Here is a 144,179-nt window from a genome sequence, read left to right as displayed (position 1 = left end):
AAATGGAAGTGAGGTTCCTTCTGTGTTATTGAAACCTTTCATTGCATATGTTTTTTTGCCTTGTGTTCCACTTGCAATCTATTTCTGACCAATTTTTGTATAGCTCTTTGCTAAAAATAACGATTGGTGTACCTATAACTTTTTTGAAAAAAAGTATTTTGAGCTAATATTGCAGCTGGAATGTGTGACCTGATTTTCTTTTCTCGTACATTTGCCGTCTTTCTTGGCTGTTCAAATAACCATAGGTTCATTTTGTGTGGAGGTAGATTTAACAGCAGCCGCTGCTTCAGAGGAAGGATGGATCTGGTAGTCATTTAGTCCATTCCTTGCACAGGTGAAATGTAAGACTCAACATGGACTGACTTCAAGTCAACCTCATGGCTTTTCCCAAGTACAATTATTGTTTTTAAAAAGAAAACCCCATTCCGCCTCGTCAGGTGACTGAATGGGAGTCGGTGAGAAACATTCTACACTGTTGCAATTTGGGATCAATCTTGCTCGTCCCACCTGGTTTAATAGTACGACTCGCAAATCCTTCAGTACTGGCTTTCTGCTACTTCATCCAGAGAGACACTGGGTACCTTACATAGAGTAATACAGCGTGGAAACAGGCCCTTCGGCCTAACTTGCACATAATGACCAACATGCCCCATTTACACTAGTTACCTGCCCATGTTTGGCCCATATCTATCTAACCTGCTGCCTTGCTCTCTGAGACTGACCCTCTGCTCATTTTGTAGTACCTGTACCTATTGATCATTAATCTGAAGTCTCTGGCACGCACTCTCTGGCGTTGTCTCTCTTTATTCTGAGATGAACATACAGCTAGGACATGTTGGCTGGTGTGGGCATGTTGGGCCGCAGGGCCTGTTTCCATGCTATGTGACTCTATGACCAGCCATCACTGTGAATCTAAGAGTAGGTGGGTGGACTACCTTGATCTGTAGTATAAACTAGCCCCAAATTCCCGGGACCTATTGCAGGATCTAGGAATGTAAGCAGGTGAGTGCGCATCGACTGAAGTACTGTGAGTGCATGCTGGAAGTAAAATTAACCCATGGTCATTTTTATGGAAATTGGAACAGAAACGGATGCAAATTAATCAATAGCTAACCGGTATCAGTCGAGAGAGAGAGGGAGCAGGCCAGAGGATGCAGCCCAGACCATTGCACAATCTAACCTCCCTTCCATCAACTCCATCTACATCTCACACTGCCTCGGCAAAGCTACCAGCTTAATCAAGGAATAGTCTCACCCCTCTCTTCTCCCCTCTCCCGTCAGGCAAAGGTACAATGTGTGACAACGCACCCCTCCACATTCAGGGACAGTTTCTTCCCTGCTGTTATCAGGCAACTGAACCAACCTACCACCAGCTAGAGAGCGGCCCTGAACTACCGTGTGCCTCATCGGAGACCCACGGTCTATTTTTAATCGGACTGTACTGGACTTTATCTTGCACTATATCTTCCCTTTACCCTGTATTTGTACACTACGGACGACTCGATTGTAATCATGTATAGTCTTACCACTGACTGAATAACACGCAACATAAAAGCTTTTCACTGTACCTCGGTACAGGCGACAAAAACTAACCTAAACCCACCACCCTTGTTGTAAAAAAAAAACTTGCCCTGCAGATTTCATTTACATTCTGCCCCTCTCACCTGAAAGCTATGCTCTTGAGTCCTTGACTTTTCCACCCCCAAAAAAAAAGTTTTGATCTGCCAAAGCAATTTTGTGTCAAGTTCATGGGGAGACCAGGAGATTCCTGGAGAATTTTCAAATGCTGGTTTTGAAAACTGGGCTGCTTTCTTATAATCTACCTGGTAGTGTCAGTCTTGATCTAACCTTAGGGGTGCAATATTGTTAGATTTCAACCCCACAGCTGTGATATCTAGTGTGAATTATCAATGCTAAAATGATTTTGCTTCAGATATCATCCCTGCGGTGCCGTCGTGAATTTAGGGGGGAAAGTTTCACGCTGCAAATCACTTTGTCTCATTTCTTTCCTCTACCCTCCCCCTAACCTCGAGTTGCAATCAATGCCAAAACCTCTGCAAAATCTCTCCATTGTGAAAGAGTTAATCGAGAAGCCATTAACTGCTTTCGCTGGAGGCCTGTTCCACATTTCTACCGCTCTGTGGGAAAAATATTTTTTTTCTAATCTCTTCTCTTGCCCAAGGCCAACTAATTTTATATTCGTCCTCTAGTTCTGTGCGCTTAGTCCAAATTAAATAACCTGCTTACATCTACATTATCTGTGCCTCTCAGCATCCAAAAGGACCTCGATCATCTTGCCTCCACCCCCACAACCCCTCTAGCCTTTTCCAAATCCAAAGGGAAAACATTTAGTTCCACTGGTCCTTTTTCTTTCCATTTAAAATGGAGCCTAAATCTTGGAATAATTTTTACCGTGCATGGCGTTGGGAGAACGGTGCTATTGAAAACAAGGTTGCTCTGAAGTGATTGCTATTCAGCATTACATAGGTCCTTGAGGTTAGAATAACTTGCTTTCAAATGAACCCTCATCCCAGCTGCCTTTCTTAATGGTCATAAGAAGGGTCTCGACCCGAAACGTCACCCATTTCTCCCCAGAGATGCTGCCTGACCCGCCGAGTTACTCCAGCATTTTGTGTCTACCTTTCTTAATGGGTTTGTGTTGAAGAGAGAGTTTCACAGATGTGAGAGGGGAAAGATTTAATAGGAACCTGAGGTTAACCTTTTCACACAGAGGTGGTTGGTGTATGGAACGAGCTGCCGGAGGAGGTAGTTGAGGCAGGTGCCATACAGCATTTAAGTCATTTGGACAGGTACATGGATAGGAAATGTTTAGAGGAATATGGGAGAAACGCAGGCAGGTGGGACTAGTGTAGATGGAGCATCTTGTTCAGCATGGGCAAGTTGGGCTGAAGGGCCTGTTTCTGTGCTCTGTTCAATAATTCAATCAGTATCCCATTTTTCTTTTCTATTTTTAGCAATTTAAATATCTTGTATTTTGTATACAAATTGGGTTTTCCCCATCTTGCAGTTCCAGATTTATTTCTGTTCACTAGTGAGGGTTTGGTGTTTGACCCTTATAGACTGGTATTACTTTATTGTTGTCAACTGCACTGATATTGTGAACTACTTAGATTTGCTTGTTATGCATGAGTGCAGTTATACAATACATGAGTACAACAGATAATTGCAAAAGAGAAGAAACAGTGTAGAATAGTTACAGATACACAAAGTGCCCATTTTAAAGCGGTGTGAGGGTCATGATGAGGTCACATAGATTGGGACATCAGCAATATATGTATCCCTTCGTTATCACCTCTTCCCTAGCCTACAATGGGCCATTATGGGTTCCACCCTTCCTTGGTCATCTGTTACCGGCCCTGATTTGTTCTGGCCTTTTCCTGCCTCCAGTCCCCTCCCCTCTACTTTCAGTCTGAAGAAGGGTTCCGACCCGAAACGTCACCCATCTTTTTTCTCCAGAGATGCTCCCTGACCCGCTGAGTTACTCCAGCACTTTGTGTCAGTTTTCTGGTGATCTAAGTTTTTGTTTAGCTTATCGTCATGTGTACTGAGGTACAGTGAAAAGCTTTTTGTTGCGTGTTATGCAGTCAGTGGAAAGACTGTACAGATGCTCCTTGACTTACGATATTTCGACTTTACGATGGTGCAAAAGCGAAACACATTCAGTAAAAAGTGTACTTCGAATTTTGAATTTTGATCTTATCGATGAACCAGGCGTGCAACTGATGCACGGAAAGTGACAGGACATCAACCAAGTCACCAAGTCCGGGGCAATTTCTTGACCGACTTGGCCGTGGCTGGGTGAACGATGAGTTGTCATTGGTGCTGGACTGCACGCAAAGCCCAGCCGGTGGGCCAGCTGAGGAGTTTTAGCCCGGGCGCTGGACTTTGTGCGTGATGTCGCATCCAAAGTCCGGCGCCTGGGCCAAAACTCCTCAGCTGGACTGCCGGCTGGGCTTTGTGTTCTGCTACACGCGAAGTCCAGCACCCCATCCAACTCATGAACTGATGATTGGCCAGGAGAAGGAGGGGTGGTGGTGTCGGCGGTAAGCGAAGGTCTGAAGGTCGGACAGCTGGCTGGGCTGCCGACTGACGGGGTCACGGGCGAGGTGCTGCTGCTGCACTCCATGGGCTGCACTACTTCGGGACGGGTGAGGCGAGGCCGGACGCGGCGTTCCGACCCGACAGTCCCCTCGACATGAGTCCGCCTTCCGACCGAGCAGTGTGTATGGGTGAAGCATTGCTGCCCCCCCGCAGTGCAAGGCCGGGAAAGAGGGAAAGAACGGGGGAAGAGGGGAAAGCGGTTAGAAACTGTACAGTCAAAACTTGATAACTTCCTGAAGAACACCATGCCTGCTAAACAATCAACAAGTGTTGATGCCCCAGTGCCTTCTCCCACTATTCTCCAGCCTTATCAGAAGAGAGAGAGAGAGAGAATGTATTCGGTAGGTTAGGTGTATTAAATGCATTTTCGACACGATATTTTCGATTTACGATGGCTACAGATACAGGATAAAGGTTAACGTTTAGTGCAAGATGAAGTCCAGTAAAGTCCAATTCAAGATAGTGTGAGGGTCTTCCATGAGATAGATGGTAGGTCATGAGTGCCCTCTAGTTGGTGATAGGATGGTTCTGTTGCCTGATCTTCTTATCGAGTCCACACACAAGATTCAAAGTTGTTCAGCCAGAGCTGCATACAGTGGTGTCTGTCATGTCGCTTCTTGTGCATGGTGGTGGAAAGATTGGTGGAAACAGGGCAGCGACTTGAACGTTCTTTCCTTGACCCCTGTTGCTGGAAAGAAAGTGTCACCTAATCTGGAGGGGTGTGTTTTCACACTTCTGCACCTCTTGCCTGATGTGCGGAGCAGTGTTTTTTTACAGAGAATGGTGGGTGCCTGGAACGCGTTGCCACGGGTGGTGGTGGAGGCAGATATGACAGTGGTGTTTCAGAGGCTTTTAGATAGGCACATGGATATGGAGGGATATGGACAATATGCAGGCAGAGGAGATTAATGTTTGGCACAGACACTATGGGCCAAAGGGCCTGTTCCTTTGCTGTTCCATGTTTAACCAGTTTTACAAATGGTGTTAAGCCAAATGGTGTTGAACTATCCTACACACACTAGGAACAATTTACAATTATACCAAGCCCGCACGTCTTTGGAGTGTGGGAGGAATCCGAAGATCACAGAAAAAACCCGCGCAGGTCAAGGGGAGAACGTAGAAACTCTGTGCAGGCAGCACCAGTAGTCCGAATGGAACCGGGTCTCTGGCGCTGTAAGGCAGCAGCTCTACTGCTGCGCCACCCTAATGTGCTGAAGGAAAAGAGGTCTAAAATATCAAACATTGAAACAAATGATGTGGCCACATTGAGATATACTCTGGTTACTTTCCCTCTTCCTGCTCAAGGGCAGTTCACTTACCTCTTACAAGTGAGTGAATAGTCCAGATATAAGCACAGTGGTAAAGCTGCTGCCTCACAGTGCCAGACCCGGATTTGATCCTGACCTCAGGTGCTGTCTGTGCAGTTTGTTTGTTCGTTCTCCCCTGTGATCACGTGTGTTTTCTTCGGGATGTTTTCTTCCACATCCCAAAGACATGCAGGTTTGTCAGTTATTTGTCTTCTATCAATTGCCTCTGGAGTAGGAAGTTGATAAGAAGGTGGGACAACATAGATCTAGTGTGAACGGGTGATCGACGGTTGGCATGGACTCGGTGGGCCGAAGGGCCTTGTTTGCATGCTGCATCTGTGAACTGAACCCAAAAGGTTTTCATTCCTATTTGGTTATTTGCAACCTATAATACAATGATCGTGGGCACATTCCATGAGGTCGGTCTACCTTTGATATTCAATAAGAGCAAATTACTGCAACTTTCCCTGCAGTGTACTAAGGTTTTTTAATAAATTTGTTGGCAATCAGGCTTGGTGATAAATCATGTATTTAATAACCAACAGGTGAACATTAACAAAAACAAAATAGTTTGCTATTTGGTTCTTTACTTCCTTGTGGGAAATGTACTTGTTCTTAACACAATATTAAAATCTAAATCTAAAGTAATAAAGTATTTACTGCACTAAGTTGCTGTATACTATACTAGTAACAAGAAGTTACAGGCTTATATATAAACATGTATAAACAGTAGTGCAATGGTAGAATTGCTGCCTTACAGAGCCAGAGTTTGATCCTGACCTCAAGTGCTGTCGGTGTGGAGTTTGCATGATGTGTAATTAATGTAATTATGTAGCCAGTATTGGTGAACTAATAAGAACAAGGGCTGAACAATCTTTATTCAATCCTGTCGACGTATTCTTCTCATTCTGTTCCCTTCCTTTTCCTTCGAATAGTGAAAGGCCTGGGTGGAGTGGATGTGGAGAGGATGTTTCCAATAGTGGGAGAGTCTAGGACTAGAAGCCAAAGTTTCAGAATAAAAGGGATGTACCTTAAGAAATGAAATGAAAATGAATTAGTTTAGTCAGAGGTTGTTGAATCTGTGCGGTTCATTGCCACAGATGGCTGTGGAGACAGTCAATGGATACTTTTCAAGGCAGAGGTTGATAGATTCTAGATTAATACGGGTATCGGGTTATGGGGCGAAGGCAGGGGAATGGGGTTGAGAGGGAAAGATAGATTGAATGGTGGAGTATACTCAGTGGGCCAAATCGCCTAATTCTGTTGATTGTAATTATGATTTACAAATAATCATTAGTATTCCCGTTGTCTGCACTTTGTAACGTGAGTTTGACCTGTAGGCTGTGGGTAAATACTAGTAACTTTGTCTTGCATCTTTTGTAGCTTGCTGTCATGCCAACAAAAGACCTTGAACAGGACTGTCTTTGTTAGTCAAGGGCTAGGTCCTGAAAGTTGGCAGTGGAATGTGTTCTAGTAACATAATATTCAGTTGCCGCTGTTGAGTTTCATTTGTCGTTGCTACAATCCTCCCACGTTCGATCAGCAAAAATAGCTAGACAGGGTTAGTCTCTAGACTGAAGATAGCGGTCAGGTGATATGGGGAGAAGGCAGGAACCATGGATGGGGATGATCAGCCATGATCACATTGAATGGCGGTGTTGGCTCGAAGGGCCGAATGGCCTACTCCTGCACCTATTGCCTATTGTCTAAGACTATTCCAGTCAACAACTATCCCTTTTCAATGAAGAAAAGTTTCCCAAGGCATGCTTTGACACAAGGAAATCTGTAACCAAAAGCAAGGAAAAGAGTATAAAACCATGAGGGAAATTGATGGGATGAATGCACAATCTTTTACCCAGGATATAGGAATCAAGAACCAAAGGGCATAGGTTTGTGAGGGGAAAGATTTAATAGGTATCTGAGGGGCAAATTTTTCAGAGGTTGCTGGATATATGGAACGAGCTGCCGGAGGAGGTAGTTGAGGCAGGTACAATAACAACATTTAAAAGATTTTTGGACATTTGAATGAATAGGAAAGGTTTAGAGGGGCATGGGCCAAATACAGGCAAATAGGACTAGCTTAAATAGGGTATCTCGATATTTATATATTTATTTATTGTCACACATGCAATTAAACATTACTTGGAGAAATTCATTTTGTATATAATGCCAGCACTGCCATGTTTGACGCCATTTCATCAAGTTCCCAGTCCCAGCCTGGCCAAGCACAGCCATGGTGTCCTCCGCCGCTGTAGGCCACGTCCGGTCCACATGCCCAGCCTTGGAGCTGCGCCCTGTCCAGCCAAGCTCCTGCCGTGTCAGGGCTTCCAGTGGTCCACTCCACCGTCGAGGCACTGCACTCCCTCCCACAGCCTGTCCGATCATCGGCCCTCCGTCTGACTCCCTCCACTCTGGGAGGGCGAGCCGGGCCTCCTGGCTCCTCATGGGCGAGTCCCAGGTCCACGGCGGGCAGGTCGGACCTACCGGGCAGGTTGCGGTCTCCGGGCGGAAGCTCCTAGGGATACTCTGTCGAGGTATAGCAGGATCCCTCTGTCCTTTCCTGTAGCCGCCACTCTCTCTGCCCCCATCTTGGGCAGTATTGACGAGTTGGGCTGAACTATCTGTTTCTGTGCTGTGTGACTGACAGGGGAAAAGGTTTTAAGTCATTAAAGATAATTTTCCACAACTTGTGTGTTTCAGCTAGTAAATTCCCAATGCCAATGATGGACTGATCATGGTCTGCACCGACCAGCGATCCCCATGCAGTTGCACTTTCCTACACTAGGGACAATTTTTTTTTTGTTTACAATTATATTGAATCCAATTAACCGGCAAACATGTATGTCTTTGGAACATGGGAGGAAACCGGAGCACCCGGAGTAAACCCACGCGGTCACAGAGAGAACATACAAACTGCGTACAGACAGCGCCCGCAGCCGGAATCAAACCCGGGTCTCTGGTGCTGTGAGGCAGCAACTCTACTGCTGCACCACCGTTCCAATCTAATTGGCAGAACAAGCTCAAGGGGCTGAATGTCTGTCCGTCTCCTATTCCCATGTTCCTGATAAGTAATTATCTCAAATTCTGATAAGGAGAATGTCGAATTGAGGTTGTCTCTGTGGCATTGATTTGTCCTTTTATATTTCTTGTGTGGAGTTCAGTGCACTCCTTGAGCTGTCAGCGCTCTCCACTTTGTCACCATGGTTTTGAAGTTCTTGATAGATCTGTAACACTGAAATACCAATTTACATGACAGTGAAGCTAACCAGTTTAAAAGTCGATTGAAACTTGTATTTACAGTGTGTGTTTTTAATTGGATTTGCAGTAAAGAGGTAAAACGTGCAGACAAAATGTTAACTCCTACTCTATACTTGAGTAGTGATTATAGACATAGAACAGTACAACATGGTACGGTGGCACAACTGGTATGGGCACCGCCTCAGTGCCGGAGACCCAGGTTCAATCCTGACCTTAGGTGCTGATCTTCTGTGTAGAGTTTGTTTGTTCTCCCACTCACTTGAGTTTAGTTTATTGTTAAGCCTACCGAGATACAGATTTAGTTGCTTACTAACCAGTCGGCGGAAAGACAGTACATGATTACAAAGTAGCTATCCACAGTGTACAGATGCATGATGAATGAATAATGTGAATAACGTTAAGTGCAAGGTAAAGTCCGGTCAAAGATAGTCCGAGCATCTCCAATGAGGTAGATAGTAGGTCAGGACTGCTCTCTAGTTGGTGATAGGATGGTTCAGTTGCCTGATAACAGCTGGAAAAAAACTGACCCTGAATCTGGAGGTGCCCCTAGTGTGTACGGAGTGGATGAGAAAGTGGGATAACATAGAACTTGCATGCATGGGTGATAGATGGTCGGCATGGACTCGGTGGGCCGAAGGGCTTGTTTCCGTGCTGAATCTCTAAACTGATTATCACTCTGTCATCTGTGGCAGCTGGCAGTACACATCTGCCAATAAACTGGGGCATTGGCCAACACCTTAAGCACCACCGTCAGTCCATTTATAGTCATGTAGTGTGGAAACAGACTCTTCGGCTCAAATTGCCATGCCGACCAACATTCCCCATCTACACTTGTCCTGTCTGCGTTTGGCCTAGATCCCTCTAAAGCTATTCTATGTACCTGTCTAAATGTTTCTAAAACATTGCGATAGTACTGGCCTCAACTACCTACTCCGTCAGCTTGTTCCATACACCCATCACCAACCTCTCGGATTCCTATTAAATCTTTCCCCCCTCAGCTTAAACCTATGTCCTCGGGTTCTCTATTCCCTTAATCTGGGCAGGAGACTGTGTGCGTATACCCAATCTATTCCTCTCGTGATTTTGTACACCTCTATAAGATCACCCCTCATCCTCCTGTACTCCAAGAATAGAGTCCTAACTTGCTGAACCTCTCCCTGTAGCTTAGGTCCTTGGGTCCTGGCAACATCCTCGTAAATCTCTGCTTGACAACATCTCTCCTATAACATGGTTCCCAGAAGGAAAGTAATACTCTACAACGTCATACAACTGCAACATGACCTCCCAATCTCTGTACTCTTCCGTTGATTGTCTTCTGGCAAAGGCTTGCCTGCACCAGAGGAGAAGTCAAGTCAAGTCAAGTCACATTTATTTATATAGCACATTGGCCAAAGTGCTTTACATTTGTTATAAGAATAGCACAACAAAACAGACGACATACATATATACATGTAGCCCTCACTCAGAGGATGTCAGGAAAGGCTTGGGAGTATAGATAAGTCTTTAGTCTTGACTTAAAAGAGTCGATGGAGGGGGCGGTTCTGATGAGAAAGGGGATGCTGTTCCACAGCCTTGGGGCTGCAACCGCAAAGGCGCGGTCGCCCCTGAGCTTATGCCTAGACCGTGGGATATTCAGCAACCCCAAGTCAGCCGATCTGAGGGGCCTGGAGGTGGAGTGGTGGGTGAGAATACTTTTTATGTAGGTGGGGGCAAGCCCATTGAGGGCTTTGTAGACATGTAGAGAATACAAACTGCGTGTGAGTGATTCCTCGCTGTGAATTGGAATATCTCTACGCTCTCCTGCCCACGTTCCCTGAAGCCGTCAGTTTGAATGTAATTAGACATTGGCCTGTACATAGTAATTTTTGATAATCTTTAATCCCTGCGCATTAAATGTTGGTTATTAATTTGTTTAATCCTTGCACAATTTGGTAAATTATGCCCCATCATTTTGTTGAAACGATGTTTAGAGCAACAATAGCTGTGGAAGTACAAAGATAGATTGATGTAAACTGCACCTGGCAGGAAGATGCAGGGCTGCCAACATTGGGTGAGAGTTCGGAGTGAGAAATTGTGAGAGACCAAGCCCGGGGGAGTGTAGAGACATGTTCCCCACCCCTCCCATAGTACAAAGCTTTTTCATTTTTCAGCTTGAAATTGTGCAATATGTTGCATACTGTAGCGAGTCTTTTAACATACTTGAATGCAATATTTATGCTTTAAATTGGATTAGCTATGAATAAGGTTAGGCTAAATTACATTCCTAATTACATTCCACAGGCTCTGATCAACAGGTGCAGCACATGAACTTAGTGTATGCATGTATGGAAATCAGATTATAATCAAGCACTTGGCCCATGTTGACCAACCTGGGTCTCACTGCACACCTGGTACTACTCCTGACCCTGACTCCAGTTGCATACCTTCTCTCATTCCTGACCCAGAGTCCAGCCTTACACCTGGCTCCCTATTCTACCCTGATCATAGCTGCTTACCTGCTTAGGTTCCCAGTGCTGAACACTCCCATTGTCCCAGCTTTGACTGCACACTTAGTACTATTCCAGACCTTGACTCTGGGTGCACACTTGTCCTTGCTCCTAGCCCCTCTGCACTGACAATATATCTGGCCCTCACATAAAGCCCCATATCTGACCCCCTGGACTTAACCTATTACGTTCAAGTCCACAGGTGCTTATCTAATGCGGTAATTTTTAATGGGGCACTTCACGAAACAAATTTTGTATAACAAAATTTGCTACATCCATTGGCTTCCTTGTTATCTAACATGCTAGTTACTTTGTCAAAGAAGTCATCAGTTGGTTGAACACAATTTCTCATCCATAAAATTTTACTCACTCAGCTGTAAAAGTATTCTGTTACCATTTCCTTCATTTTCCTAACAAACTGTCCTGAAGTAATTTTCACCCCCAATATTTTCAGTATTTTGCTGTCTTCCTCTCAACTGGGACTTTTCCGAAATGTAAAGTCCAATAACAATATATATTTAAGCAATAATATTCTATTTAATGTGATCTTGAGGGCACATAATATTTTCTGTGGTATTCATAACACAACAATGATAAAAAGATCTTTCTTTTGATTGCACCTACCAACATGCATACATTATTATATTACAGTTAATATGTACCGAGGGCAAATTTTTGTTCCAATGCTTCCCATTCCCAATGACTTTTTGAAATTTAATGTATTAAAATCATGTTTTAGTGCATTGTAAAAGTTTGATTTCAATGTTTTTTGTTTGAAGTATTTTCAAGCGGTAACTTTTTAAAGGGTAACTTTTTCCACACAAAGGGTGGTGGGTGTCTGGAACAAGCTGCCAGAGGAGGTCGTTGAGGCAGGGACTATCCCAACATTTAAGAAACAGTTAGACTGATACATGGATAGGACAGGTTTGGGGGAATATGGACCAGGAGCAGGTAGTGTAGCTGGGACATGTTGGCGGGTGTGGGCAAGTTGGGCTGAAGGGCCTGTTTTCACACTGTATCACTCTATGACTACATTATACCTCCACCATGCATGAATGCTTCAAAATCAAGTGGTCGAGTTTTATTGCCGTATACAGGCATAGAAACATAGAAAATATGTGCAGGAATAGGTCATTCGGCCCTTCAAGCCAGCTCTGCCATTCAATATGATCATGTTCTTCTAAAATCAGTACCCCTTTGCTGTTTTCCCCCCATATCCCTTGATTTTGCTGGCCCCAAGAGCTAAATGTAACTCTCTCTTGAAAATATACAGTGAACTGGCCTCCACTGCCTTTTGTTTTCCACAGATTCACAACTCTGGGTGAAGAAAGTTTGTCCTCATCTCAGTCCTAAATAGCCTACCCCTTATTCTTAAACTGTGACCCCTGGTTCTGAACTCCCACAACATCGTGAACATTTTTACTGCAGTTACAGTAAGTGAAAATCTAGCAGGCAAGCAGGATGCTTTCTCCAACCACCCCCATTTGACGACCACTATCTTCCAACGCTTCCACCCAGTGTTTGGTACCTACTTCCAGCAGCCACTGGTTGTCCTCCATGATGCACCAAGCCACAGCTGGTCCATGCTGGTCACCAGGGCAAATTCGGCACAGAGACTCTCACGGCAGCGGCGCAACGCTTCCGACGGCCCGGGACTCTTGCACTGAGGCTGCTGCCTAGCCGGAGCTGCAGCGAGCGGCTCGCCAGCCCGGCAAACACTGGTCAGCCCCCGGCTCCCCGTCCGCATGTGGCGCTGCTTCTGCTTCCATCCCTCCCTTCGCCCTGGCTCTCCAACACCCATGACCAGGTTGCTCAGAGCGCAGCAGCGCCTCGTCCAAAGCCGTCGATAGCGACAGATGCCCCCCTCGGTTCCGTGGCTCAGGTACCTCTCTCCGGCTGCTCGCCGGCCTCGCTCATGTCAGCCGCTTCCGGAATCCTTAAATTCCGACTGCCGCCGGGAGCAGGACACGGCCTTACTTGGTGCGTTGGGCGAAACTCATTCACTGCCCGGTCCGTGTCTTTCAATGTAAATTTGCATGGGGACATGGATTGGAGGTGTGTGACGGTTCGGTCAAGTGAGAATAACAGAGAATAAGAATGCTGCTGTCTTGTCAACAGACGCGCACACACAAGCAGTTGATATCTATCTATATACTTTTAAAAGATTGTGTGAGTGTGTCAGTCAGTCAGACGTTTTCCCTCCAAAACCAGATGCAAAGCTCACTTTAATAAAAAATAAATAAAAAATCGCCGCTTGCCAGCTGCTGAAGTCACAATGCCCACCAATCAAGGCCCACCTGCCTCCTGTCTCCCCCCCCCCCCCCCCCCGCAGCCAGCTGCTGTCAACGCGAATACGCAGTTTTTCACGAGGTAAGCTCGCCCACCACCCCCCCCCCCCCCCCCCACCCCCCCCCCCTTCTTCAAAAGGCGCAGAAAGATCGAGAAAGTTCTGTAGAACAAAGATTCTACAGCTCAGCTATAGGATCTTTGTTCTGCAGATCTCGGGGCAGCGGCGCCTCACGCGCTGAAACTTCTCCTCGCTGTCGGCGCAGCTTGTGAGGCCCCGCCCACCCGCTTATTCCAGCTGTGGGTTTCCAGAGAGTCAGAAGCCGCTTCTGTCACCGATCGTCTGTCGTTGTCGTACCCCCCCCAACCCGGCCAGGTTCTGTCACGCTGGTGGGTGTGCTTACCTTAGCGGAAGCCACATAATGTATAGGGTAGCACTAGTATGAATGGGTGATCGATGGTATTTTATTAATATATACTGAACTTTTTTTTGTGGTTTATTATGGGTTTTACTGAATGCTGTGTTTACATATTTGGTGTACTGCTATCCAATATACTATACACAGATATACAATCAGGTCAAACTCTAGTACAATAGGTAGGACAAAGGGGACGATACAGAGTGCAGTATTTAGTCCAATGTCTGCAATGGGGTAGAGGTGAGCGGATAATACCCTAGCTTATGGAAGGACCGTTGAGAAACCTGATAATAGAGGGGAAGAAGCTGTTCTTGAGTCTGATGGTGCGCGCTTTTAAGCTTCTGTACCTTCTGCCTGAAGAAAGAAAGAGACCAGGGTTGGAAAGGCCTTTCATTAAAATAGTCATAAAATACTGGAGTAACGCAGCGGGACAGGCAGCGTCTCTGGAAGAATGGGTGAAGTTTCAGGTCGAGTCTCTTCAGTCTGAAGAAGGGTCTCGACCTAAAATGTCACCCATTCGTTCTCTTCAGAGATGCTGCCTTGTCCCGCTGAGTTACTCCAGCATTTTTTTGTCTTATCTTCAATTTAATCCAGCATCTGCAGTTCCTTCCAACACACAAGGCCTTTCATTATGTTGACTGTACCTCCAAGATAATCAAGAGTTGGAGTGGAGAGCAAGAGGTGGAAAGAGGGGATTTCAAGAGTAAAAAGTGTTTCATTGTCATATGTACCAAAAAACAGAACAATGACATTCTTTCTTGCTGCAGCATAACAGGTCTGTAAATACTTGCAGCGGGGTAGAGGTGAATGGGGTCACCCATTCCCAATCTTATGGAAGGACCGTTCAGAAGTCTGATAACAACGGGGAAGATACGAGTACAGAATATAGCATCATAGCGCATCAGTTCTAGAGACAGTAATGCACTGGGTAGACTAATGTATCATTGCTCTCCCCTTTCCCTGGGTTATTTTATTTCTGACAGAAATTATGACCGCTTTTAATGGCTGTGTTTATCCAAGCCTCTGCTTGTCAGTTCCCTGCAGTTCAGGCAGTGACTGTGAATTGGTAAAGGACAGTACTGATGTGTCACAGAGAATCCCCAATGGTTGTGTTTCATTTATAACGTTGCCCCTGGCTCTCCACTCCATCCTGCTCGTGACCTTTTCAACCCTGCGCCGACTCTTGTACAGAGTGCAGTTTCCTTATCACTGCTCTGTCGTTGGCTGTGTTACTTGTAAACTTACCCAACAGTCAAAGGTCTGGACAGAGTGGATGTGGAGAGGATGTTTCCACTGATGGGAATGTCTAGAACCAGAGGTCGTAGCTACAGATTTAGAGGGCGCTCTTTTAGAAAGGAGATGAGGAAGAATTTCTTTAGCCAGATGGTGCATATGTGGAGGCCAAGATTTTTAAGGAAGGTATTGACAGGTTCTTGATTAGTAAGGGTCTCGGGGCTCATGGGAAGAAGGCAGGAGAACAGGGTTGGGAGGGAAAGATAGATCAGCCATGATTGAATGGCAGAGTAGATTTGATGGGCTGAATAGCCTAATTCTGTTCCTATGACATGAATTTACCCCTTCCACATAAAGTGCCCTCCATAATGTTTGGGACAAAGACCCATCGTTTATTTATTTGCCTCTGCACTCTACAATTTGAGATTTGTAATAGAAAAAAATCACATGTGGTTAAAGTGTAATTCTGTGGAATTCTCTGCCTCAGAGGGCGGTGGAGGCGGGTTCTCTGGATGCTTTCAAGAGAGCTAGATAGGGCTCTTAAAAATAGCGGTCGGGATATGGGGAGAAGGCAGGAACGGGGTACTGATTGGGGATGATCAGCCATGATCACATTGAATGGCGGTACTGGCTCGAAGGGCCGAATGACCTGCTCCTGCACCTATTGTCTATTGCACATTGTCAGATTTTAATAAAGGTCATTTTTATACATTTTGGTTTCAGCATGTAGAAATTACAGCAGTGTTTATACATAGTCCCCCCCATTTCAGGGCTCCATTATGTTTGGGACACAGCAATGTCATGTAAATGAAAGTAGTCATGTTTAGTATTTGTTCCATATCTTTTGCATGCAATGACTGCTTGAAGTCTGCGATTCATGGACATCACCAGTTGCTGGGTGTCTTCTCTGGTGATGCTCTGCCAGGCCTGTATTGCAGCCATCTTTAGCTTATGCTTGTTTTGGGGGTTAGTCCCCTTCAGTTTTCTCTTCAGCATATAAAAGGCATGCTCAATTGGGTTCAGATCGGGCGATTTACTTGGCCACTCAAGAATTGAACATTTTATAGCTTTGAAAAATTCCTTTGTTGCTTTAGCAGTATGTTTGGGATCATTGTCTTGCTGTAGAATGAACCGTTGGCCAATGAGTTTTGAGGCATATGTTTGAACTTGAGCAGATGGGATGTGTCCTTACACTTCAGAATTCATTATGCTACTACCATCAGCAGTTGTATCATCAATGAAGATAAGTGAGCCAGTACCTTCAGCAGCCCAACATGCCCAGGCCATAACACCCACCACAACTGTGTTTCACAGATGAGGTGGTATGCTTTGGATCTTGGGCAGTTCCTTCTCTCCTCCATACTTTGCTCTTACCATTCGTCTGAAGAAGGGTCTCGACCCGAAACGTCACCTATTTCCTTCGCTCCATTGATGCTGCCTCACCCGCTGAGTTTCTCCAGCATTTTTGTCTACCTTCGATTTTCCAGCATCTGCAGTTCCTTCTTAAACATTAATCTTGGTCTCATCTGTCCACAAGACCTTTTTCCAGAACTGTGGTTGATCTTTTAGGTACTTCTTGGTAAACTGTATCCTGGCCATCCTATTTTTGCGGCTAACCAGTGGTTTGCATCTTGCTGTGTAGCCTCTGTATATCTGTTCATGAAGTCTTCTGCGGGCAGTGGTCATTGACAATACACACCTGACTCCTGAAGAGCATTTCTGATCTGTCGTACAGGTGTTTGGGGATTTTACTTTATTATAGAGAGAATTCTTCCATCATTAGCTGTGGAGGTCTTCCTTGGCCTGCCAGTCCCTTTGTGATTAGTAAACTCACCAGTGCTCTCTTTCTTCTTAATGATGTTCCAAACAGTTGATTTTGGTAAACCTAAGGTTTGGCTGATGTCTCTAACAGTTTTATTCTTGTTTCTCAGTCTCATAATGGCTTCTTTGACTTTCATTGGCATAACTTTGATCCTCATGTTGATAAACAGCAGTAAAAGTTTCCTAAGGTGAAGGAAAGACTGGAGGAAAGACTAGGTGCTGACAGCTCACTTATACCTGCATTAAGGAGGCAATTAAACACACCTGAGCAATTACAAACACCTGTGAAGACATGTGTCCCAAACATTATGATGCCCTGAAATGGGGGGACTATGTATAAACACAGCTGTAATTTCTACATGGTGAAACCAAAATGTATAAAAATGGCCTTTAATAAAAGGTAGACAAAAGTGCTGGAGAAACTCAGTGGGTGCAGCAGCATCTATGGAGTGAAGGAAATAGGCAACGTTTCGGGCTGAAACCCTTAATAAAATCTGACAATGTGCACTTTAACCACACATGATTTTTTTTTCTATGACAAATCTCAAATTGTGGAGTACAGAGGCAAATAAATGATGGGTCTTTGACCCAAACATTATAGAGGGCACTGTAGAATTGGACATAGATAGGTGACGTTTCGTGTCGGGACACTTCTTCAGACTGGCAGGCCACGTGGTCTGTTTTGGTGCTGTACTGCTCCATGTTCCATCTGTACCCATCTTCCACTGTGACCTCAAGCTAGTGAATGAAAGTGGTCCCACAGTGGTGCAGATGGTAGAGCTGCTGCTCTCCAGCGCCAGAGACCCAGGTCTGACCTCACCTCTGGTGCTGTCTGTGTGGAGTTTGCATGTTCTCTCTGTAACCGGTGCTCCGGTCTCCCCCCACATCCCAAAGACGTGCAGGTTTGTAGGTTAATTGGCCCTCTGTAAATTGTCCCTTGTGTGTTGGGGGTGGATGTGATAACATTTGAACTAGTGTTAATGGGCGATCGATGATCAGTGTGGACTCGGTGAGCTGAAGGTCTGCATCTCTTAAGAGTCTAGACTTTAGAGATACAACACGGAAATGGGCCTTTCGGCCACCGAGTCCATGCTGACCAGCGATCACCCCGTACACTAACACTACCCTACACACAAGGGACACTTTACAATTTTACTGAAGCCAATTGACCGACAAACCTGTATGTCTTTTGGACGTGGGAGGAAACCGGAGGACCCAGAAAAACCCCATGCGGTCACAGGGAGAACGTGCAAACTCCATATAGACAACATCCGTCGTCAGGATCGAACCTGGGTCTCTGGTGCTGATAGGTACCAACTCTACCACTGCGCCACTTTGCCTCATTTTATAAAAATAATTAACAGCTGGCTGAAGCCTACAGTTGTTTGAGACTTGATTGTAAAAATGTGATTGTATACATTTTTTAAACCTGGCCGTGTACATTCATTTCTATCTCACAATGTGTGAATCCATTCTGGGTCAGAAATGCCTGGAAGTGTTCGGGAGCGTTAGATCTGTGTAGCTTCCACCGCATGGGTCCTCTTTAGCTTTTTGAAGTTTGTTGACAGATGTCTTTAAGGAATCGATGAAAATCGAGGCTGCATCTTTCGTGGGGCACTGCTCAAAGTATTTTGTTTTGTGCCTCGCTGTTAGATGAAGCCCTGCGTGCAGTTTGATGTTTCAACCCAAGGAATTGCTGCTTTTGCAGTTTTGAGCAGGAAAAACAGCTTAAATTGCAACCTTTTATGTGAAGTTCTTAAACATGCAACTAAATGGTATCTGGATGTGGGGGGGGGGGGGGGGAGGGGGGGGGGGTGGAAGTGTTTACCCAAGTATCACGGCCTCTTTTTTCTCCCCTCATTGGTTTAGTTTAGAGATACAACGGGGAAAAAGGCCATTTGACCCACCAAATCCACGTGGGCGAACAATCACCCACTCTCTCTGGTTCTACGTTATCCCACTGTCTCATCCTCGTCTTTGGGATGTGGTCTGTAAACTGGAGCTCTTGGAGCAAATCCACACAGTCACAGGGAGAACATGCAAACTCCAGACACAGACAGCACTCGAGGTCAGGATCGAACCAAGGTCTCTGGCGCTGTGAGGCAGCAACTCGACCCACTGCACCACGGCTCGAGGCTAGTAGATGGGGCGGGGTGAGGCTGAATTGGTTAGTACTTCAAAGATGAGTTGTTGGGGACATAATGACAATGGGTGGCCATGGAGTGAGTTGCACTCGCTGTACTACTTTAGTTCAGTTCATTGTCGCTTGTACCGAGGTACAGTGAAAAGCTTTTGGTGCATGCTAACCAGTCAGCAGAAAATCTATACATGATCAGAATCGAGGCGTCCACAGTGTACAGATACAGGATAAAGGGAGTAACTTTTAGTGCAAGATAAAGTCCGATTTAAAGTTAGTCCGAGGTTTCCAATGAGGTGGATGGCAGCTCAGGACCGCTTTCTAGTTGGTGATAGGACAGTTCATTCACCTGATAACAGCTGGGAAGAAACGATCCCTGAATTTGTAGGTGTGCGTTTTCACACTTCTGTGCCTCTTGCCAGATGGAAAAGGGAGGAGTGACCATGGTGATACTGGTCCATGATTACGCTGGTGGCCTTGCCAAGGCAGCATGGAGTTGATGGATGAGAGGTAGGTATGCGTGATGGTCTGGGCTGCGTCCACAACTCTGCTATTGCTCGCGGTCTTGGATGGACCATGAGCTGTTCCCAAACCGTGCAGCGATGTCGCGTTTCAAATTTACATTTTAGCTCGATTACTAGATCCTCCTCTCAAAACCGAAACATTTTCTTCCCCCTTTGCAGGGATTAAGCGAAGGCGGGAGCGCACTTGGTGCCACACGATCTCGACCCTTCCTGCGGCCCAGAGTAACACGCGTCAGTCTCAGGGATCTGCTGCTGTGCCTAGAGCAAGAACGAGCGGCCAGGCGCTCCCTTCTCCTGTACCGAGCCTATCTCAAATGAAGCCAGTGCCTGGGACTGCATCTGCACACAGGGCCCGGAGCAAGCTGGCCGCATGGACATTAGCAGCAAAACGGTGCGTCGCTTCCAGGCTCCAGACCCTATTGTCTTTGTTTACTATTCTGATTTTTTTAACAAAAAAAAAATCTGACGGGTACATTTTGGTTTCAGCAAGAACTGGATTCATTTGAACTTCGAGTATCACTTGTGAAAATGAATTCCCTCCAGTTCAAAGATGCCTAACTCCAGGATCTTGATGTTTTGTACATGAAAGAAAATCTCTGATCCCTATCTAAATTAGCACTCCCAATCATTTAAAAATTTGAATGGCATGCAATTTATTTTTCATTAAATACATCTGCTGTGGTATAAGTTCCTGACACAACAGGATAAATTAGAGATTTACGTGGTTAAAATAATCTGATTCTTTGTGCTGATGTCACTACCCAATTTGACAAATTCGGTATTTGTGGTAAAACGATCTGTTTCGTTTTGCTCTCTGTTTGGTTAATCTCTCATGATTTATTTAACCATTCGAGTGGCCTGTGTCATCTCTTCCGCCTCATTCAACAGCAGAAAAGCCTCTCTTTACGTGCAGCTTGTTTTTGTCTGTTCCTTTCTCAGGGACTCTCTCTCATACAACCTTGTCTTCCAAGCTGTGATGTTTAAACTTTCAGAAGGATGTGAATTTAGTGCGTACTTTATTCGACCAGAATGAGCCAAGTATTGGCCGTGCTCTTTGCCTGCTGAACATCATTGGAGTAAACATCACGTCTCAGCCAGGGGTACTGAATTTCCCCACCCTCCCCTTCTCAAAATTAATTCATCCTGACCTTGAATTGGATTAGCAATAATGACGCATGGGTTTATACCAATCCCAGCTACTTCTGCAGTTGGTATAGAATTGGGTATGGAATTAAAACCCTACCTAATGCCATGGCAACTCCTTGCCCGAGGATCTGTACAATTCCCATCCACTGCCCATCCATTGCGGTAGATATGATCTCGGTCGTGCATTTGAAGATTCTTTCACGCTAGCCCTGCAGACTTGCATTGCATGGGGTAACTCAAATCGAGCGGGAAGTAATATTGAGAGGCGTTTGTCTGCGCAGTTGGCAAAGAGACCTGCCAAAGTGTGTGTGTGTGTGTGTGTGTGTGTTTGTGCTGTGTGTGTTTGTGCTGTGTGTGTGTGTTTGTGCTGTGTTTGTTTGTTTGTTTTATTTACTGTCTGCAGAGGCACCCAACCCAAACTGAATGATGGACATTGGGTCCCCATCCTGAACCACGCACATCATGACAGGTCCCACTCAAGTCATGAAGATAAATAGCACATCATCGTCTTTCCCCCTCCCTTCCCCCCCCCCCCCCCCCCATATGGATTTATTAATTTCAGGCAGTGAACAATAATCTCAGTTCTGTTTTTTGCCATACAAGGTCCTCCCTCTTCATGCAGCTCTTTAAGGGGAACAGAAATCGCATTAGCTACACCAGCTTAGCATATGCCACCTTGTGCAGCACGGTGGCGCAGCGGTAGAGTTGCAGCCTTACAGAGCCAGAGACCCGGGTTTGATCCTGACGGTTGCTGCCTGTATGGATTTAGTACATTCTCCCCGTGATCTGCGTGGGTTTTCTCCAGGTGCTCTGGTTTCCTCACGTACTCCAAGACGTATCTGTTTGTAGACTAATTGGCTTCGGTAAAATTGTCAATTGTAGGATAGTGTTAGTGTGCGGGGATTGCTGGCCAGCGCCGACTCTGGGCTGAAGGGTCTGTTTCCGTGCTGTATCTCAAAACTAAAGTAAATTAAGCACGTAGGAGTTGGTTGGGTCAGAATAAACGACTTCCCCTTCTTTCCACTGGATTTGAGCAGAGCATTCTAGGTTTGTTTTGCCCGAGGGGTGGGGAGATTGGAGGACGAGGACTGTGTTTGCAATAGATCCTTGCATTTGCTGCATTATTTGTGGTCAGCATTATCTGTAGAATACAGTTGGGGTCCATCTTGGTTTTGAGCAAGTCTGAAACTGACCGAGTTCTCTTGAGGTGCCATCAGGTAGGGCTTGTCCAGGTACCGTTGAATGTACCCGACTGTTTTCGCTTGCACCTTTTTTAAACTCGAGCAGTGTGTATATTGCGGTGATTATTTACTGCTGGTGGGACCTGGTCTCAAATACCAGTCTGTTCTCGGAGAATAAAATGTTTCTAGACTTCTCAAGGCAGTGGGTAATGCCATCTTGGTTTAGAGCCATCTGCCGGATGCTAGGCCAGGAAAGGCTTCCAACACGGATGTGCGTGAGATCCCACCAAATGCCAAGTACGGAGTTCCCTCTGCCTGCAAACAAGGAAATGCATTTGGAGAAAGGGGTCCCATGGTGAGATGGTTGTCAGCCATTACAGTGTAACTCGCTGACGACCTAAGGCTTTGCATTTCCACGCAGGTGGCTGAAGTCTTCTGTTGGTGTCCCCTGGTTGGAAAGGCAAAGGAACGTCGTTCAGTCTGTAAGCTGTCATCTTACTTGCTTTGGTCTCTCTGGGATTGCTGCCCTCCTGATGCCGTGTATTTGTCCCTGTGCCCAGTCAGTGGAGGTCCTGCCCGTGACAAACCTACTTGTTTACAAATTAGGTGGCGGGACGACTCCAACACCTGAGAGTGGTGTCTACCTAGGTCCGTGCCCCATGTAGGATGGGTGAGCAAATGAGAGACTGCTGCATCTGAGAGAGTGGAAGTGAGGAATATCCCTGCTTACAATCAATGCAGGATTTGCCCTCTCCTGAGACTCGACCTATTGTTCTGAGCAATAGCTTTCAGCTTCTGTTTGGGAGGACTCCAATTCCACTTGTGATTAATAAGTTATAAGGGCAGAATTAGGCCATTTGGCCCTTCAAGTCCACTCCGCCATTCAATCAAGGATGATGCAATCAATAATGCAGAGGATATTGATTAGGGGTGGGGTAATTTAGATACTGCACTGTCGTGGGACACCAGGGCAGTAAGAGAAGCCCTTGTTGGTGTCATGGTTGATGCATCTTGGCATCTCTTTGTGACCTTTCCCTGTGCCCGCACCCTTCTCCCGCAGCCTTGCTCCACCCAAAAAGGTTCGGCAGAAACATTTGCAGAACACCCCTCGTTAATTTGAAGCTTTACCAGTGTTCCCTGTGCTCCGTCTCCCTGTCCCTTTCCCCAGTTACCTTCTAGCGAACTTGACGCAAGGTAAAGCTGCCGCCATTGCATTGATAAAGTGATGTACAAAACAATTTCTGCCCACTTTGGCAGTGTTCTGTCATGGGTTGGAAGCCATTTTATATTTTAAAAAGCTCCTGGGGGGAGGTATTCGACTATAATCGTATAATTTTGTTGCCATTTTGAGTAATATATAGAGCAAATTGATATTATTTTTCCAATGATGGGCATGGGTATCCTTCAAACACTGGGGTGAGAAAGGGAATGTAACAATGAGTGTCTGACAATATATAATTGTCTGTATTTATACAGCCATAACTCCTTGAACCTGTACATCTTGGTTTTGGACCCAGGTGTAAATAGTAAAATGCAAGACATTAGAAATGTATAAATATATATATATATATATAAAGATAATCTTGGGCCCATGTGCATCTAGTGATATCAGGTCCTTTCATTTGTATATATGCTGATGCACATGCTGTGAAAAGCTTATTTTTATTAAGTAATATGTATATAAGATGCATTTTTTTGGTAACTAATGGAGCTTTGTACGCATTTTTGTAAGACATATTTTTGTTAATTTCTGAGCCAGAATTGAAGTATCCTCAAATGAAAATTTGGATGAATGTTGTGTATATCTATATATATATATTTGGTTTTGCATATCAAAGTTTAAAAAATCATAAAAATAAAGACACAGAATGTGATTGTGTTTGTATTGTTTTTATTGAAATGGATTCTTGAAGTAGTCCCGGCCCGAAGCATCGTCTATCCATGTTCTCCGATATCTGACGCACTGAGTTACTACAACACTCTGTGTCGTCTTTTAGTGATTTCATTTGCACGAGGCATATTCATTTGCACAGCGGGGTAAACTGCTGCCTCTCAACAATGCCAGAGACCTGGGTTAGAACATGATCCTGGCCGCTGTGTATGTGTGTAACCTTAAAGAGATATCCTCTCGTCTGCCTCTCATCATTTTATATACTTCTATCAGGTCTACCCGCAATTCTGGCGTTGAAGAGAAAACAATCAAAGTATGTCAAACCTCTCCCTGGGGTGGGAGATTGCAACCTTCACGTGGTCCGCCCTGCTTCGACAAATGCAATCAACCTGGCGTGCACATTCAAATAAGATCAAATAGAACAAGTTGTCCTACAACTTTAGGCTGTGCACGCCATACGCAAGAAGAAGAAACCTCTCCCTGTAGTTAATACCCTCTAATCCAGTTATCATTATGGTAAACCTCCTCTGCACCCTCTCCAAAGCCTCCACATCCTTCCTGTAATGGGGACGACCAGAACTGCAAGCAATGCTCCAAATGCGGCCTAACCAAAGTCTTAGAGAGCTGCAACATGTGTTTGTGAGTCGTACACTCAATGCCCCAAACATCAGGTGTGATTTAAACAAGAGTGTGGTGGTGTTGGACTTTTCTTGATCTGTTGGCTCCTCGGAATTCTGTTCCATGTGGAAACTAAATTCAAAGGAATTATTGCTCTAGGCTCGAATAGTGAAAGGCCTGGATAGTGGATGTGGAGAGGATGCTTCTACTTGTTGGAGGATCTAGGACCAGAAGCTATAGCCTCAGAATAAAAGGACTTGCCTTTAGTAAGGAGATTAGGAATTTCTTTAGTCTGGGGGTGGTGAATTTGTGGAATTCATTGCCCCAGACGGCTGTAGAGACCAAGTCAATGGATATTTTAAAGGGGGAGATTGACAGATTCTTGATTAGTACAGATGCTATGGGGCGAAGACAGGAGAATGGGATTAAGGGGGAAAGATAGATCGGGCATGATTTAATGGCGGAGTAGACTTGATGGGCCAAATGGCCTAATTCTCCTAGAACTTATGAATTTATCACAGCGTTGTTTTGCTAGAATATGTTCTTGTCGTTTAGTTTCCCACAAGCCGATATCCTGGTGACCATCTCCAGGCTGTCCATTTCTAATCTATTCACTCTCCAGTTACTATTATTACACACCTTGGGGATAAAGATTAGAATTATTATTCATAGGGTGTAATTTTGACCTCCGTGAGCTTGCGTGTTAGTTTTCTTGCCAGCGATAAGCAAGTCAGTCATACAATGTGGAAACAGACCCTTAGGCCCCACGCTGACCAACATATCCCATCTACATTAGTCCCACCTGCCTGCAATTGGCTCCTATTGCCCCTGTCTCACTTAGGAAACCTGAACAGAAACCTCTGGAGACTGCGCCCCACCCAAGGTTTCCGTGCGGTTCCCGGAGGTTTTTGTCAGTCTCCCTACCTGCTTCCACTACCTGCAACCACCTGCAATCTCCGGGAACCGCACGGAAACCTTGGGTGGGGCGCAAAGTCTCCAGAGGTTTCCGCTCGGGTTTCCTAAGTGGGACAGGGGCATATCCCTCTAAACCTGTCCTATCCATGTTTCTTAAACATTGTGTTAGTAATTGCCTCAACTGTCCTCCGGCAGCCTGATCCATATACCCACCACCTTTTGTGTACAAAAAAAAAAGTTACCCCTCTGGTTCCTATTAAATCTTTTCTCCCCTCACCTTAAACCCATCATCTCTGGTTCTCGATTATCCTAATCTGGGCAAAACTCTGTGCATTTACCCTATCTATCCGTCTCATGATTTTATACACATGTACGATCGATCCTCATCCTACTGCACTCCAAGGAATAAAGTCCTAGCCTGCTCAACCTCTCCTGGAGTACAGGCCCTTGAGACCTGGCAACATCCTCATCCATCTCATCTGCACCCTTTTAATAATAATAATAAACTGGAAAAGGTGCATGGAAGATTTACCAGGAGGCTGTCAGAACTCGAGGCCCTAAGTTATAGGGAGAGGTTGGGCAGGCTAGGACTTTATTGGATCACAGGATGATGAAGCGTGATCTTACTGAGTGAGGTGTACAGAATCATGTGGGGACTAGATAGGGTGAATGAGTAGGTTCAAGAATGATGGCATAGATGACCAGAACAGAGCACAATACTCCAAGAGTGGCCTCACCAACAGTTTGTACAACTGTAACATGAAGTCCCAACTTCTGTACTAAATACCCTAACTGATGGCCAGTGTGTTAAAAGCCGCCTTCACCACCCTATCTATCTGTGACACCACTTTTAGGTAACTTTATACTTGTTTACTCCTAGATTGCTCTGCTCTACAAGAAGGTCTGACAATTCACTATGAAGAACCTACCCAGGTTTGACTTTCCAAATGCAACACCTTGCACGTATCTGTGTTAGACACAGTGTCCTGGGCCTCCTCCACTGTGAGAGTGAGGCCAAGCACAAACTGGAGGAACAGCACCTCATATTTTGCTTGGACAGCTTACACCCCAGCGATATGATGTTAATTTATCTAACTTCAAGTAACTTTCTTGCATCCCCTCTCTCATCATGCCTCCCCCACGCAAGTCATACTCTCTTCAAAGTCCTCATGAGCTTCATTTTCTATTACTCGTTTTCACCAAGCACACAGCTAACAATGGCCTCTTTCCTTTATAATTTGTTTTCATATCTTTCATTCATTTCTTCTATATCTCTCAATATCTCTGTCTATATCTCTAGTTTCCCTTTCCCCTGAGTCTGAAGAAGGGTCTCGACCCGAAACGTCACCTATTCCTTTGCTCCAGAGATGCTGTCTGACCCGCTGAATTACTCCAGCTTTTTGTGTCTCTCGTCGGTTTAAACCAGCATCTGCAGTTCCTTCCTACGCACTGGTTTCACTGTTGTCCTGCTGAGGTTCACTGTATCATTCATTATCACCGCTTCCATGGGGTGGGAGATTGCAACCTTCACGTGGTCCACCCTGTTTCGACTAATGCAATTAACCCGACGTGCACAAACAAATAGATCAAATAAAACAAGTTGACCTACAACTTTAGGCTGTGCACGCCTCCATGGCCAACAATGGACCATTGTGGGCTCTACCTTTCCTTGATCATCATTGCTGGCGTTTATTTGTCCTTTTGCGTACCTTTCATTAATTTGCTCTTTGTACCTTTTCATACCTCTTGATTCCCTCTCCGCTGACTCTCAGTCTGAAGAAGAGTCTCGACCCGAAATGTTACCTATTCCTTCTCTCCAGAGTTGCTGCCTGACTCGCTGAGTTCCTCCAACATTTTGCGTCTACCTTCTTTGCTAAATACCTTGACTGAAAATGACCAATGTTTCAAATGCCGCCTTCACCACCCTATCTACCAGTGACACTACTTTCAGGTAACTTTGTACGTACTCGTAGATACCTCAGCTCTATAACATCCCCCAGGGCCCTACTGTTCACTATGAAGATCCAACCCAGATTTAACTTTCCAAATGCAACAGCTCGCTCTTATCTGTACTAAACACTATTAGCTATTCCTTGACCAACTTAGAACAGCTGATGAAGATCACGCCTCAAGTCTTGATAACCATCTTCACTCTACAATACCTTCTATTGCAAGGTCATCTGCAAACCTACTAATCATGCCTTGTACATTTTCATCCAAATCGTCGATATACACCACAAATAGCGATAGGCCAGCACCAAATGCTGAGGTGCACCAGTGTGACCTCTTCCCTTCCTGTATTAACTGGGAGGGCAACTATCTTTTTAAACATGAATTGTCTTCTAGTAGACCGAAGAAAGATTGAAGAAAGGTTTATGTTGATGACGAGGGGGGGACCTCATTGAAGCTTACCAAATAGTGAAAGGCCTGGATTGAGTGGATGTGGAGAGGATGTTTCCACTATTGGAAGAGTCGAAGCCCAGAAGCCATTGCCTCAGAATAAAAGGGTGCACCTTTAGAAATGTCTTTAGTCAGAGGGTGGTGAATCAGTGGAATTAATTGCTACAGGCAGCTATGGAGGCCGTCAATAGATACTTTTAAGACAAATATTGACAGATTCTTGATTAGTAAGGGTGTCAGGATTTATGGGGAGAAGGCTGGAAAATGGGGTTGAGAGGGAAGATAGATCAACCATCATTGAATGGCAGAGTAGACGATGGGCCGAATGACCTAATTCAGCTCCTATAATTTATAAATGAGTGAAACCGGAGCACTCGGAGGAAACCCACACAGTCACAGGGAGAACGTGCAAACTCCACACTTGGAAAGCACCCGAGGTCAGGATCAAACCCAAGTCTCTGGCGCTGCGAGGCAGCAACTATACCACTACGCCACTTCTCAGACTTATTTTCAACATCTAAAGGTCAATGAATTGGAAACTGGTGTCTGTGGAGAAAATGCCAACAAGCATCTGGGTTCACACTACCTCAGCAGGCTACCAGTTATTTTCTGAGATTAATTTTGCCCCATTTCATTCCACTTACTGATAGTTTAAAATACAGCTCAGATTATACATGATGATAGAAGGTTAAATGGGAGCCTTGGATTTCAACATTTCCTCATGGAACATAAGACAATATGGCACAAAAACAGGCTCTTCATCCCGCAGGTGTACCTTCGATCTTCCAGCAACTGCAGTTCCTTCTTGAACTCTTCATCCCACAATGTCAGTGCCAAACATAATGTCAAGACCACTCTTATTTAGTTTAGTTTACAGCAAAAAGCGTTTTTGTTACGTACTATCCAGGCAGCGATAAGACTGCAGACGATTACAAGCAATCCGTCCACAGTGTACAGACACAGGAGAAAGGGAATAACATTTAGTGCAAGATAAAGTCTAGTATCATGATCCATACCCCTCCATATCCATAAGTCAATCCAAAAGTCTCTGAAACGCCACTATCGCACCTGTCTCATCCACCACAGTGCGTTCCAGGCACCCACCACTGTTGCCCCTCACATCTTCTTTCAAACTTGCCCCTCCCACCTTAAACCTATGCCTTCTAGATTATGATTTTCCCATCCTGAGGAAAAGCTTCTGACTGTCTACCCAATCTATGCTCTGTCCATCACGGGTACTGACTTCCCCACCATCAAAGGGATTTACAGGAGTCGCTGCCTCAAAAAGGCAGCCAGCATCATCAGAGACACACACCACCCTGGCCAAACTCTCATTTTACTCCTAACATCGAGAAGAAGGTACATGAGCTTGAAAATTAACGTCCAGTTTCAGGAGCAGCTTTTTCCCCACAACCATCAAGCTATTAAACACTACAAACACCAACTAAACGTCAAATTACGAACGACTTGAGTTTCACTAGCGACTTTGGACTTTGTTTTCTTTTGCACATATTATTTTTTTAAATTTAGAGTTATGGTCATAAAGTGATACAGCGTGGAAACAGGCCCTTCGGCCCAATTCACCCACACCGGCCAACATGTCCCATCTGCACTAGTCCCACCTGCCTGCATTTGGCCCATATCCCTCTAAACTTGTTCTATCCATGTACCTTTCTAAATGTTTCTTAAACGTTGCGATAGTACCTGCCTCAACTACCTCCTATGGCAGCTAGTTCCATACACCCACCACTCTTTGTATGAAAAAGTTACCCCTCAGGTTCCTATTAAATCTTCCCCCCCCCCCCCCCCCCCCCCCCCTCACCTTAAACCTATGTTCTCCGGTTCTCGATTCCCCTACTCTGGCTAAGAGACTGTGCGTCTACCCGATGTATTCCTCTCATGATTTTTTACACCTTTATAAGTTCACCCCTCATCCTCCTGCGCTCCAAGGAATAGAGTCCTAGCCATCAACTCTCCCTTTAGCTCAGGCCCTCGTGTCCCTGCAACGTATTGAACTTGTTTTTTTGTTTTTTAATCATATTATCTATTGGGTACAGTGTTTACAAACCTGTTGGGCTGCTGCTGCAAGTAAGAATTTCATTGTTGTGTTTTAGTACATATGACAATAACACACTCTTGACTCTCTTGCTCTCCATAATTTTTTATACTCTATCCCTCTCATAATGTTATTTATGCTCAGGTTTCTCATTCCACAGATGCTGCCTGACCCGCTGAGTGTTTACAATATTTCCCAGTAGAGCATTGCTTTATATCATCTGTTACGATATTGTACATTCACCTTACAGTTAATGGCAGGACTCTTAATAGCATTGATGTGCAGGTGGACATTGGCGTCCAAGTTTAGTTTTGGTTTACTTTGCAGATACAGTGCCGAAACAGTCCCTTCGTCCCACCGAGACCCACACAGTCCCTTCGGCCCACACTTGCCCAAGCAGCTGTCCCCACGTGCCTTAATACCACCTCCATCGTGCCGGTGCCAAAACACTCCACTGCGGCGAGCCTCAACGACTTCCGCCCAGTTGCACTTACCCCCATCATCATCAAGTGCTTCAAGAGGCTGGTCCTGGCACACCTCAAAGGCTGCCTACCCCCCACATTGGATCCCTATCAGTTTGCCTACCGCAAGAACAGGAGTACGGTGGATGCCATCTCAACGGCACTTCACTCCGCCCTCTCCCACCTCGACAACAGAGACACCTACGTGAGAATGCTGTTCATCGATTACAGCTCAGCATTTAACACCATTATCCCCTCAAAACTGATCACCAAACTCGGTAACCTGGGCATCGACCCCTCCCTCTGCGACTGGATACTGGACTTTCTAACCAACAGACCCCAGTCTGTTAGGTTAGACAAGCACACCTCTTCAACCCTCACCCTGAACACCGGCGTTCCACAGGGCTGTGTGCTGAGCCCCCTCCTCTACACCTATGACTGCACACCTGTACATGGTACTAACACCATCATCAAGTATGCAGATGATACAACGGTGATTGGCCTCATCAGCGACAACGATGAGTCGGCCTATAGGAGGAGGTCCAGCTCCTAGCAGCATGGTGCGCTGACAACAACCTGGCCCTTAACTCCAAGAAGACCAATGAGCTCATTGTAGACTTCAGAAAGTCTAGGGGCGGCACGCACACCCCCATCCACATTAACGGGACGGAGGTGGAACGTGTTTCCAGCTTCAGGTTCCTGGGGGTCAACATCTCCGATGACCTCTCTTGGACCCACAATACCTCAACTCTGGTCAAGAAGGCTCACCAGTGTCTCTTCTTCCTGAGGAGACTGAAGAAGGTCCATCTGTCTCCTCAGATTCTGGTGAACTTCTACCGCTGCACCATCGAGAGCATCCTTACCAACTGCATCACAGTATGGTATGGCAACTGCTCTGTCTCCGACCGGAAGGCACTGCAGAGGGTGGTGAAAATTGCCCAACGCATCACTGGTTCCTCGCTCCCCTCCATTGAGTCTGTCCAAAGCAAGCGTTGTCTGCGAAGGGCGCGCAGCATCGCCAAGGACTGCTCTCACCCCAACCACAGACTGTTTACCCTCCTCCCATCCGGGAGGCGCTACAGGTCTCTCCGTTGCCGGACCAGCAGGTTCAGGAACAGCTTCTTCCCTGTGGCTGTTACACAACTTAACTCTGCACCTCGGTGATTGCCAGTCACCCCCCCCCCCCCCCCAGACACTCCTTCCCCCAGTAAAATTGCACTACTACTACTGTTTGTACATGTATATATTTTACTGCTCATTCTGTTTGCTCTTCTGAGTGAGATGCTAACTGCATTTCGTTGTCTCTGTACTGTACACTGCACAATGACAATAAAGATTGAATCTGAATCTGACTGCGCTGACCAGCGATCCCTGCACACTAACACTATCCGACACATACTAGGGACAATTTTACAATTATACCAAGTTTGTTAACTTTACAAACCTGTATGTCTTTGGAGTGTGGGAGGAAACTGGAGATCCTGGAGAAAACCCACGCAAGTCACAGGGAGAACGCACAGGATCTAATCCGAGTCTCTGGCCCTGAAAGGCAGCAACTCTACCGCTGTGCCACCGTGCTACCCCCTACCTGAGTCCACAACTCCCTGAAATTAGCAACACAGTTAGATGGAGTGGTGAAGAACAATTATAGGTGACTTTTCGAGTCAAGAACCTTAAGACTCCTATGTCTGAAGAAGGGTGCCGACCCGAAACGTCACCTATCCATGTTCTCCAGAGAGGCTGCCTGACCCGCTGAGTTACTCCAGCACTTTGTTCTCAAGGCATATGGAATGCTTGCCTTTACCTGTTTGTATAAGAGGCAGGAAGTCATGGTGCAGCTTTATAGTACTTTGGTTCAGCTACATGTAGTTCTGGTCGCCCCATTGCAGGACGGCTGTGGAGGCTTTGGAGAGGGTGCAGAAGAGGTTTACCAGAATGCTGTCTGAAGTAGAGGGGATTAGCTCAAAGGAGAGGTAGGACAGACTTGGAATGTTTTCACTGGAACGCTGGGAGGTGGCGGGGAGACCTGATAGAAGTATATAAAATGATGAGAGGCATAGATAAGGTCGACAGTCAGAACCTTTTTCCCAGGATGGAAATATCAAATACCAGGGGGAGCATAGCTTTAAGATGAGAGGGACAACGTTTAAAGGAGATGTGTGGGGCAAGTTATTTTTTTACACTGAGGGTGATGTCTGGAGCGCGCTGCCAGGGGTGGTGGTGGAGGACAGATGTGAAGCCAGAGGAAGGGACATACAGGAAGGGACAGGGGGATGGTTGGCGAAATATGTAGGTATCCAGTTGGGTGCAGGGAAAAGAGGGGGGGGGGGGGGTTGTATTAAAGTTTTAGAGTCTTACAGTGTGGAAAGAGGTCCTTCGGCTCAACTTGTTCTCACCGACCAACATGTCCCATCTAAACTAGTCCCAAATAATTAATTAATGGCAGAGTAGACTTGATTGGCTCTGCACCTATGGCTTCTGAACTTACTTGAGTATAGTTTAACTTATTGTCATGTGTACTGAGGTACTGAGTTTAGAATGTTTTTGTTGTGCGCTATCCAGTCAGTGGAAAGACAATGCATGATTACAATTGAGCATCTACAGTGTACAGATACAGGATAAAGGGAATAACATTCAGTACAAGATAAAGGCCAGTAAAGTCTGAGTAAAATTAGTCAGAGGGAACAAAGAGGGTGGAGGCACAGACATTGTGAGCCAAAGGGCTTGTTGGTGTGCAGTAATGTTCTATGCTCCATGTATGGACAAATGCAACAACTAGCCTTGAGCGGAAACTGGATGAGGTCAGTGATATTTTGTAGTGATATTCCCACCCCCATCAAATCTTCCCTCTAAGCAGAAATAAGTCAAGCATTACCAAAACAGCTGCAAAAACAAGCCTCCCGGTATCAAGAGTCTACCTTTGGATGAGGTCAAGCATGCAAACAGTGTTGTGTTGCTAATTTGTGCAGGGTGTATTAAAGAAAGGTTTGGAGAATTAATTTATTTATTCCGAGTCATAGAATCATACAGCTCGGAAGCGGGCCCTTCGGCCCAACTCGTCCAAGATGCCCCAACTACACTCGTCCCACTTACCTGCCATATTCCTCTAAACCCTTCCTATCCATGTACCTGTCCAGATATTTTTTTTAATATTAGTCTTAAGAGTCATAGTCATACAGCATGGAAACAAGTCCTTTGCCCAACTTGCCCACACCGACCAATATGTCCCATCTACACTAATCCCACGTTTGGCCCATATCCCTCTAAACTTTTCCTATCCATGTACCTATTGAAATGTTTTTTTACATTTTATTACAGTACTTGCTTCAACTACCTCCTCTGGCAGCTCGTTCCATACACCCAACACACTGTGTGAAAGGGTTGACCCTCAGGTTCCTTTCCCCCCCCTCACCTTAAATCTAAGCTCTCTAGTTCTTGGTTCCCCTAAAAGACTGTACATTCACCCTATCTGTTCCTCTCATAATGTTGTACACTGTTAGAGGATCATCCCTCAGCCTCCCTTACTGCAAGGAAAAAAGTCCTAGCCTGACAATCTCTCCTTGTAGCTCAGGCCCTCAAGTCCAGGCAACATCCTCGTCAATCTTCTCTGCACTCTTTCCACCTTAACAGTATCTTTCCTATAACAGGGGACTAAAACTGAACACTGCAGTGCAAATGCGGCCCCACTAACGATGATACAATGCCATCAAAGACCGCAAGAAATTGCAGAGGGATATGGATGTAGCCCAGAGCAACATACAAACCAACCTCCCTTCTATTGACTGCATCTACACTTCATGCTGCCATGGCAAGGCCACCAGCATAATCAAGGACCAGTCTCACCCCAAACTCTCCCTCTTCTCCCCTTTCCCATCAGGGAAAAGGTACAGAAGTGCGAAAACGCTCACCTCCAGATTCAGGAACAGTTTCTTCCCAGCTGTTATCAGGCAACTGACCAATCCTATCGAGAGTGCGGTCCTGACCTCCCATTAACCTCATTGGACTTTACTGGACTATCTTGTACTTAATGTTGTACCCTTTATCCTGTATCTGTACACTGTGGACAGCTTGATTGTAATCATGTATAGTTTCCCGCTGACTGGACAGCATGCAACATTGAAGTTTTTCACTACACCCACCACCCTTTTTGTGAAAATGTTACTCTTCAGATTCCTATTAAATTATTTCCCCTTCACCATAAACCTATGTCCTCTGGTTCTCGATACCCCCCTCTGGGCAAGAAACTCTGTGCGTCTACCTGATTTATTCCTCTCATGATTTTGTACACCTCTATAAGATCACCCCTCATCCTCCTGCGCCCTGGGGAATAAAGTCCCATCCCACTCAACCCCTCCCTATAGCTCAGTCCTTCGAGGCTTGGCGACATCCTCGTAAATCTTCTCTGAAATCTTCCCAGCTTACTGGCATCCTTCCTACAGCAGAGTGACCAAAACTGAACACGGTAACTAAAATGTGGCCTCACCAACGCACATGCACTGATTTCCGGATTTGGAAAGTCTACCACAGACAGATTGATAAGCCGTTTGCAGGTGTCCTTCAAGCTCCAAACCAATTCAGTCTACGAGAGTTGAGGATATATGTTCGAATATCAACACCTTTAACCAAATGCACAGGAAATATGTTTTTAAAATTTATTTTTTTAAAGATTTTTTTTCTCCCGCTCTCTCTCTCTCTCTTTCAATTCATGGATGTGTCAGTTCAGTCCAATGGTTCCTGTTTTATCCGGATGACTGGCGGGATGCGAGATAGTCTCCTGATTTCCCGCCTCAGTACGTATTCACTAAATTGGGAAGAGTCAACGCCGCCACCGCTTGATCCCACTATTTCGAAGCCCTTCATTTGTAACCGCTCGAGGACCTGCCGAGAGAAATAAAAACAGAGATCAAGCAAAGAGTCGGGGAGACATAGAGCGGCCTAACTTGCCCACACCGACCAACATGTCCCATCTACACTAGTCCCACCTACCTGCATTTGGCCCATATCCCTTAACCTGTCCTATCCATGTACCTGTCTAAATGTTTCTTAAACGATGCAATGGCACCTGCTCCGGCAGCTCGTTCCATACACCCATCACCCTTTGTGTAGAAAAGGTTGACCCTTAGCTTCCCATTAAATCTCTCCCCCCCCCTCACCATAACCCTAAGCTCTCTCGTTCTTGATTCCCCTACCCTGGGTAAAAGATTCTGTACATTCACTCTATCTGTTCCTCTCATGATTTTATACACCCCTATAAGATCACCCTTCATCCTCCTGCACTCCAAGGAACAGAGTCCCAGCCTACTCAACCTCTCCCTAGAGATCAGACCCTCTAGCCCGGGCAACATCCTTGTAAATGTCCTCTGCACCCGTTGCAGCTTGGCAACATCTTTCCTGTAATATATTGTGCCCAGAGCTCAACACAATATTCTAAATATGGCTCACCAAAGTCTTCTATAACTGCTAAATGACCTCCGAACGTCAATGTTCAAACACAGACAACTGGAAAAAAAGGGATACAAAGGGGCGTTTTCAAGATGGCGGCAGATGGAGGAGAGGATCGGTGCCGCCCTGACATAAAGTCTCTGCACTCTTACCAACTTTGAAACTTGGTTGGCGCCAGAAATATGGAGTCCCCTTGTGTTCTGTCTTGGTAAAGTCCACTATTACACCACAATCGTTGCACTATTGTACTTATCTATGATTGTGCTTATCTTTAGATATGAACAAAGAATTTCACTGTGCCTAGGTTCAGAGATATGAGTGGCAATATAGTATCAATACACCCACCCACCCACCCATTCACCAATTCACCCACCCATTCACCCATCCACCCATCGATCCATCCACCCACCCACCCACCCACCCATTCACCAATTCACCCACCCATCCACCCATCGATCCATCCACTCACCCACCCATCCACCCACCCACCCACCCAACCATCAATCACGAGTGTCATATTTTATGGGGAGAAGGCAGGGGAATGGGGCTAGGAAGGAAAGATAGATCAGCCATGATTGAATGGCGGAGTAGACCTCATGGGCCGAATGGCTTAATTCTGGTCCTATCACTTATGGATGTGATCTTATGAATCAACCAATATTGAGTACAGAAGTTGGGATATTATGATGCAGGGGTACAAGTCGTAGGTGAGATGACACTTGTAGCACTGTGTGCAGTTCTGGTCACCCAGCTACAGAAATGTAGTTTAGCGATAGAGTGTGGAAACAGGCCCTTCGGCCCACCGGGTCCGTGCTGACCAACAATCCTTGTACGCTAGCACTATCCTACACACTAGGGACCTTTTACAGAAGCCAATTAACCTACAAACCTGCATGTCTTTGGAATGTGGGAGGAAACCAGAACCCCCCGGATAAAACCCACGTGGGAGAGAGTGCAGACAAAGCTAGTGGTGTAAAATGAAGGGTCATTCCATCAGAGACTGGTGTGTACGGGCGATCGCGGGATGGCGGTGGGCAGAGTCACGGTGGCAGAGTATTTGGGGCCCGTGGGTTTCTGACGAGCGGGACAAGTGAACGAGATGGAATTTGCTGAGTTTGGAGGCAATGGGCAGGGAGGGGTGACGGGTGGGGTGGTGATGGGTGAGGGAGCAATTGGTGGGGGGGGAGATGATGACCCCTGACCCCGTGCCCCCTGCCCCCCAGGGTGACCCACCTGCACGGAGTTGAGGTGGCAGTAGCCGTTGAGGGGGAAACGGATGACGTGGGTGGAGTCGTGGTTCCAGCCGGCGTTGATGGAGTTGCACATGACGTCTCCGATCTCGGGGAAGACCTCCTCGATCAGGACCTTGTCTCCGCTCAGGGTGATGCGCTCGCCCAGGTCCGGAGCCACACGCACCACCAGACACTCGCACGGGCGCGAGAAGGGGCTCAGCTCCTGTTCCTGTTTCCAATGTTCCAGCTCGGCCAGCAGAGGCTGCAGCTGGAAGTAGCGAGCCTCTTCGTATAGCAGGCTGTAGTCCTAGAGTCACAGTGTTATACAGTCACACAGAGCCAGAGACACCTAGTCCTACAGTTGTAGAGATACAGTCACACAGTCACAGTAACACAGAGTTACAGAGACACCCAGAGACACACTGTCACAGAGTCACAGAATCAAAGCAGTAGGGGCAATATTGTCTTTGTACAGACGCAGGAAGGAACTGCAGATGCTGGTTTACACCGAATATAGACACAATTTGCTGGAGTAACTCATGGGTGACGTTTCGGGTCAAGACCCTTCTCTAGACATGTCTGACCAGACCATCACCCATTCCTTCTCTCCACAGATGCTGCCTGACCCTCTGAGTTACTGCAGCATTTTGTGTCTATATTCTTTGGTGGTTAATGAGTCAGATTATATGGAAACTTTCAATAACAGGAATCATCCATTCAACCATGTCTAGCTGGCTCTTTATAAAAACGTTCCAATTAGTTTAATTTCGAGTTTAGTCTATAGATTTTAGTTTAGTTTAGTATGGTCACACGTACCAAGGTACAGTGATAAGGTTTTGGTACGTGCTATCCAGTGAGAGGAAAGACTATACATGATTACAAATACATGATAAAGGGAATAATGTTTAGTGTAAAATAAACACCAGTAAAGTCAGATTAAAGGTAGTCCAAGGGTCACCAATGAGGTAGATAGTAACTCAGGACCGCTCTCTATTTGCTGATAGGATGGTTTAGTTGCCTGATGACAGCTGTCCCTAAATCTGGAGGTGAGCGTTTTCACACTCCTGTACCTCTTTCCTGATGGGAGATACAGCGTGGAAATGACCCGTTAACACTAGTTCTATGTTATTCCACTTTCTCATGCACTCCCTACTTCACCCACAGGCTGGTGTGCAAGGCCCCATCGGACACTAAACATCCTTTGCACCATCTCGCCCAGGACTCACAGCAACTGGGACCTGAACGCCTGTCATCTCATCGCCTCGTCTCCCGTCACGCAGCCACCCTCTGTGACTCCGGTTTCAACACACTAGGAGCATGGAGAACCAGCTGGGAACAGACTCCGTGACCTCCTCAATTCACTGTTGCAGCGAACACCACAGCCCCACCCGGCTCGGACCTGCCCCGCAAAGAGTGGGTCACCCTGAACTGGCTCCGTACAGGGGTCGGCCGGTTCAACGCCAACATTCATCGCTGGGGGCTGCGTTCAGCAGCAGCCTGCGTTTGTGGAGCAAACCAGCAAACAGCACAGCGCGTCATTTTCAACTGCGCTGTCCTCCACCCTCCTGATGGAGGGGTAGACCTCATGGCCCTCGACAACAGCACATTGAACTGGCTACAGCGCCTGGAGGGAGTTACATAACCTCTGCTGCCTCAAATGCAAGAAGAGAAGAAGATGCACTCCCTACACACTAGGGACAATTTACCAAGGCCAAATAACCTACAAACCTGCAGGACTGTCACAGGGAGAATGTGCAAACTCTACACGCAGACCGCACCCGAGGTCAGAATCGAACCTAGATCTCTGGCGCGTGAGACAGCGGCTCTACCTGCTGCGCCACTGTGCTGCCCCTACTTTGGCTAGTGCATTCCCGACTCTTTTTAACTTTACTAAGTAGTTCCTTCTTTAGACAGGGTGTTGAATCTATGGAATTTATTGCAGTGGAGGCCAAGTGATTGGGTATTTTTAATGCACAGATTGATAGGTTGTTGATTAGTACGGATGTCAGGGGTTATGGGGAGAAGGCAGGAGAATGGGGTTGAGAGGGAAAGATAGAACAGCCATGATCGGATGGAGGAGGAGACTCGATGGGCCGAATGACCTAATTCTGATCTTTGTCTTATGGTCTTGTGTTTGCTTGGTTTACACAACAATCCAAATTCACTCATGCCTCGCTGGCAATTTAATTCCATAGGTTGGGAAAATATTCCGATGCCTCCGCGCACTTTGAATTGTGCTTCATGCGTGGATTTATCAACGTGACAACTTACTTTGAAGTCGTCAGGAATAAAGAGTTTGGACGTCCGGAGGAAGTTGAGAATGTAGCGGAACATTTGCCCGTCCCTGTCGATGAAGTAGTGCTGCTTGAGGCTGTCGAGGACAATGGGCTCCGTGCCATCGAAGAGCCGGCCGATCCTGCAACAACAACGTTGGACAGAGTCAATTCAATTAAATGATTCAATGGTACTTTATTGTCACGTGTACCTAGTGGTGCAGCCGTGGAGATGCAGCCTTACAGAGCCAGAGACCCAGGTTCGATCCTGACCACGGGTGCTGTCTGTACGGAGTTTGCACGTTCTCCCCGTGACCTGCGTGGGTTTTCTCCGGGATCTCCCGTTTCCTCCCGCGCTCCAAAGACGTTCGGGTTTGTAGGTTAATTGGCTTGGTAAAATTGTAAATTATCCCCCAGTGTGTGTAGGATAGTGTTAGAGTGTGGGGGGTCGCTGGTCGGCGCGGACTCGGTGGGCCGGAGGGCCTGTTTCCACGCAGTATCTCGAAACTAAACTAAACCTAACTACAACAAAACGCTTTGTTGTGCATACAACCGGATAAAATCACACAGCAGACCTCACCTAGGCAGTACACACACAAGCGTCCCCTCGTTTCTTGCACTGGCAAAATTACAAAAGTTCATTGAACAGTTTTATCTTTTGCCTGCCGCTGTTCCAAACACCCACCACCCTTTGTGTGAAAAGGTTACCTCAGCTTCCCATTACATCTTTCCTCACTCGCCTTAAACCTATGCAACGACACTGACAGGTATGTGCTTAAAAAGATAAATTGAGCCACGCCAAGTGGGAGAGTCTAAAACCAGAGGGCACAGAATACGAGGAGAAACAAGGAACTACAGATGCTGGTTCATACACAAAAAGACACAAAGTACTGGAGTAACTCAGTTGGTCAGGCAGCATCTCTGGAGAACATGGATAGGTGACGTTTTGGATCAAGACCCTTCTTCAGACTGATTGTTCGTTGAACCTATCCATGTTCTCCAGCATTTTGTGTACCATTAGAATGGAGATCAGGAGGAATTTATTTTAGTCAGAGGGTGGTGAATCTGTGGAATTCATTGTCACAGATGGCTGTGGAGGCCAAGAAATTGGGTATTTTTGAAATTTTATAGGTTCTTGATTAGTAAGGGCATCAAAGCTTGTAGGTTGAAGGCAGGAGAATGGCGTTGAGAGGGAAAAATATATAGGGGAACCATGAACCAGTGGACAGGTTTAAGATGAGAGGAGAAAGATTTAATAGGAACTTGAGCAACTTTTTCACTCAGTGAGTGGTGGGTATATGGAACGAGCTGCCACAGGAGGTAGTTGAGGCAGGTACTATAACAGCATTTGAAAGGCTTTTGGACAGGTACATAGATAGGATAGGTTTAGAGAGATATGTGGGATTGTGGGACTAGTGTAGATGGAGCATCTTGGTAGGCATAGGCATATTGGGCCGAATGGCCTGTTTCCATGCTGTTTTACTATGACTTGAAGGATCTGGGCCAAACGCGGGCAGGTGGGACAAGTGTAGATGAGGCATCTTGTTCGCGTGGACAAGTTGGGCCGAAGGGGCTTGTTTCCTTGCTGTATGTCTCTGTGACTTTGATCTTTCTCCTAGCTCCCACCTCCCTCCGCCCCAGACACTGCCGTTCCGTTTACCTTGAATCGGAAAACTTAGTTAAAGTGGCCAGACTGCTGGTGTACATGTGGCCTCCCACATCGATGTGCACGGGAGCGTTAGACTTGGTCAGCTGTGCTGGCATTGGGATGCCTTGGTTTCCCAGCGGGGACACGGGAGAGCGAGTCAGCATCGGCCGGGACATATTATGCCGATAATCCTGCAAGGCAAAGGTCAGAGTGAGGCAAAGCCAAGCTGAGGGGCTCGACACGTAGACACACGCAACTGCAGATGCTGCTTTACACAAAAAAAAACACACAAAGTTTTGGAGCAACTCCGCATCTCTGAAGAAAAAGGAACAGGATAAGATGAAAAGGGGTCAGGAGTTTTGTGTAAGGTTCCTGATATTTGCGTTCTGTCTTCTGCCAGGCTTTGTCGCACCTCACCTCTCTCCCAGCCCCAACTCCAAGCAGTCTGAAGAAGGGTCCAAACCCAAAAGCTCACCGGGTTTCAGTTATCATGTGTTCCGAGGTACAGTGAAAAGCTTTTTGTTGCGTGCTATCCAGTCAATGGAAAGACTATACATGATTACAATCGAACCGTCCAAAGTGTACACTCACAGGATAAAAGGAATAATGTTTAGTGCATGATAAAGTTCAGTAAAGTTTGATTCTTTCTAATTAGTTATAGTGGTCCTGAACTACTTTCTACCTCTTTGCAGAGCCTCACACTATCTTTAATCATACTTTATTGGACTTTATCTTGCACTAAATGTTATTCCTTTTAGTTTAGTTTTGAGTTTTAAAGATACAGCATGGAAACAGGCCCTTCGGCCCACCGAGTCCACGCCGACCATCGATCACCCGTTCACACGATTTCTATGTTATCCCACTTTCTCATCCACTCCCTATACACTTGGGGGCAATTTACAGAAGCCAATTAACCTACAAACCTGCACGTCCTTGGGATGTGGAAGGAAATCAGAGCACCCAGAGAAACCCATGTGGTCACAGGGAGAACGTACAAAGTCCGTAAATCCTCCGTGGTCAGGATCGAACCTGGGTCTCTGGCGCTGTGAGACAGCAACTCTACCGCTGCGCCACTGTGCGCTCACAGTTGCATGAAGTTGAATCTACTGGTAGAATTGGCAAACAATTTTCAACAACCTTCTTGGGATTACACCCGCAAGATACTGTGAGCTTGTGACTAATGTGGAGAGCTTGTGCGGGGCTGGGTCCTTTTTCCTTGGAGCGTAGGAGGTTGAGGGATGACCTAACAGAGGTTTATAAAATCATAAGGAGCATTTAAAAGGTGAATAGCCACAGTCATTTCCCTAGGGTAGGCGATTCTAAACGCGGGACTTTGGTTTAGGATGAGTGGAGAAAGATTTAGAAACGGTGCTGGCTCGAAGGGCCTACTGCTGCACATATTGTCTATTGTCTATTGACCTGAGGGGCAACTTTTTCACACATACGTGGGTATACGGAAAGAGCTGCCAGAGAAAGCAGGTAAACCCGTGGCGTAATTGTACCTGGTGGAGGCAGAAAAGGTTTAGAGGTATATGGACCAAATATGGGAACATTTAAGGGCCTGTCCCACGGGCGTCATTTGCGCGTCATTTACGCGACATCATTTACGCGTGGTGACACGCGCATGGCGTGCATGACGCGTGGTGAGGCGTGGTGGCGTAGGACAGTGACGCACGGCAGCGGGCGGTGCCCCAGGATTTTGGAATTCTCAAATCTGCACACCTCCAGATTCAGGGACAGTTTCTTCCCAGCTATTATCAGGCAACTGAACCATCCTATCACCAACTAGAGAACTACCATCTACCTCACTGGAGACCCTCGGACTATCTTTAATCAGACTTTACCGGACTTTATCTTGCATTAAACATTATTCCCTTTATCCTGTATCTGTACACTGTGGACGACTCGATTGTAATCATGTATAGTCTCTCCACGTAACAAAAGCTTTTCACTGTGCCTCGGCACAAGTGACAATTATAAACTAAACTAGAGTGGTGGATGACTCTGTCCCTGAATTAAGGGAAAAACATCATTTAAATTCAACTGCCGTTGTTAAAACTGGTGGATCACACAGGAGGCTGTAATATAGGTCAAATAAACTATTTAAAGGCTTGCTTTAATCAGCTTATCTCGAGCAGTTTCCTGCACAAATCCTGTGGAGACCGGTTGATAAATCACAGCAAAAGGAATGGGGTAAGAAATAGGGCCATTAAACTCCTTGAACCAGTTCCATTATTCACATGGATCATGGATGTGGTAGCTTCCTTCATTCTGCACCTATAAATATGCTGAACAAAGCATATGTAACGTTATTCCCTTTATCATGTATCCGTACACCGTGGATGGCGTGATTGTAATAATGTATGGTCTTTCCGCTGACTGGTTAGCACGCAACAAAAAGCTTTTCACTGTATCTCAGCACACGTGATGATAAACTGAACTACGCTAAGAAATCTATCAAACTTAGCTTTGATATGAAAGATAGACTGCAGTAACTCAGCAGGTCAGGCAGCATCTCTGGAGAAAAAGGATCGGAGACGTTTCATGTTGGAACCCTTCGTCAGACAGAAAATAGGGGAGACAATTGGATGCGAGAAAAGACCAGGACAAATCAGGACCGGCCACAGATCACCTCAAGCAGAGTGGTTCGCTGCGAGGGATGAGGCGATCTCGTGGGATATATCAAGTCGACTCCTCCATTCAATCTTGTCTATCTTTCTATCTTTCCCTCTCAACCCCATTCTTCTGCATTCTCCCCGTAACCTTCATCAATCAAGTATTTGCCAATCTCCGTCTTAAAAACCACCCAACAACGGCCTCCACAGCCGTCTGTGGCAATGAATTCCACAGATTCACCATCCCCTGGCTAAAGTAATTCCTCCTCATCTCCTTTGTAAAGGTGCGTCCTTTTATTCTGAGGCTGTGCCTTTGCCATTTCAGCCTTTGGGGTGGGGTGGGAGGTGGAGAAAGAGCTGTGCATGGTTCCACTGCCCTTTGTGTCTGGAGCTTCCTGACATCACCATTGTTTTGACGGTTCTGTCCTTTTGTTCTGGGTTACCTTCATTGTTGGAAATATAAATCACCATTCAATCTCAGCCCCCAGTTAATCATAGTCATATGGCACTGAAACATGCCCTTCGGCCCAACACATCCATGCTGTCTAAGATGCCCACCTATACTACTCCAGTGGCGGCACAGTGGCGCAGCTGTAGAAAGACCCGGGTTCGATCCTGACTACGGGTTCTATCTGTACGGACTTTTTACGCGCTCCCTGTGACCGCGTGGCTTTTGCTTCAGTTTCCTCCCACACTTCAAAGACGTACAGGTTTGTAGGCTAATTGGTTTCTGTAAATTGTAAATGGTCCCCAGTGTGTAGGATAGTGCTAGTGTACGGGGTGATCACTGGTTGGCAGAGACTCGGTGGGCCGAAGAGCCTGTTCCACGTTGTATCTCTAAAGTCTAATGTAAAGAGGGGTGAAATGTCAAAATGCAGACACAAGGAACTGCAGATGCTGTTGAACACATAGTGCTGGAGGAATTGAGCGGGTCGGGCAGCTTATGTGGAAGGAAACAGACAGACGACGCTTTGGGTCGGAATCCTTCCTCAGACTGTCTGAAACACGAGTACAATCAAGGCACTCATTACAACAGCGGGTGATATAACCTGGAGACACAAGGAACTGCAGATGCTGGTTTACCACGGGAGGATAGGGGAAGGGGGACAGGCATACAGTCATACAGTGTGGAAACTGGCCCGTCATGCCCAACTTGCCCATGTTGACCAACATGCCCCATCTACACTAGTCCCACCTGCTCGCGTTTGGCCCATATCCCTCTAAACTTGCCCTATCCACGTACCTGTCTAAATATCTCTTAAACACTATGATAATAACTGCCTCAACTATCTCCTGCGACAGCTTTTTGCATATACCCATCACCCTTTGGGTAAAAAAGTTGCCCCTCAGATTCCTATTAAATCTTTCCCACTTCACCTTAAATCTTTGTCCTCTTGTTCTTGATTCCCTTACTCTGGGCAAAAGACTGTACATTGACTGGGGAGAGTGGAGGGGGGGGGCAGTCAGCCAATATCATCAAAGAAACACACCACCCTTGCCACGCACACATTTCACTCCTACCAGGTGATAACAAGACTAAAAATTGTGAGATGAGGAGAGAAGAGGAATGTAATGTCAAAATGCAGACACAAAGAACTGCAGGTGCTGGAATCTTGTGCAGAGTACAATGTGCTGTAAAAGCGGACCAGGCAGCATCTGTGGAGGGAATTGGACAGACAACGTTCCTGGTCAGGACCCTTTCTTCAGACTGTCTGAAACATGAGTACCATATTGGAGTTTAGTTTAGTTTATTGTCATGAGTACCGAGGTACAGTGAGAAACAGTATGAGTATCATCAGTCAGAAGATTATACATGATTAATATCGAGCCGCCCACAGTGATAAAGGGAATAACATTTAGTGCAAGATAAACATGTGCAAGATAAAGTCCATTAAAGTCCGATTAATGATAGTCTGAGGGTCTCGAATGAGGTAGATGGGAGGTTAGGACCACTCTCTAGTTGGTGATAGGATGGTTCATTTGCCTGATACCAACTGGGAAGAAACTGTCCCTGAATCTGGAGGTGTGCATTTTCACACCTCTGTACCTCTTGCCTGATGGGAGAGGGGAGAGGAGGGAGTGGCTGGGGTGAGACTGGTCCGTGATTATGCTGGTGGCCTTGCCGAGGCAGCATCTGCAGTTGCTTGTGTTTCAGTGGCTGCAGGGTACTTTGTCATAGTCAGACAGGAAACGGGCCCTTTGGCCCAACATGCCCACACCAACCAACATGCTCCATCGACACTAGTCCCACCTGTCTGTGTTTGGCCCACATCCCTCTCAACTTGTCCTATCCATGTACCCCCCCCCCCCCATATGTTTCTGAAACATAGACAGAGAGCCTGCCTCAACTACCTCCTCCAGCAGCTCGTTCCATATACCCTTAACCTTTGTGCGACAAAATGAATCCTCAGATTCCTATTAAATTTTTCCCCTTTCAAATTAAGCCTATGTCCTCTGGTTCTTGATTCCCCTACTCTGGGCAAGGAACTCTAAGCATATTCTTTTAACATGGTGCCCAGAACGGAACATGATACTCTAAATGCAGCCTCACCAACATATTTTATAAGTGCAACGTGACAACTTCTAAGCGCTGTGTCCCCTCTGCTCACACACTAGTATGTTCATTCCCAGTGTAACTCGAGAGAATTTTATAATTGTGCCCTACTTATTATCAATGATTAAAAATTTGCAGCTCCCCTGTTTTAGGCTGTTATCAGACTTCCTTTTGATTTATTAATATTAAATTCACGCAGAGGCTGATCAAAACCTTGAAATATTTCCCGAGGAGTTATTTTTCATATTAGACCAAGGTCTCATTCAATATTCACCATTTCACTGCAGGCAAGAGTGGGAGATTATTTCTCCTGCAGCCTTTGGTTGATATACATTTCACTTTGGAGCTTCTCCCTCACAAGTACCTTGGAGTTTAGAAAAAGATTTGAAAGGAAAAAACTTAAAAGGAACGGAGCAAGGTTGCAGTTTAGTAGCCAAGGTGGTCAGGTTTAGGTTTATTACTGTCACATGTACTGAAGTACAGAGGACAGCTTTGTTTTGCATTCTATCCAAACATATCACAAATACCATACATAAATGTCCTATCTAGGTTAGTCCCATCTACCTGTGTTTGGCCCATATCCTTCTAAACCTTTCCTATCCATGTGCCTGTCCAAGTGTGTTTTAAATGCTTAAGATAGGCACAAAATGCTGGAGTAACTTAGCAGGTTCAGGCACCATCTCTGGAGAAAAGGAATAAGGTGATGTTTCGGATTGAGACCCTTCTTCAGACTGTACCTGCCGCAGCTACCTCCTTCTGAAGAAGGGTTCCAACCTAAAACATAATTTGTCCATTCCCTCCACAGATGCTAAGTGAGGTTTAAATTCACTATTATCGTGGGCATCGAGGTACAGTGAAAAGCTTTGTTTCGCTACCCAAAACAGGTCAGATATACCATACAAAAATACAATCAAGGCAAACTCAAGTATACAAAGTGCTGGAGTAACCCAGCAGCTCAGGCAGCATCTATGGAGAGAAGGAATGAGTGACGTTTTGAGTTAAACTGCACAAAACCAGGCCCTTCGACTCATCTCCTCTACACTGACCAAATGCCATCTACACTAATCCCACCTGCCCGTGTTTGGCCCATATCCCTCTCAACCTTTCTGAACCACATATCTGACCAAATGTCTTTTAAATGTTGATATAAACCTATCCAAATTGGTCAGATATACCATAAATAAATACAATTTATAAATAAATCAAGTCTAATTCAAGTTCACAAAATGCTGGATTAACTGAGGAAGTCAAGCAGCATCTCTGGAGAACATGGATAGCTGGTCGCGACCCTTCTTCAGACTGATTGTAGAGCAGGAAGAAGAAAGCTGGCACATGGAAGAGGCAGAACTAAACATACCTGCCTCGACTACCTACTCCGGCAGTTTGTTCCATATACCCACCACCTACTGAGTGAAAATAGACAAAGGCCAATGTCCTCAATGGGGTAGAGGCATAACTAACACTACACTCCCAGTGAAACTTACTGGTACGTTGGAATGCAGAGAGTTAGCAGGGACAGATGGCATTTGAAACTAAACTTTATTAATCGAGATAAAAGTGGAGCAGAGAGATTACAACAGATAGGCAGTGTCATCAGTGTTGTCAAACTGGAAAGGGTGCAGAGAAGATTCACGAGGATGTTACCAGGACTCGAGGGGCTGAGCTATAGGGAGAGGTTGAGCAGTCTTGGGCTTTATTCCTTGGAGAGCACGAGAATGAGGGGTGATCTTATAGAGGTGTATAAAATCATGAGAGGACTAGATCGGTTAGACGCACAGAGTCTCTTGCCCAGAGTAGGGGAATTGAGAACCAGAGAACATAGGTTTAAGGTGAGGGGGGGAAATATTTATTAGGAACCTGAGGGGTACTTTTTCACACAAATGGTGGTGTAAGGAACGAGTTGCCAGAGGAGGTGGTTGAGGCAGGCACTATCGCAACGTTAAAAAACATTTAAATAGGTACATGGATAGGACAGGTTTAGAGGGACATGGGCCAAACGCAGGCAGGTGTCACTAGTGTAGACGGGGCATCAGACGGGATGGGCAGGTTGGGCCGAAGGGCCTGTTTCCCCAGTGTATAGCTCTATGACTGTACTGGCAGGACAAATGGTGATGGTGGGGAATTGGGGAGAAGATATGAGAGTTGGACTACTGTTCTTCAAAGAGAACTTGTGTATAGGGTGGCACGGTGGCACAGCAGTAGAGTTGCTGACTCACAGCGCCAGAGTCGAGTTTGATCCTGACTATCAGTGCTGTCTGTATGGAGTTTGTACGGTTTTCTCTGGGTGCTCCGGTTTCCTCCCAAACCAAAGATGTACATGTCAGTAGGTTATTTGGCTTCTGTAAATTGTACATTGTCCCTAGAGTAGCATAATGTGAGCATTTAGTTTAGTTTAGATACAGTGTAAAAACATGCTCTTGGGCCCACTGAGTCCACGCCGACCATCGATCACCCATTCACACTAGCACTATCCTATACACTAGGGACAATTTACAATTTTTACCAATGTAAACTTGAGTGATCGTACAGCGTTGTGGAAATTACAAACTGCGTTGATTGCACTGGGACTGAGTATAGAATTGTTTACGTAAGTGTCAGATAATGCCCATTGCAGAAGTCAGGGAGTGTCAACCGTACTGCCAACCAAATTATTAGAAGAATTTAAGTTTAATTTAGTTTTGTTTAGAAATACCCCGTGGAAACAGGCCCTTCAGCCCACCAAGTTCACGCCGGCCAGCAATCACCCGTACACTAGTTCTATCCTACACACGAGGGATAATTTACACAAGCCAATTAACCTACAAACCTGCACGTCTTTGGAATGTGGCAGGAAACCGGAGCACCCAGAGAAAACCCACGCAGGTCTCGGGGTGAGCGTACAAACTTCGTAAAGACAGCACCCGTAGTCAGGATCGAACCAAGGTCTCTGGCGCTGTGAGGCAGCACCTCTACCTCTGCACCACCGTGCCACCCGTTTTACTTTTGGTAATTACCTGTTTAAGAGATTCAGAAGGAGAAGTAATCTCCAAAGAGCTGGAACAAATTTGTCGAGCTTACAGCTCAGAATTTCATTTATAACATCTCCCAGAGTTCACTACTTCTCCAGTGCACTCCTCATATGTCAACTTCACGCAGGTAACCCCTATTGTTAAGTGTTTATAAGCAAAACCAATACAGGCTGAGCAAACTAATCGCCAGAGCATTCTCGCACAAAGCCCCGTAAATGATTTAAACACCAGCCTCCTCACCCACTGACAGGAGTAATGTCACCCAAACTTCATTACCATATTCGGCAGACATTACTATTTAAATGCTCAGAAAATCAATCAATGCAGCAATTGGGAAAATATATTACTAATTGAGAGGCCTGAAGAACGTTCCCGACCTGAACGTCACTTGCTCCAGAGATGCTGCCTGACCTGCCGAGTTACTCCAGCACTTTGAGTCCTTTTGCTAATTTGGTGTAGGTTTTCCCGATGTTTGAGGTACAATTTTCATCATGATTTCTAATCACAGTGCTCCAATTTGTTTTAGAACCTTTACCTACCTTGGGCTTATCTCAATGAAACCCCTCTTCACTATGTATCACCTGTCGCTTGCTAACTCTTGCCCGAAACCTTTACATTGGCTATTATCCCCCACTCTCTCAGTTTAGATGATGGGTTTCAATCCAAAACGTGGTCTGTCCATTACCTCAACAGATGCTCCCTGACCTGTTGAGTTCTTTCATTATTGCTCCATATTCGAGCATGTATGGATTATTGTTTCTGGGTTAGCACGTTACAATATCGAGATTGAGCGGGAGGCATTGAGCAAGGAAACGCCCTTCAGGCCAACTCATTCATGCCGGCCAAGATGCCCCATCCACGTTAGTCCCATGCGGCCAAGTTTGGCCCATAAATTCACAAAGTCATCCAACTCGTCCATTATACCAATTGATAGGGTGAATGCACAAAGTTATTTCCCCAAGGAATCAAGAGCCAGGGGGCATAGATTTAAGGTGAGTGGGGAGAGATTTAATACCAACCTGAGGGGCGACTATGGTGGATATATGGAACATGCTGCCTGAGAAGGTAGTTGAGGCAGGTGCTATAACAGCACCTTGGACAGATACATGGATATCGCATGGGTTTCCAGTGCTCTGGTTTCCTCCCACACGCCAAAGACGCACGGGTTTGTAGGTTAATTGACTTGGTAAAATTGTTAATTGTCCCTAGTGTATAGGACAGTGTAACTGTGCGGGAATCACTGGTCGTCACAGACTCGGTGGGCCGAAGGGCCTGTTTTCACGCTGTATCTCTAAAGTAAACTAAACTAAACTTAATCGGGTGACTGAGAATTGGAGAAGAGGACATGATTTTGCTGCATCTACCTTTGATGTGCATTATTCAACAGTTCTAAGTATTCCTTTTGATTGCTCGTGTTGAAACAGCTTTTCTTGGCCTTTCTGTCAGGGCGCTGTGCAAAAACAACTCACTCCATTTCCCTGCTCAGCGGCCCCTCCTGCAGCTGCAAACAGTTGTCCCCGGCAGACAGCCGAAACCCCCTTGGGAATGCTGAACTGTACTACGTTGCCAAGGTGCTTTAAAGACAGCCGCCCCTGTGAGAAGCCTCGGGCCCAGCTAAAAGCTATAAATAATGCAACGATAGACACAAAAAGCTGCAGTAACTCAGCGGATCAGGCAGCATCTTTGTAGGGTACAGCAAACAATCCCTGTTCATAAGATCGTAAATGATAGTAGTAGAATTAGGCCATCCGGCCCATCAAGTCTACACCATTGAATCATGGCTGATCTATCATAGACATAAAAAGCTGGAGTAACTCAGCGGGACAGGCAGCATCTCTGGAGTGAAGGAATGGGTGACGTTTCGGGTCGAGACCCTTCTTCAGTTTAAACCAGCATCTGCAGTTCCTTCCTATACTTGGCTGATCTCTCGCTCCCTCCTAACCCCACTCTCTCCATAGCCTCTGACACCAGTGTTCCAGGCATACACTGGCCCTATCCCCGGACTCTATCTCCCCTACATTGATGACTGCATCGGGGCTACCTCCTGCACACGTGCAGAATTCCTGAACTAAAAAAAAAGTGGAGATGCTGCCTGACCCGCTGAGTTACTCCAGGATTTTGTGCCTACCTTCGGTATAAACCAGCATCTGCAGTTCCTTCCTGCATTTAATGAATTGTCCACGTTTGTTTGTTGGTTTATTTGAATAATAAACTCACTCTTTGTGTAGTTCTAGCTGAAAGGAGAAGAATTAGGGCATGTGGCCCATGTCAACTCCGCCATTCAATCGCGGCTGATCTATCTTTCCCTCTCAACACCATTCCCCTGCCTTCTCTCCATAACCCCTGACACCCGTACTAATCACGAATCTGTCAATCTCCGCCTTAAAAATATCAAATGACCTGGCCTCCACCGCTGTCTGCGGCAATGAATTCTACAGATTCACCACCCTCTGGCTAAAGAAATACCTCCTCCTTTATAAAGTACAACCCTTTATTGTAAGGCTGTGCCCTCTGGTCCTAGACTCTTCCACTTTTAGTTACAAGGAGCTGAACAGAAAGCTGAGCTACAAATCAGCAGAAATGTCTCTGCAAAATAATTTCTTACGGAAAAATCACCAAAATTGATTCCAACTACTAACAGGCATAAAATCACAAAAAGCCTGCAGTACTCAGGAGATCAGGCATCATCCGTGAAGGGAGAAACAGTCAGTGTATGAGGTCAACAAGTAGGACACAAAGTGCTGGAGTAACTCAGTTGGACAGGCAGCATCTGTGGAGGGAACGGACAGTGGTTTGATCTGAGAAGGGTCCCTACCCAAAGTGTCTTTAGACAAATTTCACTGTGACTTGTCACATGTGACAATAAAGTATTCATTCATTTAGAGAGACAGTGCAGAAATGGGACCTTCAACCCACCGAGTCCACGTGACCAGTGATCACCCTGTACCCGAGCTCTATTCTACACACTAGGGACAATTTACAATTTACAGAAGCCAATTAACCTACAAACATCAGCATCTTTGGTGTGGGAAGAAACCGGAGCACCCGGGGGAAACCCACGCGGTCACAGGGAGAACGTACAAACTCCGTACAGACAGCACCTGTAGTCAGGATGGAACCCGGGTCTCTGGCGCTGTGAGGCAGCAACTCTCTTGCTGCGCCACCATGCCGTTTATTCCTTCCCTCCCCAGACGGTGCCTGCTTGTTTCCATTCTGTATCTTTTAATCAATTGATCAAAACCTTTTGTACTTGTCTTTGGCTTGATGGTGTTCATGTATGGTTTAATCTGATTCGAGTGGATAGCACGCAACAAAAGCTTTTCAATGTACCTCAGTGTACATGACAATAATATCTTACCCTTGCACTAAATGTTATTCCCTTTATCCTGGATCTGTACACTGTGGACGGCTCGATTGTAATCATGTATTGTCTTTCCGCTGACTGGTTAGCACGCAACAAAAGTTTTTCACTGTACCTCGGTGCACGTAACAATAAACTAAACTCAACAAATAAACTTCAATAGACACAATGTGTAACTCAGCGGATCTGGCAGCATCTCTGGAGGACGTGGAACGGTGACGTTTTGGGTTGGGACCCTTCTTCAGACTGATTGTAGCAGGGAGGGAGATGTGGAAGAGAGGTGGGGGCAGGACAAAGCCTGGTGAGTGATAGGTGGATGCAGGTGAGGTGGAGTTGGATAGGCAGGTGGGTGGAGTAAGTGACAAAGGCTAGAGATGGAAAGGAGACAAAAGGGTGTCAGATATGGGGAGAAAAGCAGTGAAATGTAAAGCCGGATATGGATGGAAAGCGATGGGAAGAAGCAAAAGGGGGGCAGGATAGTGGGAGAAAATGTGCACATGGGATGGGGGGAATGGGAAAGGGAGGGAAACAAGGGGGGGGAGGGTACCTAAAATTGGAGAATTCAATGTTCATACCGTTGGGCTGTAAGCTACCCAAGCGGAATACGAGGTGCTGTTCCTCCAGTTTGCGTGTGGCCTCCCTCTGGCAATGGAGGAAGGTCCCGATCGGAAACGTCGCCTGTCCATTCCCTCCACAGATGCCGCCTGACCCGCTGAGTTCCTCCAGCACTTTCTGTTTTGAACTTGAACTAGTTCAACTACTGAAAACAGAGAAAAAAATTGCAGGTGCTGGAAATCTGAAATAAAAATAGAAAATGCTGGAAGTACTCAGCAGGTCAGGCAGCATCATCATCATTGTTAGACGTTATCTAACCTGTTGAGAATCCCATCATTTCCCATCAACATTGAGAAGAGAAGTTGGGAGGTCATGTTGCAGTTATATAAAATGGCAGTGAGGCCACATTTACAGTATTGTGTTCAGTTCTAGGCACCATGTTATAGAAAAGATGTCAAGCTGGAAAGGGTGCAGATGATTCACAGGGATTCAATGGCCTGAGCTATAGGGAGAGGTTGCGCAGGCTGGGATTCAGGCAAAGGAGGATGAGTGGTGATCTTATAGAAGTGTACAAAATAATGAGAGGAATACATCAAGTGAACAAACATAGTGTCTTGCCCAGAGTAGAGGCATTGAGAACCAGAGGACATAGGTTTAAGGTGAGGGGAGGGGGAAGATTTCATAGGAACCTGGAGGGTTAACTTCTTTACGCAAAGGGTGGTAGGTGTATGGAATGAGCTGCCGGAGGAGGTAGTTGAGGCAGGTACTATTGCAATGTTTAAGAAATAATTAGATAGGTACTTGGATAGGACAGGTTTAAAGGGATATGGGCCAAACGCAGGCAAGTGGGATTAGTGTAGATAGGACATGTTGGTGGGTGTGGGCAAGTTGGGCCGAAGGGTCTGTTTCCAGGATGTAAGTCTCTGACTCTGAAAGGCTGGACTGTGCACAGATGATGTGGACACAAAGAACTGCAGATGCTGCTTTCTACCAAAGATAGACACAGAGTGCTGGAGTAATTCAGCGGGTCAGGCAGCATCGCTGGAGAAAAAGGATGTGTTTCGTGTCGGGACCCTTCTTCAAAATGAAAGTGGGGCTGAGTGGAGAGCTGAAGGTGAGAGAAGACCAGGACAAATCAGGGTTGGCCACAAATGGCCCCAGGGAAGGCGATGCCTGGTCAGTCCACTTTTGGCTGGGGAAGGTGTAATCTCAAGTGGGAAATAATGTGGAGGACTGTGGAAATGGTAAAACAACTATGGTGAAGGAAGGGGCAAGGAGGGAGGGGGGAGCATATATAGAAGTTACTTAAAATTAGACAATCCAACTTTCATACCTCTGGGTTGTAAGCTACTCAATCAAAATATGAGGAACTTTAGAGGTTAGAGATACAGAATAGAGACAGGCACTTTGCCCCATCAAGTTTGCTCCGACCAGCCATCACCACGTACACTAGCACTATCCGACACACTAGAGGCAATTACAAATTTTACTCAAGCCAATTAACCTACAAACCTGTCAGCCTTTGGAGTGTGGGAGGAAATCAGAGCACCTGGAGATAACCCCACACGGACTCAGGGAGAACGTACAAACTCCACATAGACAGCACCCGTAGTTAGGATCGAACCCGGCTCTCTGGCGCTGTGAGGCAGCAGCTCTACCGCTGCGCCACCCTTATGTCTTATGGTCTTATTCCCTGGAAGAGTTGGAGGCAAGAAGGATCTGATTAGCAACCTCTACAATTGGCTCGGGATTGTTAAGACAGGTTCAGAGCAGTGTTTCAACTCCTGAGAGGAGTCCCAACCTGGAACCCATGAGAAGACAGTCATTAATACATGCAAGGGGGAATTCAGAAGAAAATTCAGAGCAGACGGGAAAAGCAATGTGCTGCCTAGGGACTAATTGGGTGAATGGTGTGATACAATTGAGGGGAAAACTTGATAAAATAATCGTGTAACCGCAGGAGTAGAATTCCAGCGGCAATTTCCAAAATAACAAGAAAATCGGTGCGGGGTAATAGATGTGAAACCTCCCTGAAGTGACAACCTCCCTTCCATTGAGTACATCTACACTTCATGCTACATTGGCAAGGCCACCAGCATAATAAGGACGACTCTCACCCTGGTCATATAGGTTCTAGGAGCAGAATTAGTCCATTCGGTCCATTAAGCCTACTCCCCCATTCAATCATGGCCGACCTATCTTTCCCTCTCATCCTCATTCTCCTGTCTTCTTCCCATAACCCCGGACACCCGGACTAATAAAGAATCTGTCAATCTTCGCCTTAAAAATATCTATTGACTTGGCCTCCACAGTTGTCTGTGGCAATGAATTCCACAGATCCACCACACCCGGGCAAAATAAATTCCTCCTCCTCTTTTCTAAAGATACGTCCTTTTATTCTGAGGCCATGCCCTCTGGTCCTAGACTCTCCCACTAATGGAAACATCCTCTCCACATCCACTCTCTCCTGGCCAGTCTCTCCCACTCCCATCAGGCAAGAGATGCAGAAATGTGAAAACACAGAAGACTTACAGCATGGGAACAGGCCCTTTGGCCTGCTGGCCAGCGATCACCCCGTACACTAACACTATCCTACACACTAGGAACAATTTACAATTTTATAGACGTCAATTAACTTACAAACGTCTACATCTTTGGAGTCTGGGAGGAAACTGGAGCACCCGGAGGAAACCCACGCGGTCACAGGGAGAAGGTACAAACTGTGTACAAACACACCCGTTAGTCAAGATCGAACCCGGGTCTTTGGCGCTGTAAGGCAGCAACTGCTCCACTGTGCAGCCCGTGGTTCTCTAATCTTTAGGATGAAGTTTATAATTGTCATGTACCAAGATACTGTGCAAGCTTTGTTTTGCATCAGATAATACTGTACATAATTACAATCAAACCATTAGGTGGAACTGAGTGCAGAATATAGTTCCCAGCATTGTTGCGCATCAGCTCCAGAGACAAAGTCCAATGTCCACAACGGGGTAGAGGTGAATCGGACAGTACCCTAACTTATGGAAGGACCGTTCAGAAGCCTGATAACAGAGGGGAAGAAGCTGTTCCTGAGTCTGGTGGTGTGCGCTTTCGAGCTTCTGTACCTTCTGCCGGACGGGAGCGGGGAGAAGAAGGAATGACTGGCGTGTGACAAGTCTTTGATTATGTTGGCTGCTTGTGCCTCCAAAATAATTAAGGGTTGGAATGGAGGGTTGGATGTGGGAAGAAGAAACTTCAAGAGTTAAGTGTTTAATTGTCATATATACTGAAACACAACTATGAGATTCTTCCTTGCAGGAGCATAACAGGTCTGTAAACACAGTGTGCATAAACAACATAATGAACAAAACAGTTCAATAAATTGTTAATTTTCAACTCGTATAGTAAATTGGGTTGTGGGTGTATGGAACGAGTTGCCAGAGGAGGCACTTGAGTCAGGGACTATTGTAACGTTTAAGGAACAATCAGACAGGTATATGGATAGGACAGGTTAGGGATATGGGCCAAACGCAAGCAGGTAGGACTAGTGTAGATGGTGCATTTTGGTCGGTGTGGGCAAGTTGGGCCAAAGGGCCTGTTTCCACGCTGTATGACCCTGAATTTAAAAAACAAACATTAGTGCCAAAAATGCCCGAAGACGCAAGTGCAACCAAGGCAGTTTGCAGCTCCTAGTTTAGTTTGTGTTTGTAGTGTTCAAGCCGGATGGTTGTTGGGAAGAAGCTGTTCCTGAATCTGGAGGTCATGGTTTTCAGAGTCCTGTACCTTCTTCCTGATGGTGGCCGATTAGGAAAAGGGGAGATGCAACGAGACCTGGGTGTCATGATACACCAGTCATTGAAAGTAGGCATGCAGGTGCAGCAGGCAGTGAAGAAATCGAATGGTATGTTAGCATTCATAGCAAATGGATTTGAGTACAGGAGCAGGGAGGTTCTACTGCAGTTGTACAGGGTCTTGGTGAGACCACACCTGGAGTATTGCATACAGTTTTGATCTCCAAATCTGAGGAAGGACATTATTGCCATAGAGGGAGTGCAGAGAAGGTTCACCAGACTGATTCCTGGGATGTCAGGACTTTCATATGAAGAAAGACTGGATAGACTCGGTTTGTACTCGCTAGAATTTAGGAGATTGAGGGGGGATCTTATAGAAACGTACAAAATTCTTAAGGGGTTGGACAGGCTAGATGCAGGAAGATTGTTCCCGATGTTTTGGAAGTCCAGAACAAGGGGTCACAGTTTAAGGATAGAGGGAAAATCCTTTAAGACCGAGATGAGAAAAACATTTTTCACAGAGAGAGTGGTGAATCTCTGGAACTCTCTGCCACAGAAGGTAGTTGAGGCCAGTTAATTGGCTATATTTAAGAGGGAGTTAGATGTGACCCTTGTGGCTAAAGGGATCAGGGGGTATGGAGAGAAGGCAGGTACGGGATACTGAGTTGGATGATCAGCCATGATCATATTGAATGGCGGTGCAGGTTCGAAGGGCCGAATGGCCTACTCCTGCACCTATTTTCTATGTATCTATGTATCTATGATGGCAGGAGTGAAATGCGAGCGTGGCCAGGGTGAGGTGTGTCTCTGATGGTGCCGGCTGCCTTTTTGAGGCAGTGACTCCTGTAGACGAGAACTCCCAGAGAAATTCCATGCAGGTCAGGGGACAAGGTACAAACTCCGCAGAGACGACACCCGTGGTCTGGATCAAACTCGGATCTCTGGCTCTGTAAGGCAGCAACAACCGCTGTGCCACTGTGCTTTGCACAAAATGTCTCCAGTCCTGTGTATGTGTGTGTGTGTGTTTTATTTTAAAATGCCCTACAGATTACTTCTATGCCTTTGGGCTCATGAAGAGAATGAATTTGAAATCCTGGAATGTGCATGTATTGTTATACGTTGCAGGCATAATGAAAAATAGATGTGATTTTTCATGATTGGAAGACAACGGCTTCAGTAAGAACAAAAATGCAGGTCGAGTTGCTATCTGCTTCAACAACTCTCTTTCTAGGGTGTTATAATTGACACAAATCCAAGGCACTTTGAACATCACCCCAGGACACAGGGGAGGAAACCTGCGGAGATGTAGAGTGTGTACGGTACAATTCCCTGCAAAATCCTCGTCCAAACATTCGCTTGGAAGACAAATTGCCAGCCCTGACTCTATTTCTCGCTATCCCCTCTGGTGAATTCCAGCACTATCAGATAGCAAGGAAGGCGACCATTTGAAAACAGCCGGTAAAACAATTAATAGCCTCCAGTTTTATTTGAATTAGATAGGGTTTTTGAAGGGAATAAAATGCAAATTCTCTCCTCAAATTTAATTTCACAGTAAATTCAGATGACACATAAATAGGACACACTCGGAGAAAATGCTCCTGAAAGAGGTGAAACTACCGTGATCTTGTTTTGTGGATGCAGTGGCAATTCTTAGCTTCAACAAAGTCATGGAGCCATGGAGCCTGACGGCAGGGAAACAGGCCCTTCGACCCAAATTGCTGACCAAGATGCTTCATCAACGCTAGTCCCACCTGCCCCTGTTTGGCCCTCTAAACCTTTCCAATCCATGTACCTGTCCAAATGTCTTTTAAATGCTTTCCCTCTCCTCCACTCTCCTATCAGGCAAAAAGTATAGAAGTGTGAAATCACACACTCCAACGAGAGTTTCTTCCCAATCAGGCAACTGAACCATCCTGTCAGCAGCTAGAGGGCGGTCCTGACCTACCACCTACCTCATTGGAGACCCTCACACTATCTTTAATCGGACTTGACAGGACTTTATCTTGCATTAAATGTTGTTCTCTTTATCCTGTATCTGTACATTGCGGACAGCTTGATTGTAATCATGTATAATCTTTTTGCTGACTGGTTAGCATGCAATGAGAAAGCTTCTCAGTGTACCTTGGTACACATGACAATGATAAACTAAACTTAAAAAAAAAACTAAACTAATGTTATAGTCCCTGCCTCAACTACCTGCTCTGGCAGCTCGTTCCACACACGCACCACCCTCTGCGCGGAAAAAGTTGCCCCTCCTTTCCCTCTCACCTTAAACCTCAATCCTCTGGTTCTTGATTCCCCTGCTCTATACCTTCCTCCCGATGGTAGCAGTGAGATGAGAGCATGGCCATGGTGGTGTGGGTTGATGATGCTGCTGGCTGCCTTTTTGATCTCTTCGATGGTGGGGAATAAAAAGCTAGCACAGACTCAAAGGGCTGAATGGACTGTGTCCATCCCTTGGCACGATTATTAGGGGGGCATTTGTGCACAACTTCATCTACTGCTTCTCTGGATACATTCAAGAGAGAGCTAGAGAGGGCTCTTAAAGATAATGGAGTCAGGGGATATGGGGAGAAGGCAGGAACGGGGTACTGATTGGGGATGATCAGCCATGATCACATTGAATGGCGGTGCTGGCTCGAAGGGCCGAATGGCCTACTCCTGCACCTATTGTCTATTGACCATCTCTGGAGAGAAGGAATGGGTGAAGAAGGGTCTCGACTCGAAACATCACCCATTCCTTCTCCCCCGCTGAGGTATTCCAGCATTTTGTGTTCACCCTATTCCTCTCATGATATCCTGCTGCAGACCATCACAAGCAAGGAACCCAAACATACCTTCCCACCAAGAACAAAATCAAACTAAAGCACGGATTTAAAAGATAAACATTAGCAAGACAATGGCACAGTGGCTCAGCGGCTAAGGTTGCTGCCTTACAGTGGGTTCTATCCTGACCATGGGTGCTGTCTGTACGGAGTTTGCATGTTCTCCCTGTGACCGTGTGGGTTTTCCCCGGTTGCTCCGGTTTCCTCCCACACTCCAAAGACGTACAGGTTTGTGGGTTAATTTGGCTTTGGTAAAAGTTGTAAAATTGTCCATAGTGTGCAAGATATTGCTAGTGTACGGGGATCGCTGGTCGACGCAGACTCGGTGGGCCGATGGGGCCTGTTTCCACGCTGTATCTCTAAACTAAAGTCAGCAGCATTGTCACTTTGGAGGGCGCTTTAGTCACGGGTCGGCCCCCCAGGTTTCTCATTACTAGACAGAGAGGGAGAGGAGAATAATGAGGGCCTCAGGGTGCGAGCGGTAACGACAAGACTGCTGGAGTTCGATGCTGCTGTATTATTGATATACACAGTCAATGACGGCTTAGTCTAAGTGTTAATGGAATACTTCAGCGGGTCAATAATTCAGAGTGCGGCTCATTTCAAAACAGGGTGAGAACATGGATCAGTTAAAGGTGGGTGGCACTGATATACGTTTAAGAGGAAGCGGGATCAAGACACAAGGACGGCACGCAGGCCTCAGCGGTAGAGCTGCTGCCTCACAGCGCCAGTGACCCGGGTTCGATCCAGACCATGGGTGCTGTCTGTACGGAGTTTGCACGTTCTCCCTGTGACCGCGTGGGTTTTCTCCGGGTGCTTCGGTTTCCTCCCACACTACAAAGACGTGCAGGTTTGTAGGTTAACTGGGAATTGTAAATTGTCCCAAGGGTAGTCAGACTAGTGCTAGTGTACGGGGTGATCACAGGTCGGCGTGGACGCGGTGGGCCGAAGGGCCTGTTTCCACCCTGTATCTCTAAAGTCTAAAGTCAAAAGAAGGTAGTTGAGACAGGCACCCTCAAGAGTCAAAAGTGTTTTATTGTCATATGTTCCAAAAACGGAACAATGAAATTCTTACTGGCAGCAACATAACAGAATATGTGTAGCAGATGCTGGTTTTATACCGAAGATATTCACCAAATTCTGAAGTAACTCAGCCAGTCAAGCAACACGACTGGAGTGGATGTGAACGTTGGATAACATAGAACTAGTGTGAATGGGTGATCGATGGTCAGCATGGACTCGGTGGGCCAAAGGGTTGTGTTTTCCAATCTATTAATCGATTCAATCTTAGCGTGTACATAGCTCGTGTGATAATCTGAAGACCATGGCAATGCGCAAGAGAATAGATTTGAAGAGACAGGAATGTTTAATTGTCCAATGCACCGGAACTAAAACATGAAATCTGTGCTGCTGCAGCTTTACAGGCACATTAAGGCAACAAAATAAATATACAATTAATTATTCTAGGCTAATTATAGCTCAGGCCAATAATAAAATATTCAGGCTTGGACTTTATTAGTTGGCACAGAGGAGGATGAGAAATGATTTTATAGAGGTGTATAAGTCATGAGGGGAATAGATAGAATAGACGGTAGATAAAAATGCTGGAGAAACTCAGCGTGCGAGGCAGCATCTATAATAGATGGAGTCGTCTACCCAGAGTAGGGGATCATGAACCAGAGGACAGAGGCTTAAGGTGAGAGGGGAAAGATTTAAATGAAACTTTTATACACAATGAGTGGTGGGTATATGGAATGAGCTGCCAGAGGAGGTAGTTGAAGCAGGTACTATTATAACATCTTAACGACATTTGGATGGGTACTTGGATAGGATGCATTCAGAGGGATATGGGCCAAACACGGGGCAGATGAGACGAGTGTAGATGGGGCATCTTGGTCGACATGGGTAAGGATCTGTTTCCGTGCCGAATAACTATGACCTTGAGAATTATTCCAGGTAAACCAGACTTAAGTACATAGTGCAGCCTCAATAGTGCCAAGCCAGTCGTGGTTCAGGTAGGGTTATGGTTAGTGTTGCAGTGTTCAAGAGCTTGATGGTTGTTGGGAAGAAGCTGTCCTTGAAGCTGGAGGTCACGGTTCTCAGGTTCCTGTATCTTCTTGCTGATGGTAGCAGTGAGAGGAGAGCGTGGCCAAGGTTGTCTGTGATGATATTGTCTGTCTTCTTGAGGCAGCACCTCCGGTAGATCCCTTCGATGGTGGGGAGGTTAGTACCCGTGATGGAACGGCGGGAATTTACCAGGGAAATAAGTGGGGGAAACGACATTAACAGGATTGCGCTGTGAGGTGGTGTGGACCTGAGAGGCCAAATGGCCTACTCCATTGTTAGAAGGAACACTTTAAACTTTAGAGATACAGCACGGAAACACGTTCTTCGGCCCACCGCGCTGACCATTGATCACCCTGTGCACTTACATTATCCTACACACTAGGGACAATTTACAATATTTTACCAAAGTCAATTAACCTGCAAACCTGTACGTCTTTGGGATGTGGGAGGAAACGGGAAGACCCAGAATTGAATTGATTGAATTGAATCCTTTATTTGTCATTCAGACCTTTCGGTCTGAACGAAATGCTGTTGCCTGCAGCCATACATGTAATAATAACAAAACACAATAAACACAAATTAACATCCACCACAGTGAGTTCACCAAACACCTCCTCACTGTGATGGAGGCAAAAGTCTTAGAGTTACTGTCTCTTCCCTCCTCTTCTCCCTCTGCGCCGAGGCGATACCCCACCGGGCGATGGTATCAGTCCCGCGGTTCAAGCTCCGCGGCCCGGGGGTGGTCGAAGCTGCCGCCCTCCAGTCCAGCGGACGCAGCTGTTGCAACGGGAGCTCCGGAAAACAGGCACCAGCCTGTGACCTGCGAGCTCCCGACATTGTCATCCACTGGCCCGCGGCCGAGCCCCGGATCCAGGTCGCCGCCGCCTCAGCCGCCGGAGCACCGTCTCCGCCCCGCACCGGGCCGCCCACAAGGCAGCGTCTCAGCCCCGCACCGGGCTTCCCCCACTGGAGCACCTTCCAGCCGGGAGCCGGTCCGCCCTCACCGGAGCGCCTTCCAGCCGGTAGCCAGGCCACCCACACGGCAGCGTCTCAGCCCCGCACCGGGCTGCTCACACGGGAGCGCCTTCCAGCCGGTAGCCGTGCCGCTCACACGAGAGTGTCTCAGCTCCGCGCCGTCCGCCCTCACCGGAGCGCCGAGTCGTGCCGCTACCCGGACGTCGCCACAGCTCGAAGACGGCCAGCCTCGCGTTGGTGAGTCCTGGCTGGCTCTACCTCCGGACCCTCGAGGTCGGTCGCAGGTTGGAGAATCCATGCAGTCACAGATAGAACGTGAAAACTCAACACAGACAGCAGCGGATGTCAGGATTGAAGGTGGGTCTCTGGTGCTTTGAGGCAGCAGCTCTACCCGCTGAGTCACTGTGCCAGCCACATAGCTAATATACTAATAGTTAGTATGTGTTGAAATTCTCTGGTCAGGCATTGTGAACTCCAGTAGACTAGCACGCTTGGCCCACCAAGGCCTGCTGGATCTCCCAGTTGCTAAACATTTACACTCCCCTTCGTATTCCCACACTGATCTTTCCATCCTGGGCCTCCTCCATTGCCAGAGTGAGGTCACATGCGAACTGGAGGAACATGCACCTCATATTTCGCTTGGGCAGCTTACAACCCAGCAAAATGAATGCTGAATTCGACAATTTTAGGCAACCTCACAACCTCGAGCGGTGGTGTTGGTGGAGACGGCTGCGGGAGGCCCTACAACAGCCAGGCGGGCGAGCAGATCGTGCGCAGCCTGCGGTGGAAGGGGCGACGGCATCGCGCTGGGTCAGGCAGACCCCTACTTCATACATCCAGTACCGCCAGAAAACCAGGCCTTAGAGTGAGATGCATAAGAAACTGCAGATCCTCTTGGACCAAGATCGGACTTTTCAGAGACGTGGAAGTTGCAAGATGGCGCCGGAACATGGCGACTCTCTGCCGGCTGTTGCAGCAGAGGATCTATTGTACTCATTAACAGTATGATTTCATCATATCTCTGGACATATGACAATAATAAACAGAATTAAATTAGACTGTGCGCAAGTAGGAACTGCAGTTACTAATTTACACCAAAGATAGACACATAATGCTAGAGTAACACAGCTGGTCACAAGGTAATGTGATAGGAGTAGACTTTGGCCATTCGGCCCATCAAGTCTACTCCACCATTTGACCATGGCTGATCTATCTCTCCCTCCTAACCCCATTCTCCTGCCTTCTCCCCATAACCTCCGACACCCGTACTAATCGCGAATCTATCTGTCCATCTCTGCCTTAAAAGATTATCCACAGACTTGGCCTCCACAGCCTTCTGTGGCAAAAAAATCCACAAATTCACAACCCTCCGGCAGCATCTCTGGAGAAAAGCAATAGGTGATGTTTCAGGTCGAGACCATTCTTCACACAAAGTTAGGGGACAGGGAAACTAGAGATATGAAAATGTACAAAGAACAAATGAATGAAAGGTATGAAAAGAACAAATCATAGCCAGCATTGATGATCAAGGAAAAGTGGAGCCCACAATGGTCCATTGTTGGCTGTGGCGAAGGTGATAAAAGTGATACAGTGAAACTAGTGGAACAACTATGGCGGGGGGAGGGATGGAGAGAGAGAGAGAGAGAGAGAGAGAGAGAGAGAGAGAGAGAGAGAGAGAGAGAGAGGGAATGCAAGGATTGCTTGAAGTTAGAGAAATCAATATTCATACCGCTGGGTTGTAAGCTGCCCAAGTGAAATATGAGACAGTGCCCCTGGTTTTAGGCACCCCAATCAGACGATATATTGACTTTCTATCCACCTCTTAAACTCAAAAATGAGGCGAAAATAAGGTGAGATGGGAAAGATTTAATAGGAACCTGAGGGGCAATGTTTTCACTCAGAAGGTGGTGAGTATTTGGAGAAAGCTGCCACAGGAGGTAGTTGAGGCAGATACTGTAACTATTTAAGACACTTGGACAGGTATATAGATTTTAGTTTAATTTATTGTGATGTATACGGAGGTACAGTGAAACGCTTTTGTTGCATGCTAACCAGTCAGCTAACTAGATAGGAAAAGGCAATCTCATCTTTGCACTAACTTTATTTCAAAACCAACACATTGTTGAAACAATAACCCGCTGGTTTATGTTGGGGAAGCTGCTAATGCTGGCTACGTGCACCAGGTACATAGAGAAAAATAGACAAGAGTGCTTTTCTTTCATAGTGCTGTATGCAGAATAGGGAGCAAAGGGGGAAAGAGAAGAAAGAGGTGGGCGAGAGAAAGAGAGAGATGGAGAGAGAAAGAGACAGCGGTGGGGGTGGTAGCAAGAGAAAGAGCGTGTGATAGAGAGGGGGATAGAGAGAGTGATATAGAGAGTGGTAGTTGTGTGGTAGTTGTAGAGAGGGAGAATGATAGGGAGAGGGAGAGTGGTGGTGAGAGGAAGAGAAAGAGAGAAAGAGAGATAGAGAGATAGAGAGAGAGAGAGGAGGGAGAGAAGGGGGGAGGGGGGGGGGAAGAGGAGGGGAGAAAATATCTGTCTGGTGAGTTGCAGTATTTGTCAGGACCCACTCATCTCTGATAAACGATGAAGGTGATTCTGAAGGGATAGTCAGTTGTAAATTTCAACACCCCTGAAGAATATAACTGTCAGGCAAATAACATACACGACTGCCCTCATTTCTCATCCCCTGGGTCTCTCCATTCCTCTAACTTCCACCAGCCCTACAAACCTCTGGGGTCTCTGCGTCCCACTGATTATCGCCTCTCCATCCATACTGACGTTTATTGCTCCGCATTTGATGAACGCCGATTTCATTTCGTCAACCTCTTCATCCCGCCTTCTCCCACATTCCGCAAAGCCAATGTCTTTGATCTAAAGACAGACTTAGAAATGCTGCAGTAATTCAGCGGGTCAGGCAGTATCTCTGGAGAAAGGGAATAGGTGATGTTTCAGCTCAAACCCTCCTTCAGAAGAGGGAAAGGAGAGATATGAAAAGGTAGAGAGAACAAATGAGTGAAAGATATGCAAAAGGGCAAATCAAAGCCAGATCAAGGAAAAGTGGAGCCCACAATGGTCCATTGTTGTGGAGAAGGTGATAACGAGTGATACAAACAGTGAAACTACTTGGAACGACAGTGAAACTAGTACAGCGACTGGGGTGGGGGAAGAACGGAGAGAGAGGGTCACAAAGTTAAATAAACCAATATTTATACCATTAGGTTGTAAGCTGCCCGAGCGAAATATGAGATGGTGTTCCTCCAATTTGCGTGTGGCTTCACCCTGACAGTGGAGGAGGCCCAGGACAGAAAGGTTAATGGGAGATATCAGTAATACTTGGTAACTTGGTAATCCAGAGTTTAGAACCTGGATAGTTGAGGCCAATGCTGGAGTGATGAAAATCAGGGTTATGTAAGAGGCCACTGTGGATAGTGTGATTAATGATGGTCTGAAGAAGGGTCTCGACCCAAAACATCACCCATTCCTTCTCTCCAGAGATGCTGCCTGTCCCGCTGAGTTACTCCAGCTTTTTGTGTCTGCCGAAAGGTCAGTAATGGAATTGGAAGGAGTGTTATGCCCCTGTCCCACTTAGGAAACCTGAACGGAAACCTCTGGAGACTTTGCGCCCCACCCAAAGTTTCTGTGCGGTTCCCGGAGGTTGCAGGTGGTTGCCGGATGTTGCAGGTAGTGGAAGCAGGTAGGGAGACTAACAAAAACTTCCGGGAACCTCCGGGAACCGCACGGAAACCTTGGGTGGGGCGCAAAGTCTCCAGAGGTTTCCGTTCAGGTTTCCTGTGGGACAGGGGCATTAAAATTCTTGGCAAATGGGAGATTTCAGACCAAGGCGGACTGAAATGATCGTCTAGTCTGTGCTTGGTCTCGCCGATATATAGGAGTCCACACCAAGAACAGCTGACACAGTAGATGCGGTTGGAGGAGGCGTAAGGTAAAAGCTTTGTCCACCTACCCATATATAGTCCATATCTAAATCTTTCCCAAACAGATGACCCTTGCCTTCCTAGTGTCTCACTACCTGTGTTCTTGCCACATTTAAGAGTCATACAGCTCAGAAACAGGCCCATCGGCCCACTGTGTCCAATCCCATTTAGCAACAGAAGATTGCTGGAGTAACTCAGGGGGGGGGGGGTCAGGCAGCATCTCGAACAAAAGAGAGAAGAGTCACCCCTCCATTCTCTTCACAGATGATGCCTGTCCTTCATAGTTCCTCCAGCACTTGTTTAGCTCCAGACTCCAGCATTCGGCAGTTCTGATGTCTCCCTTCTCAATGTCTACCCTATCCATGTCTCACATCACTTTATAAATTTCAATCCAGAGAAAACAATCCAGGTTTGTGCAACATCTCCTGAAACATAGAAACATAGAAAATAGGTGCAGGAGTAGGCCATTCGGCCCTTCGAGCCTGCACCGCCATTCAACATGATCATGGCTGATCATCCAACTCAGTATCCCATCCCTGCCATCTCTCCATACCCCCTGATCCCTTTAGCCACAAGGGCCACATCTAACTCCCTCTTAAATATAGCCAATGAACTGGCTACTGTGGCAGAGAATTCCACAGATTCACCACTCTCTGTGTAAAAAATGATTTTCTCATCTCGGTCCTAAAAGACTTCCCTCTTATCCTTAAACTGTGACCCCTAGTTCTGGACTTCCCCAACATCGGGAATAATCTTCCTGCATCTAGCCTGTCCAACCCCTTAAGAATGGGTTGCTTGCGTCCGGATGGCATGAACGTTGAATTCTCCCAGTTTTGCTAGCCCTTGCTGTCTCCTCCCCTTCCTTAACCCTCGAGCTGTCTCCTCCCATCCCCCGCCCTCGGGCTCCTCCTCCTCCCTTTTTCCTTCCTTCTCCCCCCCACCCCCCATCAGTCTGAAGAAGGGTTTCGGCCCGAAACATCGCCTATTTCCTTCGCTGCACCCGCTGAGTTTCTCCAGCATTTTTGTGTACCTTCGATCTTCCAGCATCTGCAGTTCCTTCTTGAACCCTTAAGAATTTTGTAAGTTTCTATAAGATCCCCCCTCAATCTTCTAAATTCTAGCGTGTACAAGCCGAGTCTATTCAGTCTTTCCTCATATGAAAGTCCTGCCATCCCAGGAATCAGTCTGGTGAACCTTCTCTGTACTCCCTCTATGGCAAGAATGTCTTTCCTCAGATTAGGAGACCAAAACTGTACGCAATACTCCAGGTGTGGTCTCACCAAGACCCTATACAACTGCAGTAGAACCTCCCTGCTCTTATACTCAAATCATTTTGCTATGAATGCTAACATACCATTTGCTTTCTTCACTGCCTGCTGCACCTGCATGCCTACTTTCAATGACTGGTGTACCATGACACCCAGGTCTCGTTGCATCTCCCCTTTTCCTAATCGGCCACCATTCAGATAATAGTCTACTTTCCTGTTTTTGCCACCAAAGTGGAAAACCTCACATTTATCCACATTATATTGCATCTGCCATGCATTTGCCCACTCACCCAACCTATCTAAGTCACCTTGCAGCCTCTTAGCATCCTCCTCACAGCTAACACTGCCCCCCAGCTTCGTGTCATCCGCAAACTTGGAGATGTTGCATTCAATTCAATTCATCCAGATCATTAATATATATTGTAAATAGCTGGGGTCCCAGCACTGAGCCTTGCGATGAAAAGGACCCGTTTACTCCTACTCTTTGCTTCCTGTCTGCCAGCCAGTTCTCTAACCACATCAATACTGAACCCCCAATACCGTGTGCTTTAAGTTTGTATACTAATCTCTTATGTGGGACCTTGTCGAAAGCCTTCTGAAAGTCCAGATATAACACATCCACTGGTTCTCCATTATCCACTCTACTAGTTACATCCTCGAAAAATTCTATAAGATTCGTCAGACATGATTTACCTTTCATAAATCCATGCTGACTTTGTCCAATGAATTCACCACTTTCCAAATGTGCTGCTATCCCATCTTTAATAACTGACTCCAGAATTTTCCCCACCACCGATGTTAGACTAACATCTAACATAAGAAAGGTCCCAACCCGAATCATCACCTATTCCTTTTCTCCAGAGATGCTGCCTGACCCGCTGAGTTACTCCAGGACTATGCGTCTATATTCGGTGTAAACCAGCGTCTCCAGATCCTTTCTACACATTTTGTCTGCTCCAAAGCAAAATCTTCTCAAGGTTTAGTTTAGTTTAGAAATTCAGTGCGGCAACAGGCCCTTTGGCCCAATGGGTCCGCACCGACCAGTGATCCCCGCTCATTAACATTATCCTGCACACACTAGGGACAATGTTTACATTTACCAAGCCAATTAACCTACATACCTGTACTTATTTGGAGAGTGGGAGGAAACTGAAGATCTCGGAGAAATCCCACGCGGCCACAGGGACAACATACAAACTCCGTACAGACAGCACCCGTAGGTAGGATCGAACCAGGGTCTCCGGCACTGCAAGGCAGCAATTCTACCGCTATGCCACCGTGCCTCCCTGTATGCTAAAGTTATGCCTACTTTGAAGAAGTAGATCTCCTCCTCTCTCTGACGGGAGGACTATGAGCCCCTCCCTCACTTCCCCAGCAAACAAAGGGCCATTATGGGCTCCACCCTTCCTGAGTACTACCTTCCGTTTAAAATGAGAAGTACATCTGTTTCCAGACATGCTTTGTAATGGCCTTCTCTATTTTGCATTCTGAAGAAGGGTTCTGACCCGAAACGTCACCCATCCTTTTTGTCCAGAGATTCTGCCTGACCCACTGATTTACACCAGCAATTTGTGTGTCTCTCTCCTTGTCATAGTTCTAGTCATACAGCACAGACATGGGCCCTACGGACCCTCGTTAATGCCCACCAAGGTACCCCTTGTAGCTAATACCATCTGATCCAGACATCAGTTGAAAATGGTGGCACGCCACAGGTGCTTACAGTGAAGGACTTAAAACACATCTGGAAGAAATTAATTTTCATTTACCTTACACCTCTCACACTGTTCAGTCAACCCAAAATGTTTCACAGCTGTGCCTCCCTGTTATTATATTAAGTAGCTTCACAGAGACAAGATGGCAGGTGACGAGTGAATTCATTTTGCCAGAGTGAAGCAATTCCTAGCACAGAAATTATGGTCATCTTCATCGTAAGAACTGTAAAGTGAACAGTAAAACGTTGACGCGAAGTACTAGGGGCGGGACGGTGATGCAGGGGTAGAGTTGCTGCCTTACAGTGCCAGGGACCCATATTTGATCCTGGCTACAGGTGCTGTAGTATGGTGTTTGTACGTTCTCCCCGTGACCACGTGCGTTTCCTCCGGGTGCTCCGGTTTACTTCCACACTCCAAAGACGTACCGGTTTGTAGGTTAATTGTCTTCTGTAAAGTGTCACTGGTGTGTAGAATAGTGTTAGTGTACAGGGTGATCGCTGGTAGGCATAGACTCAGTGGGCCGAAGGAAAGAGTGTTCACGTCGCGGCCCTGTTTCAACCAATCTTTCCACCACCACGCACAAGAAGCACAAGAAGCGCAAGACAGACACCATTGTGCAGATGCCGAGAAGTGTGTTCAGCTCTGGCTGAACAACTTCTAGTCTTGTGTGTGGACTCGATAAGAAGAAGATAGACTCAGTGGGCCGAAGGGCCTGTTTCTATGCTGTATCTCTAAAGTCTAAAGTAAACTGCAGATGTTGGAATCTTGCAAAGTGCTGGAGGAACTCAGTGGCTCATGCAGCATCTCTGGAGGTCATGGATATATTATATTTTGGGTTGCGATCCTTCTTCAGACTTAGAGGAGAACTTCTTAAAAGTAGAGCACAATCTCTTCCTAAAGCTCAGGCACTTGAGTCCTGGCAACATCCTCGTAAATCTTCTCTGCACCTTTACAACAAAAAGTATTTATGTTTCGCATTATCTGATTTGATTGGATAGCATGCAAATCAAAGTTCTTCATTCCACCTCGGTACACATGATAATTATAGACCTAAACCAACCTTATGGCCATGTTAATAATTAAATCAATGTTATTACCCACCTCACCTCACCACACCACACACCAAGCAATGGCCTTGATATACCTCTACCTTCCATTTAAAATTAGAGGGACAACTGTTTTATAATGTTTTCTCCCTCAAGTCACGAAGGCAGAAAGTACTCTTTCCCTAAAAAGGCAGTGATAGGTGACTGAAAAAAAATTAAATATGCTCTTGGTTTGAAATTTTCAATTGGATGATGCACATATCATAGAACATAGAACAGTACAGTGTAGGAAGGAACTGCAGATGCTGGTTTACACCGAAGATAGACACAAAAAACTGGAGTAACCCAGTGTCTCTGGAGAGAAGGAATAGGTGACTTTTCAGGTGGAAACCCTTCTTTATACTATAAAAAGTACAACATAGGAACAAGCCATTTTGTCTACAATGTCCATGCCGAACATGATGCCAAGTTAAATTAACCCCTCTGCCTGGTTGTGATCCATACCCCTCCATTCCCTCCATATCCACATGCTTATCTTCAAGCTTCTTAAACGCCACTATCGTATCTGCCTCAACCACCACCCCTGGCAGTTTCAGCCAGGGGCGGATAACCCGGGGGGGGCCAGAGGGGACACGTCCTCCCCATGTTTTGAGAGGTGGGGGACATCCCCAAGTTTTTGTAATCTGGATTTTAAAACCTGGTGAAATCTCCGCTTTCCGCGAGACAGTGGGGGTGGGACTGATGATCGAGGGCGCTGATTGGACTAGAGAGACGTCGGTCAGCAGGCAATGGGGGCGGGACATGGTGATTGGAGGAGGGAGGCGTGGGGGGGGGGGGGGTGGGATTGAGGATAGAGTGCGATGGTTGGAGGAGGGAGACGTGGCACAGACCTGCTCCTCATCCGCAGCCAGGATCGATCCTGGCCGGCTCTCCGGCGCTGTCCCGTCCCCACCCGAGTGCCCCCCCCCCCCCCACATGGGTGGCCAGAGAGGTCGACAGCAAAGATCCTCCGCTATAGGATCTTTGGTCGGGAGTCAGATGGGAGCTGTATCCCCAGGCCCACAGCCAGCGCAGCAAAGCAGCGCTAAACCCAGCTCAACTCTGCCTGTCCCGCCAGGTGAGCCTACAGCCCTTCTTGGACTTGCGGGAAATATGGCCAGCGCGGAGAAGCAGTCTGTAGTTAACCCGGTGAGACAGGCAGAGTTGAGCTGCATTTAGCGCTGGATTGAGCCTCCGAAGCCTCGCGCACGTGTGTGTGTGTGTGTGTGTGTGTGTGTGTGTGTGTGTGTGTGTGTGTGTGTGTGTGTGTGTGTGTGTGTGTGTGTGCGCATGTGTGCGCGGCCGCCAAAAAATTGTGTCCCCCCGGTCCCCTCCATGTTTTGATAGCGAGTTCCGCTCTTGGTTTCAGGCACCCATTACCCGCTGTGTAAAAAAAAACTTGTCGCGCACATCTGCATTAAACTTTGTCCCTTTCACCTCACTTATGCTCTCTACTCTTAGACATTTCCACCATTTTGGGGAATAAAAGTTCGGACCCTATAAATGCCACATAATTTTATATTCTGCACTTCTATCTGGTTTCCCCTCAACCTCTGGTGCTCCAGAGAAAACAAATCAAGTTTTTACAACCTCTCTTTAAAGCTAATACCCTGTAATCCAAGCAATATTCTGCTGAACCGCTCCAAAGCCTCCACATCCTTCCCGTAATGGGGTAACTAGAACCACACGCATGTTTCTTAAATGTCCTGACCTCGAAATCTAAATCTGCCTGTGATATTATTGATATATAAATGTATTTTGAATATATACAGTATGTATATATATATATATATATATATATACACACACACTACATAGCAGGATATAAATTAGCTACAGAAATGGGTGGAAAAACGGCAGATGGACTTTAATCCCAGCAAGTGTGAGGTGTTGCACTTCGGAGGTTGAACGTAAGGGGAAGGTACATGGTTAATGGCAAGACCCTTAAGAGCATTGATATGCAGAGGGATCTTGGGGTCCAAGTTCATAGCTCTCTGAAAGTGGCAACACACGTAGATAGATAGAGTGGTAAAGAAGGTGTATGGTATGCTTGCCTTCATCAGTCGGGGCATTGAGTATAAGAGCTGGGAAGTCATGATGCAGACTTTGGTCAGACCGCATTAATGGTATTACATGCAGTTCTGCACACCCCATTGCAGGAAGGTTGTAGAAAAGGGTGCAGAGGAGGTTTAGCAGAATGCTGCCAGGATTAGGAGATATTACCTACAATGTGAGGTTGAGGATATATGGATTATTTCCTCTGGAACATTGGAAGTTGAGGGGAAACCTGATAGTTCATATAAAATTATGAGAGGCGTAGAAAGGGTAGACAGTCAGAACTTTTCCCCCCAATGTGGAAATGTCAAAGACTAGAGGGCATAGCTTTAAGGTGAGAGGGGCAAACTTTAATGCAAATGTGCGGGGCTTTTTTTTTTTTTTTTTTTTTTTTTTTTTTAAGAGTGGTGAGTGCCTGGAACACGCTGCCAGGGGTGGTGGTGGAGGCAGATATGATAGTGGTGTTTAAGAGGCTTTTAGATAGGCACATGGATATGTAGGGAATGGAGAGATATGAATCACGTGCAGTCAGAGGGGATTGGTTTAATTTGGCATTGTGTTTGGCATGGACATTGTGGGCCGAAGGGCCTGTTCCTGTGCTGTACTTTTCTATGTGTGGATAGGAACTACAGATGCTAATTTACACCAAAGATAGACACAAAAAGCTGGAGTAACTCAGCGGGTCAGGCAGCATCTCTGGAAGAAGCATCTCGACCCGAAATGTCACCGATTCCTTTTCTCCAGAGATGCTGCCTGACCAGCTGAGTTTCTCCAGCTTTTTATGTAAATCTTTTGTACTGTTCTATGTTCCATCCACAGTGAGATGTCTAGGTTGTAATACGACATAGGGATACACGGAACTGCAGATGCTGGCTTACAAAAGAAGACACAAAGTGCTGGAGTAACTCAACCGGGTCAGATGCTGCCTGACGTGCTGAGTTCTCCCAGCACGTTGTAACACGAGGCGCTGCTCTATCCTTGACAATGTTCCCAAACTTTCTGTCAAAGGCGTTTCAAGTCAAACTAATTCCCCTCAAAACGGAATGAAACAATTTATACACACGATCACCCTAAAATGAATATATTTGTGGACCTACTAAATCTTCTAAATGAAGACAGCGACTTTGGTAACAATCAAGATCTGTCACAGATTTTGTTTTTAATAAGAAAGTTGGCTTGAAAAGTCAGCTGACCCGTCAAAGTGGTGAGCATCGAGCATTACCTGGATCGTCGATATGATTATTGATGGATTGGCTCCAAGGAGGTCACCAGATTCCGGAAGCATGGATTCCTGTGAGCCGTTGCCAAGCGGAATCACGTTCTGGGAATATGCGGGATCGGAAGAGCGGATGCATAGTCGCTTTGGCGAACGCCTCGTGTTGTGTGATGAGACGGGCTGATAAAGAGTGCGAGTCGCGGTTTGCTCCACTTTCGTCCCTACAACCCCTCCACCGAGGTCCTGCCCGGCACAAGGTCGCTGCGGACGGGAACCCTGAGTGTTTTGGGGAGATCTACGAGGCACCAGCCTGCTGCCAATGCCCGCAATGCTGCTCAGGGTGGCAATGGAGATCGCTCCTATGCAGTGGTTGGTGTAAGTCTTGGAAAGTTTGGCAGCTTTGGACAGCATCTGCATCCGGGTACCCAACAGATTTTTCCCAATGGCTTTGTTCTCAAACCAGGCCATGTCACTTTCGCTGCAGTGGTCCCTAGGTCTTTGAAAGAACGCCTTACAGAGAGGGTTACGCTTTGAGACGTACTTAACAAAACTGGCGTACGGGCAGAACTCCGTGCCAGTCTCGTACATTCTCTTCTTGCTCCACGTCACCATGCGGGATTTATGGTAAGGTCCACAGGCTTTATAGTAGACATATCTTCTACCATCCTCATCCGTGGCCAAGCCAAACGAGTCCTCCTCCAGTTCCCTCTGGTTCTCCCGTCCCCTCGTGCAGAAGTACATACAGATCTCGAACCACACCTTATTGAGCAATCCAAAGGGTGTATTTGAGTCCAGGCTGCACGAAGTGTAGAGCTTCCTCAAGTCGCACCTGGTGATAGGGATGTCACGATATGATTTGTCTTGATACAGTAACGTTTTGGGAGAGCAACAAATATAAAGAGTACGATTTTGTTGGCTTTCATTAGAAGGGCGGCAGAGTGGTGCAGCTTTAGTTGCTGCCTCATAGCTCCAGAGACCCCAGTTAGATCCTGACCTTGGGTTTCTGTCTGTACGGAGTTTGCACGTTCTCCCTGTGACCGCGTGGGTGTCCGGTTTCCTCCCACATTCCAAACATGTACCTATTTGCAGGTTAATTGGCTTCAGTAAAAATGGTAATTGTCCCTAGTGTGTAGGATAGTGCTTGTTATGAGGTGCCCGCTGGTCAGTACGGACTCGGTGTGCCGAAGGGTCTGTTTCCACACTGTATCACTGAAGTACTAAAGTCATAAAAAGGCGACACAGTGGTGCAGCAGGGAGAGCCGCTGCCTCACAGTGCGAGAGGTCCTGTCCTCGGGTGCTGCCTGTGTGGAGTTTGCTAGGTCTCCTTGTGAACATGTGGGTTTTCTCTGGGTGCTAAGATTTGTATTAATGATACAGTATGGATACAGGCTCTTCACCCACCACTAGGAAAACATGTACTGACGTCAATTAAGCTACAAACCCGCGCGTCTTTGGGATGTCGGAGGAGGCCGGAGCACCCGGAAGAAACCCACGCTGTCACAGGGAGAATGTAAAACTCCGCATACACACGCACACACACACACACACACACACCCACACACACACACACAACGGCCCAGGTCGGGATCGAATCTGGGTGTCTGGCGCTCTGAGGTAACAGCTCTACCAAACTGCACCACATCTCAAACTTAGTGTCAACTTCTCAATGAATCGGAAACCGGTGTCTGAAGTAAAAATACTACAACTTGGCTAGTCTTGCCACAATTTTCAATTCTACCAGCTGCGCCACTGTGTCACACCTGCTCTGCTCTCTTCTGTGAAAATTATTCCATTGTTAATAACCAGAATGGGGCAACTTCAACAATTCTCTCCGAAAAATACAGAGCATCACATGAAACGTTTGACTGATATCCACAGTGGTATCCCGCCTGGGTTTTTACAGGTACAGTTCAGAACCTTTTTTTGCCAGATAGTTGGCAAAAATGCATGAATTCTTCAAAATCTGTGGTGGGGACGGGGGTTAGACTCGAGGGCATGAGGCAAGAAAGGCTTTGAGAAATATTTTGCAGTGAAGCAGTAAAATGGCGATACAAGAAACGTGCTGGTTTACAAAAAAAAGGCACAGGGTGCTAAAGCAACGAGCACTTTGCCAGGACTCGAGGGCCTGAGCTATAGGGAGAGGTTAGGTAAGCTAGGAAAAAGAGTAGGGATTAACGGGTACCTTTCAGAATGGCAGTGGGGCACCGCAGCTATTTACAATATATATTAATGATTTAGATGAAGGGATTACAAGTAACATAAGCAAATTTGCAGATGACACAAAGCTGGGTGGCAATGTGAACTGCTATGAGAATGCAGGGTGAATTGGACAGGTTGGGTGAGTGGGCAGATGCACGGCAGATGCAGTTTAATGTGGATAAATGTGAGGTTATCCACTTTGGTAGCAAAACGGGAAGGCAGGTTATTATTTAAATGGTGTCAAGTTGGGAAAAGGGAAGTACAATGGGATCCGAGGGTCCTTGTACATCAGTCAATGAAAGTAAGCATGCAGGTACAGCGTGCAGTGAAGAAAGCGAATGGCATGTTTGCCTTCATAACAAGAGGAGTTATGAAGAGAGAATGGAGCGGCTGGGCTTGTACACTCTGGAGTTTAGAAGGATGAGAGGGTATCTTATTGAAACATATAAGATTATTAAGGGTTTGGACACGCTCGAGGCAGGAAACATGTTCCCGGTGTTGGGGGAGTCCAGAACCAGGGACCACAGTTTAAGAATAAGGAGTAAGCTATTTAGAACGGAAATGAGGAAGCACATTTTCCACACAGAGAGTTGTGAGTCTGTGGAATTCTCTGCCTCAGAGGGTGGTGGAGGCCGGTTCTCTGGATACTTTCAAGAGAGAGCTAGATGGGGCTCTTAAACATAGCGGAGTCAGTGGATATGGGGAGAAGGCAGGAACGGGGTACTGATTGTGGATGATCAGCCATGATCACATTGAATGGCGGTGCTGGCTTGAAGGACCGAATGGCCTACTCCTGCACCTATTGTGTATTGTCTTGACTCTAGTCCTTGGAGCACAGGAGGATGAGGGGTGATCTTATACAGATGTGCAAGATCATGAGGGGAATAGACAGTATAGATTTATAGATAGTGCAAATAGATTTTATCGACCTATAGATAGGATAAATGCACAGAATCTTTTATCCAGAGTAAGGGAATCAAGAACCTGGGGACATTGGTTTAAGGTAATAGGAACCTGAGCGGCAACTTTTTCCACACAGAGGGTGTTTTAATATATAGAACGAGCTGCCAGAGGAGGTAGTTGAGCTGGGTACTATAACAACATTTAAAACACATTTCGATAGTTACATGGATAGGAATGGTTTAGAGGGATACGAGTCAAACGTGGGCAGGTGGGATTAGTGTAGATAGGCCACGTTGGTCAGCATTGGCAAGTTGGGCTGAAGGGCCTGTTTCCATGCTGTGTGATTTTATATTTTAGCAGGTCGGGCAGCATCACTGGAGAACGTGGATAGTTGACATTTCTGGTCAGGATCTTTCTTCAGAGAACCTGATGGAGGTTGTGGGGGAGTAAGCTGGAAGAGAGGAGGGGCAGGACAAAGCCTGGTGAGTGATATGTGGATGAAGGCGAGGGGGGGTTTTGATAGGCTGTGTTGAAAAACACAGTGCTGAACATTGAAAAGGGATTCCTGGTCTCATTGGAAGAAGCCCCTTTTATTATGGGGTCACGGTGGCACAACAGCAGAGTATAATTAAGCATGGCTGACCCCTACCTCATCTAGTGTCGCCAGGACCATGGGCCTTAAAGTGAAATATTTAAGAAGCTGCATATCTCCTTGGGCCCAGATTGAACTTTTCAGAGCGTTGCAAGCTGGCACCAGAAATGATGACTCTCGGCATACTGTTCGAGAAGAATGTAGAAAGGAACTGCAGTTGCTGGTATATACAGAAGATAGAAACAAAGTGCTGGAGTAACTCTGCGGTTCAGGCAACATCTTTGGAGAAAAAGAATGGGTGGCGTTTTGGGTCTGGACCAGGGGTGGGGAACCTTTTCATGTTGGAATGCCACATTAAGTTAGCTGTAATCTAATAAGGCCGCATCCAAGAAACTTCAATTAGATACTTCAAAATGTACATTATTTTGTAAAGATCTAACTACTATGTACTAACTTCAAGAAAATGAAAAAAATGTGTTCATTCTAAAGTTAACTAACCTTTTAATGACTTTGAATGTACACAAAAATGCTGGAGAAACTCAGCGGGTGCAGCAGCATCTATGGAGCGAAGGAGATAGGCAACGTTTCGGGCCGAAACCGGCCCAAAACATTGCCTATCTCCTTTGCTCCATAGACGCTGCTGCACCCGCTGAGTTTCTCCAGCATTTTTGTGTACATTCGATTTTCCAGCATCTGCAGTTCCTTCTTAAACACTTTTAATGAATTTGTTGTGACTGCTTTTTGTGGGAAAGCATTTGAATATTTGGTTGCAACATGGAGGTACGCAGTTTCAGCTGATCTTCTAGATGGGTATCCATCATTTGTGACCTTAAAGGCGCCTTGATTAGGGTTAAGTTGGAGAATGTAGATTCGCAGCAAAAAGTGGTTGAAAAGCATGAAAGCATTTTTCGTGCGGGGAGGATTATTTTGTTGAATCATTTTTTACTCCTTGGTATTTTAAATACGTTCATTTTAAGATTAAAATAAAAATAATAAGACGAACAAAAACATGTTAATAAAAATAAAAGGATTTGTTCTACATAATTTGGATTCATTCAAAAGGACGCACAATGGCCTAGAAGGCCCCATGTGGCCTTAAGGCCGCAGGTTCCCCACCCCTGGTCTGGACCCTTCTTCAGATCCGACCCATCCTTTTTCTTCAGAGATGCTGCCTGATCCACTGAGTTACTCCAGTACTTTGTGTGTCTTCTGCTCCAGAAGGGGATCTATTGTACTCATGCATAGGTTTAGGTTTATTATTCTCACGTGTACCGAGGTACAATGAAAAGCTTTATTTTGCATGCTATCCAATCAGATCAGATAATACTATATATAAATACAATCGTCAGACTGTAAGTACAATAGGCAGAGCAAAGGGGAAGATACAGTGTGCAGAATATAGTTCTCAGCATTGTAGCCCACCAGTTCCAGAGACAAAGTCCAATGTCCACAATGGTGTAGAGGTGAATCGGACAGTACCCTAGTTTACGGAAAGAGCATTCAGAAGCCTGATAATTTTGGGGAAGAACCCGTTCCTGAGTTTGATGATGCGCGCTTTTCAAGCTTTCCATCTGACAGGAGCAGGGAGGGGAAGGAATGACTGTGATGGGACAAGTCTTTGATTATGTTGGCTGCTTTCCCGAGGCAGAGTGAAGTGTAGATGGAGTCGATGGTGGGGAGTCTGGTCTGCGTGATGGACTGGGCTACATCCACAACTCTCTGCAATTTCTTGCGGTCTTGGGCAGAGCTGTTCCCAAACCAAGCTGTGGTACAACCTGACAGTACGTTTTCTATGGTGCAAGTATAGCATAGAACGCATACCGAACGATTTGACTGGATAGCACACAGAACAAGCATTCAACTAGATCTCTGTACACACAACAATAAACCAACTAACTAACTAAAATCATGGCACTACACTCTAAGTTTGCTAGTCATGAAGGGAGAGATAGGTATCAGAATATGTACTGAATTATCCAATCTTAGGCAAGTCTTGCAAACCACATATAGGTACACAAATAGCTTCACTGATTTATATTAAGTTCAAACTAGGTCAAAGTTAACTTCCAAGTACTTAACTCCCACAAACAATCTGAATTCTATGTGTAGGGAGGAACTGTAGATGGTGGTTTATACTGAAGATAGACACAAAGTGCCGGAGTAACTTAGCGGGTCAGTCAGCATATCTGGAGAAAAAAGAATGGGTGACGTTTCGAGTCGGGACCTTTCTTCAGACTCTCGACCTGAAACCCCCCCCCCCCCCCCCCCCCCTCTATCTGCAATACCACTCACCTTTGTACCATCTGCAAACTTGCTAATCTTGCCTTGTACGTTCTCATCCAAATCATTGATATAGATGACAAGAGCAACGGCCCAGCAACGATCTCTGAGGCGCACCACTAGTCACAGGCTAGTCCGAAAAACAACCTTCCACCATCACCCCCTGTTTCCTTCCATGAAGCCAATTTTCTTTCCATTCAGCTATTTCTCCTTGGATCCCATGCGATGATTATTCAGATTGGGCAACTTCTTTATTCAGAAGAAGCTGAAGAAGGGTCTCAACCCAAAAGGTCACCCATCCTTTTTCACCACAGGTGCTGCTTGACCCGCTGAGTTACTCCAGCACTTTGTGTTTATATTCATTCACAATTCTATCCTCCAGTTTCCCCCTACATTTCTGGCAAGAAGGGTCTTGAGTAAATGTAAAAATGTTTGGAGTTCCGCGATAGGGTACAGATTACCCAAAATATTTAAGCTCTGGCTATTTATTAATATTTCACTTTTACTTGTCGGCAGATAAAGTGAACGAGTAGAGGATTTCCCAGTCTAATGTAAAAACACAGTAATCTTACCAAAGCCGAATTAGATTGAGCTTAGACTACAGATCATCGGGGATGTTGTGTATGCATCAGGTAACTAATGAAAGGCTGGGGTCAGACAAAAACAATGAGGCAGCACAGTGGCGCATCGGTAGAGTTGCTGCCTCACAGCGCCAGAGACCCAGGTTCGATCCTGACCACAGGTGCTGTCTGTACGGAGTTTTACGTTCTCCCTGTGACCACGTGCGTTTACTCCGGGTGCTCCGGTTTCCTCCCATGTTCAAAAGATGTACAAGGTTGGTAGGCTAATTGGCTTTGGTTAAGACTGTAAAATGTTCCTCGTGTGTTGGACAATGCTAGTGTATCGCTGGTCGGTTTGGACTTGCTGGGCGAAAGGCCTGGTTCCATGCTGTATCTCTAAAGTCTAAAAGCGAAAATATACAGGAGAAGGGGCTGAAATGAAAGAGTGACCAGCTGAGAAAGTCAAGTCCAGCCTCAATGTGTCAGAACCAATGTGATTCTCCCTCAAGATGCGAGTTAAATATACCGCATGCGATACAAAGTTAGGTAGGTAGGTAGGTAGTGATGTTGGTGTCTGTCTATGTGTGCACGCCTGTGGGTATGTCTCTGTTTACACACTGAGGGCATCTCACCTGGTTGAGTTATCAGCATGTACATACCATTCTGCAGCAGGGAAGTATTGTACAAAACAATTCCCCACCACTACCCCTGTGCAGGAAAGGGAAACAGGTGCAGACACAAGGAATTGCAGGTGCTAGAATCTCGAGCACAACACAAAGTTCTGGAGGAACACAGCAGGCAGGCAGCAGCTGTGGAGGAATATAGACAGGTGATGTTTCGGGCCGAGGCCCTTCTTCAGACTCAAGATCTCAGTCTGAAGAAAGGGCCTCGAGCTGAAATGTCGGATGTTCATTTCCCTTCCTAGATGCTGCCTGACATAGAAACATAGAAAATAGGTGCAGGAGTAGGCCATTCGGCCCTTCGAGCTAACACCGCCATTCAACATTACTATGGCTCATCATTCAAAATCAGCGCCCCATTCCTGCTTTCTCCTCAATCTAACTCTCTCTTGAAAACAAGAGAACCACTTCTCCTGACCCGCTGAGTTCCTCCAGCACTTTGTGAAAGGCTGCAGGGCTGGTTGTGTGGATGTGTGAAGTCCAAGCTAAGTGTAGAACTCCGGAGGGGAAGAGGGAAGGACCGGAGGAGTGGACAGGGAATGAGGGCAAGGGGGTTCGAGATGGGGGGGCGGGAGATTTTGGGGGGGCGGGAGATTTGGGGGGGGGGGGGGGGGGGCGGGAGATGGGGGGTAGGAGGGGGGGGGCAGGAGGGGGGGGCAGGAGGGGGGCACGAGATGGGGCTCACGAGATGGTGGCACGAGACGGAGGTCTTAGGGGAAGGGGAGGCGGGATGGCTAAGTGGATGGGGCAATGGCTAAGGCATGGACAGGGGCTTGCTTTTGGGCAGGTGCGGGGGCAAGAACAACAGGAGCTGGGAATGAGGCAAAGGGGGCTGGAGAAAGGATATGGACATATGGGTAAGGGACGAAAGGGAAAGATTTGGGATGGGGTGAAGGGGCAAAGAGGGCAGAAGAATGGGCAAGGGCACATGGGCAAGGGTGAAGGGACAAAGGAAACGAGGCAGGAGCAGTGCAAGGGGCAATGGCTTGCACTTCGGGGGAGGTAAAGAGGGTGACAGGTTGCAAGAGCTGGATGGGGTAAAGGGGGCAGGTGAAAGGGTAAGAGCACTTGGGCGGGGGGTGAGTTAGGATGGGGTGAAGGGGCCATTGGGACAGGGGCAAAGAGGCAATGCAATGGGGCAATGGTTCGCACAGGCAAGGGTAATGGGAGCAAGGGAATGATAGTCTAGACCTGAGATTTGGACAAAATGGGCAGGAGAAAGGGTTTGGGCACAAGGGGAGAAGATGGTGATGAGAGGCAAAGGGGAAAGAGTTGGTACAGGGATGAAGGAGGTTTTGGGACAGGGGCAGTACAAGGGGCAATGGCTCGAACGGGCAGGGGTGAAAGAGGCGATGGACAGGGGGCAAGAGGAGGGAATGGGGCAAAGGGAGCAGAAGAAAGGGTTAGGGCACTTGGGCAGGGGGGCAAGATCTGAAGAGTGGTGACATGGCAGAAGGGGCAAGGGACGAAGGGGGAAAGAATTGGGATGGGATGAAGAGGGCAATGGAACAGGGGTGGAGTGGGCAATGGACAGAGGCAGAGGCAGGAGGTAGTGCGAAAGGGGTCAATTGGGCTTGAACTGGGCAAGGGTGATGGTAAAGAGCGGGGAATGGGGCAAAGGGACAGGAGTGGGGGCAAGAATAACTGGGAAGGATGAAGTAGGCAAAACATGGGAATGGTGGCGCAGGGGGGCAGGAGAAAAGGATAAGGGCATGGTCGAAGTTGGGCAAATTGACAGAGGCAAAGAGAGTATGGAGAAAAAGGGGCAGAGGAAATGGTCAAATGGTCAATGGGAGCTGGGCAATGGTGCAAGGAGCTGGGCACTGGGGAAATGGAAGCAAGGTAAATGGGCAATGTGGCAATGGGGCAATGGGTGCAAGGAGCTGGGCAATGGGGCAATGGGGCAAGTAGCTGGGTAATGGGGCAATAGGGGCAATGGGGGCAAGTGAGCTGGGTAATGGGCAAGTAGCTGGGTAATGGGGCAATGGGGGCAGAGTAGCTGGGTATGGGGCAAGTAGCTGGGTAATATGGGGCAATGGGGCAAGTGAGCTGGGTAAATGGGGCAATGGGGCAAGTAGCTGGGTCAATGGGCAATGGGGCAAGAGCTGGGCAATGGGGCAAGAGCTGGGCAATGGGGCAAGAGCTGGGCAATGGGGCAATGGGGCAATGAGCTGGGCAATGGGGCAAGAGCTGGGCAATGGGGCAAGAGCTGGGCAATGGGGCAAGAGCTGGGCAATGGGGCAATGGGGCAAGGAGCTGGGCAATGGGGCAAGAGCTGGGCAATGGGCAAGCTGGGCAATGGGGCAATGAGCTGGGCAATGGGGCAAGAGCTGGGCAATGGGGCAAGAGCTGGGCAATGGGGCAATGGGGCAATGGGGCAAGGAGCTGGGCAATGGGGCAAGAGCTGGGCAATGGGGCAAGGAGCTGGGCAATGGGACAAGAGCTGGGCAATGGGGCAAGGAGCTGGGCAATGGGGCAAGAGCTGGGCAATGGGGCAAGAGCTGGGCAATGGGGCAATGGGGCAATGGGACAAGAGCTGGGCAATGGGGGCAAAGAGCTGGGCAATGGGGCAAGGAGCTGGGCAATGGGGCAAGAGCTGGGCAATGGGGCAATGGGGCAATGGGGCAATGGGACAAGAGCTGGGCAATGGGGGCAAAGAGCTGGGCAATGGGGCAAGGAGCTGGGCAATGGGGCAAGAGCTGGGCAATGGGGCAATGGGGCAATGGGACAAGAGCTGGGCAATGGGGCAAGGAGCTGGGCAATGGGGCAATGGGGCAAGGAGCTGGGCAATGGGACAAGAGCTGGGCAATGGGGGCAAAGAGCTGGGCAATGGGGGCAAGAGCTGGGCAATGGGGGCAAGAGCTGGGCAATGGGGGCAAAGAGCTGGGCAATGGGACAAGAGCTGGGCAATGAGGCAAGAGCTGGGCAATGGGGGCAAAGAGCTGGGCAATGGGACAAGGAGCTGGGCAATGGGGCAATGGGGCAATGAGCTGGGCTATGGGACAAGAGCTGGGCAATGGGGGCAAAGAGCTGGGCAATGGGGGCAAGAGCTGGGCAATGGGGGCAAGAGCTGGGCAATGGGGGCAAAGAGCTGGGCAATGGGACAAGAGCTGGGCAATGAGGCAAGAGCTGGGCAATGGGGGCAAAGAGCTGGGCAATGGGGCAAGGAGCTGGGCAATGGGGCAATGGGGCAATGAGCTGGGCAATGGGGCAAGGAGCTGGGCAATGGGGCAAGGAGCTGGGCAATGGGGCAATGGGGCAATGAGCTGGGCAATGGGGCAAGGAGCTGGGCAATGGGGCAAGGAGCTGGGCAATGGGGCAAGGAGCTGGGCAATGGGGCAAGGAGCTGGGCAATGAGGCAAGAGCTGGGCAATGGGGGCAAAGAGCTGGGCAATGGGGCAAGGAGCTGGGCAATGGGGCAATGGGGCAATGAGCTGGGCAATGGGGCAAGGAGCTGGGCAATGGGGCAAGAGCTGGGCAATGGGGCAAGGAGTTGGGCAATGGGGCAAGGAGTTGGGCAATGGGGCAAGGAGCACTGGGAAGAGGGTTAACGAGGCAGCGTACCTGGTGATGGCTTGTTTCTGGATGACGGGCCCGGCTCCCTGCTCCTCGAGTTTGCGGATGACGGCGGCCAGCGCAAGGTTGGCGCTGCGGAGCTCGGGGTCCTTGGTGAGGTCGAGGGTGCGGCAGTGTGGCGGCTGGTTGAGGTGCCGGTTGAGGGAGCTGCGGATGCTGATGAGGGAAGACTTGCTGTACACCTGGCCGCTCTTGGAGCGCGCCTCGGCGTAGAAGGAGCGCAGCGCCCGGCACAGCCCCGCCTTGTCGAGCCGCTCGAAATCCGCCCGCTCCTCCCGCTCGCTCAGGTAGTCGCGGAAAATCTTCACGGCGTAGCGGGTGGCCAGCCGTGTATTCTGGCTCCTCCGCCCGCCCGCCACCGGCAGCGGCAGCGACAACCCGGGCGGACAGTTCCCCACGGGCAGCGCCTCCCGCTGCGGCCACCCGTGCCCGCTCGCTCCTGGACCTGGACCTGGTCCCGTTACGCCCGGGTCTGGTCCCGTTACGCCCGTTTGCGGACTTTCTCCGCCCGTTGCTCCCGGTTTCAGTCCTCTTCCACCCGGTTGAAGTCCAGTTGCGCCCGTTGTGTCCGGTTGCGGTCTTGCTCCGCCCGGTTGCAGCCCCGGAGCGCCCGGTGGATGCTGCGCTCCTACCGGTTGCTGACCCGCTCCTGTCCCCGCTCCAGCTCCAGCTCCAGCTCCGTCCCGCCGCCCGCTACCGGCCACTCGCGCCATGTTGCGGCTCTGCCGGGCCGGACGCATGCGCTGCGGTTGGGCCGGGCCGGGCGGAGCGGAGGGAGGCAGAGCCCGGGACAACCGCAACCTCTCACCCCGCTGCTGCTGCTGCTGCTGCCGCTGCTGCCCCACCCCGACCCAACCCGGTCACCCCGCTGCTGCCGCTGCCTCCACCCCAGCCGGGTCACCCCACTGCTGCCTCACCCCGACCCCGCCCGGTCACCCCGCTGCTGCCGCTGCCTCCACCCCGACCCGGTCACCCCACTGCTGCCCCACCCCCACCCAGCCCGGTCACCCCGCTGCTGCCGCTGCCTCACCCCGACCCAACACGGTCAACCCGCTGCTGCTTCTGCTGCCGCCTCGTCCCAGCCCAGCCCGGTCACCCCACTCCGCTCCCTCCGGCGGGCAGCTCCCTGAACACGCCGGCTCTGCGCTGCCGGGCGCCCGGTGGAGAGACACCTGCCCGTACCTCTCCTCTCTTTCTCTAACTCCCTCTTTCTCACTCACACCCCGCCTCCCCCTTTCTCTCTCACTCACCCCCTCTCTCTTCTCCCTCTCTTTACCCCTCTCTTTCTCACATTCCTTTTCTCTCTTCCCCCCCCCCCCCCATCCTCTTTCTCCTCTCTGCCCACACCCTCCCCTTCTCTCTCTCCCTCTCTCCCTACCCGTTCCCTCTATCCACCCTCTAACCTCTCTTATCCCACTCTGTCTTCCCCCTTTCTCTTTCTCTCATCCCCCCTCTCCTTCTCTGTCTATCCTCTGTTCCCCCCCCATCCACCCTCTCTTTCTTACCCCACTCTCTCTTCCTCCACTCTCTCTTCCTCCACTCTCACCCTCCTGTCTCCCCTCTCTATCACCTTGTCCCACCTCTCCCCATCCCCCCCCCCCCCTCCGTCTCTTACCGCCTCTCCTTGCCCCCTCCAAACTCAGTTGCTGCATCTTCAGCCACCCCACGGTATCACCACAATACTCCCACCCTCGTCCAGACTGTCCCATTGCCCCTTGACAACTCCCTCCCCACCACCTCCCAGTGTGTCCTGTGCCCTCTCCAATACACCTTCCCCACCCCCCCCCCCCCCCTTCCTCTCACACCCTTTGGCCAAGTTCTCCATTTCTCACTCCTTCATTCCTCCGTCCTCCATCACACTCTCCTCCTTCTTAGTTCGCTTCAGTTTAGAGATACATAATGAAAACAGGCCCTTCGGCCCACCGAGTCAGATCCAGCCAGCAATCTCCCCCCCCCCCATACACTAGCCCCCCACACAGTAGGGACAATTTATAATCTTTACCGAAACCAATTAACCTACAAACCTGTATGTCTTTGGAGTGTGGGAGGAAACTGGATTGCCTGGAGACAACCTACACGGTCGCAGGGAGAACATACCAACTCCGTACAGACAGCACCCGCAGTCAGGACCAAACTCAGGTCTCTGGGACTGTGAGGCAGCAACTCTACCGCTGTGCCACCGTGTTGCCTCATCGTTCCCTCCATCTCCCACCAGCCTCCTTTCCTCCTCCCTCTTCTCCCCAACCGCCATTTTCCCCCATCCGTCACTCCATTTCTCCTCCACCTCCTTTCCACATCATCCAACTCAGTATCCTGTACCTGCCTTCTCTCCATACCCCCGATCCCTTTAGCCACAAGGGCCACATCTAACTCCCTCTTAAATATAGCCAATGAACTGGCCTCAACTACCTTCTGTGGCAGAGAATTCCAGAGATTCACCATTCGCCATGTGAAAAATGTTTTTCTCATCTCGGTCCTAAAAGATTTCCCCCTTATCCTTAAACTGTGACCCCTAGCTCTGGACTTCCCCAGCATCGGGAATAATCTTCCTGCATCTAGCCTGTCCAACCCCTTAAGAATTTTGTCTGGCAAGACCACATCTGGAGTATTGTGTACAGTTTTGGTCTCCTAATTTGAGGAAGGACATCCTTGTGATTGAGGCAATGCAGCATAGGTTCACGAGATTGATCCCTGGGATGGCGGGACTGTCATATGAGGAAAGATTGAAAAGACTAGGCTTGTATTCACTGGAGTTTAGAAGGATGAGGGGGTATCTTATAGAAACATATAAAATTATAAAAGGACTGGACAAGCTAGATGCAGGAAAATGTTCCCAATGTTGGGAGAGTCCAGAACCAGGGGCCACAGTCTTAGAATAAAGGGGAGGTAATTTAAGACTGAGGTGAGAAAAAACTTTTTCACCCAGAGAGTTGTGAATTTGTAGAATTCCCTGCCACAGAGGGTAGTGGAGGCCAAATCACTGGATGGATTTAAAAGAGAGTTATGCCCCTGTCCCACTTAAGATAGAGCTCTAGGGGCTAGTGGAATCAAGGGATATGGGGAGAAGGCAGGCACGGAATATTGATTGGGGACGATCAGCCATGATCACAATGAATGGCTCGTAGGGCCGAATGGCCCCCTGCTCCTATTTTCTATGTTTCTAGAGCCAGTAAAGTCCGATCAAAGATAGTTTGTTGGTCTCCAGTGGGGTAGATCGTAGCTCAGGACCGCTCACTATTTGTTGGTAGGATTCAAAATTCAAGATTCAAGAGAGTTTATTGTCATGTGTCCCAGATAGGATAATGAAATTCTTGCTTTGCTTCAGCACAACAGTATATAGTAGGCATAAATAAATACAGAACAGATCAGTGTGACCATATACTACTGAATATATATATATACACATAAATAATCAGATCAAGTACAATAGGCTATTAATGTTCAGAGTTTTGTTTAATAGCCTGATGGCTGTGGGGAAGTAACTATTCCTGAACCTGGATGTTGCAGATTTCAGGCTCCTGTACCTTCTACCTGAAGGCAGCGGGGAGATGAGTGAGTGGCCAGGATGGTGTGGATCCTTGATGATGCTGGCAGCCTTTTTGAGGCAGCGACTGCGATAGATCCCCTCGATGGTAGGGAGGTCAGAGCTGATGATGGACTGGGCAGTGTTTAGAACTTTTTGCAGTCTTTCCCGCTCCTGGGCGCTCAAGTTGCCGAACCAAGCCATGATGCAACTGGTCAGCATGCTCTCTACTGTGCACCTGGAGAAGTTAGAGAGAGTCCTCCTTGACATACCGACTCTCCGTAATCTTCTCAGGAAGTAGAGGCGCTGATGTGCTTTCTTAATAATTGCATCAGTGTTCTCGGACCAGGAGAGGTCTTCAGAGATATGCACGCCCAGGAATTTGAAGCTCTTGACCCTTTCCACCATCGACCTGTTGATATAAACGGGACTATGGGTCATCATTCTACCCCTTCCAAAGTCCACAATCAGTTCCTTGGTTTTGCTGGTGTTGAGGGTCAGGTTATTGTGCTGGCAACATTTGGTCAGTCGGTCGATCTCACTTCTATACTCTGACATCTCCATCAGTGATACGTCCCACAACAGTGGTGTCGTCAGCGAACTTGATGATGGAGTTCGCACTATGACCGGCTACGCAGTCATGAATATAGAGTGAGTACAGCAGGGGGCTGAGCACGCAGCCTTAAGGTGCTCCCATGCTGATTGTTATCGAGCCTGACACAGGATGGTTCAGCTGCCTGATAACAGCTGGGAAGAAACTGTCCCTGAATCTGGAGGTGTGTATTTTCACACCTTTTGCCCAATGGGAGAACAAGTGTACAGGGGTGATCACTGGTCAGTGCGGAGTTGGTGGGTCGAAGGGTCTGTTTCCACACTGTATCTCTAAAGTCAATGTTAAGGAGGCAGTGCTGGAAGTCATGGGATCCAGGGTGGATATGACCCCCGGGGTCTGATGAGATCTACCCCAGGTTACTATAGGACACAAAGGAGGGGAGAGCTGTATTCCTGATGTAGACTTTTGCATCTTTGCTCGCTCCAGGTGATGTGCCTTAAGACTAAAGGTCAGCCAATATTGTTCCTTTGTTTAAAAAGAGTAGCGGGGATAAAGCTTTGTACAAAAGATAGACACAAAATGCTGGAGTAACTCAGCGGGTTAGGCAGCATCTCTGGAGAAAATGAATAGGTGACGTTTCAAGTCAGAACTCTGCTGCAGTCTCCAGTTTGACAATCTGAGTCTATCTGTGCTATAAACCAGCATCTGCTGTTCCTTCCTGCACAAGCTTTGTACATTATATTGGTGAGGCCACACTTGGAGTCCTGTGTACAGTTTTCGTCACCCTGCTATGGGAAGGGTGGAATTTAGCTGGAAATGGTGCAGAGAAGATTTACAAGGATGTTGCCAGGACTTGAGGGCCTGAGCAATAGGGAGAGGTTAGGTAGGCAAGGACTTTATTCCATGGAGCACAAGGAATTAGGCTGATGGGTGATCTACTAGAGGTGTAAAGATTCATATGGGAATAGATAGGGTGAATACACTTTTTTTTCCCATGGTAGGGAAATCAAGAACCAGAGGACATAGGTATATGGTGAGAGGGGAAAGGTTTAATAGGAACCTGAAGGGCAACTTATTCACACAGACGTTGGTGGGTATAAGGAACCAGCTGCCAGAGGAGATAGTTGAGGCAAGTACGATAACGACATTTAAAGACACTTGGACAGGTATATGGATTGGAAAGGCTTAGAGGATATAGACCTATAGGCAAATGGGGCTAGCTTAGATTGGTAGTCAATAGACAATAGATGCAGGAGTAGGCCATTCGGCCCTTCGTGCCTGCACCACCATTCAATGTGATCATCCACAATCAGTACCTCGTTCCTGCCTTCTCCCCATATCCTTTGACTCCGCTATCTTTAAGAGCTCTGTCTAGCTCTCTCTTGAAAGCATCCAGAGAGCCAGCCTCCACTGCCCTCTGAGACAGAGAATTCCACAGACTCAAAACTCTCTGTGGGAAAAAGTGTTTCCTCATCCCCGTTCTAAATGGCTTACCCCTTATTCTTAAACTGTGGCCTCTGGTTCTGTACTCCCCCAACATCGGGAACATGTTTCCTGCCTCTAGCGTGTCCAAACCCTTAATAATCTTATATGTTTCAATAAGATCTTCCTCTCATCCTTCTACATTCCAGAGTACTTTGGGCGATGGGGACAAGTTGAGCCGAAGGGCCTGTTTCCATGCTGTGTGATGCTATGACTCTAAACCAGATCTCAGATGAGATCTTTTAAGAAGCGTTTGAAGAGGGTTTGAGATAGGTCCTTAGATATGGATGGATATGAACCCTGTGCAGACAGATGAGATTATCTTGCCATTGTGTTCGGTACAGTCATTGTGGACCAAAGGGCCTGTTTGTGTGCTCTATGTTTTCCTCATCCCCATGCTATGTTTTGTTGTTTGTGATAGTTATTAACAAGTTGGATATGAATGGAGGATGAATGATTAACAGATGACATGAACGTTGGTAGCGCCGTGAAGAAGGTGGTCTTGGTCACAGCAAGAAATTGGGTAGAGAATTGACAAATGGTATTTGACTCTGACATGGGTGAGGTGATGCATTTTGATAAAATACAATGATACAATGAGACAATTTATTTGTTGTCATTTAAACCTCATTTAGGTTCAAACGAAATTTGGTTTCTGCAGTCATACACACAAGAAAACCAACCAAGACACAACACAATTTACACAAACATCCATCACAGTGCATCTCCTCACTGTGATGGAAGGCAAAGTCTTATCTCTCCCCAGCACTCCTCATTCTCCTCCCAATGTCAGAGTCAAAGCCCCCGGCAGGCAATGGTAAGTAAGTCCCGTGGCCATTAAAGCCGCGCCGGGCGATGCAAGGCCGCGCTCCGGGTCTTGGTGTTGGAGCTCCCGGCGGGAGCTAGCAAGTCCCGCGGCCATTTAAAGCCGCACGGGGCGATGTAAGGCCCTGCTCCAGGTAATTTTCAACCCCGCAACTCGGGCGGGAGAAGTCGACGTTGCAGAAGCCCCAAAAAGCGGTCTCCCATTAGGGACCCGTGGGCTCCCGGTGTCACCGTCCACCAGACCTGCGGTTGGAGCTTCCGAATTTCCGGGGTCGGGCGCAGCAGCGCGCCACCATAGCTCTCCATGCTCCGAACTCGGCCAGCTCCGCGATGGTAAGTAGGTCCGCAGGCTCCGTGATGGGAGCCCCAGGTCGTTCCGGTTGGAGGCCGCCCAATGTGCTAGGCCCCAATGACAACGGAGACCCGACAGAGAAAAGGTTGGGTTCTCCGTACAGGGAAAATATTTTAAAAGATTCCCCACCCCCCGCCCCCCCACACACATACCCAGATAAAAAAAAACACTATAAACTACATTCAAACAAGACAAAAAATAAAAAAAAGACAGACGGACTGCAGAGGCCGCTGCGACGTGAGTCGCGCCGCCCACCCAGGATTTTGAGAGTCTATACAGTAAATAGGGTGCTAAGAAATGTTAATGAACAGAGGAACCTTGGGAACTAAGTGCAGTATAGTTTAGAGATACAGCTCGGAAAACACACACTTCAGCCTACCGAGTCCGCACTGACCATCGATCACCTGTTCAGTTCTATGTTACCCCACTTTTTCATCCACTCCAAACACACCAGGGGAAATTTACAAAGGGCTGATTACCCTACAAACCCGCACATCTTTGGGCTGTGGGAGGAAATCCACCCGGCCACAGGAAGAACATGCAAACTCCATACAGCCAGCACCCATAGTCAGGATTGAACCCAGGTCCCTGGTGCTGTGAGGTAGCAACTCTACCACTGCGCCACTGGGCCACCATTCAAGTCCTCAATGCCTTGAAATGGCCAACAAAGGTAGAGCGGGTGGTGAAGAAAGCAAATGTGTTCATAAGTGATAGGAGCAGAATTAAGCCATTCGGCCCATCAATTCTACTCCGCCATTCAGTCATGGCTGATCAAGCTTTCACTCTTAACCCAATTCTCCTGCCTTCTCCCCATAGCCCCTGATACCCATTTTAATCTTTATCTCCACCTTGAAAAACATCCATTGACAGCCTTCTGTGGCAATGAATTCCACAGTTTCACCACCCTCTGACTAAAGAGATTCCTCCTCATCTCCTTCCTAAAGGAACGTCCTTTAATTCTGAGACTATGCCCTCTGATTGAGACTCTCCCACTAGTTGAAACCTCCTCTCCCCATCCACTATTTCAATGAGGTCCCTCCTCATTCTTCTAAACTCTTGTACTAAACATTATTCCCTTTATCATGTATCTATACACTGTGAATGGCTCGATTGTAATCATGTATTGTCTGTCCGCTGACTGGTTAGCACGCAACAAAATCTTTTCACTGTACCTCGGTACGCGTGACAATAAACTAAACTCAAACTCGAATATACAACCTAACCTCTATGGGTGTAGAGGGCACACTGTCTGGTTGCATCACAGCCTGGTTTGGCAATTCAAACGTCCGGAATCGAAGGAGACTACAAAGAGTGGTGGACATTGCACGGGTCCTTCATGGGCACTGACCTCCCCACCGATGAACGGATCTACAGGAGCTGCTGCCCCAAGAAGACAGCCAACACCATTGGAGACCCACACCACCCTGGCATGTTACCATCTCGCTGCAGCCAACAGGAAGAAGATACAGGAGCTTGAGAACCGTGACCTTCAGGTTCAAGAACAGTTTCTTCCCAGCAACTAACTTGAACACTACACACACTAACCTCAGCAACTATGACCTTCTATGGTATCTCATGGTTCCTTTTTGGGACATCTATATTACTAAAAGTCTGATCTTGACCACTTCCTGTTGTTCTGTATATTGATTTTAGAAAAAACGCTACCACTTACGGCTGTGATTTTTGGCCATCTTACTCAGAGTCCCTCTCCGCTGCGCAGGACAAGAGGATTTTTCCCATCGATTAAAAATAAAAGAGTTATTAGTGTTTAAAAAATGTTGAGATTCTCTTTCCTGAAGGCCACGCCCCTTCCGGAGGGACTATAAAACCCGGAAGTGTTGAGTGCTTCAGTCAGTCTCTGCAAGATGGGGGAGCAAGAGGATCACATCTCTGCCTGAGTTGTGAATAACACTGAATACATGTCTACTAAACTGTGTGCCCTTAATGTGGTTTTAAAAAGCTTGCTAAAAGTGTTTTTTGGTTTTAAAATGCTTGCTAAAAGTGTGTTTTGGTTTGAGAATGCTAAAGTTGCCTTGTCTAATTAAAGTTGCCTTGCCTAATTAAAGTTGCCTTGCCTAATTAAAGTTGACTTGCTTAATTAAAATTGCCTTGCCAAATGCAAGAGGTTTGTTTTGAACATGCGCCTTTTAACTTTGCCTTATTGAAAAGTGTGCAACAGCTTTTATAAGGAAAAACCGTGAATAAACATTTTATTACATCAGGACTGTGTTTAATGCAAAATTGCTGCTCATTCCGTGACTTCTGCTTAGTGGAGAGGTGGCGCTGATTGCGTCATTTCCGCTTAGTAGAGAGGTGGCGCTGAGTGCGTCATTTTCGCTTACTAGATAGGTGGCGCTGAGTGCAGAAGGCCCACAATGAAGACGCCACCCTGAACCATTTGAGTAATTCAAGACAGCTTACTACTATGTATATGGTAAGTGTGTTTGTTGAAAGTTATTTAAAGCACGTTTTTGCTGCAGCAACAGCTGTAGAGGAGTGTTTCAGAGTAAAAATGGCTTTAAATGTTTGAATCATTTGGTTTAGGCACAACTGTGTTCTTATTTTCAAACTTCTTACATAGAGTATATGGTTAGTAACAGGATTCGGTATGCTTACCACGTTCTGAAGTTACTTGGCATTTTAGTATTGGTGCTGTGTGTGAGGGGGTGAAGGGAGGAGGGGGGGTGAAGGAAGGAGGGGGGGGGTAAAGGGAGGAGGGGTAACTGAGTGAACTGCCAGCGTACCTGCCGTAAGTGACTGCACTGCCAGCCCTTCGGCCATGAGTAAGTGAACTGCCAGCCCACCAGCCATGACTCGCTGAACTGCCAGCCCAATAATCCATTCAGTCCACCCTCTCCCCCTTCTCTCTCACAGTCACCTGTTTTGAGCAGAATTTCTGGCAGTTTCTCAGCTGCCAGCCTGCCAGGTCTGAGTGACTGCACTGCCAGGCCTCAGTGACTGAGCTGCCAGCCCAAGAATCCATTCGGCCCACAATGTCCATACTAGCCCTCTGGAAACCAGTCCCTTCGGCCCACAACACACATACTAGCGCTACAGAACCCCCCCATCCCCCCCCACTGGCCAGGGTCCCGACCCAAAATGCTGACCATCCAGAGATGCTGCCTGGCGAGCTGAGTTACTCCAGCACTTGGTCTTCTTTTGGAAAAAAAAAAATCTGCAGTTCCTTGCGCCTCCCCCTATATTCCTTCTTCTGGTTTAACATTTCCCCCCTGTCTCGTTCACCATCTTTTATCTTTTAATCTTGGGCCATTGTACAACCATCAGTCAATCATAAAACAAAACCCTCATATAAACAGTGATGCAAATGAGGGGGTACGCAGGGAGGCGGCATTCCCCTACTTTTCAGTTTCCAGATGTATGCCCAATTTCTGTACAAGAAGGGAGTCAGAGTTGTTAAATACGTTTTTTTTTTTTAAATGACCATGGATAATCGTTATAACGAGTCACGCTGCATCGGCCTTGAGACGAAAACGATTTGTTATACGATGTGTCATCAATACCTCGATCCACATTCCTCAGTAAATGTAATTGTGTTTTGACCATGTATTAATGACACCGCGTTCCTTTGAATAAAAATCATGGGGGAATTTAATAAACTCACTGTCATTGCTCCGGACCGTGAGCACGGGCTCCTTCTGGTGTGCAGGTAGTCACGTTATTTTATTATTCCACTTTATTTTATTATTCTCTCGCTCTCTCTCCCTCTCTCCCTCGTCCTCGCCCTCTCTCCCTCATCCTCTCTCCCTCTCTCGCTGTGTCTCTCGGTCTTTCGCTCTCTCCTTCCCTCCCTCTCTCCCTCTCTCGCTGTGTTTCTCTGTCTTTCGCTCTCTCCTTCCCTCCCTCTCTCGCTGTGTCTCTCTGTCTTTCGCTGGAGTAACTCAGCAGGTCAGGCAGCATCTCGAGAGAAGGAATAGGTGACGTTTTGAGTCGAGACCCTTCTTCAGACACTCCAGCCTGACCTGCTGAGTTCTCCAGCACTTTATGTTTTGCTCTTAAAATAAATCCATGGTCCGCTGAAGAAACAACACGATAGACCACTCTGGAAGTGCCAGTTTTGCTGTACACTGAACATAGAACATCTCATAATACACCCCGAGTGATTTAATGGGGTAAAATTTTTTTAATCTGTTGTCTAGAATTAATCGATACCCACCCTATGTACCTTATACCAGATTTAAATCGGAATTCCGATTTTTTCGCTTTCCTATTTGTCAATTTTTTTGTGCCCGATTATTTGGCGGCCAATCAACCGCTGTCTTTAGGGGGGTTGCGTCCAATCACCAACGAGCTTCCATTAAAATTCCCATCCAATGAACAAATCGGTCCCCTCCCGTCCAATCAGCCGCTGTCTCCAAGGGCATTACTTTTTCTATTATCTGCCCAAAAAAGAAACTGTATTTTCAGATTAAGTGTTTTAGTTAAATTAGAATGGATGGGGAGAAAATTAAATAAGTAGTACCAATAGTTTTTTCCAGCCTAAATCGTGAGGGGTGAATATTTTATTGTGGATGGTTTTATTTAGCAAAACAATAGTGCAAGCGGAAATATTTTATTATATACTATCAAATTTTATTATATATCACTATCAAATATCTATAAATTTCAGATTTGTGTACCCCTGTGAACATGAGCATACTGAGATACTTTAAAAGACAGCATCTTCAGATCGATGAAGAAATAAATGATAATGAAAATACTCAGCCAAAAAATAAGGTAAAATTACTTGAAAATGATAATGTAACTGATGTAGCTGTTTCGCCTGACACTGCATGTGAAGACATTTCAAAAGATATTGAAAACTGTGATCTTCCAGGCTGTTGGACACAAGAAATGTACTTAAACAAAAAGAAAGAATATCCCTGGCTAATTGTTAAAAACAGAAAACTAGGATGTAGCGTATGCAGCAAGTGTCATCTTGGACTTGAACGAACACAAGGAACTCATTTGTCTCGTGAGTGGTGCAGTGTTAATTCGTAGTAGGAGTGCTGACAAAGCAAAACAGTTAATGAGTTTAAGGAAAAAGATTTTTAAGCACCAAAATAGTGAAGCTCAAACCAGATGCCAAAAAATCCATGAAACAGCTGAAAACAAAGCAATCGAAAATGTAGTGTATATGTCACTGAAAAAGGACGAAGCAAAAACAGGTCGAGTTTTTAGAACTGTATATAATATTGTACACAAAGGTAGGCCATACACAGATATGTCTTCTGATATTGAACTGCAAGAAAGTAATGGCATCGACTTAATAACGGCATCGACATGTTCTACACTCCCGTAAGTCATGTGCAGATGTTTCTCATCACATAGTGAACCAGATGCGAAAGACAGTGGTGGAAAGTATAATTTTAAAACAAACTAAAATGTCTATTATGATTGATGAATCTACTACTATTAACGGGAAAACTGTTCTAGCCGTCTGCTTGAGAGCAGCAGTTGGTGAATCTTCCCAACCTATATCATTCTATTTTGACTTAGAACATATGAAACTTGGTGCAAATGCAAAATCTATATATGATGGGCTTTTAAGGTGCTTACAAAGAGGTGGCTTTTCAATACAGTACCTAAAAGAAAATGCCTCAAAAAGGCTGACAGTATCATCAAAGACCCACACCATCCTGGCCACACACTCATCTCCCTGCTACCTTCAGGTAGAAGATACAGGAGCCTGAAGACTGCAACAACCAGGTTCAGGAATAGCTACTTCCCCACAGCCATCAGGCTATTAAACCTGGCTCGGACAAAACTCTGATTATTAATAACCAATTATCTGTTATTTGCACTTTATCATTATATTTATTCATGTGTGTATATATTTATATTATAGTATATGGACACATTGATCTGTTTTGTAGTAAATGCCTAATATGTTCTGTGTGCTGAAGCAAAGCAAGAATTTCATTGTCCTATCAGGGACACATGACAATAAACTCACTTGAACTTGATATCACTTGTAACTGATGGTGCATGTTAGGGCGAAATGCAGGGTTGCAAATCTATTTCTTGATGATTTCCCTAATGCAACTGTTCGGCACTGTGCCAGTCACAGGCTTGAACTCAGTATAGGTGATGCTATAAGTGAAGTTGCAGGTTTGAATCATTTTCAGATATTTTGTGATAAATTGTATTCCTTATATCACAGGTCTCCTAAGAATCAGGATGAGTTAATTGCATGCGCTGAGGCTCTTCACTGTCAACTGTTGAAAATTGGTCGTGTTTTCAGCGTGAGATGCATTGCTTCGTCTTACCGAACTGTAAAGGCAATGTGGCAGTCTTATAAAGCTATTTGGGAGCATTGTGGAAAAGCAACCTGTGATGCTTCAAGATCTAGTGCAGAGAGAGCAAAGTACGAGGGGGTGAAAAAGAGTATTAGAATCATCAGCTTTCGCAAATAATTTGGGCTTGTTGATGGACAGTTTGCTAGAGTTGTCTGAACTGTCACTTGAACTGCAGAACCGAAGCACATGAGGAAATTAAACAAACTATCAAGGTTCTTGAATGTCAAATAAAGAAGCCAGGAAAATGTTATACTCAAGTGGAGAAAGCAACAACCCAGATGATATTTAATGGAATAGATTTGAGAGCCGGTAAAGTACCTACTTTACATAGACAACAGTCTTTGAGGAGTTTGGTCAATAATATGAAATCCAGGCTGCTCGAATCTACAACAGCTTCCAATGATAAATGTAAAAAGTTAATTAACAAGTCGAAATATTTAGATATTAACAATATTCCAGAAGATCTATTTTTTACCTTTGGGGATAATGACGTAGAGGAAATGGCAGAACAATTTGGCTTAAATGGTCGGCTTTGTGTCAGAGCCTTCAGAGAATTCAAGGAATCTAAAGGGAAGGTAGTTTCTGCAGATTTTCAGCAGCTGCTAACAGCTGTAAATACAATTCCAGTATCAACAGCAGAATGTGAAAGAAGCTTCAGTGGCATGAATTTCTGCATGTCACCTCAACGTGCAAGACTTCAAACTGATCATCTCTTAACTCTTCTATTTATTAAGTTTGTGGGACCTCCTCTGTCAAAATTCAACCCCGAAGAATATGTGAGGACATGGCTTCTTAGTGGCAGAATGCGTGCTGAAGAAACGGCATGCAGAAAGAAAGAAGTGACAGCAAAAAATGGAGATTCAAAGTCAAAGTCAAAGTAGCCTTTATTGTCATTCAGACCTTGCGGTCTGAACGAAATTTTGTTGCCTTGCAGTCCTACATATAGTACAAAATGACAAAAACACACAAAAAACACAAATTAACAAATTGTTGCGGGAGCTCCGGAGAACAGGTCCGCAACCTGTGACCTGCGAGCTCCCGACACTGGGCCCGCTGGTCGGGCCGGGTGGCCGCTGCCGCTGGAACGCTGCCCCAGCTCCGCTGCCGCCAGCTCCGCTATTAGGCCTCGGCGGAGACGGAGTCGGGGGATACGACAAGAAAAGTCGCATCCCCCCCCGAAGGAAGAGACCAAAAACATGTTTCCCCCCCCCACCCACAGACATACACAACCTAATAAACCAAAAATGAACTAAAACAGGACAAAAGAACAACAACAAAAAAGAAAAAAACAGACGGACTGCAGGCGAGCCGCAGCTGCTAAGGCAGCGCCGCCACCATTATATACCATTATGGAACATTTTGTAATGTAAACAGAGAGAGATGCAAGAAAGCAGCGATGACATATAATACACAATAAACTATATTATAAATACACAATAAACAAATTACGCATTCTTGTACTCTTATATGGGTATGACGGCACATAAAATAATTTCCCCCCCCTTCCTTCGCAACCTCAGCCCCACGGACCTTAGAGTACCCCAAGTTCCTAAACCCCATTTCCATCACTGCATATAAACACTGCAGTAACTCAACGGGTCAGGCAGCATCTCTGGAGAACATGGATAGGAGACGTTTTGAGTCAAAACCCTTCTTCAGACCCGAAATGTCACTTATTCCTGACCCGCTGAGTTGGGTTGGGAGATTGCAACCTTCACGTGGTCTGCCCTGTTTCAACGAATGCAATCAACCTGGCGTGCACAATCAAATAAGATCAAATAGACTAAGTTGTCCTACAACTTTAGGCTGTGCACGCCATAAGCAAGAAGAAGAACCCGCTGAGTTACTCCAGCACTTTGTGTCTATCTTTGTAAACCTGCATCTGCAGTTCCTTTTTATTACATTATCATAATTCCGTAGCCAGTACGCAATGCTCTTTTTGTGACGGATAGGCTATGTTTTGGGTCGGGACCCTTTAGAATAGTTTTTATTTGCATATTTTAGACTTTAGAGAGCGGAAACAGGCCCTTCGGCCCACCGAGTCCGCACCAACCAGCGATCCCCATCCACCATCACTATCCTACACACTGGACAATTTACAATTTTACCAAAGCCACTTTGGAGTGTGGGAGGAAACCGGAGCACCTGGAAGAAACACATGCGGTCACGGAGAACGTACAAACTCCGTACAGACGGCACCCAAGGTCAGGATTGAACCCGGGTCTCTGTCGCTGTAAGGCAGCAACTCTACCGCTGCCTCAGCTTGCCGCCCTTTTTCTGGTTTAGTTTCAGATTTCAGGCATCTGCGCAGTTTTTTTCTCAAAGAGTCAATTTCCTAACATCAAACAAGTAGTATGGACAAACCACATTGATAGCAACACTGGGCCACCATCCTTTCATTGCATTCTCTTGCTTTTATATAACCTCCTTAGCATAGGAAAACATCACAAAGTGCTTCGAAGCAGAGCAACAAGAAACAAGCATATACTCCAGTAGAATCATAAGTTACAGCTTAACAATGTAATTACTGATACAGTTTAGCAACAACAAATATAATTGGGTTCTCAATACACCAACCAAGAATATGATAAATCACAAGGTGCTGGAGTAAATTAGTGGGTTAGTCAGCATCACCGGAGAACATGGATAGATGATGTTTCGGGACCCTTCTTCAAATTCTCTGACTGTCTCAACCCTGAATCTTGGGTCAGTCTGAAGAAGGAGCGGCACGGTGGCGTAATGGTAGAGTTGCGGCCTTACAGCACCAGAGACCCAGGTTCGATCCTGACTACGGGTGCTGTCTATATAGACCTTGTGGGTTTGCCCTCATGCTCCAGTTTCCTTCCATACACCAAGGATGTGCAAGTTTGTAGGTTAATTGGCGTTGGTAGAAATTATATATTTTCCCTAGTGTGTAGGAAAGTGTTAGTAGTGTACGGGGAGATCGCTGTCCGGTGTGGACTCGGTGTGCTGAAGGCTCTGTTCACGCACTGTATTTCTAACTAAACTAAAAAGATTGTGACCCAAAACATTACCTCTCCATGTTCTCCAGAGATGCTGCCTGACCCGATGAGTTACTCCAGTACTTTGCGCCTATGTTCCTCGTGTCTATGATCTGATATAGCAACAGAGAATCAATCTATATATAGAAGAGGAAGACACAGAGTGCTGGAGTAACTCAGCGGGTTAGCCAGTATCTCTAGAGAACTGTGTCAGAGGTTTTTGGGAGAAGGCCGAAGAATGGGGTAAGGAGGGAGATAGATCAGCCATGATTGAATGGCGGAGTAGACTTGATGGGCCGAATGGGTTAATTCTGCTCCTATCATTTATGAACTTATGAACATGTATACCTCAATTGGGACTTTGTAGATTTACCATGGAAGCAGACCAACCCACCGAGTCCGCACCGGCTGTCAATCACTCGTACATTAGTTCTATCCTACACACACAGGGGCAATTTTACAGAAGCCAGTTAACTTACAAACCTGCGCTCTTTGGAATGTGAGAGAAAACCGGAGCACCCAGAGAAAACCCATGTAGTCACAGGGAGAACGTGCAAACTCCGGACAAACAACACCCGTAGTCAGGATCGAACCTAGATCTCTGGCGCAGGGAGGCAGCAACTCTGCCGCTGCCCCACCGTGTTGTCCCAAAAAATATAAATTCAATAAAAGTGTAATCGGACTTCATCTTGCACTAAATGCTGTTCCCTTTATCTGTACACTGTGGATGGTTTGATTGTAATCACATAGTTTTTTCTTTGACTGGATAGCACGCAAAAAAAAGCTGAGGTTCACCGTAAACGTGACAATAAACTAAACTAAACAGGAGAAGACGGATATGGAGTTTTTGGTCAGGACCTTGTTCAGAATTTTCTCGGAAGCCTAAAGAAGCGTCCTGACCCGAAACATCGCTTATCTATGTTCTCCTGAGATGCTGCCTGACCCATTGCTTTCTTTTGCATCTGCAGTTCTTTGTTTTTCTACATTTATGTGTAGCAATCAGGATTCAGGTGTTTACAAACCATAAGAATGTATGCAGTAAAAATATTGTCTTTGTGATATTTTATTACAATCGATGATGAATAAGGCGTAAGGATGGATTACGTTTAGGAAAGGAAGGTTGGTTAAGGTAGTGTAATATGCCTCTGCATTTTCTTTATTCGCTCACATCAATACAACACCAGTTATATAGCAGATAGGTAGTTATGTGATTACACAATTGTAATAGAAGGAAGCACATATTTCACACATTGTTCCCACAGAGACAGAATATCAAAACTTTCAACACAGAAGGACATACTTGATAAGTATGAATGATAAGTGGTGAATCTCTGGAATTCTCTGCCACAGAAGGTAGTTGAGGCCAGTTCGTTGGCTATATTTAAGAGGGAGTTAGATGTGGCCCTTGTGGCTAAAGGGATCAGGGGGTATGGAGAGAAGGCAGGTACAGGATACTGAGTTGGATAATCAGCCATGATCATATTGAATGGCGGTGCAGGCTCGAAGGGCCGAATGGCCTACTCCTGCACCTATTTTCTATGTTTCTATGTTTCTATGTTAAGTAAACAATCTACTAAAGTATATCCAACACAATGACCATGATGTTATGTTGGATATGCTTTACTTGCACTTTTATTAGAGTACCGTAAAATTAGAAAATGTGTGCATGCATAAATCATAGCAATAGAAGTGGCTTAAAGTATTACAATGAATGTCCAGGCCATTCAATCCAACACTGCCGTGCTAGCAGATCTTCTCATGCTGCCATTCCAGCTGCATGAACATAGAACATTTATGTTTGTGCCAACATGATGGCAAGTTAAACTGATCTAATCTCCCTGTACATGATCCATATCCCTCTATTCCCTGCAATTCCACATGCCTATCTCAAAGCCTCTTTAACTCCACTATTATATCTGCCTCCACCACCACCTCTGTTCCAGCCCCCCCCCCCCCCCCCACTCTGTGTAAAAACTTGCCCCTCACATCTCTATTAAACTTACCCCCTCTCACCTATGCCCTCTAGTGTTGGATATTTCCAACCTTGGAAAAAGGTTCTGACTATCTACCCTGTCTATGCCTCTCGGTATTTTATATACTTCTGTCGTCTCCCCTCAACCTCCGACATTCTATAGAAAACAATCCAAGTTTAGTCAACCTCTTTTGCATCTGCAGTTGTTTGTTTCTACATTTATGTGTAGCAATCAGGATTCAGGTGTTTACAAACCATAGGAATGTAATGCAGTAAAAAATATTGCCTTTGTAGCTGTAGCTGAAACCCTCTAATCCAGGCAGCATTCTGGAAACCCCCCTCTCCAAAGCCTCCACATCCTTCCATTAATATACACATATATAGATAGCTATATATATATATATTGGTTTAATGGACTTGAATGTCATTCAACAGTAATGTTTGGGAACAGCTCCATCCAAGGCCCAATAAATTGCAGAGAATTGTGGATGCAGCCCAAACCAACATCCCATCCATTGTCTCCATCTACACTTAGATTCAGGGACAGTTTCTTCCCAGCTGTCATCAGGCAAACGAACCATCCGACCAACAACTAGAGAGCAGTCCTGAGCTACTATCTACCTCATTGGAGACCCTCAGACTACCTTTGGACTTTACTGGAATATATATTGCACTATTACTCAGAGCTCCTGTGGATTTTGAAGAGCAACAAAGAGAAGCAGGGAGAAAGCACTGATTGGCTCTAGCCCGAGTGGGAGGCGAGTTAGAAGTGAGTCTGAGGGGGAAAACAGTTGAAAACTGAGGAATTTGGTTTGTAAATTGGGAAGATAGGCAATTTATCAGTCAACATAAGCAGGACGGCTCTTAGGGAGCTGCTGGTGCCTCTGGCTGCTACAAATGTGAGAAGTGCATCCAGGTACAGCTCCTGAGGGACCATGTTGGGAAACTGGAGAAGCAAGTGGATGACCTCAGGTTCGTCCGAGAAACTGAGTCGTTCCTCGACGTCCTACAGTAAGATTGTTACACCTAATGTACCGGAAGAGAGAGGTGGGTGACGGTGAGAAAGGGAGGGAAGCATGGAATGCAAAGGTCCCCGGGTGTTGTACCTCTTGTGAACAGGTTCACCCACTTAGAAGCTGTCGGGACAGAAGACGTTATCACACTGAGCAGCGGACTGGCTTGCGAAGCAAAAAGGGCTGTTGAGCCAAAACCAAAGAGGCCAACATCAGGCAATGCCATTGTAGTTGGAGACTCCATTGTGAGAGGTACGGACATGGGTTTCTGCGGCAACAGACGGGATTCGAGGATGGTGTGCTGCCTTCCTTGTGCCAGGATCCAGGATGTCACGGACAGAGTGCAGAAAATCCTCAAGGGCGAAGGTGAACAGCCGGAAGTGGTAGTGCATGTCGGCACAAATGATGTCGGAAAGAAGGGGATGAATATTCTGCAGCGTGACTTTAGAGAGCTTGGAAAAATGCTGAAAAGCAGGACCTCCAGGGTTGTTATCTCCGGTTTGCTTCCAGTTACTCGTGCTTGCGAGAGCAGGAACAGGGAGATACGGGACCTGAATGTGTGGCTGAGGAACTGGTGCATGGGGCAGGGATTTAGATTCTTAGATAACTGGGATCTGTTTTGGAGTAAGGGGGAACTGTACAAAAGGGCCGGATTGCACATTACCGGAAGTGGCGGCGCTGTGATACAGCTGCGGCTCGCCTGCAGTCTGTCTGTTTTTACTTTTTATGTCGGTTTTTTTTTGTCTAGTTTAGTAATTTTTTGGTTATTAGGTGGTGTTATGTGTGTGGGGGGAGGGTGAAACAGAGCTTTCTGTCTCTCCCTTCGGGGGAATGCGACTTTTTGTCGTATCCCCCTTCTCTTCCCCCGTCTGCGCTGAGGCCTAATGGCGGAGCTGGCGGCCTCCAACCTGCGACCGACCTCGAGGGTCCGGAGGTAGAGCCAGCCAGGACTCACCAACGCGAGGCTGGCCGTCTTCGAGCTGTGGCGACGTCCGGGTAGCGGCACGACTCGGCGCTCCGGTGAGGGCGGACGGTGCGGAGCTGAGACACTCCTGTGCGGCCAGCACGGCTACCGGCTGGAAGGTGCTCCCGTGTGAGCAGCCCGGTGCGGGGCTGAGACGCTGCCTTGTGGGCGGCCCGGTGCGGAGCGGAGACGGTGCTACGGCGGCTGAGGCGGCGGCAACCTGGATCCGGGGCTCGGCCGCGGGCCAATGGAGGACAATGTCGGGAGCTCGCAGGTCACTGGCTGGTGCCTGTTTTCCGGAGCACCCGTTGCAACAGCTGCGGGCAGCTTCGACCTCCCCCCGGGCCGCCATCGCCCGGTGGGGTATCGCCTCGGCGCAGAGGGAGAAGAGGAGGGAAGAGACAGTAACTCTAAGACTTTTGCCTCCATCACAGTGAGGAGGTGTTTGGTGAACTCACTGTGGTGGATGTTAATTTGTGTTTATTGTGTTTTGTTATTATTACATGTATGGCTGCAGGCAACAGCATTTCGTTCAGACCGAAAGGTCTGAATGACAAATAAAGGTATTCAATTAACAGGTGGGGGACCAGCATTCTGGCAGGCAGGTTTGCCACTGCGACACAGGTGGTTTTAAACTGAATAAGGGGGGTGGGGTGTTAAATGGGATAGTGGAGGATGGAGTTAAAGGGAAAGAGAGTAAAGGGATGGTTAATGACCCCAGAATTAATGGGAAAGAAAGCTCACAAAGGGATAGGAGAGTATGGCCAAGTGTAATAGGGATCGATGTGAAAGGTGAGATGCGTAAGGAATTAAAAGTATTGTATATGAATGCGCGAAGTATAAGAAGTAAAGTAGATGAGCTTGAGGCTCAGTTAGAGGTTGGTAGATATGACATTGTGGGGATTACTGAGACGTGGCTGCAGGAGGATCGGGCCTGGGAACTTAATATTCAGGGTTATACATCCTATAGAAAGGACAGACAGGTGGGCAGAGGAGGGGGGGGGTAGCTCTGCTGGTGAGGGATGGAATTCAGTCCCTTGCGAGGGGAGACATAGGGACTGATGAGGTAGAGTCACTGTGGATTGAGTTGAGGAATTGTAAAGGCAAGAAGACACTAATTGGTGTTATCTACAGACCCCCAAATAGTAGCCCGGATGTAGGGTGTAAGTTGCAGCAGGAGTTAAAACTGGCATGTAACAAAGGTAATGCCACTGTGGTGATGGGGGATTTCAATATGCAGGTAGACTGGGAAAATCAGGTTGCTTCAGGACCCCAAGAAAGAGAGTTTGTAGAGGGCCTCCGAGATGGATTCTTAGAGCAGCTTGTAATGGAGCCGACCAGAGAAAAGGTAATTCTGGATTTAGTGTTGTCCAATGAACCAGATATGATAAGAGAATGACAGATATGATATGATTGAGGTAAAGGAACCGCTTGGAGGTAGTGATCATAATATGATTAGTTTTAATCTGCAATTTGAGAAGGAGAAGGTTAAATCGGAAGTGTCAGTGATGCAGTTAAACAAAGGGGACTATGAAGGCATGAAAGGGCAGCTGGCCAAGGTAGACTGGAAAGGGATCCTAGCAGGAATGATGGTGGAACAGCAATGGCAGGAATTTCTGGGCATAATCCAGAAGACACAGGATCATTTCATTCCAAAAAGGAAGAAAGATTCTAAGGGGAGTAGGAGGCAACCGTGGCTGACAAGAGAAGTTAGGGATAGAATAAAACTAAAAGAAAAGATGTATAACACAGCAAAGAGTAGCCGGAAGCCAGAGGATTGGGAAACTTTCATAGGACAACAGAAGGAAACAAAACGGGCAATACGGGCTGAAAAGATGAAGTACGAAGGGAAGCTGGCCAGGAATATAAAGAAGGACAGTAAAAGCTTCTTTAGATATGTTAAGGGTAAAAGAGTAGCAAAGTCAAATGTGGGTCCCTTGAAGGCAGACAAGGGTGAAATTATTATGGGCAACAAGGAAATGGCAGAAGAGTTGAATAGGTACTTTGGATCTGTCTTCACTAAGGAAGGCACAAACAATCTCCCAGATGTACTGGAGGACAGAGGATCTAAGGGGGTAGAGGAAATGAAAGAAATTTTCATTAGGCGAGAAATAGTATTGGGTAGGCTAATGGAACTGAAGGATGATAGATCCCTTGGGCCTGATGGTCTGCATCCCAGTGCCACCAGGGAGGTGGCTCTAGAAATATTGGATGCATTGGTGATCATTTTCCAATGTTCAATAGATTCAGGATCAGTTCCTGTGGATTGGAGGATAGCTAATGTTATCCCACTTTTCAAGAAAGGAGCGAGAGAGAAAACAGGGAATTACAGACCAGTTAGCCTGACTTCGGTGGTGGGAAAGATGCTGGAGTCAATTATTAAAGAGGTAATAATGGGGCATTTGGATAGCAGTAAAATGATTAGTCCAAGTCAACATGGATTTATGAAAGGGAAATCATGCTTGACTAATCTTCTGGAATTTTTTGAGGATGTGACAAGTAAAATGGATGAAGGGGTGCCAGTGGATGTAGTGTATCTAGACTTTCAGAAAGCCTTTGATAAGGTCCCGCACGGGAGACTGGTGACTAAAATTAGAGCACATGGTATTGGGGTAGGGTGTTGACATGGATAGAAAATTGGTTGGCAGACAGGAAGCAAAGAGTAGGAGTGAACGGGTCCTTTTCAGAATGGCAGGCAGTGGCGAGTGGAGTGCCGCAAGGCTCGGTGTTGGGGCCGCAACTGTTTACCATATATATTAATGATTTGGAAGAGGGAATTAGGAGCAACACTAGCAAGTTTGCGGATGACACAAAGCTGGGTGGCAGTGTGAACTGTGAAGAGGATGTTAGGAGGTTGCAGGGTGACCTGGACAGGTTGAGTGAGTGGGCAGATGCGTGGCAGATGCAGTATAATATAGATAAATGTGAGGTTATCCACTTTGGCGGCAAAAACAAGGGGGCAGATTATTATCTCAATGAGGTTAGGTTAGGTAAGTGGGAGGTGCAGCGAGACCTGGGCGTCCTTGTACACCGGTCACTGAAAGTTGGCTTACAGGTACAGCAGGCAGTGAAGAAAGCTAATGGAATGTTGGCCTTCATAACAAGAGGATTTCAGTATAGGAGTAAAGAGGTTCTTCTGCAGTTGTATAGGGCTCTGGTGAGACCACATCTGGAGTATTGTGTACAGTTTTGGTCTCCTAATTTGAGGAAGGACATCCTTGTGATTGAGGCAGTGCAGCATAGGTTCACGAGATTGATCCCTGGGATGGCGGGACTGTCAAATGAGGAAAGATTGAAAAGACTAGGCTTGTATTCACTGGAGTTTAGAAGGATGAGGGGGATCTTATAGAAACATTTAAAATTATAAAAGGACTGGACAAGCTAGATGCAGGAAAATGTTCCCAATGTTGGGCGAGTCCAGAACCAGGGGCCACAGTCTTAGAATAAAGGGGAGGTCATTTAAGACTGAGGTGAGAAAAAAACTTTTTCACCCAGAGAGTTGTGAATTTATGGAATTCCCTGCCACAGAGGGCAGTGGAGGCCAAGTCACTGGATGGATTTAAGAGAGAGTTAGATAGAGCTCTAGGGGCTAGTGCAGTCAAGGGATATGGGGAGAAGGCAGGCACGGGTTATTGATAGGGGACGATCAGCCATAATCTCAATGAATGGCGGTGCTGGCTCGAAGGGCCGAATGACCTCCTCCTGCACCTATTTTCTATGTTTCTATGTTTCAATGTAAACATTATTCCCTTTATCATGTATTTGTAGACTGTGGACATCTCAGTTGTAATCATGTATAGTCTTTCTGCTGACGGGTTAGCACAGAACAAAAGCTTCTCACTGTATCCACATTAAACTAAACTAAAGGGTTCATTGGCTTGGAGTTTATTTCCCTTAAATGTTGACCATCTATCATCCATTCACACTGGTTCTATGTTATCCCACTTTCTCATCCACTCCCTACACACTACGGGAATTTACATGAGCTCAATTAATCTATAATCTCGCATGTCATTGGGATGTGGGAGGAAACCGGAGCACCCGGAGGAAATGCATACGGTCATAGAGAGAACATGCAAAGTCCATACACACAACTCCCGAGGTCAGGATCGAATCCGGGTGTCTGGCGCTGTGAGGCAGCGGCTCAACCAGCTGTGCCACAACATATAAAACATTTAGACAGATACATGGACTGGACCGATATAGAGGGATATGGGCCAAAAACAGGCAGGTGGGACTAGTGTAGATGGGACACGTTGGTCAGTGTGGGCAAGTTTGATTTAGTTTTGTTCAGTTGAGTTTACTGTCACGTGGTACAGTGAAAAGCTTTTTTGTAACGTGCTATCCAGTCAGCGGTAAGTTAGGCTGAAGGACCTGTTTCCACGCTGTGTGACTCTATGGCAAAGTTCCGCCCCATTAATTGAATTTTAATTTTATTTCCCCTGGTGGGATTCAAATTCATATTTCCAGATTGTTAATCATGGCCTTTAGTTTCCTTTCCCAGCAAATGTAATCAATGTTTGTTTCAGTGAACAGGCAGAATGGTACTTGACACAATTCATAGCAAACAATTGACTTTTCCTAATTACAACAGCACCAAAAGCCGCAACCTGTGCTTCCCATAACATTGGCTGTCATCGTTAGTTTTAAATATGATGAATCATCGCCATTCCCTCCCGCTTGGCATTCTCACACCTCTGGATACTGGGCCCAAACATTCATCATTTCCATGAACCAGTCTTTCACAAAAGCCCAGTGATATTTTTCCCTGCAATGTGGAGGCATGGTGGCACAGTGGTAGAGTTGCTTCTCACAGGATTCGGGTTCGATCCTGACTATAGGCGCTGTCTATACTGAGTTGGTGCGTTCACCCTGTGTCGTGTGGGTTTTCTCCGGGTGCTCCGGTTTCCTCCCACACTCCAAAGACATACAGGTTTATAGGTTTATTGGCTTCAGTAAGAATTGCAAAGTGTCCCTAGTGTGTAGGATAGTGCTAGTGTACAGGGTGATCGCTGGTCGGCACAGTCTCGGCAAGCCGAAGGACCTGTTTCTGCGCTGTATCTCGAAAGTCTAAAGTAAAGATAAAAGTTTATAAAATGATGAGAGGCGTAGATACAGTCAGAATGTTTTTCCCTGGGTGGAAATGTTATATACCAGAGAGCATAGCACAGCCAGGGGTGATGGTAGAGGCAGAAAAGGTGGCAAAAACAGGAAAGTAGACTATTATCTGAATGGTGGCCGATTAGGATAAGGGGAGATGCAACGAGACCTGGGTGTCATGGTACACCAGTCATTGGAAGTAGGCATGCAGGTGCAGCAGGCAGTGAAGAAAGCAAATGGTATGTTAGCATTCATAGCAAAAGGATTTGAGTATAGGAGCAGGGAGGTTCTACTGCAGTTGTACAGGGTCTTGGTGAGACCACACCTGGAGTATTGCGTTTTGGTCTCCTAATCTGAGGAAGGACATTCTTGCCATAGAGGGAGTACAGAGAAGGTTCACCAGACTGATTCCTGGGATGTCAGGACTTTCATATGAAGAAAGACTGGATAGACTCGGCTTGTACTCGCTAGAATTTAGAAGATTGAGGGGGGATCTTATAGAAACTTACAAAATTTTTAAGGGGTTGGACAGGCTAGATGCAGGAAGATTGTTCCCGATGTTGGGGAAGTCCAGAACAAGGGGTCACAGTTTAAGGATAAAGGGGAAACCTTTTAAGACCGAGATGAGAAAAACATTTTTTACACAGAGAGTGGTGAATCTCTGGAATTCTCTGCCACAGAATGTAGCTGAGGCCAGTTCATTGGCTATATTTAAGAGGGAGTTAGATGTGGTCCTTGTGGCTAAAGGTATCAGGGGGTATGGAGAGAAGGCAGGTACAGGATACTGAGTTGGATGATCAGCCATGATCATATTGAATGGCGGTGCAGGCTCGAAGGGCCGAATGGCCTACTCCTGCAGCTATTTTCTATGTTTCTATGTTTCTAAAAGATAGTGGCATTTAAGAGGCTTTTAGACAGACAAATAGATATGCAGGGAATGGAGGGATATGAATTATGCGTAAGTAGATAATACCCGGTCGTCATCATATTCAGCACATTCATTGTGGGCCGAAGGGTCTGTCCTTTTGCTGTACAGTTCTATCTTCTCTTACCTTCTTTCTGGAATCAGCTTAGATAATAACTTTCAAACGGCAGTTAGGAAAAGACCCACAAGGATTGGTGCCCGTTGTCAGATCATCACCAGCATGAATCATTTCACCTACTGTATCAAGTTCCCTTGAAAACTCAAAATCAGATTACACAACAGCCTTCTTAACCTGAACAGCACAACTCTGCTAATCCCTATTTGTAATTTGAACTCTGGCAACCAGATTATATCATCACAGCTTGGTTTGGGAACAGCTCTGCACAAGACTACAGGAAGTGGGTGCAGCCCAGTCCATCACACAGACCAGACTCCCCACCATCGACTCTATCTACACTTCACTCTGCGTCGGGAAACCAACCAACATAATCAAAGACTTGTCCCACCCTGCTCATTCCTTCTTCTCCCCGCTCCCGTCTGGCAGAGGGTACAGAAGCTTGAAAGCACCACTCAGGAACAGCTTCTTTCCCTCTGTTATCAGGCTTCTGAACGGTCCTTCCATAAGCTAGGGTACTGTCCGATTCACCTCTATCCCATAGTGGGCTTTATCTCTGGAACTGATGCGCTACAATGCTGAGAACTATATTCTGCACACTGTATCTTCCTCTTTCCTCGACCTATTATACTTGAGTTTGACTTGATTGTATTTATGTGTAGCATTAGCTGATTTGATAATCAAAAATAAAGCTTTTCACTCGGTACACGTGACAATAATAAACCAAAAAATCCAATGGGTTTGGTTTAGTTTAGAGATACAGCGTAGAAACAGGCCCTTCAGCCCACTGAGTCCATGCTAACCATCGATCACCCTTATACTAGTTCTATGTTATCCCATTTCACCTCCTACACTAGGGTCAATTTACAGAAGCCAATTAACCTAAAAACATATGTCTGAACTGATTGTATATATCGAATCTGTTTTTTCAGCATGTAAAACAAAGCTTTTCACTATACCTCGGTACATGTCACAATAACAACCCTAAACCTAAACCACCGATATCAAGTTCCTCTCGACACAAGGTCAACTTCAGTTGTGGTACTCAGAATTATATTACTATCATCGATGGCTAATGAAACATTTCCTTAACACAAGTTTACTGGTTTACAAAAGATTCAGGTTTACAAAAAAATACACAAAGTGGAGAACATGGATGGATGACGTTTCGGTTCGGGACCCTTCTTCAGCCTGATTGTGGGGTTGCGGTGGGAAGAAAGCTGGAAGAGAGGAGGGACAGGAAAAAGCCTGGCAGGTAATAGGTGGGACACAGGTGGGGGGGAGGTTGATAGCAAATGGTTGGACAAAGGGCAGAGATGAAAATATAGGAGGTGTGAGATAAAATGATTGTAAAGAGAGTTAGATAGAGCTCTTAGGGCTAGTGGAATCAAAGGCAGGAACGGGGTACTGATTGTAGATGATCAGCCATGTTCACATTGAATGGCGGTATCTGCGTATCTATGAAAAAGTTGCAAATTGTGAAGCTAGAGGAAGGAATGTAGATGAAGGAGAGGGGGAGCAATTGGTACAATTCCAGTTGGGGCACAGGGGAGGGTGAGGGAAGGGGGTAGGGAAGTGGGGAGGGAAGGGGGGAGAGTGGGTATGGGGAAAGAGGGAGAGGGAGGAGTTGGTGGTTACCAAAAATGTGAGAATTTATACCGTTGGGGTGTAAGCTGCCCAAGCGGAATATGAGGTGCCGTTCCTCCAATTTGTGTATGGCCTCACTCTGACAGTGGAGGAGGCCCAAATCAGAAAGGTCAGTGTGGGAACAGGAAGGGAAGTTAACTGGGAGATCCTGTAGGCCTCGTCTGACCAATCGCAAGTGTTCAACAAAACGGTCGCCAAGTCTTTGTTTGGTCTCGCCCAGGCACGGAACTCGCTATTAAAATATGGAGGGGACCGGGGGACAGAGGGGACACAATTTTCTGGCGGCCGCGCGTGCATGCTCACACTCACACACGCGCGCGAGGCTTCCGAGGCTCAATCCAGCGCTAAATGCAGCTCAACTCTGCCTGTCTCGCCGGGTTAACCTACAGCCCTGACTGGACTGACGGGATACCAGCGCTGCTTCTCCGTGCTCGCCATATTTCCCGCAAGTCAGGCAGGTTCACCTGGCGGGACAGGCAGTTGAGTTGGGTTTAGCGCTGCTACTCTGCGCTGGCTGTGGGCCTGGGGGCGCCGCGCCCGTCTGACTCCCGACTTCTCTGGTCACCCGTGGGGGGCGCTCGGGTGGGGACGGGACAGAGCCGGAGACCCGGCCGGGATCGATCCTGGCTGTGGATGAGGCGCAGGTCTGTGCCACGTCTCCCTCCTCCAATCACTGCGCTCTATCCTCAGTCCCACCCCCCCCCCCATTCCTCCAATCATCGCGCTGAATCATCATGTCCCGCCCCCATTGCCTGCTGACCGACATCTCTCTCGTCCAATCGGCGCCCTCGATCAGCAGTCCCACCTCCATTGTCCAGTGGACAGCGGAGATTTTAAAATCCGGATTACAAAAACTTGGTGGGGATGTCCCCCACCTCTCAAAACATGGGGGGGACGTGTCCCCTCTGGGGTCCCCAGGTTTTCCGCCCCTGGTCTCGCCGACATCAGGAACACCGGAGGTAGTGGATGAGGTTAGAGGAGGTGCAACTGAACCTCTGTCTTACCTGGAAGGAATTCTAGTGACTCTGGAGGGAAGTGTTAAAGATAAAAACATGGATAGGTGACATTTTGGTTCGCAGCTTTTCTTTAGACTGAAGAATGGTCCTGTCCCGAAACATCGTCTACCCACCTTGAGTCTGAAGAAGGATCGCAGCCGAAAAGCAACTATCCATGTTCTCCAGAGTTTATGCCTGACCCGCTGAGTTTTGAATCTTTGGATACCAGCCCATCTATGTTTACCTAGGGTGAGTATAGATAGGGTACTCTTTAACCAAGAGTAGGGAAATCAAGAACCAGGGAACATAGGTTTAAGCTGAGAGGGGAAAGATTTATTAGGTTCCCGAGGAAAAACTTTTTCACAGAGGCTGGTGGGTAAATGGAACAAGCTACCAGACACATGATAATAGGAAAGGTTTAGAGGGATGTGGGCCAAAAGCAGGCAGGTGGGACTAATGTAGATGGGGCATGTTGGTCAGTGTCAGCAAGTTGGGCCGATGGGGCTGTTTCCGTGCTGTATGACTATGACTATATTACATCTCTAAACAGATATGACAAGGAAATCTAACAATCCAGTAGTTTAGAAAATAAAAATAAATTTTTCCCCTCAAATGCACAAATTAAAATTCATATGTATAACTGGAAATCTTAAAAAACATAAATGCCAATGAGTTGATTAAATGGATAATCTAGTCTTCAGGCTATGATTATGATGCAGGGCTCTTTTGTAAACATAAAATGTCCCAAAATGGTTTTTATTCAGGGGATAAGATTTAAGGCAACATTCCAGAGGGAAAGCAAGATTTCTTATCCTCTCTGCAATGGAACTCTGACCTTCGAACATTCTGAAAGTGACATCACGGGTAGATAGGGTGGTGAAGAAGGAACACAGGCCTTCATCACTCGAGGAACTGAGCACAGATGTTGGGACATTATGTTAAAGTTACACAAGACGTTGGTGAGGTTGCACTTGGAATATAGTTTAGTTTAGAGGCCCTTTGGCCCATCGAGTCCACACCGACCATCGCATACCCATTCACCCTAGTTCTACCTTATCCCACTTTCATATCTTACACACAAGGGGCAACAACCTATTAATCCACAAACCTGTATAAATAAATACCTGCTCCGCACATCTTCTTTAAACTTTGCCCCTCTCATCTTAAATATTCACATTTACGTATAGAATTATCTGATTTGATTGCAGATAAGTTTTTCACTGTACTTTGGTACACATGGTACCGATAGATTGCGTAGGTCTAGGCGGACTGAGCAGAGGTTTTCAGCAAAATGATCGCCAAGCCTGCGCTGGGTCTCGCCGATATGCCTGGAAAACCAGATGCAGTAGATGAGGTTGGAAGAGATGCCTCACCAGGAAACTGTTGGCGTCCTTGGAGGATGTATAGGGACAGGTGTTGCTTCTCCTTGTTGCAGGGGAAAGGTCCACAGGAGGGGGTGGTTTGGTTGGGAAGGGATGTGTTAACCAGGGAGTTGCAGAGGGAGCGGTCTCTGCGGAAAGCGGAAAGGGGTGGAGATGGGAAGATGTGACTGGTGGTAGGATCCCGTTGGAGGTGGCGAAAATGTCGGAGGATTATGTGCTGTGTGCGATGGCTGATGGGGTGAAAGATGAGGACCAAGGGTATTCAGTCCTTCTTGCAACTGGGGGGAGTGGGAGCAAGAGCAAAGCAGCGGGAAACCGAGGAGACACGTTTGAGGGCCTCAACTATGATGGAAGAGGGGAACCCCCGTTCCCTAAAGAATGAGGACCTCGGATGTCCTGGTATGGAACACCTCATCTTGGGCGCAGATGTGGTGTGGATGGTTGAATTGGGAGTAGGGGATAGAGTCTTTACAGGAGGCAGAGTGGGAAAAAGTGTAGTCTAGATAGCTGTTAGAGTCAGTAGGTTTATAATAGATGACAGTTGATAATCGATCTCCTGTGATGGAGACGGTGAGATCAAGAAAGGTAGGGAGATGTCGGAGATGGTCCAAGTAAATTTGAGTGCAAGATGGAAATTGGTGGTGAAGTTAATGAGTCTGTGAGTTCTGCATGGGTGCAGGACGTAGCCCTGATGCAGTCGTCGATGTAGCAGAGAGGGTTTGGGGATAGGGCCAGTGTACACCTGGAACAAGGATTGTCTGACGTACCCTACAAAGAGGCAGGCATAGCTTGGGTCCATGCGGATGCCCATAGCTACGACTTGGATTTGGAGGAAGTGGGAGGAGTCGAAGGCAAAGTTGTGGGGTACAAGGACCAGCTGCGCTAGGTGGAGGAGAGTGTTGGTAGAGGGAAGTTGGTTGGTTCTGCGGGCAAGGAAGAAACGGAAGGCTTTCAGACCTTCCTAGTGAGGGATGGAGGTGCAGAGTGACTGAATGTCCATAGTAAAGATGAAGGAGTGGAGGCCTGGAAAACATGTCATTGATGAGACGAATGGCGTATGAGGTGTCTTGGACAAAGGTCGGGAGGGATTGAACCAGGGGGATAGGATGAAGTAGAGGTATGTGGAAATTAATTCAGTGGGAAAGGAGCAGGCAGTAACATTGGGTCATCCAGAGTAGTTTTGTACTCCAAGGTAGAAACAAAATGCTGGAGTAACTCAGCGGGCAGGCAGCATCTCTTGAGAGAAAAAAATCTGCCGTTCTTTCCTACACATACTTCTGTACTCTTCTATGTTCTATGTAAATACTATCAGGTCAAATCCAAGGACAATAGCTTTGTTTTGCATGCAATCCAAACATCAGATAATACTATACATAAATACGATCAAGTCCAACTCAAGTACAATAGATAGAGCAAAGGGAAAGGTACAGAGTGCAGAATGTAGTTCTCAGCATTGTAGCACATTAGTTCCATAGACAAAGTCCAATATCCGCAATGGGGTAGAGGTGGATCGGACAGTACCCTAGCTTATGGAAGGACCGTTCAGAAGCCTGATAACAGAGGAATGGATATAATTCCGTCAAACTCAATTACAATAGGTAGAGCAAAAAGGGAGATTTTGTTCCTTTAAGGGTGTCTTTTGATTTCCTCATCTGCTGGATCACCCTTAATGTTGGATTTAGTATGTCGAATTTCCCACTTCACTTCAAGTGTTTGATCAGTTGGAAACCATTTTTCCCATCCCTGGCGGAAGTAAAAACATGAATATTTCACCGAACCGCAATCACTTTAGCAAAAGCAAATCAGCGGTGCCTACCTGTACAACCACAAGACTGATTTCCTCACAAAGATTAAACGTGAAACGCTGAATATACTCAACAGGTCAGGCAGCATCTGTGGAGAGAGAAGCACAAAATTAACATTTGATTTCTGCAGATGCTGTAATCTTGAGTAAAATCTAAGTGCTGGAGGGACTCAGGATCTGTGGGCAGCATGAAGGCGCAGCGGTGGAGTTACTGCCTCACAGCGCCAGAGACCCGGGTTTGATCCTGACTTCTTCTTTCGTCTCCATCTCCCATGTTTCAAATGTTGACATCGCTGTCATCGTCTGTCCTGCAAAGGACGGAAGCTTCTGGCGACAATCAGTGGGAGCCAACACTATAGATGATGGTGGTAGCAGAATTAGCTCAGGATACTTCCAGTTTCCAGCCCCGTGGTCTGATCCTGACTACGGGTGCTGTATGTACGAGTACAGAGTCCTCCTGATCACATTATATCTCTGTGTTCAAGAAGGAACTGCAGATGCTGGAAAATCAAAGGTACACAAAAATGCTGGAGAAACTCAGCGGGTGCAGCAGCATCTATGGAGCGAAGGAGATAGGCAACGTTTCGGCCCGAAACGTTGCCTATCTCCTTCGCTCCATAGATGCTGCTGCACCCGCTGAGTTTCTCCAGCATTTTTGTGTACCTTCACATTATATCTCTGTTTGTTTTGTTGTCACATTCTCCTAGCTATCAATGGTCTATTCTACATTTTCTTTGATCTTCATCTCTTATGATACAGCCTGTTACTCCCTCTCCCCTGATGCTCAGTCTGAAGAAAGGTCTTGACCCAAAAACGTCACACATTCCTTCTATCCAGAGATGCTGCCTGTCCCGCTGAGTTACTCCAGCATTTTGTGTCTTTCAATGGTAGGCCAAATGCCCTGTTTCCACGCTGTATCTCTAAAGTCCTCATAAGACTAAGACTGTTCGGCATGTTTGCCCCGACTCTTACCAAACTCTACAGATGCACCTTGGAAAGCATTCTATGGGGATGCATCCCAGCTTGATTTGACAACAGCTCTGCCCAAGACCATAAGAAATGGTAATCGTACTTTGGTGATGAAGGCTCTAAGTTTGCATTGATATTAAATACAGGCATATAAAATTAATAATACACAAAGTGCTGGAGTAAATCTGGTGGTATATCAAGTGGCTGCTGACCCCCAAAATGACCCGCTGAGTTAATCCAGCACTCTGTGTCTTCTTTTATAAACCAGCATCTGCAGTTCCTTGTTTAGACTTTAGACTTTGGAGATACGGCATGGAAACAGGCCCTTTGGCCATTGAGTCCAAGCCGACCAACGATCACCGCAACACTAGCACTATCAAACACATTGGGGACAATTTACAATTAACAGCAGCTAATTAACCTACAAATCTGAAGAAGAGTCTCAAAACGTCACCTATTCCTTTTCACCAGAGATGCTGCCTGATCCGCTGAGTTACTCCAGGATTTTGTGTCTGTCAACCTTATGTCTATAGAACTTATGTATTTGGAATGTGGGAGGAAACTGGAGCACCCAGAAAAAACCCCACGCGGTCACAGGGAGAACGTGCAAACTCCGTACAGGCAGCATCCAAGGTCAGCATTGAACCTAGCGCTGTGAGGCAGCAACTCTACCACTGCGCCACTGTGCCACCCTCATATGTTCCTACAGGAAAAATTAAGACAGGTTAAGAAATGTCGAATTTTTTAGTCAGAGGGTGGTGAATCTGTGGAATTCTTTGCCACAGACGTCTGTGGAGGCCGTCAATTAATATTTTTAAGGCGGATATTGACAGATTCTTGACTAATACGGGTGTCAGGGGTTATGGGGAGAAGGCAGGAGAATGGGGTTGAGGGGCAAAGATAGATCAGCCATCATTGAATGGCGGAGTAGATTCGATGGGCCGAATGGCCTTATTCTGCTCCAAGAACTTATGAACTTATGAAGTTTAGGGCACAAGAGTACAATGCCTTAAGCTACAGTATTGAAACCTTCCTATGACTCCAAACAAATTAAATCATTGCAGCAAGCGATGCTGAAGCAGCTGTCTGCGAATGATAGGCTGAATTAATATGTCACTGAGCAATTATAGTTATGTTTTATTGTGAGCAAAATCAACCTCCCAATGTCTCACACTAACCTGCATGTTTCGCATTTGGGATTGGCACAGTGGTGCAGTGGTGCAACGGTAGAGCTGCTGCCTCACAGTGCCAGAGACCAGGGTTCAATCCTGACTACAGTCTCTGTGGACTTTGTACATTCTCCCTGAGATTGCTTCGGTTTTCTCTGGGTGCTCTGGTTTCTTCCCACACTCAAAGAGTACCCGGGTTGTAGGTTAATTGGCTTCGGTAAAACAGATTGTAAATTGTCCCTAGTGTTCGGGATAGTGCTAGTGTGCGGGGTGATCGCTGGTCGGCAGGGGCTCGGTGGGCCAATCAGGCAACTTAACCATCCTACCACAACTAGAGAGCAGTCTTGAACAACTATACACCTCAGGTAGTGGAGACCCTCAGACTATCTTTGATCGGACTTTACCTTGCACTGAACGTTATTCAAGTTATTTCCTTTATCGTGTACACTGTACACTGTAAATTGCTCGATTGTAATAATGTATTGCCTTCCCATTGCTGGTTAGCACCCAACAAAAGCTTCACACTGTACCCTGGTACACATGACAATGAACTAAACTCAACTCAAACTTGAAGGGCCTGTTTCCACGCTGCATTTGTAAAACTAAATCTGATTTAAATCATAGATTGAAATCGGCACAGAGGAAGGCCATTTGGCCCTCCTTTCGATGTTAGCAGCTTGAAAGAGTTTTCCAGTTTGTCCCAGCCCCTGGTTGTATCTCCTCTGTTATCAGGCTTCTGAACGGTCCTTTCATAAGTTAGGGTTCTGTCCGATTAACCTCTACCCCATTGCGACGTCGGGCTTTGTCTCTGGATTGATGTGCAACAACGCTGAGAACAGGTAGAAAGTGCAAACTCCACGCAGACAGCACCTATAGCCAGGATAGAACCTGGATCTTTAGCGCTGTGAGGCAGCGGTTCTATTGGCTGTGCCATTGTGACATCCTGGACTGGCTAACATGCAAAACAAAGATGGAGGCTTAGGGGTGATCTTATAGAGGTGTAAAACATCATGATGGGAATAGATAGTAAATGCACAGTCGTTTACCCAAGGGTCATGGAGCCATTAGCACAGAAACAGTCCCTTGGCATGTTATAGTACCTGCCTCAACTACTTCATCTGGCAGCTCATTCCATACACCCACCATTCTCTTGATTCCTCTGCTCTGGATGAAAACCATGGTAGGTTGATCTGGAAGGTTAGAGCGCATGGGATCCAGGGAGAACTAGCTGACTGGTTGGAGAATTGGCTTCAGAAACAGGACAAAGGGAATAACATTCAGTGCAGATGAGTTTGAGAAGAGTTTGATTAAAGATAGTCCAAGGGTATCCAATGAGGCTTGTAATCTATTCTACCATTTGTCCTGTATCTCTACATTCACCAATCTTATTCATTGGTTTATTTTCAGCTATGTTATCCAAAAAGATTATTGAAAATCGAATACGCTACATTTCCTACATTACCGCTGTTCCCCGCACCCGAAATCTCAATAAAGTCGGTCACATGAAGGAATTACAGGGGTGCACTCGTAAATAGGTCATTAATGGTGTGCATTGGCAAATCCATACCCCACCATTCCAGATGATCCATATCCCTCCATTCCCAGTATATCCACATGCCTATCCAAAAGTCTCTTAAACGCCACTGTTGTATTTGCTTCCACCACAACCCCTGGCAGCACGTTCCAGGCACTCACCACCCTCTGCACCCCACATCTCCTTTAATCTTAGCCATCTCGCCTTAAAGCTATGCCCTCTAGTATTTGATCTTTCCATCCTGGGAAAAAAATTCTAAATGTCCATCTATGCTTCTCATAGTTTTAGATACTTCTGTGAAGTCTCTCCACAACCTCCGGAGCTGCCGAGAAAACAATCAAAGTCTGTGCAACCTCTCTGTAGCTAATACCTACTAATCCAGGTGTCATTCTGGTAAACCTCTTCTGCACCCTCTTAAAATACTCTACATCCTTCCTGTAATGGGGGCGACCAGAACTGCATGCAATACTCCAAATGCGGCCTAACTAAAGTCCTATAAAGCTGCATCAAGACTTCCTGACTCTTATACTCAAGGCACCAACCGAGAAAAACAAGCATATCATCATATGCCTTCTTTATCACTCCTCTAGTTGTGCTTTGCAAAGCTGGGGTAGATGGGAAACATTTTCACTCAGAGGGTAGTCAGTATCTGGGCTGCCAGAGAAAGTGTCGACAAAATGGAGTGCACTAGTAAATGGTCAATTAGTGGAGGGCACTAGTAAATGGGGAATTAGTGAAGGGCACTAGTAAATGGGGAATTAGTGAAGGGCACTAGTAAATGGGGAATTAGTGGAGGGCACTAGTAAATGGGGAATTAGTGGAGGGCACTAGTAAGTGGGGAATTAGTGAAGGGCACTAGTAAATGGGGAATTAGTGAAGGGCACTAGTAAATGGTCAATTAGTGAAGGGCACTAGTAAATGGTCAATTAGTGGAGGGCACTAGTAAATGGTCAATTAGTGGAGGGCACTAGTAAATGGTCAATTAGTGGAGGGCACTAGTAAATGGGGAATTAGTGGAGGGCACTAGTAAGTGGGGAATTAGTGGAGGCACCTCAACCTCATGAACACTGGAGGTTGAAATTCATTTTAGGTGCAGAATTAGGCCATTTGGCCCGTCTACTCCACCATTCGATCTTGGCTGGCCTATGTTTCCCTCTCAATCCCATTCTCCTGCCTTCGTCCCATATTCCCTGACACCTGTACTAATCAAGAATCTGTCAATCTCCGCCTTAAAAACACTAATTGACGACCTCCACGGCCGTCTGTGGCAATTAATTTGTGGGAAGGAACTGCAGATGCTGGTTTACACTGAAGATAGACACAAAATGCTGGAATAACTCAGTGGGTCAGGCAGCATCTCTGGAGAAAAGGAATATGTTTTGAATATTACCAGACGGCTTACCCCGAGGCATTTACCACCATAGCCGGGGACTTCAACAAAGCCAAACTTTAGAAATCACCCTCTTCCACCAACATGTCTCCTGCAGCACCAGAGGACCAAACACCCTCAACCACTGCTACACCACCATCAAAGATGCCTATCGCTCTATCCCTCGCCCTCACTTCGGTAAATCCGACCATACTTCTTCCTGCCTACAGGCAGCAATTGAAGAGCGCACCCCCAGAGGTGAAGACTGTTCAGAACCGGTCGGGAGGGGGGGGACAGAGGAACAACTCCAGGACTGTTTGGAGTCTGAAGACTGGGCAATGTTCAGGGACTCGGCAACGGACCTGAACAATACCCACAGTCGTTACTGACTTCATAAAGAAATGTGTGGAGTACTGCATCCCAACAAAAACCTTCCAATTAACCAGAAGCCTTGGATGAACCATGAGATCCACATTCTTCTGAAGACCAGATCCCGGGCATTCAGGTCTGGAGATATAGAAGTCTACAAGAAGTCCAGATACGACCTTGGTATTGCCATCAAAAAGGGCAAAAGGGACTTCTGCTCCAAGCTGGAGGATGAAACAGATGTTCGGCAGCTGTGGCGGGGCCTGAATGCAATCACCTCCTACAAGGCGAAATCAGGAGGCAGCTCAAATGTCAGCGAAGCATCACTCCCTTATGAGCTCAATGAGTTTTACGCACGCTTTGATAGGGAGAACACTGATGTGCCTTCTCGAGCCCTCATTCGCCGTGATGTTATTTCGGTCACAGTCACAGAGGCCAACGTCAGAAGATCCTTCAGGGGGGGTGAACCCTCGGAAAGCGCCTGGACCTGATGGTATACCCGGGCGTGTTTTAAAAACCTGTGCGGACCAACTAGCTGGAGTTTTTACGGATATTTTCAACCTCTCACTTCTGAGGTCTGAGGTTCCCACCTGCTTTAAAAGGGCACCAATTATACCGGTGCCCAAGAAGAGCAAGGTGACGTGCCTCAATGCTTATCGACCAGTGGCACTAACATCGGTGGTGATGAAGTGCTTTGAGAGGTTGATCATGGAGCAAATCAACTCCTACCTCGACAAAAACCTGGACCCACTGCAGTTTGCTTACCACGTGCTCAGCCCCCTGCTGTACTCACTCTATACTCATGACTGCGTGGCCGGACATAGTGCGAACTCCATCATCAAGTTCGCCGACGACATCACTGTTGTGGGACTTATAACTGATGGGGACGAGTCAGAGTATAGAAGAGAGATCGACCGACTGACCAAATGGTGCCAGCACAATAACCTGACCCTCAACACCAGTAAAACCAAGGAACTGATTGTGGACATTGGAAGGGGTAGGATGGGGACCCACAGTCCCATTTATATCAACGGGTCGATGGTGGAAAGGGTCAAGAGCTTCAAATTCCTGGGCGTGCACATCTCTGAAGATCTCTCCTGGTCCCAGCACACTGATGCAATTATAAAGAAAGCACATCAGCACCTCTACTTCCTGAGAAGATTACGGAGAGTCGGTTTGTCAAGGAGGACTCTCTACAGGTGCAGTTCTTTCTTACGCACTTAAACTGCACATCTGCCTGCATGTGGAACATATCCCACCATTCCCTGCCTCTTCATGTTCTGTGTAAACACCTCTTAAATGTTGTTACCTATTGCATTCACCGCAGTCTGAACATCACCGTCTATGCTGGTGAGTTCCACCAGGAGTCCTGGCACCCTACAGGTTGAGAGGAGACCTGATAGAGTATATATTTTTTCTGGTGTGGAAAAATCTAATAGTAGAAGGCATAGCTTTAAGGTGAGAGGGGCAAAGCACCAGACACCCAGGTTCGATCCTGACTACGGGTGCTGTCTATGGGGAGTTTGTACAATCTCACTGGGTTTCCTCCAGGAGCTCCAGTTTCCTCCCACACTCCAAAGACGTACAGGTTTGTAGGCTAATTGCCTTGGTTAACATTTTAAACTGTACCTAGTGGGTGGAGGATAGTGCTAGTGTGCAGGGTGATCGCTGGTCGGCGTGGACTCGGTGGGCCGAAGGGCCTGTTTCCGCGCTGTATCTCTAAACTAAACTAAGCTATGAACGCTGAATTCTCTCATTTTGGGTCACCTCTCACAGACCCGCCCAACAGAACTGCTGAGTTACTGCAGCAATTTGTGCCCTTCACGTTTTCAACATTGCTTGGGTTTACGAAGGTTTGAAGCATTGTATGAGGATATAGAAAAGCATTCCTCCAACAGCGTTGGAAGAAAAAGGGAAACAATAAAATCATTGATTCTCTTGAAATGAAGAAGGTTATTTCAGCAGTGCTTTGGGCGAGTATTGATCTTTTATTATTAATGGGCACAAATGTTTTGCAGAGATGCTTTGGTTAGGAAGTCGGTACTAAAGGCAGAAGCAAGCGAGGCAGTTTCTTCAATAAACCTAGAGACCACATTAACCACAGCGCCCACGCGCTAAATACACCTCAAACTATTAATAGTTAATTGTGCAAAAACCACACCAAAGTGTTCGTTCACCAGCTGAAAGAACTGCTGCAAGCAAATAGTAAATTCAATGGGGAGCCATATTAAAAGAGCAATGCTAAGTTTAGGTTTAGGTTTGTTAACACAGAACAGTACAGCACAACAGCAGGCCATTCGGCCCACAATGTCTGTGCCAAACATGATGCCAAGACCAACTCTTATCTGCCTGCACATATTCTATATCCCTCCATTCCCTGCCTATTCAAAAAACATCGAACATAGAACAGTACAACACAGGAACAGGCCCTTCGGCCCACAATGTCAGTGCTGAACATGATGCCAAGCCCAAATCTTTTCAGCCTGAATTTAATCCATTCCCTGCATACACATGCACCTATCCAAGTGCCCTTTAAATAGGCATTTGCCACCACCACCCTTGCCAGCGTTCCAGGCACTCACTAACCTCGGTTAAAAAACCTTGCACATCTCCTTGAGACGTTCTTTTCTCACCTTAATATTAGTTATATGCTCTAATATTTTGATTATTCCTTGGGAAAAGAAGTTCTGACTGTCTACCCTTTCATAATTTTGTATTCTTTTATCAGCGCACAACCTCTGGTGATCAGAGAAAACAATCCATGCCTGTCCAGCCTCCCCCTGTAGTTACTGGTAAAGAATTATTAGTGTCACGTGTAAATTATTGGCATGTATATTGAAAAGAAACACAAAATGCTGGAATAACAACAGGTCAGGCAGCATCTCTGAAGAAAAGGAATAGGTGACTTTTCGAGTCGAGACCCTATTTCAGACTGAGTGTTAGAGGAGAGGGAAACTATAAATATGAAATGGTACATGCTGTCCAATCAGACCAGATAGGACTGTGCTTAAATACAATCAAGTCAAACTCAAGTACAATAGGTCGAGCAAAGGGGAAGATACAGAGTGCAGAATATTGTTCTCAGCATTGTAGCGCATCAGTTCCAGAGACAAAGTCCAATGTTCGCAATGGGGTAGAGGTGAATCAAACAGCACCCTAGCTTATGGAAGGATGGTGAGTCTGTTACGAGTCTGCTCCTGAGACTGAACACAGAGTACTTTGGCAACGAGTTACTTTACCTTTCTCTCAAATAACCCTAAATCCTTTGTGAGCTCCAACCAGCATAATCAAGGCCGAGTCTTACCCCCTCTTCTCTCTTTTCCCATCAGGCAAGAGGTACAGACATGTAAAAACGCACACCTCCAGATTCAGCGACAGTTTCTTCCCAGCTGTTATCAGGCAACTGAACCATCCAACCACCAACTAGAGAGCAGTCCTGTGTTACTATCTACATCATTGGAGGCCCTCAGACTATCTTTGATCGGATTTTACTGGCTTCATCTTGCACTAAACGTTATTCACATTATTCTCTTTATCCTGTGCCTGTACACTGTGAATGGTCTGATTGCATTCATGTATTATCTTTCTGCTGACTGGTTAGCACGCAACAAAAGATTTTCACTGTATGCGTGACAATAAACTAAACTCAACAGGTGACCTTGATCCATATTGCCAAGCAAGCTGCAACAATGACAAATTTAGAGTCCATCACACAGACCAAAGTGCCATCACTGACTCCATCTACACTTCATGCTGCCTTGGGAAAGCAGCTCAACATAATCAAAGACTTGTCCCACCCCGTTCATTCCTTCTTCTCCCCACTCCCGTCCGGCAGACGGTACAGAACCTTGAAAGCGTGCACCAGCAGACTCAGGAACTGCTTCTCCCCTTCTGCCATCACATGGAGAATGTACAAACTCTGTACAGACAGCGCCCATAGTCAGGATCAAACCCGAGTCCCTGGCACTGCAAGGCAGCAACTCTACCGCTGTGCCATTGTGCTGCCCATAAGCTAGGGGTTAGTCCCAATCTTCCAACCCACCTCATTGCAGCCCTTGCACTTTCTCTGTAACTGTAACACTATAATGCTGTAACCCTATGTTGTGTTGTTTTTCCTTTTTGGATCTATCAGTTGTGCTTTTATATGGAAGATATACACAAAATGCTAGAGTAACTCAGCGGGACAGGCAGCATCTCTGGAGAGAAGGAATGGGTGACGTTTCGGGCCGAGACCCTGCTTTTATATGGCATGTTCTCACTCATGCATGGTATGGTTTGCCTGGATAGTACACAAACCAAATTTATCATTGTAATAAAGGTTTTTCATATGACAATAAAAAAACAATTCCAATACAGGCAAATGGAAATACAGTAGGTGAGCAAAAAAGGGCGGCATGGCCTCATCCTGTACTGTGTGATTCCATGACTCTACCTGGACTCTTAGTTTCGTTTAGTTTAGATTTTTGTTTCAGTTTTAGAGATACAGAGCGGAGACAGGCCCTTTGCCCCACCAAGTCTGCCCATCCCGTGATCATCACTCACGAGCACTCTCCTTTACATTCGAGACAATTTACAATTTTACCAAGCCAATTAGCCTCCAAACATGTATGTTGTTGGAATGTGGGAGGAAACTGGAGATAAGGTACAAATTCCGTACCGACTGCACCCGTAATCATGGTCGACCCCTGGTCTCTGGCGCTGTGAGGCAGCAACTCTACCGCTGCACCACCGTGCTGCCCAGTTTAGTGTCAACGTACAGTGAAAAGCTTTTGTAGCTTGCTAATCAGCGGAAAGACTATACATGATTACAATCGAGCCGTCCACACTGTACAGATACAGGATAAAGGGAATAACGTTTAGTGCAAGATAAAGTCCAGTAAAATCCAAATAAAGATAGTCTGAGGGTCTCCAAAGGGGTTAGATGGCAGGTCAGGACTGCTCTCTAGTTGTAGGTAGGGCAGCTTTGAATTCTTCTCCAAAATCTCCCACTTCCTATCTAATGAACAGTCAATCCCAGCAGACCTCAGATTAAATCTCACTTCATCACACTCCAAGCATGTTTTGGCTCATTAAAAGTTTCCAGATAAAGGCAGCCGGTTGCCGTGTCTGTTGGAAGTGTTGTTGATATAAGTTTTAACCAACAATCAATGAAACTTTTAGCTGTAGGAACTGCAGATGCTGGTTTAAACCGAAGATAGACACAAAATGCTGCAGTAACTCAGCAGGACAGGCAGCAACCCTGGAGAGAGGGTATGGGTGACGTTTCGGGTCAGCACCCTTCTTCAGACTGAAAGAGGAGGTGGGGGGGGATTGGAGGTAGAAAATGGCTAGAACAAATCATGGGTGGCAACATATCACCAAGGAAAGGTGGATCCCAGATAGAATGGAGGGGACCAACTCCAACACAATCTCTCTAAACTTTTCCTATTCATGCACCTGTCCCAATGTCTTTCAATTGTTATTAAAGATAGAACACTGAAAGGTACAATATATATCATCTGCCTGCCTATACATGATCACCAACTAGAGGGCAGTCCTGAACTACTACCCACTTCATTGGAGACCCTCGAAATATCATTAATCGGACTTTATCTTGCACTAAACATTTTTCTCTTTACCCTGTTTCTGTTCATTGTGGACGGCTCGATTGTAATCATGTATAGTCTTTCCGCTGATTCGATAGCACATAATAAAAGCTTTTCACTGTACCTCGGTACACGTGACAATAAACTAAACTGAAACTAAGTGTTGGAGTGACTCAGCGTGGCAGGCACTATCCCTGGAGAACATGGATTGGTGACGGTTCGGGTCGGAACAAAAGGGTGTCAGATAAGGAGAGTCAAGGAGTGACATGGAAAGCCGGTGAGAGGGATATGGGTGGAGAGGGGAAGGGAGAAGGGCAGGATTGTGCTAGTTCTATGGGTGCTAGTTCTATGTTATCCCACGTCCTCATCCACTCCCTAAACACGAGGGGGAATTTAACAGAGGGCCAATTAACCTACAAACATGCATGTCTTTGGAATGCACTTGGGTGGTGGGGAGTGGTTGAGGAAAGATTTAATAGGAACCCGAGGGGGCCATTTTTTTACACAAAGGGCGGTGGGTGTAGGAATGAGCTGCCACAGGAGGTAGTTGAGGCAGGTACTATCGCAACGTTTAAGAAACAATTAGACAGGTACATGGATAGGACAGGTTTAGACGGATATGGGTCAATCAGTGGCAGTTGGGACTAGTGGAGATGGGACATGTTGGCCAGCATGGGCAAGTTGGGCCGAAGGGCCTGCTTCCACCCTGTATTACTCCATGACTCTATGAAAGAGGGATGGAGAAGGGGGTGTTAGCGAGTTACTCCAGCACTTTGTCTATCTTTGCTTTATAAATGGTTCTTTTTAATGACCAGGGGGGGGGGGGGGAGAGGGAGAGAGAAAGAGAGAGAGAGAGAGAGAGAGAACAGGATGAGAGGGTGGGAGAGAGAGAGAGAGAGAGGCAGGGTGAGTGGGGGCAGGAGGGTAAAGTGAGAGAAAGAGGGAAGAGGACAGGGTAAGTGAGGGTGTAGAGGGAGAGAGGGCAGAGTGTGGGAGAGACAAGGGTGGTGAGTGAGAGAGGGGCAAGGTGAGAGCGACAGAGTGAGAGGGAAGGGGCAGAGTGAGTGAGAGAGGGGCAGATCATGGGACAGGGGAGGGTGGAGGGGTGGGAGAGGAAAGGGAGAGTGGGAGAAAGAAGGGGTAATAGCTGGGGGGAGTGGGAGGGGAGAAATGGGAGTGGGGCGAGTGGGAGGAGAGGGTGAGGGGATGGGTAGAGCATGATGAAGATAGGGAGAGAGAAGGGGTCAGAGCAAGGAAGAGAGAGGGGCGGTTAGAGGAGGGTGGGAGGGGAGAGGCTGGGAGATTGGGGCTGGTGGGAGAGGGAAGGATGAGAGGGTGAGGATGGGAGTGTGGGAGGGAAGATGGAAGGGTAGGTGAGAGGAGAGGGTAGGTAGGGTGGCAGAGGAGCATCAGAGGGGAGGGGAGGGGGAGAGTGGGTGGAGAGAGGGAGAGGGGAGTGGAGAGTGGGAGGGGATGAGGGGATGACTAGAGCACTGGAAGAGAACATGGGAGAGAGGAGGGGTAAGGGTTAGGAGAGGGAGGGTGGGAGTCTTGAGGAGAAGGTGGGAGGGGAGGGCTAGATGGAGCGGGGCGATGGGAGAGGAGAGGAGTGTTGGGAGAGGGGGTGAGCAGGGGGTGGCTGGTGGGCTGCTGTGGGGGTGAAGCGGCCACTGATGCGCTGCTCTGGCGGGGTGAGGGCGGGCACGGCGGGAGGGAGCGGACCCAGCAATGCGCTGCAGGAGAGAGGGAGGGAGGGAGAGAGAGAGGCTTGTGTGTGTGTGTGTGATGGTGCATACATGTGTGTGTGTGAATGCTTGTGAGTGTGTGATGTTGGTGTAAGTGTGTTAGTGATGCGTGTGTGTGATCTGTGCGATCTGGCGAGTGTGCCCTCTGTGTGCGTGAGAGTGGTGTGTGTGAATCGTGTGTGTAAACGTGTGAATGGTGTGCTGTGAGTGTGTATGCTGGTAAGTGGTGTGTTCAAGGATATGAGTGGTGTGATGGCGTGTGGGAGGTGTGTGCGTGTGTAAGTGTGTGCTGAGTCTCTATGTGTGTCAGTGTGTTAGTAATGTGTGAATTGTGTGCATGTCAGTCGGTGGGTTCCGAGTGCGAGTGATGTGTAAGTTGTGGTGTGTGTGTGTGTTAATGGTGTGTCCAAGTTTAAGGTGTGATATGTGTAAACATGTGAATGTGTCAGTGGTGTTTATGTGTGTCAGTAGTGTATGTCTTAGTGTGTATGTGTGTGAGCTGTGATGTGTGTGTGTAATGTGCGTGTGTGGTGTGTGTGATGTGTGTTGTATATATGTGTGTGTGTCAGTACTGTGTGTGTGGTATGTATGTGTGAGTGTGTGAATCTGTAGACATGTGATAAAAATGTGTGTGTGTTGTATATGTGTTAATACTGTGTGTGTCAGTAGTATGCGTGTGAGATGTGTGAGCTATGTGTATATGCGTCAGTACTATGTGTGTGATATATGTGTGAGTGCATATGTGTTAATACTGTGCATGTGTGTGAGTACTCTGTGTGAGTACCGTGTGTGTGTCAGGACTGTGTGTGAGTACTGTGTGTGTGTATGTCAGGACTGTGTATGTGAGTGTGATATATGTGTGTGTATATGTGTCAGTACTGTTTGTGTGTGTGTGAATACTGTGTGAGTGTGTACTGGGTGTGTGAGTATGGTGTGTGTGTACTGTGTGTGCACGTGTGAGTATTGTGTCTGTGAGTAGTGTGTGTGTTAGAGTATTGTATGTGTGAGCACTGTGTGTGTACCGTGTGTGTGTGTACCGTGTGTGTGTGTACTGTGCGCGTGTGTACTGTGTGTGTGTGTGTACTGTGTGAGTATGTGTGTGTGTGAGTGCTGTGTGTGTGTGTGCTGTGTGTGTGAGCTGTGTGTGTGTGTGTGTGTGTACTGTGTGTAATGTGTGTGTGTGTGTACTGTGTGTGTGTGTGTACTGTGTGAGTACTGTGTGTGTGTGTACTGTGTGTGTGTGTGTACTGTGTGTGTGTGTAATGTGTGTGTGTGTGTACTGTGTGTGTGTGCTGTGTGTGTGAGTACTGTGTGTGTGTGCTGTGTGTGTACTGTGCGTGTGTGTACTGTGTGTGTGCTGTGTGTGTGTGAGTGTGTGAGTACTGTGAGTGTGTGTGTGTGCTATGTGAGTGTGTGTGTGTACTATGTGGGTGTGTGTGGGTGTGTGCTGTGTGTGTGTGTGTACTGTGTGTGCTGTGTGTGTGTGTGCTGTGTGTGTGCTGTGTGTGTGAGTACTGTGTGTGTGAGTACTGTGTGTGTGTGTACGGTGTATGTGTGTACAGTGTATGTGTGTACTGTGTGTGTGTGTACTGTGTGTGTGTACTGTGTGTGTGTACTGTGTGTGTGTGTGTGTGAGAGTACTGTGAGTGTGTGTGTGTGAGTACTGTGAGTGTGTGTGTGCTATGTGGGTGTGTGTGGGTGTGTGTGTGTGCGTGTGTACTGTGTGTGCTGTGTGTGTGTGTGCTGTGTGTGTGTGCTGTATGTGCTATGTGTGTGTGTGTGTGTACTGTGTGTGCTATGTGTGTGTGCTGTATGTCTGTGTGTGCTGTGTGTGTGTGTGCTGTATGTGTGTGAGTACTGTGTGTGTGTGTGCTGTGTCTGTGAGTACACCTCTCTCCCTGAAGCTCACATCCAACTGCTCAGCACATGCGTGAAACGCTTCGCGTCCCCCAAAGTGCCAGCCAGCAACACACAAATCAACACACACACTCTCTCACACACACACACAGAGGGAGTCAGCGGCCGGGCCGCCACACACTCTCTCTCTCACACACACACCCTCTCACCTGCTACAATGAAGGGTGGCGGACGGTGTGTCGCCTCTCCGCTCCGCTCCCCACGATACACGGGAGAGAATGTAGACCGTCTTACAGAGGCTGGCTCTAAGGTAGGCGAGAGAGAGAGAGACAGAGGGAGAGAGAGAGAGAGTCGCTGTAGGGCATTGAAACCCCCCAAGGCAAGGATCAGGACACAATTAGCTCATTGCCTCTCCTCGCGTCTCAACCAATCTGCAAAGAAAAGTTAAATTTAATTAACTGTTCTGTAGGTGCATTTTCCCTCCTTGCTTTCGCCCTGACTGTGCCCCGGTTTGTTACAATTTTTATGTTGCCAGCACACTGTAATTTCAGCCCTTGCATCATTTTCCTTTGTCTGCAACAGTCTCTCCCCCCGTCAGCTCCAACTTGTTCATTACTCTCCCTCCCTCTGTACAGAAAGCTGATTTTAATCGCTATGATTAGTTTTGATGTGATGTTTCCTGCGGGCGGTTTTCCTCACAAAATGGATCGAGTGTTTCTTTGCCATAAGAGAGGGGGGTTAGAGGGGCAGAGAGAGGGGGGAGATGGAGAGAGGGGGAGAGAGAGAAAGAGAGGGGAGAGTAGGAGGGGGAGAGGGGGAGAGGACAGAGAAAGAGGAGGGGAGATAGAGAGAGGGGGTAGAGAGAGGACAGAAGGGGAGAGGACAGACGAGAAGGGGAGAGAGAGGGGCAGAAGAGAGAGATGGGGTGGGCAGAGAGAGAAGAGAGCGGTGGATAGAGAGCGAGATGTAGAGAGGGATAGGTGTAGGTGATGGGGAAGAGGGAGAGGGATGGAGGGGAAGGGTCGGCTAGAGAAAGAGGGTGCGAGGGAGAGGAGAGGAGGGGGTTGTAGGGAGGGAAAGCGAGTGGGGTAGAGAAGGAGGAAGGCAGAGAGAATGAGAGGGGGAGAGAGGGGGGTTGGGGGCGGGGAAGGGTGCGGGCGATAGGTTGAATAAGGGGAGAAAAGTCATTGGGAAGGAATGTGTACAAAATCATGAGAGGAATAGATTGGGTAAACGCACAGTGTCTCTTGCCCATAGTGGGGGAATCGAGAACCAGAGGACATAGATTTAAGGTGAGGGAGGGGGAAAAGATTTAATGGGAACATAAAGGGGTAACGTTTTTACACAAAGGGTGGTGGGTGTTTGGAACGAGGGGGTAGTTGAGGCAGGGACTATCACAACGTTTAAGAAACATTAGGACAGGCACATGGATAAGACATGTTCAGAGGTTTCTGGCTAAACGCAGGGAGTGGCACTAGTGTAGACGGGGCATGTTGGTCAGCGCGGGCAGAAGGGTCTGTTTCCACGCTGTGTGAGTAGGAGGCAGAAGGGAGCATAGGGAGGGGAAAGGGGTTACAATTCTCTCCATGACCATCAGTCAACCTAAGGTGGTCGCTGGTGGTTGGAGTTGCCCAATCCACCACCTCCAAGACCACGGTCCACGTGATCTCCCAGTTGCCAAACACTTAACTCCCCTTCCCATTGCCACACTCACCTCTCTGTCCTGGGCCTCCTCCACTGTCAGATTGAGGCCACACGCAAATTGGAGCAACAGCACCTCATATTTTGCTTGGGCAGCTTACACCCCAGCGGTATGAATATTGATTTCTCTATCTTCATTGATTTCTCCAATGTTCCCTCTCTCTCCATCCTTCCACCCTAGTCATCGTACTAGTTTCACTGTCGTCTTGTTGAGTTCCTCTGTCTATATACTCGTTATCACCTATCCCACAGCCAACAATAGACCTTTGTGGGCTCCACACTTCCTTGAATATTGTTGCTTTTTGCATACCTTCCATTAATTTGTCCTAAGTACCATCTGTATCTCTCGTCTCCTTTTCCCCAGACTCTCAGTCTGAAGAAAGGTCTCGACCCCAAAGAGTCACCTATGTATTTTCTCCAGAGATGCTGCCAGACCCGCTGAGTTACTCCAGCTATTTGTGTTTACCTGCAAGACCCTGTGAAAACAAGCCAATTTCTTGGGTAGCTCACAACCCAATGAATGGCATGAACATTGAATTCTCCAATTTTGGAGGTGTAGAGGATCGTGAGGGAATAGATAGGGGAATCGATAGGGTGAACGCACCCTATCACCCAGAGCAGGGGAATCAAAAACCAGAAGATAGACACAAAAACCGGAGGATAGAGTAATTCGGCGGGTTAGGCAACATCTCGAGTGAAAAGGAATACGTGATGTTTTGGGTCAGAACCCTTCTTCAGACTGCAAGTACAGATCTGGGGAGGAGGCGAGAAAAGGCCAGAACAAATCGAGGTTGGTAACAGATGACCTCAGGAATGATGCCTTCCAAATCACACCTTCCCCAGCCATAATGTCCCATTGTTGGCTGGGGAAGGTGTGATATGGAAGGCATATGGCAGGCATACAAGGATGAGAACAGTGACCTAGGTTTAAGGTGTGGGGGGGAAGATTTAATAGAAACCTGAGGGGCACCATTTTTACACAAAGGGTGGTGGGTGTATGGAACGAGCTGTATGTGTCATTTCATTGCACATCTCGTATGTGTATGTGACGAATAAACTTGACTTGATTAACCAAAGTGGAGTAAGTTCTCCTATCAGAGAGAGAGACCAAAACCTCTTTGAGTTGCACCTTATTGGAACAGAGATGGTGATACATGGAACTGGTTTAACAAAAATGAAACAAAATGCTGGAATAACTCAGCAGGTCAGGCAGCATTTCTGGAGATCATGGATAGGTGACGTTTCAGGTCGGGACCCTTCTCCAGACTGATTTTAGTAGGGGGCAGCAAGGTGGGAAAGAGATGGGGGGTGTGGAACAAAGCCTGGTGAGTGATAGGTGGATACATGTGAGAGGTGTTTGATTTGCAGATGGGTGGAGTAAGTGATAAAGGCTAGAGATGAAAAAGAGATTAAAAAGGTGTCAGATTAGGAGAGAAGAACTCCGTCTTCAAATTCGCCGACGACACCACTGTTGTTGGATGAATTAGGCATGATGACGAGTCAGAGTTTAGGAAGGAGATCGACTCACTGACTGACAAAATAGTGCCAGAACGACAACCTTGCTCTTAGTGTCAGTAAAACCAAGGATCTGATTGTGAACTTTGGAAGAGGATGAATAAGGATCCACAAACCTGTCTTCATCAATGGGACAATGGTTGACACCAACCTGAAGCCACGGTCTCCGGTGGGGAAGAGCCGATTCTGGACTTACCTGGACTTTTACCTGTCTGTACATCTGGACGCCCTCAGCGACGGCTGCAGAGGATTGATGTCCTGACCACGGGGGGAAATGGAGGAGGACTGGCCAAATGTAGTGCCTTCCACCACAGTGATGGATGCTGTGGTGGATGTTTGTGTTACATTTTTATTGTGTTTGTGTGTTCTTTATCATTGTACCGCTGCTGGCAAATTCTTTTCACTTGCACTTTATGTGCAATGTGACGAATAAAACTGATTGTATTGTATTGATTGCATTGTATGGTGGAGAGAATCAAAAGCTTCAAACTCCTGGGCCTACATACCTCTGAAGATCTGTCTTGGACTCAGCATGTTGATGCAATTATAAAGGAAGCCCATCAACACCTCCATTTCCTTAAAAGATAGAGGAGATTTGGTATGTTGACAAATACTCTCAAACTTCTACAGGTGGGAGAGTCTGGGACCAGAGGGCACAGCCTCAGAATAAAAGGGCGTACCTTTAGAAAGGAGATGAGGAGGAATTTCTTTAGCCAGAGGGTGGTGAATCTGTGGAATTCATTGCCACAGACGACTGTGGAGGCCAAGTCAACGGGTATTTTTAAGGCAGAGTTTGACAGATTCTTGATTAGTACGGGTGTCAGGGGTTATGGGGAGAAGGCAGGAGAATGGGGTTGAGAGGGAAAGATAGATCAGCCATGATTGAATAGCAGAATATTGATGGGCCAAATGGCCTAATTCCGCTCCTAGAACTTATGAACTTATGAAAGTAGCTCACCCCCACTTTCCCGTAATGATTTGCACTGATAAACATTGGCCTTAACAACAATACCACCACCACTGAAAAATTGTGCTTCCCTTTCCTAGGTAGACCGGGAGAAGCCTTATAATTGCCTCTGCAAGTATCATTTATAAATCTATAATTAAAATAAAATAGATTCCATGCCCTAGTTTTTAATATAGTAACAACCTTTAACAGATGTGGAATAATGAAAGTTTAAGAATTATCTTTCTTCTCAACCTGTCCCTGGGTATCGATGATGATGTAAGTGAGAGGCATAGTGGTGCAGCGGTAGAGTTGCTGCCTCATAGCACCAGGGACATGGTTACAACCTGACTATGGGTGCTGTCTGTACGGAGTTTGTACGATCGCCTGTGACCGCGTGGATTTTCTCCGGGTGAAACATAGAAACTATGAAATATTCTGAACTGGGTGATGGGTGATGGGTGTGGTGAGATATGAAGTAGGCATATCCCTTTTCTCTTTCTTTTCTCTTTTTTTTCTTCTTTTTTTTCCCCTTCTTTTTTTTTTTTACAATTCTATGGGTTTTTCTCTTTCTCTTTCGACAGGCTATCACTTGTTAACCCCGGGAGTGGTACTCCAGGGGTTTATACATCACCATTTCCTTCACTCTTTCCCTTTCTCGCTTACTCTCTCTTGTGTTACCTTTCTCTTGCTAAATTTAAAATAGAAGTTGTACACAAAATGTATTATGTCTTATGCCACGGTTTATACCACTGTACACTGTTTCTAATAAAAAAACAATAATACATGAATAAATAAATAAATAGTTAATTAAAAAAAACATAGACACTAGGCGCAGGATTAGGCCATTTGGCCTTTCGTGCCAGCACCGCCATTCATTATGATCATGGCTGATCATCTAAAATCAGTACCCCGTTCCTGCTTTCTCCCCATATCCTTTGATTCCATTAACACTAAGAGCAATATCTAACTCTCTATTGAATACATCCAGTGAATTGGCCTCCACTGCCTTCTCTGGCAGAGAATTCCACAGATTCACAACTCTCTGGCCTTCATTGGGAAGAGTATTGAGTGCAAATGTTGGGACTTCATGATGAAACGGTACAAGTCGTGGGTGAGACCATACTTGGAGTACTGTGTGCAGTTCTGGTCGTCCAGCTATAGGAAGGATATTAAATGGGAAAGGGTGCAGAGGAGATTCACCAGGATGTTACCTGGGCTTGCAAGCTTGAGTTATTGGGAGAGGTTGGATAGGCTGAGCCGGTTAATTCTGGAGCATAGGAGGCTGAGGGGTGACCTTATTGACATGTACAAGTTGGTAGAAAAGCTGGCAAAACTGCCACCTCACATCTCCAGAGACCTGTGTTTGACCTGACCTTGGTTTATCAGATTGTCTGGGTTGCGTTCACAACTCTGCAATTTCTTGCGGTAACAAAGGAAAAATATTTCACGAGACCTCGGGCAGGGCTGCCAACTCTCACGCTTTGAGCGTGAGACTCACGCCCTCAAGCAAACTCTCACGACCTCGCGCTGATCAGAAATTTCTCACGCTCAGCGGTGAGAAATTTTGTGATCAACGAAAATTTCAAAACTCGGATAAACTGCATGGTCCGCGGGTGTTGGAGACCCGGGGCTGAGGGAGGGATGGGAGCAGAACCAGCGGCGGGAACAGATGCGGGGAGCCGGGACTTGCGAGTGTTTGCGGGGCTGTTGAGTGTATGCGGCGCTGCGAGTCGCTCGCTGCAGCTTCGGCCATGGAGCAGCTCCGGACAGTGCGAGTGTCCCGGGCCGTGGAGCCGTCGGAAGCGCCGCTGCCGCAAGAGTCTCTGTGCCGAAGGGACAGACTCTCAAAGGGAGGTGGAGAGAGAGAGAGGGGAAGGAGACAGGGAGACAGTGGGGAGAGAGAGGGGGGGTGAGAGGAGAGAGGGGGGAGAGAGAGGGGGCGTGAATGGAGACAGAGAAGATTGAGAGGGGGGGAGGGAGAGGTAGGGGAGAGAGGTGGGAGTGAGAGGGGGTGGGAGAGAGAGGGTGAGAGCGAAGAAAGAGGGAAGAGAGGGAGTGGAGAGGGTAGGAGAGAATGGGAGAGAGAGGGGGAAGAGAGGGGTGGTAAAACAGAGAGGGAGAGAGGGGAAAGAGAGAGAGGTGGGGGGGGGGCAAAGAGAAAGAGGAGATAGAGAGAGGGGAGAGAGAGAAAGGGGGAGAGTGAGGTGGGAGGGAGATGGGGGAGGGAGGGAGAGAGAGATGAGAGAGAGAGGGGGAAGAGAGAAGTGAGGAGAGCAAGAGAGAGAGGGGGGGAGGGGAGAGAGGGAGAGATAGAGAGGGAGGGAGAAAGAGAAGAGAGAGGGGGGTGAGAGGGAGAGAGAGATAAGAGGGGGAGAGAGAGAAGAAAAGAGAGGGGGAGAGGAGAGTGGGGGGAGAGGGGGAGGGAAAAAAGAGGGGGAGGGGAAAGAAAGGGGGAGAGAGAGTTAGGGGGAAAGAGAGGGGAGAGGGGGGGGAGGATAGAGGGACGAGGAGAGGGGGAGAGAGAGAGGGGGGAGGGAGAGGGGAGAGAGAGAGGGGGGGTAGATAGAGAGAGAGGGGGAGAGAGAGAGGAAATAGAGAGGGGGGGAGAGAGGAGAGAGAGGGGGGAGAGAGAGAGAGGGGAGAGAGAGAGGAGGAGAGAGAAGAGATAGGGAAGTGGAGAGTGTGAGAGGGGTGAGACAGGGGAGAGAGGAGAGAGAGAGGGGAGGGGAGAGAGAGCGGGAGAGGGAGGGGGGTTGAGAGGAGAGAGAGTGGAAGAGAGGGGGAGAGAGAGAGGGGCGAGAGAGAGGGATGAGAGTGAGGTGGGAGGGAGAGAGAGAGGGGAGAGAAAGAGAGTGGAGAGAGAGGGGAGAGAAAGGAGTAGAGAGAGAGGAGAGAGAGAGAGGGGGAGGGAGAGAGGGGGGGAGAGGGAGAGGGGGATGGAGAGGCAGGGCTGCCAACTCCCATGCATTGAGCGTGAGAATCACGCATTTCACCAAATTCTCACGCTGGTCACAAATTTCTCTCGCTCTTTTGTGAGAAATTCTGTGATCAACGAAAATTTCAAAACTCATATCAACTGCATGGGCCGCGGGTGTTGGAAGCAGAAGCAGCGGCGGGGACAGATGCGGACGGGGAGCGGGGCTGGCGAGTGTTTGCCGGGCTGGCGAGTCGCTCACTGCAGCTCCGGCCATGGAGCAGCCTCAGTGCAAGAGTCCCGGGCCGTCGGAGGCGTCGAAGCGTTGCGCCGCTGCCGTGAGAGTCTCTGTGCCGAATTCGCCCAGGTGACCGGCATGGAGCAGGCTGCGGCTCTGTGCATCCTGGAGGACAACCAGTGGCTGCTGGAAGTAAGTACCAAGCACTGGGTAGATACGGTGGAAGATAGTGGACTTCAAATGGGGTGGTTGGAGAAAGCATCCTGCTTGCCTGCTAGATTTTCACTTACTGTAACTGCAGGAAAAATGTTGCCGATGTTGGGGGCGCTCAGAACCATGGGTCACAGTTGAAGAATAAAGGGTGGGCCAGTTAGGACTGAGATGAGAACATACTTCCTTCACGCAGAGAGTTGTGAATCTGTGGAATTCTCTGCCACAGAAGGCAGTGCAGGCCAATTCACTGGATGTTTTCAAGAGAGAGTTACATTTAGTTCTTGGGGCTAACGACATTAAGGGGAAAAAACAGGAAAGAGGTACTGATTTTAGATGAATAGCCATATTGAATGGCAGTGCTGGCTCGAAGGGCCGATGGCCTATTCCTGCACTAATTTTCTATGTTTCTATGTTTGAGTATGGCAATAAAACTTGATCACTTGATGTTGAAGCATTCATGCATGGTGGACGTATAATTTAGTCATAGAGTGATACAGTGTGAAAACAGGCCCTTCGGCACAACTTGCCCACACCCGCCAACATGTCCCAGCTACGCCACCTGCTTTTGGTCCATATCCCTCCAAACCTGTCCTATCCATGTATCAGTCTAACTCTTTCTTAAATGTTGGGATGAAATCTGCCTCAACTACCTCCTCTGGCAGCTTGTTCCATACACCCATCACCCTTTGTGTGGATAAAGTTACCCCTTAAAAAGTTACCTCTTAAAAATACTTCATACAAAAAACATTGAAATCATACTTCTACAGTGCACTAAAACATGATTTTAATACATCAAATTTCAAAAAGTTCCTACCCTGGGAGAGGGGACACCCTTCTTCCACACTTTCTCCCAACTCGGTTGCTCCACTCCCTCACCCCCAAGGCCAGTGATCAGTGATCACACAGCCTCCCCCCTTTTAAAAACGCTCCAATCCAATTTAAAGCATATATATTGCATTCAAGTGTAAGTTAAAAGACTCGCTACAGTATGCACCATATGCACAATTTCAAGCTGAAAAATGCAAATGTTCCGTACCAATGGGAGGGGGAACCCCTCCTCCTCCGCCCCCCCCCCCCCCCCCCGGTCACTATGCTCCCTCGGGCTTGGTCTCTCGCAATTTCTCACTCCCAACTCTCACCCAATGTTGGCAGCCCTGCCTCGGGACATGTTGATGGTAATAAACTAGACTAAACGGAGTCTGTACGTTGCCACCAAAGATAAACACAAATTGCTGGAGTAACTCAGCTGGTCAGGCAGCATCTCTGGAGAGAAGGAATGGGTGACGTTTTGGGTCGAGACCGTTCTTCAGACTGAAGAAACATTACCCATTCCTTCTCTCCAGTGATGCTGCCTGTTCCACTGAGTTACTCCAGCATTTTGTGTCCATAGACTAGATCAGATTAGACTAAGCCACACTCTAGTTTTACTGGCAAGGACACAATGGGCCGAAGGTCCTCTGTCTGTGCCTTAAATTGCTGTGATCTCCAGCTTGCAATGTCGTGGTTTTTTTCCTGTGGTGTGTTTTATCAAGTTGCACTGTCAGTAGAAATACTCTTCGCCTCTGATGGGAGGCAGAGCATTGGAGGAGAGCAAGATGAAATAATGAAAAGAAAAATAATTTTCTCTTTAAAGGTTCAGCATATGTCTATCTCCAAGCATAAAAGACGACCACTGCTCGCCGCATGCCTTGAAGGTTTGACTGTGCTTTCATAATTGGATATTGTTCTGTGAACAGAAATTTCCCTGGAACTGGATGCAGTTGTCAGTTCTGGGCTAGAGAGGATTAAAGTGGGGTGAAGAGATTTGCTCTTGTACCTCTAGACTTTAGAGATACAAAGTGGAAACAGGCCCTATGGCCCTTTGAGTTAGCGCTATCCGACACAATTTTACCAAATTAACCTACAAACCTGTACGTCTTTGGAGTTGGGAGGAAACCAGAGCACCCGGAATAAGCCCGCACGGTCATAGGGAGAACTCCGTACAGACAGCATCTCTAGTCAGGATCGAACCCGGCTCTCTGGTGCTGTAAGGCAGCAGCTCTACCGCTGCTCCATCATGCCGCCCTAGTCCATCACACAGACCAGACTCCATCTACACTTCAAGTTGCCTCGGAAAAGCAGCCAACATAATCAAAGACTTTTCCCACCCTGGTCATTCCTTCTTCTCCCCGATCTCGTCCGGCAGGAGGTACAGAAGCTTGAAAGCGTGCACCACCAGACTCAGGCACAGCTTCTTCCCCTCTGTTATCAGGCTTCTGAACGGTCCTTCCATAAACTGGGGTGGCACAGTGGGGCAGCGGTAGAGTTGCTGCCTCACAGCGCCAGAGAGATGGTTTTGATCCTGACTACAGGTGCTGTACAGGTCCTGTACACAGTTTGTACGTTCTCCCTGTGACTGTGTGGGTTTTCTCCGGGTGCTCCGGTTTCCTCCCACATTCCAAAAACGTACAGGTTTGTAGGTTAATTGGCTTCTGTAATTTGGTAATTGTAAAATTGTCCCCAGTGTATAGGATAGTGTTAGTGTATGGGGAGATCACTAGTCGGCATGGACGGTGGGGCGAAGGGCCAACTAAATTGGCAACCAGCAAGATCAAATGTGAAACTGACCAAGTTATCAATACAATCATGGACTACAAAGAACTGTGAAGATGGAGTCATTGAAATTACTCACACTGACTTTCAATGGCTTTGGTCTATTAGGGCATCATGGTGTCGGGAGGATCAAGAGCGCAGTTGCTGGTAATCCTGTGTTACCTGTGTACTACCTGTGTTACTTGTGCATGGCTAAATTTGAATTCATTATAATTTAAATGGATAACAAGCAACCTAACTATTCATTGTATCTTGGTCCATGTGACAATGATAAACCAATATCAAGAGTTCAAGTTCAAGTTCAAGAGAGTTTATTGTCATGTGTCTCTGATAGGACAATGAAATTCTTGCTTTGCTTCAGCACAACAAAACATAATAGGCATTGACTACAAAACACATGAATAAATAAACTGATAAAGTGCAAATAACAGATAATGGGTTATTAATGTTCAGAGTTTTGTCCGAGCCAGGTTTAATAGCCTGATGGCTGTGGGGATGTAACTATTACTGAACCTGGTTGTTGCAGTCTTAAGGCTCCCATACCTTCTACCTGAAGGGGAGATGAGTGTGTGGCCAGGATGGTGTGGGTCTTTGATGATACTGCCAGCCTTTTTGAGGCCGCGACTGTGATAGATCCCCTCGATGGAAGGAAGGTCAGAACCGATGATGGACTGGGCAGTGTTTACTACTTTTTGTAGTCTCTTCCTCTCCAGGGCGCTCAAATTGCCGAACCAAGCCACGATGCAACCGGTCAGCATGCTCTCGACTGTGCACCTGTAGAAGTTAGAGAGAGTCCTCCTTGACAAACCGACTCTCCGTAATCTTCTCTGGAAGTAGAGGCGCTGATGAGCTATCTTGATGATTGCATTAGTGTTCTCGGACCAGGAAAGATCTTCAGAGATGTGCACGCCCAGGAATTTGAAGCTCTTGACCCTTTCAACCATCGACCCGTTGATATAAACGGGACTGTGGGTCCCCATCCTACTCCTTCCAAAGTCCACAATCAGTTCCTTGGTTTTGCTGGTGTTGAGGGCCAGGTTATTGTGCTGTTACCATATGGACAGTTGCTCGATCTCTCTTCTATACTCTGACTCATCCCCATCAGTGATACGTCCCACAACAGTGGTGTCGTCAGCGAACTTGATGATAGATATTAATATCAATACTAAGATTAGATCTTATTGGATGGCAGACTATCTCAAGAGGCTGAAGATGGACACAAAGTGCTGGAGTTTTACTCAACTGGTCAGGCAGCATCTCGAGATAAGGAATATTTGATGTTTCAGGTTAGGACCCTTCTTCAGACTGAAACAGGGGGCTGAGTGTCCAGCCTTAGAGAGAGCAGATTCTTCCCTGAAAGATATTGGAAAACTTGACGAGTTTTCAAGAAAGCGTGCATGGTGGCGCAGCTGGAAGAGTTGCTGCCTTACAGTTTCAGACACCTGGGGGATCGATCCTGACTACGGGTGCTGTCTGTACGGAGTTGGCACGTTCTCCCTGTAACCGCGTCGGTTCCTCCAATTGCTTCGCCTTCCTCCCACATCCCAAAGACATGCGGGTTTGTAGGATAATTGGCTCTCTGGTGTGTAGGGAGTGGATGAGAAAGTGGGATAACATAGAACTGGTGTGAATGGGTGATCGATGGTCGGCGTGGACTTGGTGGGCTGAAGGGCCTGTTTCCATGCTGTAATGCTGTTCAATTTAAAAATTGTCTTTTTTTCTACGGCCACCATTATCAATCCTAGTACTTTGTTCCTGATTTATTTAATTAACCGAATGTACAATCCCACAGGAGAATTTGTACGCAGTAGCCAGAGATCAGGATTATAAGAAGATAGACACAAAATGCTGGAGTAACTCAGCGGGACAGGCAGCATCTCTGGAGAGAATGAATGAGTGACATTTCAGGTCAAGACCATTCTTCAGAAGAAGGCTCTGAAGAAGGGTCTCGACCTGAAACGCCACCCATTCCTCCTCTCCAGAGATACTGCCTGTCCCGCTGAGTTACTCCAGCATTTTGTGTCTATATTCGGTTTCAACCTGCATCTGCGGTTCCTTCCATCACATCAGGATTACAAGGCCAGTCAACATAAAGTACATATAAATACCAACTGATAGCTGTGTAAATCTCAAGAAGGCACATAAAGCACTTTAGGTTTCAATAGATAATATTCTTGCACAGTAGTATTTAGCAACAGTCTTCAGACAAGGTAAAATATATATTTTAATGAAATCCAAAAACAAAATCACTCAATCGATACCAATTTGATTTCCCCAACAGCTCTATCGCATTGCCATGGGCATTTATAATAGTGGTTCATTTACGGGAAGTTTTGATGGAACGTAAGTGTTTGAACTAAACTCAGGACAAGTGTCATGGTAGCGCAGCGGTAGAGCTGTTGTCTCACAGCGCCAGAGAGCCGGGTTCAATCCTGATTCCGGGTGATGTCCATACCGAGTTTGTACGTTCTCCCTGTGATCGAGGGGGTTTTCTCCGGGTGCCCCCGGTTTTCTCCCACACTCCAAAGATGTACAGGGGCCACTGAACCAGGGGCCACAGTTTAAGAATAAGGGGTAAGCCATTTAGAACGGAGATGAGGAAACACTTTCTCACATAGAGAGTTGTGAGTCTGTGGAATTCTCTGCCCCAGAGGGCGGTGGAGGCCGGCTCTCTGGATACTTCAAGGGAGAGCTAGATAGGGCTGTTAAAGATAGCGGAGTCAGGGGATATGGGGCGAAGGCAGGAAAGGGGTACTGATTGGGGATGATCAGCCATGATTACATTGAATGGCGGTGCTGGCTCGAAGGGACGAATGGCCTACTCCTGCACTTATTGTCTATTGTCTATTGGCTATTGTTTGTAG

General features: G+C 46.9%; 2 protein-coding genes across 7 annotated transcripts in view; one reads left to right on the top strand and one right to left on the bottom strand.

Moving 5' to 3' along the window:
- taf4b (TATA-box binding protein associated factor 4b) overlaps window positions 1–20,324 on the top strand; it is a 77,465-nt gene extending 57,141 nt beyond the window's left edge. Inside the window, exon 15 of the mRNA XM_033019494.1 lies at window positions 19,753–20,324. Coding sequence (XP_032875385.1) covers window positions 19,753–19,911 — 159 coding nt within the window. The 3' untranslated portion in view covers window positions 19,912–20,324. The remainder of the gene's footprint in view (window positions 1–19,752) is intronic.
- Window positions 20,325–34,924: 14,600 nt separating this feature from the next.
- kctd1 (potassium channel tetramerization domain containing 1) lies at window positions 34,925–131,913 on the bottom strand. Of its 6 annotated transcripts, XM_033019499.1 has the most exons (7): window positions 131,732–131,913; window positions 131,403–131,624; window positions 116,612–116,688; window positions 40,869–41,047; window positions 39,207–39,351; window positions 36,937–37,242; window positions 34,925–35,139 (listed from the first exon to the last, which is right to left on the bottom strand). In XM_033019499.1, exons 4-7 carry the CDS (start codon window positions 41,030–41,032, stop codon window positions 34,981–34,983), a joined length of 774 nt encoding a protein of 257 aa, XP_032875390.1. In that variant the 5' UTR covers window positions 41,033–41,047; window positions 116,612–116,688; window positions 131,403–131,624; window positions 131,732–131,913; the 3' UTR covers window positions 34,925–34,980. The 6 variants fall into 6 exon arrangements, with proteins under 6 accessions (XP_032875390.1, XP_032875389.1, XP_032875386.1 ...); XM_033019498.1 differs by having other exon boundaries at window positions 131,403–131,913; XM_033019495.1 differs by lacking the exons at window positions 116,612–116,688; window positions 131,403–131,624; window positions 131,732–131,913 and adding exons at window positions 73,866–74,688; window positions 84,638–85,507.
- Window positions 131,914–144,179: the final 12,266 nt, after the last annotated feature.

The sequence above is a fragment of the Amblyraja radiata genome, chromosome 4, assembly GCF_010909765.2.
Source record: "Amblyraja radiata isolate CabotCenter1 chromosome 4, sAmbRad1.1.pri, whole genome shotgun sequence".
NCBI classification, from domain to species: Eukaryota; Metazoa; Chordata; class Chondrichthyes; order Rajiformes; family Rajidae; genus Amblyraja; species Amblyraja radiata.
Note: the sequence above shows the minus strand (reverse complement) of the source record. Positions and strands in the feature narration are given on the sequence as shown.

Excerpts from the sequence above, each read along its gene's own strand:
- kctd1 (XM_033019495.1), bottom strand. The coding sequence starts at position 85,389 with ATGCGTCCGGCCCGGCAGAGCCGCAACATGGCGCGAGTGGCCGGTAGC. Across the intron at positions 37,243-39,206 it reads TTATTCCTGACGACTTCAAA|GACTACAGCCTGCTATACGA; the intron begins GTAAGTTGTCAC and ends CTGTGACTCTAG. Across the intron at positions 35,140-36,936 it reads GCCACCTCAACTCCGTGCAG|GTCCTCGAGCGGTTACAAAT; the intron begins GTGGGTCACCCT and ends TTCTCTCGGCAG.